Source organism: Harmonia axyridis, chromosome 3, assembly GCF_914767665.1.
Source record: "Harmonia axyridis chromosome 3, icHarAxyr1.1, whole genome shotgun sequence".
NCBI lineage: Eukaryota > Metazoa > Arthropoda > Insecta > Coleoptera > Coccinellidae > Harmonia > Harmonia axyridis.
The window spans coordinates 37,063,402-37,191,508 of record NC_059503.1 but is presented as its reverse complement, the minus strand read 5'-3'; the positions used below and the strand labels follow the sequence as shown (position 1 = coordinate 37,191,508).

The window sequence follows — 128,107 nt, the reverse complement described above, 5'->3', positions numbered from 1 at the left end:
AAACATAATAATAAATTGTTATTATGTAATAACATTTCAGTATTATTGAATTGAACTATTCAACATAACAAGATCAGTGAGAGTGCTCAAAACCACACAATGAAAATTTATTTTCTTTCACTGTTCACTCAAGTTGATTAAAATGTTTCCACGTCAACATGTATATAACAAAACAGACTTATGAAATTGAAAATTACACAGAGAAATTTTCCGAGTAACAAATAAGAGAATTTGAAAATTGAAGTAATGCAAGAAATTTCTTGCAAAGCGAGTTTGGTGAATTATTGTTTCATCAATAATCTTCATTTGCAAAATATTAAGAAAAGAATTTAATTTTCATCTTCAAAATGTTGAATATCTGCATCTTCATCTTCTGTCAGAATTGCCATCTTTCTTATTAAAGCCCTGGTTCTTTCAGTCAAAAAAGTGTCTATCTGGCCTAGAATGCTCACCAGTTGTATCATTTTCTCGAAATTTTTGTTTATTGCCTCTGCTTTCTTCATTTCATCTTCCTTTGCTTTTATTTGCTTTTTCAACATTTCTAAAAGTTCAAGCTCACCCTGTTTAACTGCTATGGGTATTACAGTAGTTGTTTCATTTCTTTCTATGTGTTTTTCGGTATTTTTTTCTATTGCATTGTCGGAGATGTCACAATTTATACTGCATGTGAACTAGAGCAAACAAAAAAGAAATATTAAAATTATTAATTTCGAGAAAAATCATTGTAAGAATCAATTTTATTGTTAGAATAAATAAAAATAATAATTTTCTTACCATCAAAAATAAAAATACATTGGACACGTATCCCATTGCAAACAAATTGAACACAAAACACTTTTTGAATAATGATTTCAATCTATATGCATACTTTGACTTCTTTATACCAGATATATGATTGAAAGTGTAATGGTTCACTGAGTGAAGAAATTATGACGCTCAGTAAAATTTGCTTGATGGCAAAATTTATGTTTACACCTGGAAATATTTCTCAATATGAATGTTCCAACAAATTAATAGGTCGAAATTAGATTTGTCGCTTTTCAGTTTATTATTAACGATAATGAAACTTAATCGTCTCAATTCATATAGAAATTATACACTGTGTCCGTAAAGGGCGTAAAGTATGAAACAAAATTCATTTTTAGCTAAACAGACCATTTATTAAGAAATAATCCTGAAACACGTCGATTTTTGATTTTAATTTACCGTATTTTAAAATAATAATCTGATATACAGGGTGAATTACTTTCGAGTAATGACGTCACCGTCATTTTCTTTAAATGGAACACCCCCATTTTGTCTCAATTTTCCGATTACTCTAGCTGAGCTGATTCCAAAAATGTATCACATGTTGATTCCAATTGGTACAGGGTGGACAAAAATACAATATGTTTTTTGTGTGCTCATCAAAGTAACGCGTAACATTTTTTATTAGTTAAATTGACAATATTATCAAAATACTTATACATACGCTCTATTAGTGATGACGTCACACACTGCCATTTTGGTTCTCCTTGTCATTCAAATTAGTACGTTGTCGTTGAAGAAATTGGCTTGTTTTGATAAATAAGATTAGGTATTTAAGGAACGATTTTACTATTAATTGATAGACAGAAGGAACGAGATTAATGCAAGTAAGTTCGAACTTGAAGTTGAACTAATAAACACAGCTTTTTACAAAATCTGGGGAATGATACAGGATTCAAACTTACTGGTATTAACCTCGTTCCTTCTGTCTATCAATTAATATCTACTGAAATCGTTCCTCAAATACTCTTATTTATGAAGATAAGCCAATTCTTCAACGACATCGTACTGATTTGAATGACAATTTATTTGTTTGGATTCAAACGACAGGAGAATCACAAATGGCGGTGTGTGACGTCACACTAATATAGCGTATTGTATAGCGGCAATTGGTTTGAATGTAACACCCTGTAGTTTGTTACATTTTTAGATTAATAAAAATGAGCTGTTTCCAAACATATTTGGTACTTGTGTTCTAGCAGACAGAATTATGAAATAAATTTTATTTCTTATCAATTAAAAAAAAACATAGTCGTCTAGTTTTTTGTGAAATGTCATTATTTGTTTATTGCCGCTAGACAATAAGTATCTATTCACATTCAGATACTACACATATACATATTCAGATACTATTTCGCAAGTCTCAATGAAATCTATGTGTCTTTCTAGACCTACAACTTTAATTTAATAAAATGATTCATTGAAAAACTCAGCTAGGCATAGTTCCTACATAGCTAATTTTTCCAATTGAAAATGGAATTTTAACAGTTTTAGTTTATAGCTTCTTGTATAATGATCCTTGAAAAAACGGTAAAAAAAAGTTTCAACCTTTTTTTGGAATATGTAGAATCCATAAATTGAAAAAAACTATTTTTGATCTATTCGCATCAAATTTACCACAAAAATTATTCCGTATTCCGTATTGATTTTGATCGTCATCCTATAAGTTCTAGCAGAGAGAATACGATACATGAATTCTAATCCTAAAAAATTGTACTTTGCAGTGAAACATTACTTTCCATTCAGTATAACAACTAATAAAAAATACAAGCCCTCACCCGAAAATTTTTTTGAGCATGAATTTTTTGATATTTCGTTCGGATTTCCGACCAAACGGACCAAACGACCCTGAGTTCCAGTCCCGCTGCAAGGCAATGAATGCCTTCATATTGATATGAACGACCGAATGGAGTTTCTTGAAATATATAATATATTCATAATCATATGATTATGAATATATTTCAAGAACCATTTCCTTAATATTAAGGAAATGGTTCTTATTTCTAGTGATTTCAATTTCTTTTTTTTTATGATTAGAAATCATAGTAGGTCTGATAATTGATTTATATATTCTAACTATCAGTGATTTATCAAGTGTTCCTTTTCCAATGATTTTTATTTTCTTTGCCTTTCTTCCTTCTTCTTCTATTTAATTATAAAAAACGTTAAGTCTTTGTCTATAATCATCCCAAGACAATTGTTAACCGAAAATTCCCTTTCTATCATTTGCCTTCTCAGCTAATCCAACAGGTCACAAAATAGTCATAGATGACGTCACATGGACACGCACTGTGACCAATAATTTTGAATGAGACCTTATGACAAGTTACAACTCGCAAGGTATTGAAAATATCTATTTCGTCTAGAGGCGTTTTCAAACAAAAAGAAGTAGGTGCAGGAGCACCAAGCCATCTGGTTTCGACCATTTCAACTCATTTGCCCCAAAACCTCAATTTCACTGGATGGCATTACCCGAAAATTCTGAAAGAATTATACCTGGCGTATCTATTTTACTCAAAGAAATGAACTCAACTCTATTGAGTTCAAAAGGAACCGCCTGTTTGGTATTTATGACTGCCAATAAAAATTGTGCTCAAGACATAATTTCTCAACTGAGATTAAATTCAATTTTTCTGAGAACTAGAAAGAAATATTTGCTAGGAAGTTCAGGGTAAGTTAGGATCTCGAATTTCGTGGTTGAGTTCATTAAATTGATGTAGATGTATAATGAATATTTTAAGCTTTATACAAAAAAACACTACAAATTTTACTCCATGGTTCATAAGTTCATCGTAATATAGATATCTCAAATTTTCCACTCCAACCCTTAAACTATCGCTCTGGTGAGTGAGTAATTATGATAATCTAATGAGAATTATTAATTCATTCAAAAATTAAAAACTGGGGAACTAGAAGTGTTATTGGATTATTGTATTGTATAATATACAGCGTGCCAAAAAAGTGAAGTAACTCGACAATATTTAATTCTTGTAAAAAGAATTATTAGAGAAAATCCTCGCACCCGTTGATTTTCAATTTCAAAAGCAATTTATCGTATGCTTTTTGAATTTGATATTTCTTACCCCCTACGCCTCGCACCCTCTACTTATTTTTTTCAAATGGGAATATATGAATTGTGATACATCAAATGAAAGGTAATTTGATTACCTATTGAATGGTGCGAACAAAAGGAAAATTGGTTACACCGTTTTTGTTTATTGAAACATAAGAAAATAATCAATTCGGTATGGTTACTCGCTTTTTGAAATCGAAGAGTTTCCTATTCAAGGATGGAAAATAATTTAAATGTATTAAATGTTCGAATTGAGCACCATTAACTGCTTGGAAAATTTATTATTTCAAGAATAAGAACCTGACACCAATCACAAATTGTTAATTTTGTATTGAAAAAATCGCTCAACAAATTCTGTTTTCAATATGCTCTATCCTTTCATTTGATATATTATAATCCATATATTCTCATTTGAAAAAAAAAAAACGGTGGAGAGATGTGGGGCGTAAATTCAAAGAAGCAAATTAAAAATCCATGGATTCGTGGATTTCCTTTAATAATTATTAGTAAAAGAATAATGGTCTAATTGCAGTTACTTTCTAATCACAAATCGTAAATCATTTCCTAATTTTTTTAATAGAAAACGGCACAACCAATATTACTTTCAGCCACATCGCTGAATAAGTAATCGAATTACATTGATAAGGTAATTGTTTTCAACATTTAAATAATTATTACAGGAATTTGGACAATTTTAATTCAATCTGTTATCAATACATCGCCAACGTTTCGAATCTTGTGTGATTCTTTTTCATCACACAGGATTCGAAACGTTGGCGATGTATTAATCCGTTCAGAGCTCTCCCCGAACTCTATCCTATTTTCCTACAATTTGGTACGAAAATCGGTTACTATACCACATGTTTTTTGTGGAAGTAGATATGAGCTCCTGAAATTGATAATTGTAGGAAAAGGGCAAGAGAGGCATAAGAGGGAAAAAAATATTCCTGGATTAAAAAACATCAGAAATTGGACCGGAATCGACTCGAGATCACGATTCATTTATTTTTAGTGGAAGAATCGCGGAAACAAATCTCAATAAAAAATAATTTCTTGGAAATTAACCAAACAACACAATCATGAGATTGAAAAAATGTATTTCGATGACAATTCCAAATAGGTACATAATATGTTTCATCGCAGATGTCTTAGCTATAAAAGCTAAGACATATCTCATAAACTATAAAAGTTTATAAGCTATGATTTTTGATTCGTATCTCGAAACGAATTATTCTAGATTCAAGTCTCGCTGCTGTGTATTCGTTAAACATTTTTCGAATAATTTTTTATATTAATATTCAAGAGTGTAATACGTTGGAAGAGAATTCTTAACCATATAGTGTCAAATTAGTAATGTTATTGGTTTATAATTTTCGATAAAAAAAACTTCGGAATCGTTTAAGAACAAAAATTAACCTATTTGAAATTTTCACCGCTCACGTTTAGGAATGTATAGAATCCTAAAAACGAATACAAAATTATTCGTCCGACCGTCATCTAGAGCTCCTCCTCGAAAACTCGGATTAATTTGGTACAAATGACAGAACGTTTCTCTGAGGTTATCTATCTCTAAATTTAGGCTTTAGTCAGTCCGGTATTTTGCTCACCAATATTAGTAAGCAAAATATCGGAGTGACGAAAGCTGACTTAATGCTTTCGGAATTCGAATACTGGTGTTTTTTCTCATATCAATAAAATCATGTTTTATAAAAGACTATTTTGATTAATAAATTTCATCATGTAATAACGCAATATTATGGATAGGTATTTTCATTTTTCGAAATTCCAGAAATAACAAAAGAATGGATTAATAGGAATAAATACAGTGGCAACGCTAGGGGGACCGCCCCCCCCTAAAATTTGAACTACTAAGGCTAAAAGATCGGCAGAACTATTATTTCGCTTTACTTTGGCCCACCAAAAAAAAAATCCGGCCCCCTCTTGGCCACCCCTGTTTTTGAAAGCTGGCGTCGCCACTGAATAAATAGGAATAACTTTTATGTGGATTATTTTCGTACTTGTTCTGCATCAGGGTCAACATTTGTAAAAGGACTAACTTTATATAATGAATTGCCGAATGAAATAAAAAATTGTGATAAATATAGGAATTTTAGAAAATTATCGATTTCTTACATCAAGGAGCATTATGATTAAATTATTGTTAAAGTATTACTGTTATTTCATTGTTTGTAAATAGTATATTTTGCTAATAAAGGGTATCATTATCAATATGACCCGGTATTGGTCGGCTCGTTTCTGTGGAATTCGGCAAATGATTTTTGCCGGTAGCCTATTTCATCCTCTTCCATCATCCGACTTTTGCCTATACGCGTAGGATTTCTCCTCGCCGTCGGCTTCTCACTCCTCGCTAAGAGGAACATTCACTCAATCCCAGATATTTAAAATATCAGAAGGGCAGAGCTCGGTCGTGTCCGGTCCTTGTGGTCCCCCTGGTTCTCGTCGAACTTCAGGTCCTCTTACACGCGATCCTTGGACCTGTCCTTCGCTTCCTAGGAATTTTCTCACCGTCCTTGCAGTACCTAAAAGAACAGCTTTTTGCATTATATTACATATATACTCACTAAGTCCTAGTTGCTTGATATTTCTCTTGAGATTTTTGGGTACTATTCCTGTTGTTGAGATGATAATTGGAATAGTTCTCGTTGATATCAATCCCCACTGGCGCTTTATCTGAAATTCGAGGTCCCTATATTTTGAAATTTTTTCGACCTCTTTTTGACGCATGTTGTTGTTATTAGGTATTGCTACGTCGATGAGTATTGCTGCCTTTTGTTGTTTATCAACTAGCAATATATCTGGCCTGTTGTGAGGGACTGTTTTATCAGTCAAAACTGTACGATCCCAGTACAGTTTATAGCGTTCGTTTTCCAGGATGGTTTCCGGTCGGTACTTGTAGTATGGCACTTTTTCAGAATTAATTAGTGTTAATTTAATTGCCATTTCTTGGTGTAGTATCTTTCCTACTGCATCGTGTCTCTCTTTATATTCATTTCCTGCAAACATTTGACATCCTCCCGTGATATGTTGGATTGTCTCGTTCGTTGGACACCCATAACGGCATCGATCGTCAGTAATAGTTCGATCCTTTATGATATGTTTGCAGTAATTTTTTGTTGAGATCACTTGATCTTGGATTGCTAAAAGAAATCCTTCCGTTTCTGGATACATCGCACCTGATGTGAGCCAATAGTTCGACGCTTCAATGTCGACATGATCCTGGTTCACCTCGTTGAAATGTCGTCCATGTAGGGGCTTTTCTCTCCATCTTTGCAGTTTTCCTTGGATTGTCTGGTGGTTGTATGACAATTGCTCCTTGTGCAGTTGTAAAGGTGTTGATTCGTCTGCTTCACACAGAACTTTGTAGATCTCTGACGTGCCTGATTTGTCTTTGAAGTATGTTCGTAGGCATTCAATTTGACCACGGGCAAGTTCCATGATGTCTAGCAGACCTCTGCCTCCTTTATTCCTCGGCAGTGTCGTCCTCTCAATGCTACTTTTCGGATGGTGCTTGTGTGCTTTCGTCATCAAGGTTCTCATTTTGCGTTGAAGGTTTTCCATATCTGTTTTTGTCCATGGAATGATACCGAAAGAGTATGTAAGAATTGAACATGCATATGTATTGATAGCTCTCGTCATGTTCTTGCTGTTGAGGTTTGTTTTTAAAATTTTGTTGATTCTCCTTATGAACTCAGTTGTTAAGTCTTCCTTCATTCTTTGATGGTTTATTCGTCGGTTTTGTTTCATTCCTAGGTATTTATAAAGATCGTCCGATTTCATTGCTTCTATCTCCTGTCCATTGGAGAGAGCTATCGGTTCATCTTGGATTTTTCCACGTACTACGCTAATAGTACGACACTTGTCCAATCCGAATTTCATCCCCACGTCTTCCGAAAAATTTTCCACCAGTTTGACCATAATTTGCAAGTGGTTTTTGTTGCCTGTTATAAATTTGAGGTCATCCATGTATAGCAAATGATTGAGTGCAATATTATTTCTGTTTCCTTTCACATTGAAACCTTTTTCAGTAGCATTCAGTTGTTTAGAAAGGGGGTTCAGCGCCAAGCAGAACCATAAGGGACTCAACGAATCTCCTTGGAAAATTCCCCTTTTTATTGGAATATCTTTAGTAGTTATGTTCGCTGTAGAGAGTTCGATATTCGTTCTCCAGTTGCACATTGCATACTTCAGAAAGTTTATTGTAATTGGATCGATCTTGTATATTTCCAAAATTTTTGTCAGCCACCCATGTGGAATAGAGTCGAAGGCCTTCTTATAGTCAAAATATGTCATAAAAAGATTTCTGTGTTTTTTGAAGGCTTGGTTGCATATGATGGAATCTATTATCAGCAGTTCCTTCGATCCTAGTGCATTCTTGGAACATCCTTTCTGCTGTGCTGTCATTATATTATTTGTCTCGCAATGTTTGTAGATACGAGATGCTATACATGATGTGATGATTTTATATATTGTTGGTAGACATGTAATTGGTCTGTATTTTGATGGATCCGCTGTGGATGTGTTGCATATCCTTCGGTAAGAGGTAAGTGGTCCCTGTTGTCAAAAATTTGGGCATTTCCGTTGGATCACTTATAACATCATTTATGGTTTCAACTAGCCTGCCGTGTATACACCAAAATTTTTTCAACCAAAAGTTGTGGATTCCATCTGGGCCGGGTGATTTCCAATTGTGTGTGTTTTTCAATATTTCATGGAATTCTTTTATAGAAACTGCGTTATGCGGCATTTGTTCCATTGTCTCACAGGATTTCTCTTCATTTCTTATCCAATCAGCCTGGGAGTTGTAGGGGGTTGGTGTAGCCAGTTGATCTGTCCAAAAATTCTCAATATCCTCGACGGTTGGATAACTTCCTGGTGTTGCTGACATATTATTGTTTAACATTCTATAGAATTTTCTTTCGGAATTTTCAAAAATCATATTATCCTGTTTTCTTCTATAGCTCTCATTGTATCTTCTGAGTCTTTCGGAGTACACACTAAGTTTTTGTTTCAGTGTGTCTAAAATTTGTTGAGCATTTTCATTGTTTGGATCATACGTTGTATGTTGCCGGTGACGATCCATTATTGTATTCACCATTTTTTGTAATCTTCTAGACGGCGAACCTTTTGCAAATTGGGTGAGCCTCCCAATTTCTTGGCGGATGCTATGAACTTTGTCTTCTAGCCTTTTTTGCCAATGTGGTTTATTTTGTTGGTTTTCTCTGGCTGGTTGCTGACTTTTAGGTTTTGGCTTCACACCTAGCACTGTTGCTATTGAAAATGCTGCACAGTATATGATGAGGTGTAATGATTCGAGATCATGGTAGTCAGAAAGATACTTGGGTATAATCTCCTTGTTGGTCATGACCAGAAGATGAGATAGTTTCTTAGATGTCCTCAATCTTGGCAGAATCGGTCGTCTCAATGGATCTGTGCCCTCAAAATCTATAACGCATCTATTCATTGTGGCAAATAATCGCTCCAGTAGTTCTCTTTGGTCTTCTTCTGGATTTACGACGGGTGCAGCTTCACTTATTGCTAACACATCTGCGTTGTTTTGTTCCTCAGAGTTCATTTGTGCATTGATGTTGTGTTGGTTTTCAGCACAATCGTAATTTTCTTCAATTGTCGTTTCGTTGTTAGTGAGGTTCCTATTCTGTAGCCTCAGTTGGACTTCATTTTTTATGGTGTTAAGTCTCTCATCGGGTACAAGTTTATTTCTCAATATGACCCGGTATTGGTCGGCTACTCTTTGCTCAGAAACTTGAAGTTCGGGATAGTTTCTGTGGAATGCTGCAAATAATTTTTGACGGTAGCCTATTTTATCCTCTTCCATATTAGTCACTTCATAATATATGCGCATGATCGTTTCATTTATCGAACTTGTCCATTTCATGCGTCTTCTTGGTAGACCTGCTTGGGTGAGTGCTGGTTGGGGATCCTGCGCAGCACCTTCAGCGGTCGGAGAAACTCGTGTTATTCTTCTCCTAGAATGTTGAGATTGTGGAGGCGTAGCATTTTGTTCGACAGACGCCCGTCTCCTTAGCACTCTGTCACCGACGTCCCGCATACTGTCATGTCCAGCGCCGGCTCCAGACACGCCCTGACGAACCTCAGGCAGCGGCTCATTATTATTATTATTATTATTATTAATCTATATGTTATTTGGGCGCAAACTAAATTTTATGGTATCTTTTCTAATTGCATTTCAAAACATTCTTCAATTCTCATACCTGCACTACAGTCATTGCAAAAGGATAGTATCTTTATACTGTTACAAGAAATTTACTCACTATAGTCATTGTTTGAAAATCCCTATACAATACTACAGTTATCAAATGACGGATATAACTTACAAAATTGTTGGAATTTCCTAGATAAGTGCAGGTAAATAAATAATTGACTAAGCATTATTGTGGGTTTTAAATGAAATGGTGTTACATTAAATGTTTGAAAGCTGAACTAATCACACTTTTGTCCACGAGATTTTTTAATTAGAGTTTAATGTAGGTACTTTTTGACAACGGAGTGTTGTCATCATCAGAAACTACATTCTACTAACTGTGATAATTAGTAATGCTAATTACTAGTTGAGTGGTAACCTATGAATACATTTTCTACTGAAATTTTGAGTTTGATTGCAATAAAAAATATTCAATTCATTACTTTCCTCTTTTCCCTTTCAAATTCTTTCCCTTTCAAATCAAAATCTGCTGAAACAAAACTGGTGCCTGCATTCTTACGAAAACTTTTTTAGGAAATAAAGAAGGAATTTGGCAAGTTTTCAAAATAATTGTGTCATCCATAATTTGTGGAATTCGAAAGTTGCAGGCAAATTTATATATAAATTTACTATTCTTTTCTTCATATAACTTTCAAATCACACTAATTCTTATTCAACATCTAATACAGCATATAGTTTTGCTTTTGTCATACATATCATATCCTCTTCTGATGGAAATAATCCAAAATTCAAATCAAACTTGGTCAACGTAGAAAAAATTGACGAAAAATGAAGTAAGGTGAGAAATTTGTTGAAAAACGCAAAAACTTAAATATCTCAGGAACTGCTGATTTTCAGTTACCAATAAATATGACTCAATTGAGAGCAAATGAGTGGTTCTAACACCTCCTTCAAGGTTCACGTCTAATTCGGAAACACCCTGTATATTCTATTCAGTTTTTGAACACATATCTTATGTCAAAACTTCCTATTCTGAGACATGCCAAGGAAATTAAATGACCTGATCAATACTCAATATTTCTTCAATGTCATTCTTATCTTTTTAAGCTCTTGTTGTTCAGCTAGTTTTGTCTCAATGTCTGTAATTTTCCAATTCGAAGCCAGAAATGTTCTCTAACGATAATGTTCGACTCACTGATGATGAATTTGTCCTCAAATTCGATTCTGTTCGTCCGCCTAAATACACAATAACTTTAATGCGGAAGGATTAGAGCCTTTGAATTCGAAGGGTAGGTTAGGATCATAAATATAAAAATTTTAGGTTTGTCTATATGTATTACAATTATGTATATGAATACGATATGTATTAAGGCAATTACACATGAACATAAATTCCACTAGAAAAATTGGACAATGTCTAAAATTAATTAAAACAGCATTCGGAGATTGCGGGTACGATTCCCGCTCGGGGAGGTACTTTTTCCAAATTAAAAAATTGTCTGTTAGCCATCAAATATTATGCTATTCATTCCAGTATTCTGAAAATGATTTCTAAATTTCAGTTTTTTATACGAATGCCAGAACGGATGACCCCGTGTTCGAATCCTGCTGCTGGATATTTGTTTCGTTGATATTTTCATGTTTTTTTTCACGAGTCGAGATAGTTTGTGTTGAAAGAAGAAATAGTAGAATGCATCATAGCATTTGCAATGTTATTTTTATAATAAAATTAATGCATTCGCTCACCCTCTACCCATAATATCAATTCTTAGCGTAAATTTGCAATATTTATGGAAATGAGTTTACCTATCAATGCTAACGTATTTTGAGAGTTTTATTATCCAGCTATCACTTCTTTGCTTTTTAGGGCACATCCTCAAGTATTTCCTGTAATTTTTCCGCGATAGATTAAAACCCACATGCTTAAAAAATTGAGATAGTAAAGAGCATCAACATCCACTTCTACATTCAGTTCTATTAGAGTGACTCGAATAAACAAGATGAACGTAACTCATGTTTTATTATTTTTTTTTACAATATTTTTCTCAAGTTGTATCATATGGTGTGCTTCGTTCACTTCAGAAGATTTGGACACAGACATGAGATATATAAAAATCTGCAATCTTTCATCTCCAATTAGTCTCAGTAAGTTTTTTAAATTTGGAATTATATTTCGTTTCATATTTGAATTATGGATATTTTTTGAAAATATGGTTTTGTGGAATGCATCGAAATCTTCTTTTTGACTTTTTTCTTTTTCTAATCAGCTTAAATTTCAAGAAAAACTCAGTATAATCAAAAATGTTATTTTTCCAGGGGCTATGAATGAAGTTTTGATAAACAAAAAGTTGGCGAAAGGAGAATCGAGTAATTTCAAATGTTTCCTACATTGTCTTTTCACAAAATACGGCTGGATGGACGAAGATGGTGGCTTTTTGGTCCACGATATAAAAAAGACATTGGAAGATGCTGATATTGAAATTGCGAGCCTGGAGTACATCTTGTACAAATGTACGGCCCTAGAATCTATCGATAGGTGCGAGAGGTCATTTACATTCACAGAATGTTTTTGGAAAAAAATGTCGCAGGTATTACTTTTATTATTATTCTTTTATCAATTATTAATTGAGTTGAATTAAAATTTGAAATGCTTAAATTGAATAATTGGTGAATTACTTCTCAGAGCAAATGATCATAAGCAATCAAAGTTACTAATAGTGATAACCTATGTCTTAAAAGTTTTGTCCCAAATTTCTTCAAACACTTTTAAAAATAAAACTTGGTTTCACGCAATTTTGCAGGACATGTTTGATTTGATTGAATCTGAAGGTCCATAGTCTTCAACAATATACTTCTTCTGGGTGTTTTATAAGACCTGCAAGCGAAAATCAAAATATCTAGGCTGGTCCTCATTTTTTTTTGCGTGAATCATAATAACAGCTTGATGGCCTGAGATGACAAAAATTGCCAAATAGAAATTCATTTTTCAGTTCGGGAGTTCTTGTAGCAAACCAAAGTCGTATTTAATTGTTTCTTCATTTTATGGGCTTCCATGGGTACCATCTATTTACGATCAAACTATGTACAGTTACTTGCAGAATAAGAACCATTTAAAGCTTCTTGCAAAATTTTGTATAGATAACGTCTTTAGAAGCATGGAAAACTCAAAAACCGAGTTGATATTTTGCAAGCAAATATAAAATAACGATTTTAAGCTCCAAGCAAAATTTCGTGTAGATCGTCCAGAATCATACAAAATTCAAAAAGAATATCGAAGTAAAAATAGCAAGAAAGCACTTGCGTGAAGCCTGTTTGAGTGCTCGTTTATTTATATTGTCATTACGCCCTTTGAGACCACATATGCCTGTATACAGTTATGTGATGCCCATGAACGCAATTGGAGCACGAATTAATGAGCGCTCAAAGTCCTGACTTCACGCTAGTAGTTTTTTTATGGAATTTTGCATAAAACTTGAAAATTTTATATTATTTTATTTTATATTCAAGTACCTACTTTCAAAATCTCATTGTAGAAGGAAAGTTATCACTGAAATATTACGTTTTATTATCGATATTTCATTTTAATTTTCTGTAGTTTTGATTATGTTATCAAAACGTAATAAAGTTCGAAATCATTATTATTGTAATTATGCTTGCAAAATGACAACTTGATAGGATCTGTACTCACGGAAATATTATTAGGTATTTCTTTTTCAATATAGTCTTGATTTTTTTTTTTTGGATCTAAGGGTGTGATAAGAATGAAATTTTCGCACAGAGATTGAAAAGTTGATATTGTGATTTCATATCAACTACCAGAATCACAACTTCGTGGAAATATGTGAATTGTTTCAGATATTCTACTTAAATTCTCAATGTTTCTGCTTGAAATTGTTATTCAATATATGTAAATTTTCATCTCGATAGAATCAAAGTAAAAATCTATCACAAATATCGATATAAAGAAATTATACCAAGCGCCACTTTGAGCTGGAAAATCTGAAAAATATGGGTCAGGTCATCTAAAAAATTATTTCGAATTTTGGTACAAACCCCGTGAAGTGATATTTTGAAATATGCTTTTCTCTAATTCTGTGGTTATTCCGTTCATTCTTCCACATCTTGTAGAACAAAATCGTGCGAGAATATATCAGAAACGCACAGTTTTCATGGTTATATTTAATTATTCTATGTTGGTACTCCGAACTTTCCGCCACGGCTTTATCTGTCAATTCATCAATTTGCCTTGAAGAAATCAGTTCTGCCAACCAACATTTTTCAATGCAAAAATCACTAAATTATATTTATGGAAATATTTCATTAATTTCAATGAAAATGCAATGAATTAGAGAAAATAATGTATAATACTCGTACAGAAGGATCATTCTACCACTCGTTCATTCCAAAACTCGCCACTTCGTGGCTCGTTTTTGAATTTTGAACTCGTGGAAGAATATCAATGCCTTCTGCACTTGTATTATAAATAACTATTCTTATACGTATTTAAGTATTCTGCTTCAAGAAAAGTAATAATAATCCATTGCTTAACATTCACAATGTTCCAATGTGGATTTATTATTCCGTCAGCAATAGAAGAAAAATTTAATTCAAAGTGTTTTTGATTTCGCTATCAGTACGAACTTCTGCGAAAAGCTTGAAAATTTCTTGAAGTTGTTTTTTTTACTATCTTACAAGAGTGTAATTTTGAAATTCTAATGAATATAAAAATTTGTCAATTTCTCAACACATCCATAATGAAAATTTTCCTTTCAATCCATAGATGTTAATTGTTTTTAACAGTTAGTATTTTTTCAGGTACAACCACAAGAAGATCAATTATTCTACAACATGGATGACAATATCAACAAAAAAAGATAAAATTCCCAAAACAAACAAATCGTATATTACGAACTGGTACATATTATGTAAATATTACCCTAAATCAATATTTTTGTAACTATTTTTATCGCGTGAATGTCGTATCTAGAAATTTTGTAATAAAATTATGAAAATAAGGTCATTCCTGATGAATTTGTATGATTCACGCCCATTTTTGTGAGCAAGAAGTTCCGGAAAAATTGATAAAAGTGTCAACGACCTACATTGGAAGAATTTGCATGGTTGTTATCTTCTCTTGATATTTTGTTTATTGTTTAAATTCGATACCGCGTCATTTCGGAAGGTGTTTATGGAAAAGATACCGGGTTGACTAATAAAGGTCGGTTTCCCAATGTCTAGTTGACTTTCCGGTAATTTGACCAAAACTGTTTAATTAAACATCAGTTTTAAAAAGTGAAACAAATTAGCTCTTGTCAAATATTCAAGGGATAAAATAATACGATCGTGAAGTAGGTATAGATGTTTCAAACTATATGAAAAAATGGTAGTTCTTTAATATAAATTCTTTTTTTAAAACCCCTCGCTTAGTAAGAGCGCCCTAAAAATAAAGATGGCTCCTGAAAAGTAGTTTTTAATTTTTTCCTTAAAAACCAAATAATTTACGAAAATGAAATTAAGCTGACATATTATGCGGGCAAGGAGGCATTCAAAAAAAATATTGGTGGTGTACCCTCAGAAAATACTCGAGAGGAGTTAGATCCGGTGACCTTGGTGGCCATGAGAGATCATCATATCATGAAGTGAAATAAATAGGTTTTAATTTGATCAAAAAATGAATTTTTAAAATACTTATACTCTCACATAGTTCATATTTTCCGAGAAGGTCACGTCGTTTTACAAAGTGTGTTAAAACACTCAGTAGGTGCTGAGTGCTTTAGAATGAACAGAAAGCTATAAAATTCAAAATCTCAGCTGATAACATCAAATATTATCAGGAAAGAAATAAAAACAGGACCGTTATTTAAAAAAGTTACATAAAACATTAATTCCTTTCGTTTGCCACTCTTTTGAAGATAGTCATTCGAAGAGAAAATTGAATTCATTATACTGAGTTGTATATTTTATCATGGCAATAACGACACACCTCCAAAAAGTGTAAGATAAGTAAATTTCGAAATCTAAAGAAAAAACTCAATAATCTGAGTACTGCCCTGGTCATTTTCAGATCTAAAACATTAAATTAATTTCACGGCTTATGAGACAACTTTTCAATTCTGGAAAAAGCACTTCCTTGAGCGGGACTCGAACCTCCAACCTTCGAATCTCTAGTCCAACGCTCTAACCACAGTGCCGAGAAATTAATTTCATGTGTTAACACACAGACGTGAAAACCATTATTTGCGAATTACATAAAACGTTTTGAAGAGTTCTATGAGGCGAACAAACCTACAAAATTTCAACAAAATCGGACTGCTGCTTTCCAAGTTATGGGTATCAGAAATTTAGGCCAATATTCATGAATCACTCTGGATCTCTGAAACTAACTGGAGACACAACTATCCTGCTACTTTCCTGAAAGGCCTGGATGACCTGCATTCACCACTAGGCCATGGCCAAACACTTATATTACACCCTGTATATCATGTAATGAAAAGTCATCTATACAAGGTGTTTCTTTGGGAAACGGAAATACTTCACAGGTGCATAGGTGGCACCAAGGCGATTCACCCATTTATTGGGTGTTTTATGAATTTTACCCGTTTTATTAGGCCATATCAAACGAACTACCCGGTATATTTTCTCCATATTTGGCAAATATGTTCCTAATTGAGAGCCCAAACGTATCATGCAATAACCGCCTTGAAAATCCAGGTCCGGGTTAACAAAAAATTATGATTCGTTTGAATCCATCGGAATTTTGAAAACCTGTTTTAATATTCGGAAACACCACTAATAACTAAACTGAAACGTGTACTTCAAATTTTCGCGCAGACAGTTTTACTGCACAAATTTTCAACGTAAAAGTGGAGTTTTTCAGAACTTGGATACCTGAAAGTGGTTTGAAGAGACTTTTAACAATGAATTATCAAAAATATTGAATCCATAATTATTTCAACATTACTTTGTAATTCATTTTACATTGGTTTTTTTTTATAGCTGTATACTATTTCAGTTTCTATTTATTGAGAATTGAGTTGCATTAGGTTAATACCGTATATTTTGAAACAATTATGAACAAAAAAACATAATAACAAAATAATTAGAAAAAGAACTACAAAAACGGCTCGAAATGTTCTCCATTTTGATCTGAACATTTTCTTGCTCGTTTCAGAAAATCTCGAACTGCTTTCCGAATCACATTTGGATTGTTTTTCATTTTCTGGATAGCCTCTTTTATTTTTATGATTAGCTGATCCCGAGTATTGATTTCAGAGGAATAAACTAACGATTTCATGTGACCCCAGACATAATAATCCACGGGATTCAAATCAGGGGATCTTGAAGGCCAATTATGAGGTCCTCCCCGACCAATCCATGAATTATACTGAAATGGTTTACAGCTATAAAAAAGGAAACCAATGTAAAAATGAATCACAAAGTAAGGTTGAAATAATTATGGATTCAATATTTTTGATAATTCATTGTTAAAAGTCTCTTCAAACCACTTTCAGGTATCCAAGTTCTGAAAAACTCCACTTTTACGTTGAAAATTTGTGCAGTAAAACTGTCTGCGCGAAAATTTGAAGTACACGTTTCAGTTTACTTATTAGTGGTGTTTCCGAATATTAAAACAGGTTTTCAAAATTCCGATGGATTCAAACGAATCATAATTTTTTGTTAACCCGGACCTGGATTTTCAAGGCGGTTATTGCATGATACGTTTGGGCTCTCAATAAGGAACATATTCGCCAAATATGAAGAAAATATTCCTGCTGGTTCGTTTGATATGGCCTCAGAAAGAAAAGGGCAAAATTCATAAAACACCCAATAAATGGGGTATCTACAGAACCGCCTTGGTGCCACCTATGCAAATGTGAAGTATTTCCGTTTCCCAAAAAACACCCTGTATAGATGACTTTTCATTACAGGATATACAGGGTATAATATGAGTGGTTGGCCATTGCCTAGTGGTGAATGCAGGTCATCCAGGCCTTTCAGGAAAGTGGCAGGATAGTTGTGTATCCTATTAGTTTCAGAGATCCAAAGTCATTCATGAATATTGGCCTAAATTTCTGATACCCATAACTTGGAAAGCAGCAGTCCGATTTTGTTGAAATTTTGTAGGTTGGCCCTGTATAAGGAGCACATCGAATTAAGCTTAAATTTAGTTTTAATATGAAACTCCAATGTTCTTGTCGAATATAAAGAGCGTCTTCAAAACTTTCCATCCTCTGTAAGATTGTTGAAAGGTTAATGTACGACAAAATGCTTACTTTTTTTTTGGAACATGAAATCATACGCAGCATGGTTTCATCAGAGGAAAATCAACTGTCTCAACAAGTGGAGCCATTCTTTGGATGATAGACTTCCTGTAGATGTAGTCTATCTGGATTTCGCAAGGGCCTTCGATAGAGTACCAATAAATTGGCTTTGATACAAGTTGGAGAACTTTAGAATTCGAGGATTCCTTTTGAAATGGATAGAGAGCTTCTTAACTGACAGATCGTTTGTAGTAAAAGTTGGTGCTGCCAGATTGAAAAACCAAGATGCGGGTTCTGTGGCGTTCCTCAGGCCTCAGTTTTGGGACCTTTGCTATTTCTGGTGCATGTGAGCGATCTAACTTATGACTTCAAATCAGACAGTGCTTCATCTGCCGATGATATTAAAATTTTCAATTGCCCTCTCAACAACTATAAAACCCTGCAGGAAAACTTGGACAGAGTCGTTTGTTGGTGCGATAAATAGTTGATTTCTCGGAACCCTTCAAACTGTCGAATTCTAATCTGGGTAAAAACAATCCATGTTTGACGTATTACATTGACGGCGTTGAAATTGTTATATGTTCATCTCATATCGAACTGGGTGTGGACTGGAAATGTATTGCACATCACAAAAAAGTCAAGCGTCTTATATATGTGGTCCAGAATGTTTTTCGTGGCAATAATGTGACGGCTATCTCCCAAATATACAGGGTGATTCACCGGGATGGCCTATTAGATGTTTATGGAAAACTAATCATTATTTTGAGCTGAAAAATTGCCTATTGGGGTTTGAGACAATGATCACGAATTAAATTCGTGGATATTGATACAAGCTGAATAAAGAAGTATTTCAAACAAGATTGACACCTGGAGAAGTAATAAACGTGTATACATTATCGAGTTATCGGCTTGTTGATCATATCATTCTTGTTTTCTTGTGAAGATTTCTATTGATGATTGACCATACTTTATTTATTTCACTGATCTCAATTGGTTTTATTTTTCTCTACAGTTGTATTCTGAATAATTTTTTAGTTAGAGTTTATAGGTTTATTGTACCGGGGTTTTCACCATAATTTGACCCCCCTTCAACTTTGTTACTGAAAGAGGTACAAAAAAAGGTTTTCTACAAAAGTGTCACAATATCGTCTTCAAAATTATTTCATAAAATGAAGTATATACAGAGTGGGCAACATATTGATTGCAACTTTATTTTTTCAAATGGAACATCCTGTATATTTTTCTATATTTGACTAGCTATTTTTTCACTGACTTCGAATATATAACATATGTTTGGCCTATCTCGCAGCCTTTCACTTAAAAACTGAGTACCACAGAGTTTCAAATTAAGAACCACCTTTGCCAGGTGGTTCTTAAAATTTGAAAATCAGTAGGTAATCAGTTTTTAAGTGAAATGCTGCGATCATCCAAAATGCCCTTTTTTGAGTTATCTCGTTGGTAACGATATATGACAAACCCGGCTATTAGGCATAGCAATGACAAGCGCTCCTTAGATACACCACATCTGTGGATTTTTCTATTTTTCAAATGCCTGCCTATATTCATTTTTTGGATATTTTCCCAATGAATTGAAAACTATAAAGGTAATAATAGGAGGATGAAGTAAGTACTAAATAGCATTGCATATTATATTTCATTATTTTTTCTTATCTAATAAGCTGAAAATGGCCGATAAAAATTCACCAGGTCCTCCACCACTCGCATTACCACCTCCTTGTTCAGGTGCTACGGTGGTAAATTCAGCAGGAATATCCGGGCAATTGTACATGGCATTCAGCTTTATCAGATCTTTCCTGCTGAACCCTTCTCTTTGGCCCATTTTACCTACTGCTACTGATTCCTACGGAAAAATTGTAAACATTTGAGACAATTTAAAGACAATCTCGATAACATATGGCATTAACCAAAGAGATTTTTGATAACAACGCTAAAGAAACAAAATCGCGCACATTAATCATAAATGGTGCATGATAATATAGGACAAATAAGTGAGATTATACAACTCATGTTCTGATGAACCAATAGAATCCGTAAGCTTCCCATAGTTACGGCGTATTGATAAGTGAATATACTCCTTGACGACGTGGTATAATCTTGGTGTTTCGCCTTCTGCCATAGTAACATTCTTGGACGTTCGCCAAAAAATAAAAGTCAAGCTCAGTGAAACACCACTCGAGCTGCGCTCTCGTAATGTTTCGCGAATTACGTCTCGGGAATCGATGTATAATCGTATTCGATTATACATCGAGCGTAGACAATATTTTGTCTACGCTCTTGTGATATTAAAACTGAATATTCCTAAGTTCCATGAGCACTTGATTTTTTACATCAACCATTATCATCATTGGCAATAACGTTTTGAGCTTTATAAGCACTACCATAGCTCTTTATTTCCTTGGCATCTAACTCATATGACTTATATCTATATAAATAGAATACAATAACTGAAAAAAGTATATTCCGCAAACATGTTATTAGAATGTATTGAAATAATGAAATTAACATTTGTTCTTAAACAGAAGCGTTTTGGTTTAGAAGCTGAATATTTCAAATAACTGTTACCACTAAGTTAATTCTTTAACCGAGTTAAATTCGTAAATAGCTATATTCCAAAAAGAAAGGTCGGTATTTGGTATCTTTTTTGTCTTCTCACTACTAAAAGGAGTGCTCCAAAGTGAAAATTTGGGATTGAAGAATATGTTTGATCAAATCTGTTGAGTTTGAGCAAAATTTTCTATAAATCCTTTCAGTTATATTAGAGTTTGTATTCAGTGGTCTTCAGATTTGAGAACTAACATGGTTATATGATATGCATTTCAAAATTTTTTGAAATATAAAGAAAGTAATTAACCATTATAAAAACTATTTTTCACCTTTGGTACTATTGTAGGTTTTCCATTCCTCGAGAATGCATGTTCGGAATAGTGCATGACAGATCTGTAATCATAGGTAACTCCGAAATCATTGGTTGTTTCTGCTGAAGCCTTTTTGAAGTTGGAGTCATGGCCTATAAAAGAATTAATACCGATCAACTAACTAATTGTTCAAAGTTAATGATGATGAACACTTATGCATTAATTTATATATGATATGGTTTTATATTCCTAATTAAATACTGATTACTGTCCTTATGCCTAAGTAAAAAAACTCCTGATAGATGTTGAACTTATTCTGTTCTTCCTTGAAACTTGAAAATTGCATTTTCGAACTATGAGATATTGGTCTCAAATAATGAAAACCATATCATCAGAGGTTAACAACATAGGCGTACATCTTGGCTTCTGCCGTTTTTTTCGAAATTCGAGGCTTTTTGTAAAAAACTGAAAGACCCATCTTTCGGGCAGCGTACGAATCCCGCGTTGAAAAAACTGGTCAACTTTTGAAGCGATCTACGAATCGATCCAATTTTAACTTCTTAATAAGACCGGAAGTCTGCCAGGCCGTGTATCATTGATCGAAACAAGTAATAGTCCGAGGGAGCAAGTACTTTCCAAGTAGGTATGTCTTTACCACTTTCGCAACATGGGGTCTAACATTGTCATGCTGTAAAATCACTTTATCATGTCTATCGTTGTGTTGCCCCCGTTTGTCCTTCAATGCTCAGCTCAAACGCATTAATTACGTTCGATAACGATTGCCTGTGATTGTTTCAGTCAGTTTCAACAACTCATAATACACTACGCCGAGCTGATCCCGCCAAATACTGAGCATGACCTAGGGACCGTGAATATTCGGTTTAGCCGTCGATGTGGAAGCATGGCAGATATACCCCCATAATTTTCTGCGCTTGGGATTATTGTAATGAACCTATTTTTCGTCTCCAGTCCGTCTTTGACTTACAAGCAGCTGTTCACAAACAAACAAACGCCGTTCAACATCTCTCATACGGCAGCCATTTTCCTTGTTTCTGAATCATTCCCATGAATAACAGGCTTTTTGAAATGGCTTGTTGCGCCACTCCCAATGATCCTGCCAATTCTTGTTGCGTTTGACACGAGTCTTGATCAATAATGCCTCCAATTCTGCATCTTCGAAAACCTTGTCTCTTTCACCGCTGGTCTTTGACGTCAAAATCACCGTTCTTGAAGCGTTGAAACCACTCTCGGCACGTTCTTTCACTGATAGCGGCCTCACAATAGGTATTTGAAAGCATTCGATCAGCCTCAGCCTCAAATTTCTTCATATAATAATAATAATAATAATAACTGTCTTTATTAGGCTGCTTCCTCACGGCAGAAAATTGAAACCTCTCGCTAATGACGAGTATTTGGCTCGTAAGCTTACATATTTGATAACTTTATGATTCAGACCCAAAGGGACTAATATTTTGATAGGCCTATTGTATGACATCTACGATCTATTTATTTCGACTATCACTTACAGCTACAGTCATCTATTGCAAAACGGCGAATGCAAAGTTGTACACCTTATATTTATTCAGAAATTTTCAAAAGAACATACCTGGTTTTATATTGCCAAAGCCAATGGTGACATAGTTGTCTCTATCAGGGCGATTTTGCTCGTGATAGAATCCGCACGCATGCATCAATTCATGTAAAATTGTTCCCACTTTCGTGGTGCAAGCCGGTGTCTGGAGATTTACTTCTTGTTTGCCCGTAATCCTGCCAATGTTGGACCAACATCCAGAGTTCCCACTTGTGATAGCGATGTAGTCAACGTCTGTACTTTTTTTTTCGACGAATCTGTACATGAACACGATTGAAAATAAGCTATAAATTTCAGTTTGTATTTTTGACATGATAAAATTTCAAAATTGAATATACAGGGTGAGTATTTGACTTTTACATATATTTCAACCGAAGATTCCTGAGGTTGATTTTCATTTTATCCGATTCGGCTCTGTTGAAAAGATACAGGATGTTGAAAATCCGTAAAAAAAATGTAATTTTTAGTTAAATCTCGCAAATGGAATGCAATCGAATGTTCGGAATATAGTTTTTTATTGATGTGATGGATCTTTTACGAACATAAAATTCCATCAATGTCCGGTCAACTCCAGAATGCCCGCTATACTAAGTGAGAAAAAAAATCGAATCGGAATAAATTGTAAAGGAAGAAAGTGTTTCTTTCGACCTCAGGAGTCTTTGGTTGAAATATATGTACAAGTCAGACTCGCCCTGTATAAGACTAGTACTCCGCTTTCCAGAGTTCTTCTTTGAACCAGAAATTATATTGGGTACAAAAATGGTAACTATACTGCACAGATCTCTACTAGATCGAGAATCTGATTTATAATTGTTAAAGGCAAACATCAATATACATTATATTCATTCTCAAAAAAGTATAATCTATTATATCTATAAATGAATCTATTAATTTGTTTTCTTTTATAGAGGCGCCAATCCTGAATTGAGGACTTATGGCCCATTGATCTTGCCTAAAATTAGAGAGACTCAAATCGGAAGACACACCGACTGGAAAAACGATCATACAAGGACTAAGGAGGGATCTCAACCTCAACAATAGTGGCTGTTGGGTTTTCTGAGGCAAACAGATTATATTAGGAAGTTTCATCTGTGCCTCTACACCGCCGGAACAAGGAGCAACCAGTTGATTCTATTGAATTTAAATGTTTAATTATCAAGTGATCAGTTAGTCTCAGAATCAGTCGTTTTGCTCTCAATGGTCAGGAGTTTTTAATCTCAAACTTAATGGCCTGCTAATGAGAAACCTCGAATGCCTGAGATCATATTTTCTGCACCATATAGAGAAAAATTTGAAATCAAGCCATCTAATTGTGAAGCTCCTGGAAGACAGATGGACAGCAAGCACTAGTTCGGGACCGAATCAGCTGAACTGATCGAACCTACTGCTTAGCTTATGCATTTACCTGAACATTTCAGGCACATTTCTAGGTAGAAGTTGACGTTCGACGAGACCGGAACGGATACGAAAGAGATCGATAAACGTATTGTTCAGGCAAAGAAGATCATTGGTTGCCTGAATGGGATATTTTGGAGTAAGGAAATAGGAAAAAAACAGAAATTTAGAATATATGACACAATGGTAAGGAGCACCTTATTATACGGGGCAGAAACATGGCGAATCACGAAAAGATATAGAGAGAGAGAGAGTAGAAGTGGTCGAAATGGATGCGATGAGGAGGTCTTTATGTATTTCAAGGAAAGATCATATAAGAAATTATGTTATAAAACAGCGGATGGGTATTGAAGGCAGCATAACAGATGAAATAGAATCAAAACAACTTATATGGTATGGACATATACAACGCATGCCTGAAACAAGATTGCCTAGACAAATTCTGGAATGGCAACCCGCTGCAAGAAGGAAAAGGGGACGTCCCAAACAAGAATGGCAGAAGACAGTGAATAAGTCCATGAGTGAAAGACACTTGAACAGCGAAGATTGTAGAGACAGAGAAAAGTGGCGATTAGGCGTCGGACAACGTCGAAAGACGTTCTAAACCGACTTATATATGTATAGAAGTTGACCTTAACATCAGAGAGGCATTTCAAAGTCACTGAACATGTAGATGTTTTTTTTACATACGTGGAGTTTCCTCGACGAATGTTCTCCAGCGTGCAGACAAGAATGTCATACATTTTGTACTATTCAACAGTCCTTCCCTAGAGAGATCGACAAACTAGAACGAAGTCTCGCAATATCGATACCAAGTGGGACCTTCAGGTTCGAAAAGCCCGTTAGATTCAAATTCAAATTTGAATCTTTGAAAGAAATACCCAAAATTAATCATTTAATTAGCCAGCTGGAACAATGTTTAGAATTTTTTGTCGCTATATGGCATAAGTATCCTATACTCAAGCAAAATTCCAACCTCATGTATTTGGTTACAGTTTATAAACACATTTTTTGTGTGGTTTCTAATTCTCATGATGAATAAAAATGCTTTGAATTTTGCATTGGAAATTAAACTTTGGGCGCCGAAGTGCTGATAATGGTTACAATAATCGTCAAGAACGAGCAGATACATGGTTTCGTTCCTGTCTATACAATGAATAAATAATAATAATCTCCTTTTAGTTGAATACGTTGAATGATTATCATGAACAATTTACAGGTAAATTCTTCTGAAGAATTGGATTATATTCAGCCCTATTATGTAACTTCAAATCGAATAGAGATGGTATGAATCGAATAGAAATGCACAGGGATCGTTTCGAATTTGCTCAAGTAGAATTACTATGGATATAAATTGGGAATTACATGTGGCGATAGAAGAAGACTTGGATGCAGAATACCACATTTGAGCGCGATATAGAAATGAAACATTCCGATTTCTCAGATAATTCGATTTATAATAATTTTTTTGTCCAGTAGCAAAAGTAAGAGTAATTTTCATTGAAAATGACCTCCCTATTATTTCTAAGCCTCACCTTATACATGTATACTTGTGGTATATGCCGATGGCTTTTTTAATTAAATTCAGGGCATTATTTGAGAAATAACCTTGTATCACATAAGGTATCACTCCGTTTTTCCATCTTAAGGACTGATCGCTTAGTCCATTCCTTGTTAAGGAATGAGGTGGTAACATTATATCACCTAAAACAAAAAAGAAAATCAGTTTCCACTATGCAATAATGAGGTATCAAGAGCTCTGTGGTGAAATTAGGAGCTGTTGAGTGCTCCTCAAAATTCGTATTCATTTGATTATTACATTGAATTTCGCATTCAAACCGTTATTTCACAGCCGACAAGTGGATTTCTGTCAGATCGTATCTATAATTTTTGCTGGAATTCGATAACTCAGTTAAGAAATAAAGTGAGCTTGTGTGGAAACAGAATTAAGTGAACTTTCATCTCAATGTTATGTATTTTACTTTTCTTGAGGAAACATATGAGGACAATGAGAAAAAAAGCTTGGAAAGTTCTATATTCCTCTTCAGATTATATCGTTGAATAATTCTATATTTCAGATCTTTTTATTGAAACACAATTTTGTTTTTTTTCATTAATACTGTTTTTTTGACATTAGCTTCTTTACTTGCTCTTTCCACAAAAAAATCCCTAACCTCCAAATGATACGACCTTCAAAAATATTTTCATGAACATTCGTTTCTATTTCACAACTGATGAACAAATTTCACTTTTATGAAATGTGTATATTTCCTTTTTTTTTTATTGAGAAAACAAAATTTCTTCGAAATAATTGATCTTGAATCTGATGTATGAATTTAAAAAAAGAGTTTTCTCCTAATAGTTAATTTTTCATTCACTAATAGTATCCAAGTATAAAATAAAATAGAATCACCTTCTAAATAATTTCCCATTTCTTCGGGATTAACACCAGAGTTTTCTTCCCATTTTTCGACGTTTTTCCCGGACTCTTCGTCTGGAAAGTTGTAAGTAGGCCTCGAGGCTTGAGCAGAGTCGATTGTATTGTCAACGATTGTTTCTCCCATCCCTTCTGACAATGGAGAGCAATTAAACGACAGACAACTGAAAAGAAGTAACAAAAAACAAGGGACTAACATGTTGGAAACTTGATAAACTACTTCTAACACAAATAATAGAAGTTGATGTGCTATTTATATAGTTTAGTTTTTTTTACGAATTGGAGCGTTCTAGGAATACATTTATGATAAAAAAAATATAAACATTTCGGCTCTTTTCAAGTAACATGAATTAAGTAGTAGTTTTATCGGATCTGTCGTACTTATCGTGTTGTCTTTACATTATTCATTAAGGATGAATAGTAAGATTTATGTTTTAGGTATCTAGTTAATTTTAATCGACCTTGACTCAAAAAAAAGTAAACCTTATAGAACTAGAAACACCCTGTATATTTATTTCTTCAGAGGATGTGAATGGGAAATAGTAACCCACTTGAACCTAACTGTTAATACGATTGGAATTCCATACAACTCCTTATGGCCATCCGGAAAAAAAATTCTTGGACAAAGCATGACTCCAATTCTGAATCAACAAACTCAGATAGACTTTTTCTTTTGCTGTCCAAATTGAAAAAAAATAGTTCATATAAATCGATACCATGCGAACATGGTTTCAAATTGTTCTCAAGCAACGAAGACATCAAATTGATCACTTTGAATTGTTTACTTTGAAGATATTCATGATGTGCGTCGTTTGAATCACTAACGGTATACTTACATTATACATTATACCAAACATATACTAGGTAATCAGGTGAATTCAAAGAATTTCGCAGAATAGTAAACTGTTGGTGTTGATTTCATTAGCATGGAGTTCACGCGAGTGTTATTTTATATCGTAACTTTGTGTGTTTTGATGGAGTTATGTGTGGCAAAGAAGAAAGTGAAGAAAAGTATGATTTTGAGGGAGAAAGAAACTAATCCTATTAATTTCATAAGGTAAGACTCATCTGAAGACTGGCCAGAACTGAATGCCTAACAAATGAAGAAAGCTCTGATAAAGCCATTTGTTTTCCACGCTTGTACAGGGTGGGCAAATTTCGATGTTTTAGCACTACAACTTTTAAACCAGAGGAGATAGACAAAATCTGATACCCCATTTTCGGTCTCTTTTTCTGAGAAACTAACAAGAGTAGTATTCATTTTTGACCAACTTTTGTTTTCGAGTTATAAGCGAAAATTGGAAAAATGGCGATATCGAAAAACATTTATATCTCCACTAATACTGTAGATAGAGCTCTGAAATTAAAACATTATACTTTTTTACACTTTTTTACGTAGAATCCAGTGGCGTGCTCGACTTTTCAAATGTGGTTTTTAATTACGAAGCTATGACCCAAAGTTATGTTTTTTCAAATAGGAACACTAGGTTTCTGCGCCATTTTTTGAAAGCTCAATTTTTCCTGATTTCAAAAATTAATAACATCGTATAGTTTGTATCAATATAAATAATAGAAAATGGTCAAAAACCTTTTTTCATCTAAGAGTCTCAATATTTCTATGGTTTCAACTGTTGATGAACACAGAAAAATTGAGCTTTCTATAACAAGAGCAGTGTCCTTCCGTCAATCTGATTATTTCTATGCTTTTCATTTATTTCTACAAAATTCAAATCTAGATATGTTTTACAAATTTTTTATCTAAAAATTGATTTGGAAATAACGGAGAAACCACAAGATCGAATTTTTCAATCGAAAGAGTTGTATTGAGATGCATGTATCAGGAGATTATTCACATAGGTGTCCATAATCAATACGCACAAGTACCAATCCATTTTAAACAGCATATGAAACAATGCATATATGATTGAACTCAACAATTTAATTACGAAGGGACAAACAAGAAATAATATTTAACTTAATAATGACAACAATTGCACAATGCACAATCGATACCTCTTCTTGATATTCCAATAGATGAATATTTGAAACTGTGTTCAAGCTACCAAGGAAACTTTTTCCAAGTTCGTTTATCTTTTCGAAATTATTTGTATAAAATAAATATAGATTCGAATTTTGTAGAAATAAGTGAAAAGCATAGAAATAATCAGATTTACGGTTATAGAAAGCTCAATTTTTCTGTGCTCATCAACAGTTGAAACCATAGAAATATTGAGACTCTTAAGTGAAAAAAGGTTTTTGACCATTTCCTGTTATTTATTTTAATACGAATCACTCGCTCTGCTCGCCGAAGGGGCTCCGCCCCTTGGACCCCGTCACTATGCCGGTAGATCCTTCACTGGGTATCCCTCTAGGAAATGAAAGATTTTTTTCGGAAACCTTGTATTGTTAGCTGATTTTAGACGATTCACTCGGTATCCTATGCTGATTCTAGGGTAGAATTCTATATGACTTCTTTCCTAGAACACACCATTTCGCCCTTGCTCACATGAAAATATTTGATTTCTATTTTCAATTACTGTCTGCTAATATTATTGCGTTAGTTCTCATAGTTTTCAAAATATTAAGAAAAAACCGTAAAAAAGAGAGAATTTCCATAGTCACTATCACGTGAATTATTTTCACTGTGAATATCCTATGCGTATACTCAATTCACTTTCACAAACTAGAATGATGTTGGAATATCGTGCATATCTTGAATTTGAAAAATATCATCACAGGGTGTTTCAAATATTGTGCCAAAAATTGTGAACAAAATTTGATCATAACTTTCGATTTTCAAATCAGAACCCTATTTTTTTGTGATTTCGTTGAATTCTACGGTAAAAATAAGGGTAGTGTTCAAACATGATTATGCTCTCAAATTCAATAATTCAAGAGTTATTCCAGATTTTATGAATTTATGTTATACGTAGGGTCAATTTCATTCAATCTGTTTTTAGAGTGCGTTTCAAATATTCAATTATTTCAAAGTGACAGGTGTACTCATTATTGAATCTAGTAGATTATAATTTGACGATATGAATCCCCGTTATTCAAATAATGAAATTCTGGATCTATTCCATATCCACGGTGAATGTAACAGAATTGTTTCGAGAACTTGTCGAGCATTCAATCAGAAATATCCACATTTATCACCAATTGACGAGAAGATAATTCGGAAGGATGTTTCAAACTTTCTGTTACTCCCTTTTCATCACCACGCTGATTTTTTCCTGAATTCATAAAATGTATTCTACCGCTTTTTCATATCAATAGAATTGGCACACAGGAGTCCTGCATGATTTTATTTCATTTGGTAGGTAGAGGTTTTTTTCTTCTAGGTAGGTACTCCATCCAGTATAATGGATATTCATGAAGTATGCAACATCCTTTCAAGAAGATGAGGAAATTTCTGATTTAAAATTTGATGAGTTCTACCAATAATTCTAATGCATTCATCGTGAATATGGAATAAGATATTTATAATACAAGTGCAGAACTTATTGTTATTCTTCCAAGAGTTCAAAATGACCGAGTGGTAGAATGAGCCTTCTGTACGAGTTTTAAACATTATGTTCCCGAATTCACTGCCTTTTTATTGAAATTGACGGAAATTTCCATAAATATCTATTAGTGATTTTTGCATTGAAAAATGTTGGTTGGTAGAACAGTTTTCTGTATCACAAATTTGACAAATAATAGATAAATCCGTTCCAGTCTATTTTGTTCCACAAAATGTGCCGGAAAGAACTGATTTGCCACATAATTAGAGAAAAGTATATCCAGAATTTTGTCATTTGAATATCGGAAATACAATTCGTGAAATCAAATTAGTGAAGCTTTGATAATGAAAATACCTGTCACATGTAAAGTAATTAGATATTTAAATTTCTATGGTCATAGAGTATTATTGCTAGTCTGTCTGGAAACAGATCGAATAAAATTGACCCTACGTATAACATAAATTCATAAAATCTCAAATAACTCTTGAATTATTGAATTTGAGAGCATAATCACGTTTGGACACTACCCTTATTTTTTACCGTAGAATCCAGCGAAATCACAAAAAAATAGGGTTCTGATTTGAAAATCGAAAGTTATGATCAAATTTTGTTTACAATTTTTGGCACCCTGTGATGATATTTCTCAAATTCAAGATATGCACGATGTTCCAACATCATTTTAGTTTGAGAAAGTGAATTGACATAGGCATAGGATATTCACAGTAAAAATAATTCAGGTAATTGTGACTAAGGAAATTCTCTCTTTTTTACGGTTTTTCCTTGATATTTTGAAAACTATGAGGACTAACACAATAATTTTAGCAAAGAGTAATTGAGAATGGAAATCTCGATAATATCTGAGACATAAAATGAAAAAAAAATTTTTTTAATTCTTATATAACCGGAAGCGCCTGAACTTCGAAAATATTTTAGCTGAACAATGTCATATTCCGAAATATTAGATTTAGGCCTACAACTTTGCTCCTGCCGTTGGGCAATAGCTGGCTGTAACGGTAAGTGATAGTCGAAATAAATATATCGTAGATGTCATACAATAAGTTTAGTTATTTGTGAACATAACGCCATCGACATGTTAGTCGATTTGTGTCTGCATCATAAAGTAATTCACGATTATCCATGTCAGCTTACGAGTCAAATTCTCGTCATTTGAGGGAGGTTTTAATTTTCTACTGATATATGAATAAATCTGCGGCTGAGGCTCATCGAATGCTCTCAAATACCTATGGTGAGGCCGCTATTAGTGAAAGAACGTGCCGAGAGTGGTTTCAACGCTTCAAGAATGGTGATTTTGATGTCGAAGACCAGCATCGCGGTGGAAGAGAGAAGGTTTTTGAAGATGCAGAATTGGAGGCAATACTTGATCAAGACACATTTCAAACGCAACAATAATTGACAGGATCATTAAGCCTACAAGCCATTTCAAAACGCCTGAAAGTCATAGGAATGATTCAGAAACAAGAAAAGTGGGTGCCGTACGAGTTGAAGCCGGGAGGTGTTTGAACGGAGTTTGTTTGTTTGTGAACAGCTGCTTTCGAGGCAAAGACGGAAGGAATTTCTGCATCGGATTGGGACTGGAGACGAAAAACGGGTTCATTACGATAGTCCCAAGCACATAAGATCATGTGGATATCCCGGCCATGCTTCCACGTCGACGGCTAAACCGAATATTCTCGGTTCTAAGGTCATGCTCAGTATTTGGTGGGGCCAGCTCGGTGTAGTGTATTATGAGTTGTTAAAACAGACTGAAACGATCACAGACGATCGTTATCGAACGCAATCAATGCGTTTGTGTCGAGCATTGAGAGACAAACCGCCGCAATACGACGAGAGAGTAGATGAATGGATTCTATTGCATGACAATGCTCGACTCCATGTTGCGAAAGTCAAGATATACTTGAAAGAGTTGAAATGGGAATTCCTACCCCACCTGACGTATTCTCCAGACGTTGCTTCCTCGGATTATCACTTGTTTCGATCAATAGCACACAGCCTGGCTGACCAGCACTTCCTATCTTATGAAGAATTAAAAACTTGGATCGATTCGTGGATCGCTTCAAAAGATGACCAGTTTTTTCAATTCGTACGCTGCCCGAAAGATGTGAGAAAGTATAGTGACCAGCGATGGGCAATATTTCGAATCATAAATGTATAACCAGTGTTTTACAATAAAGCCTCAAATTTCGGTAAAAAAAGGTGTACGCTTATGTATTTGTTATATTATAATATATTTATTTACTTATCACGGTTTTAGCCATTCAGGTAGAAATTAAAAAAAAAAATAGTAAATCTATTGTTTCATATGAAAAAAAAAGAAGACAATTGGCAAGTATAACACAAAATCTAATTTGGTCTGTGAACCCCTTGAAAACCTTGTAATCACAGCGTCCTCGTCATCATCAATGTCCCTGTATATGTTCAGGAGGACTATACTGAATTCGATGTCAATATCGAAAAAACCAGAATAACACCATATGAACTACCATTTATTCATTTCGAAAATAAACTTGCCGAATTTTCTGCTCGAATAGCTGTGCGAAAATTATGAGTTTCCATACAGTTTTATAATACGTCATAATCTCAAACAATCTATTAATATGAATTTCCACCAAGTAAAAAACCGATCCCATCAAGAAGATCTGGCATACAGGCAACGTTGCAGATTATTTCGCATCTGACCAGCGTTGCCGTTCGTACGATAATTATCGTTTTGTACGATAATTTGCTGATCGGTACTATGTACGATACCGCATGTACGATAATAGCGTTTTGTACGATCATTTCAGTGTACCTATCATTTGAGTTGAAATTTCTATAGATACTAAAAATATAATGAAACTGAGTATGGCCAGATTTAGTAGAAATTTTCTTTTTTAGTAGATTTTTCGCATTTTCATGAAGTTTTTAGTAGGAAGAAATCATTTGGTAGATTTTAGTAGTTTTAAAAAATCTAACCGAAACGGTTGGGAAAGTCTAGACTTTAGAATGTTCCGATGAATCAATTCATAGTTCATTGGGGTTCTACGTTCTACGTGGATCTAGAAGAACGAACCTACTTAAACATAATAAAATCATAAAATTTCTTTTCTGGCTGTCGGTTGAAAATAAATACAAAGAATCATGGAATATCCGAAGGGTAGGTGCCTCATTAAAAACAGATGGTGTTCAAACTTCAGTTGAAAATATACCATTATCTCATATTTGGTATTCTATTTAGTGAAAAAAAATTGTTTGTAACAGGTATTTCATTGACATATTTGAGTGGCTGAATATTTCAGATTTGAATATATTCATTTCACACAACAAAATCGTTTTTTTGATGACCCTTATTTCATAGAGAATTTTTACGAAGATATTTCTTCGTATTTCTAATCAATTCAAGTATTTAGATTCATATTATTTTATAATATGTGGATATGGGAGCAAATGTTCAATTGTTGAAAGCACATAACAAAGACCATAAAAAATATACTGCTATTTCAATTGAAAAGGGCGTATCTGCAAAAAAGCACACTAGAGATATTTAATTGAATTAATATGAAAAAGAAATACATGACAATGCATGTTAAATAAATTCATTAATTTTAATTCAGAAAGACTATTGAAGTCAAATATAATTATCAAAATAAATTTGTTACTTGAAATCGTACTTACAAACTTCAACCCTAAGTTTATGTATAGGTATCATTAAATAATAGGATCCTTGAATTATTTCCGAAAAACGTATTTTTCATTAGTATTTCAGATTCAATTTCGAAACGTATCTAGTACCTCGAACACCCATATTCAAAGAATTTTGTATTTGGGTATTGTTTATTCGGTTTCCTTTACATCTTTGTCGACGATTGCATGTTTTTTGCAATATTCTAAGTTATTTGGGAAAAGAACTTGTATGAAAATGAGTAATTTAAAAAAAAAAAAAACACAAAAATAACAGAAACAATTTTCACGATGTTATAAGTAAAATTCGATCCATTCTTTCACGATTTCCTTAAAAAATTTCTTGTTTTATTTTCGAATCTGTACGCATCTCTACTATCTATCCTATTCATAAAGTAAAATTTAACCATAAGAGACATTAGAATAAGGTGTATTCTGAATAAAGTGAAAATACCGACAATCTGTGAATAGGAAAATACAGGTTCTCTGATCTTGTCTGATAATTAATTAATTATTCATTAACCGTTTTGTCTAAATAAAAAATATATTACTTAATCGATACATTGCTTGTTTTTTCATCCTTTTCCACAAATTGTCATATTCTCGCAAAAATTTCCTTTATTTCGAATGTGTACGATAAAAATCAGTGGGATACGATAATATGTACGATAAAATACGATGATTTTAAACACGCGGTACGATATTTTAGGCTTGTCGACCTGGCAACGCTGCATCTGACAGACTTTACGTATTAAACATGATGGCCGCCGCCATATATAAACAATGGATAAAACCATCGATTTTGACGAAAAAAAGGCATTTTTATTTCAGGGAAAGCTTGAAATGTGATTAATTAATCATTTCTTACGAGAATCAGTTAATAAAATACAAGAAAACTAGCTATTAATGTGGATAACCTCACCTTCATTAGGCCAATTTCCCAAATAAAAAAAAAAACTAGCTGGATTAAGGAATTTATGAAAGGAGATTCGTGATCTAAGATCCAAAATAAGTAAGTCTGCAAAATTTCATCACTTTTGAATCATTATTAAAATTAATTCTATATAGTAAACATTGTTTTTCTTTTCAGAAGATGGATTATTTTCGTTTGGATGAATAATTATACAGGATATTTATTTGTCGAATATCAATTAGAAGTATCTAGAGATGTTGGACCAATTCAAGTCTGAAAATTGAGATTAAAGCTTCAAATTATTAACTAATTTGTAAAGAAATACACAATATTTGATCAACAATTATATAGGGTGTATGTACATATATATATTTGAAGTAGTAATTAGACATTTTGAAATCTGAAATTCTCATTTCTCTAGAAATGGCAATTCCTTTCTTCTTTGAAAAATTTGGGAAAAATGCATAATCAAAATGTGAGAGTTATTATCAGTCAATAGAAATACTACCTGAAAAAGAAACTGCATTCAATGTTTATTTTCAGTTTTGACAAATATTGAATTTACATAATCATTCGATAAGATCTATGAAAAGACCTACAGTGAAATTTTGTTTTAGGAATATTCAGTATAGCTATAATAAACTAAAAAGGGGCAGAATGAATAGATCTACCTTTCAAAAACCCATGGCTAATGTTGCCTTACAAGCAATCGTAATCATATCAGTAACATCTTTGAGAAATCAGGTTATTAGAAGTCCCTCATTTCCGAGGTTCATCAATACTTTTTTCAGTTGAGCAACAAATTATTCTTCTATTTCATAATTTATTAAGAAATACAAGGAAGGACACCTTTTGAAATCTAAAAATTTGGTTAATAGTAGGTTATTTTCCATAATTTATAATATTGAAAGACCAATTGGACATTCCTGAAGAACTAAGGCGTTTTTAGAATCTGAAAATTGTATCGATGAATTTTGCATACTTTTCTGTTCCATATTTCTTGAAGGTATATGGACAAAAATGATTTTTGTGGGTTCTGGTGAATGATCAAAGGGATACAGGTAACAATTTCATTAATACCAGTCGAGATGTAGTTATCATAGATAAGAGATGATATAGAAATTTCACTAGATAATTCTGATTCAGTGGAGGACAGCTGAATTAAAGCTTAATCGTGATGGTTCGTTACGTTATAGAGCAAGCTTGTAGCTCTGGGTTTCACTCAGAAGTAAATTGAACAGGGAAATATATATAGTAAATGAAATTTTGACAGATATTAGTTAAAAAAGATCAACAATTGAGCATTGTATTCACATAAAATCAAAAAATAACTTGCTAACTGTTGTTGCATTGTACGTGGTTGACTTTTTTGTTTTAACAAATGTTAATTCTGAATGAATATATCTGATAGAAAATTTAAGTGATAATTTCATCATAAAGAATTCAGGGAAAGCTAAAAATGTTTAGGGATGAATATCACTAGAAATTATGAAAAAGGTAGTATAGTAATTGTTTATATTCTTCAAGTATGTATTGCAATAATTCAGCATGTCTAATTGTAAACATATGAGAACTCCTTTGAAAACTTAATTGAAATTTGATTCAACAAAAGAGAGTTGTAATGATGAACCATATAAGAAATTAATAGGTTTATTAACGTCTTTAGCAGTATTAACTAATCCTGATAAAGCATACTCTGTTAATCTCTTGAGTCAATTTAATAATTATCTCATTATTGAACACTGAAAAAGTGCAAAATTCATTTCAAGATGCAAGTATAAAGTATTTTATACCTACATTGAATTGCTGGAAAATTTATACCAATTTCGAAAGTAACTGCCATGTCAAAATTCTTCATATACTGAATGATCCTTCAAATTTTATTTCTGTTGTAACATTTTGACTAGTAATTCAAGTGAAAAATTTGAACTGATTTTATATATGTATATAGTATAGCTATAAATGAACAACCTGAAAAGAGACAGAATGAATAGACTTGCCTTTCGAATACCCATGGCTTATGTTACCTCATAAGCAAATTTAATATCTAGGTAGAACCTTTTTGAGAAATCAGGTTATAAGTTTGAGAGTCTCTTAATTTCCAAGGTTTCAGTTGAACGACAAATAATATTATGATAATATAACAGGGTATATATGGTTGAAATTATTCGTATGAAAGATTTCACAAAGATTTGATTTCTTCATTATAAATTCAACAGCACTGCACTCAAATTCTTCAAAAACTGATAGGTAACTTATATTTTTGCACTCTTCAGTCGTAAAAGTGTATATTTTAGATATTCCAAAAACACATGGAAATTTTTGAATGTCATCTGACTAACTTGGCTCTTTTTCCAGTAATAAAGCCAATTGTGAATTATCTATAAGGAGTTTTTCTATCTGTTTAATACATGATCCAGATGAAGCTTCTGTTCTCTTTTGTAGTTCCATCTTCTGTCGCAATAGATTCAAATTCTCACGAAAGAGAATGTAGTTTTATAGTTTGTGGAAAATAAACGAAAAATTCCTGAAATAAAGTAACATTCATATCCAATTGAATGATACAAACACTTAAAACAAACCTGAACTGAGGAAAATGCATTCGATGATATCAATGTTCATTTCCAAATTTTGACAAATATCTATCGAATTTTCGATTCGCCGAAAACTTTGCATTTTATCTGTCGGCATTTATTTAAATATTGAATAACAATTTTGGAAACTGCAAACTTTTTCAAGAACTTTTTATATATCGAAATGGAATATTTATTATTAACATGACACTGACAGTCAAATTGTCCACAGATACCACAGAAATATGGGACTTGAAATGTCAAAATGATCCGAAACACCCCGTATACTCGAAAACCGCGGGGAGAATCGAAGGTTTGGGATTTTTCCCGGGATCTCCAGACGATTTTGAGGGGGGTCTTATTCTTGTCATTTTTGCTCTAGATGGTCCCGTTTGGGCTGTGATTTTACGTTTAAAGTTTGACGTATATGTGCAAGCGGTTTTATATATACTTAGATACGATGTTATATATTTTTTTGAAATCAGGAAAAATTAAGCTTTCAGAAAATGGCATAAAAATCTAGTGTTCCTATTTGAAAAAACATAACTTTGGGTCATAGCTTCGTAATTAAAAACCCTTTTGGAAAGTCGAGCACGCCACTGGATTCTACGTAAAAAAGTGCCTGTATAATGTTTTAATTTCAGAGCTCTATCATCAGTATTAGCGGAGATAAAAATGTTTTTCGATATCGCCTTTTTTTCAATTTTCGCTTATACCTCGAAAACAAAAGAAGGTGGCCAAAAATGAATACTACCCTTGTTAGTTTTTCAGAAAAAGAGACCGAGAATGGGGTATCAGATTCCGTCTATCTCATCTGGTTTAAAAGTTGTAGTGCTAAAACATCGAAATTTGCCCACCCTGTACACTTGTTCGAATTCGTATGATGCAATTTCTTCACGATCCTTCGCATGAATCTTCAAACCGTTATCTTACAACTAAATTCAATTTTTTGAACACAAAACTTCATAATCTGGGGAAATTTAACAATATGAGTCATAATATTTTTCTATACCAAAGAATATGTCTTATTAAAAAAAATTAGGATAGCACTGACGTGTAGTCAGGAGCTTTTGAGCGTTCGTAAATCATGCGCCCTTGTAGACCTCAACCGAAAACATAATATATGCATAGTCGTATCCAAAGGCGCAATTGGCGAATGAATTAACGAGCACTCAAAAGCTCCTGAATTCACGTCAGTGCTTCTCTCATGTTTTTTTCGATATTCTGCTGCAACGTGACCAACAAGAAATTCGCATAAAACTTAAAATTTGTAATTTCATATTTACTCGCAAAATCTTCAATCATTCGGAAATATTATTACTGAAATAATTTCAGTATTCATATAATTTCATTGTCGATTTTTTTCTGCATTTTCTATGGTTCTGATGACGTTATCAACCCGAGATTTTACCTGAAATCATTATCGTAAGTAATTGCACAAGTGCATCACAATTACCGATAATTTTGCATGACAGCGTGTTGTCATAAAAACTGCATGAGCTCATTTTCATTTTTGGAGAAAGAGCCCGACACCGAAGGTGGAGGGCTCTTTCTCCAAAATGAAAATGACCAAATGCAGTTTTTCAAAGAAAACACGCTGGAATGCGAAATTATCCGGTGATTTTGATGCACGAGTGTAATTCGGGGGAATATTTCCCGAATAAACTGTTACATCACTTGCAAACTGATGTAGAATGGAATTGCCATTGATTCGAACTGTGTAAGATGCATAGAAACTATGCATCTATGAACAGAACAATTATCGCAGTGCTGTTTCGCTTCCTACAATGCAATTATCGCAGTAATTTTCGATAATTGTTCTCCATATACATAGAATTTTCGACAGGAGGGAAATATTCATGAATATACAGGGTGTTTCCTAAACATGCGGCAAAAATTCAGGGGGTTGTTCCTTGGACTATTTTAAGCATGTTTTGTCCTTGGATGATTTTTGAAAAACCTCTTTGTTTCGAAGATACAGGGCGAACAACATTTTTCATATTCTTAAAATTAATAATAGTTTAAATAAAAATGCGTACCGCACTGTGTTTACTAAGTAGGTACAATTTATTTTTAAATTTGTTTAACAACATTCCAATTACTAAAAACGGCCAAAACCCCTTAGATTATTTCCTATGGGGCCATCTAAAATCATTAGTTTATACCACTCCAGTAGAAAATGTGGAAGACTTGCGAAATCGGATCATTGATGGGTGTAACTTAATAAGAAATGATCCTGGTGTTTTTGAAAGGGTTCGGCAGTCAATGAGGAGAAGATTGGATGCTTGTATGCTGGCTAGAGGTGGTCATTTTCAACAGTTCTTGTAGGTTGAGTTGAATTTTCATGTAATTTTTCATAATAAAATGTTATTATCTGAAATTTTGTTTCCCCTATATCTTCGAAACAAATAGGTTTTTCAAAAATCATCAAAGGACAAAATATTCTTAGAATAGTCCAAGGAACAACCCCCTGAATTTTTGCCGCATGTTTAGGAAACACCCTGTATATTCAAAATCTCATCTAGATCGGATCAGTAGGCAGGGAAATATAAAGTTTTTCTTTTTTAATATCGTCTTGAATTTTCTATGGTTCCAATTTTTCACCAAACTTGATCAGGACCGGCGCGAATAATTTTGGCCCCTGAATAGAGGCGCCTGAAATGGTCCCTTCACTCTTTCACCCCTAATGCCGGCCCTGAACTCGATATTGTAATTTCATAACGACACCCAAAATCATAACTCTGTAGTTTTGTGATCATGGAAATATTGGGTGAATTTTGTTTCGATATTCTTCTTAAATTCTCAATGTTTCTTATCAAGCTGTCGACATGAAATTTACATAAAGCTTAAAATGATTATCTAACATCTGCAGATTTCCATCTCAATCGAATCAAAGTATCTTAAAAGAAAAATGATAAATATCGATCAGAAAAAATTATATCAATTGTCACTTTGGGCTGGAAAATCAGAGTTTGGGTGAAATTATAAACCGCTTTAAAATTTAAAAATTTCATTCATTTAAATAAAATTTGTTCTTATAAATGTAAATATTCTGCTATGATAATAAAAATCTATTGATCGAAATTCAAATTGATTTACTGTGAATTTATTATTTCGTTATGTATAAAAAAAATTCACAGTGATTTTTTTTTTATGAGGTATAAGAAAAAAAGAGTCGATATAAAAAAATACAAACCGACTTGTAGCACATCCATATAATTCATTTATTTTATTTTTTTCAGATTGGCCGTCATGCGATTAGTTTACGGCATAGCTACAAGAATAGGTTTTGGCGAAGAAATATCTGAAGCCCTTAATGGTGCCTTTCTACCTCCTGGTGTTGATGACTATGACTACGGTGACGGAGGGCTTGGTTTGTTCGAACGAGAGGATGATTATGACTATTAAAATGATAATATTGAAAGCACTTTTGTTTTTTTTATTCCTCTCATTTCAGTAAGAATTTTTATTGACATTCTGATCGATGACAGAAACTGCGTAAAAATACTTCATTGGAACATGGATATACATGTTTCATAGGTTTACCATAGATATTCAAGATATTTTTTTTACTCAAAAACCTTAACATGACTATACAGAGCCTGAAAAGTTTATTTTTCTATGTTAGGGCTATCTACAATTATCCACAGTTCAGTATACAGAGGTAGGTATTCTCTAAAAATATTCATGTCACTTCAAAATACTAGAGATGCCTAGGTATACCTACTATTACGTCATAAAAGTACTGGGAATTCGCAAATGAAGATTACAATTTGTATTATTTATTCAAAACTATAAATTTGAATGAATAATACAAATTATTATTGTCTTTTTCATTCACGAATACTTCACGATACTAAAATATCACTTTCAAAGTAGGCCGCTTCTAGACGGATGCCTTTTTGGAAGGTTTCACAAAACATTGAATGTGGCGATTTGGACGATCAAACAATAAACAAACAAAAATTAGGCAGAATTTAAAGATACAATTTCTTCAAAACTACTAGTTCGATTTGAATCTTTTTCTTTTATGACAAGATATTGTCTCCTGAACGTTAGTGTATAAACTATATGCCCATAAAAACCTCTTTTTCACTAATACCAGTTGTCGCAATTATAGCCTGTTTTTTTAATATTTGTAGCCCTCTGCAAAGTATAACAGTTACATTATCAAGTTATTGGAATTGAACTTACACTTCAACCAAAGACTCACCCTGTATAACAAAATATGAAATCTAAAAAAATAGTTTCTTCGAGAAACTTCGAAGCACAATTTGATTACATCATTTTCCATTCAGGATCTAGACACATGAGGCGTCTTATGGATTTTTTTGCGGGTTTTTGTAACAATTAGAGCAGTAGAAAATTGCCTTTCAACAAGAGCTGAAGCTTCTGGCGTTGATAAAAAATCTTTGGCCATTTTTGGAAAAACGTATTCACGCCACTTCTACCATTCTAAAATATATTCCACAGCACTTATTTCAGGCAGGAATTTGTCCATTTCATAACACTAAACCATTTCATTTGATCGAATTACTGGAGATTTCTTGAATAAAATAAGGATATCAATGTCAAACTCACTGTAGTTATCCTTTAAAGATGATTATTTTGTCTTAGATCAAGTGATATCAAGTAACTTGATATCTAGTCAAGCAATAAATATCTCAATTCAACTCAAGTATGTGATTTGTCATGAGCTTGATTCTCAAGTCAAGTAGTTGGGTTAAAATTTCAAGCAACTTGGCTTGATGGCCCTTCTTGGGAAGGCGATAAAACACCCCAACCGTTAAGTCAGAGAATCTCTCGACTACGACGAATCTTTCACCAGATACAAGCGTCCAAAGCTGGCACTTCAAAAGACCCCAAAAGACCGTTCAGCCCATGTATCAGATTACTTGGTATATTATGTATGTATATATTATACAGGAGAGGTCCTAATACTGAGCCTTGTGGGACTCCTGCTTCTAAGTGTCTTAGAGTTGATTTTTCATCTTCTAACTTAACGTAGGAATTTCTTTCCCTCTAGTAATTTCTGATGATTCGGCACATCTTAATTGAGTATCCCATTGTTCTCATCTTATAGGCTAGTCCTTCCTGCCATACTCTGTCAAATGCTCTTGTTACATCTAGTAGTAACAGTTCAGTAGCTTGCTTGTTTTGAAAGCCCTGGGTGATATACTCTGTTAGTCGGAGAAGTTATTGTTCAGTTGAATCTAAGTATATATAAAACCGCTTGCACATTTACGTCAAACTTTAAACGTAAAATCACAGCCCAAACGGGACCATCTAGAGCAAAAATGACAAGAATAAGACCCCCCTCAAAATCGTCTGGAGATCCCGGGAAAAATCCCAAACCTTCGATTCTCCTCGCGGTTTTCGAGTATACGGGGTGTTTCGGATCATTTTGACATTTCAAGTGCCATATTTCTGTGGTATCTGTGGACAATTTGACTGTCAGTGTCATGTTAATAATAAATATTCCATTTCGATATATGAAAGTTCTTGAAAAAGTTTGCAGTTTCCAAAATTGTCATTCAATATTTAAATAAATGCCGACAGATAAAATGCAAAGTCTTCGGCGAATCGAAAATTCGATAGATATTTGTCAAAATTTGGAAATGAACATTGATATCATCGAATGCATTTTCAGTTCAGGTTCGGTTGAAGGGTTTGTATAATTATTGATTCAATTGGATGAATGTTACTTCATTTCAGGAATTTTTCGTTTATTTTCCACAAACTATAAAACTACATTCCCTTTCGTGAGAATTTAAATCTATTGCGACAGAAGATGGAACTACAAAAGAGAACAGATCATTCACAATTGGCTTTATTACTGGAAAAAGAGCCAAGTTAGTCAGATGACATTCAAAAATTTCCATGTGTTTTTTGAATATCTAAAATATACACTTTTACGACAGAAGAGTGCAAAAATATAAATGACCAATCCGTTTTTGAAGAATTTGAGTGCTGCTGTTGAATTTATAATGAATAAGTCAAATCGTTGTGAAATCTTCCATACGAATAATTTCAACTATATATACTAGGATATACATATAAAAAATCAGTTGAAATACTAGTCAAAATGTTACGACAGAAATAAAATTTAAAGGATCATTCAGTATATGAAGAATTCCAACATGGCAGTTACTTTTGAAATTGGTATCAATTTTCCAGCAATTCAATGTAGGTATAAAATACTTTAAAAAGTAACTATTCTCTAAAACTTTTCATTTCATGAATGAATGATTAAACTCGTATAAACATGTATAAACCTATTTCACTAAAGTTTTCAATCGTTATAGGAATAGTTGCTCTATGGCCAGTTCGAAAATGCTATCCTACTGATTTATTCATTGCTTTTAATTTTGGTGAAGCTAATTCACCCCTGGTAACCGGAACACTGAAGTTTTCGCAAGTATAAGATATACAATTTAAACCTTGGAAATAAGCTACTACATTGGAAAAGCATCATAAACTCACTTTAACATTCCATTTGTTGAATAAAGTAGTATTTATAATACAATAAATGAGTTATCCCAATTTCATTGACGATAAAGATTAAATGTTTTTCTGTTGATTTTCTATTTCATTTTCGATAATCACAACGAATTGAGCTCGCTACCACCCATATTAGCTTAGCTCTGATATTCATAATTTATATCCATTCATTTATTATATCGCATTTATAATATATCGTTGTTTATTTCATTTCGTACAATTTAACCTCACATTCTCAAATAAATAATATTCATCTGAGTTCTAACACAGACTAACTAGTAATCTGTGCTAGTAGTCTGTGGTTTTAAGTTTGAACCTCAAATTTCGAGTGTTGCAAATTTAAACACAGCAGTTCGAATAATCTATGTTCTAACCTAAAATATTTATTTACAGTGAGATTACACTGTTGTTATTATTATGATATTTGATATTATATTAGCATGAAATGAAAATCATCGAAGATTTGAAGAATCCCAACAGAATATTGAAGTTCCATACATATTTTCGAGAAATTTAAAAACAATTTCCAAAATAATTGTGTGGATACAAAATAAATAAGTGTGCATTCTGATAGAAAGTAATTCCTTTATGAAATGAAGCATTTGATTTGCTCCAACTATCTCATAAAAATAAAAATAATGATCTGCTTCAATATTTTTGGAGCCATCAGTGTGAAAATATAGAAATGAAGTTTTATGGCTCTGTAATCAATGGAAAATGTTAGACTCCACTTGTAATCAAATTTGTTCTATAATATGTACCTACATTATAGTCAACTCTACTACTTGATTCATCTTGATTTGAATCTTGATTTGAATAAATGAAAATAAATGAGAAGTATTCAATATAAATATCCACAGTTGAATATCCTGTTTCTTTCAACTCACCTATTTGTTTTCATATTAAAACAATTAAGGCACTCTTGGAAGTATGTCAATCATATGCTCTAGGATGAATTTATGGAATAGCAAAAGAATAAAAGTATTTAATCTCAATCACATGAAAATTTGTCTAGTATGTACTTAGTAGTATGTTTCGGTGTGAGTTTGAATGACCCTAGAAGAATACAGAATTGTTCGATAGCAGCAGTCTTCAGTGGGATATTGACTGTGGTCATTATAATGGGACTATTTTGTGAAAACTTTTTTAAACATGGGCATTATGGGAAATCTGGACTTTTCAAAATAGAATGTTGATTTTAATGAAGTATCTTCTTATTATAAGAGCTGTGTCAAAGCTCAGTAATTTGTAATCAAATAGAAGATTTGAGGTGAGCTCATTCAAATAACTTCATTTTCAAACTAAGTTGGCTAGTACTTCCATTCTAAAATCTGAGACATGACATCATAGTAAATATTCATTTCTGTGGATTTTTTTCCACAACAGAACAGAGTTGCATTTAGCCAAAGTACCCAATTTTTCGAATTTCACAGATAATTTTTTTTTTTTAAGATCAAGTTACTCGAAAACGGCGCTTTGTAGGAGAAAATATGAAGAATACTTTTATTTTTCAAATTAGCCAAATATTGTTCAATGAACGTTCAAATTACTTTTAAGAGTTGGGTTCTTCGAATTTCTGGTATTTTTATGTGATGTAATGTTCATAATGAAGAAACTGAAAGATGTGTAGGGAATCTTGTGTTTGGAGAAGATGTATCACATCAAGGAAAAGCTATATTCCAAAAATCATTTCCTTCAATAGAACCATTTACGAGATATAGCTGAAAATCACATTTTTTTATCAATTTTCAATAGCCTGTATCTTTGTAACCGGGTCGAATCGGAAAAAACTGTAAAGGAAAAAAGTGTTTCTTTTGACCTCAGGAATCTTCGGTTGAAATATATGTACAAGTCAAAGACTCACCCTGTATATATTGCCCTGTTCAATTTACTTCTGAGTAAAACCCAGAGCTACAAGCTTGCTCTATAACGTAGCGAACCATCATTCAGCTGTCCTCCACTGAATCAGAATTATCTAGTGAAATTTCTATATCATCCCTTATCTCTATGATAACTACATCTCGACTGTAATTGTTACCTGTATCCCTTTGATCATTCATCAGAACCCATAAAAATCATTTTTGTCCATATACATATACACTTTCGAAATTGGTATCAATTTTCCAGCAATTCAATGAAGGTATAAAATACTGTAAAAAGCAACTATTTATTGAAAATTTCTATGTCATGAATGAATGATCAAATTTGTATAAAAATGTAGATACCTATTTGTTCACTAAAATTTCCAATCTTTTAATCGTTATAGGAATAGGTGCTATATGGCCATTTCAAAAATGCTATCCTACTGATTCATTCATTGCTTTTCATTTTGGTAAAAATTAAATAATTCATTGATTCAGATCCAAAATTAACATTTGAAAAAATCAGGTCAGTGTAGTTATCGAACCCACTAATATGGGTCAATAGTATTTGCCGATACAATTTTAGTACCGATTTCAAATACTCAGTTCTTTTTGACTGAAGTAAAAATTGAACAATGATCTTTGTATTTTGAAATGAGTTTTGCACTTTTCCAGTGTTCAACAATGAGATAATTATTAAATTGAGTCAAGAAATTAACAGAGTATGCTATATCAGGACTAGTTAATACTGCTAAAGATGTTAATGAATCTATTAATTTCTTATATGGTTCATCATTACAACTCCCTTTTGTTGAATCAAAATTCAATTTAGTTTTCACATGTTCACAATCAGACATGTTGAATTATTGCAATATATATTTGAAGAATATAATCGATAGCTTTACTACCTTTTCCATAATTTCTAGTATTATTCATCCCTAATCATTTTTTAGCTTCCCCTAATTTCTTTATCATAAAATTTTCACTTAAATTTTCTATCAGAAAATTCATTCAGAATTAACATTAGTTAAAACAAAAAAGTCATCCACGTACAATGCAACAATAGTAAGCAAGTTATTTTTTGATTTATGTAAATACTATGATCAATTGTTGATCTTTTGAAACTTATATCGATCAAAATTTTATTTACTATATAGGACATAAATTGCCCTGTTTAATTCACTTCTGAGTAAAACCCAGAGCCACAAGTCTCGTTCTATAACATAGCATCAATACAATCTTCAGATACTAAAAAACTCCTTAGTTCGTCAGGAATTTCCAATAGGTCCTTCAAATTGTTGCTATTATATTGTATTTCTTTACAAAATATGGAATAGAAGAATAATTTGCTGCTCAACTGAAAAATGTATTGATAAACCTTGGAAATGAGGGACTTCTTATAACCTGATTTCTCAAAGATGTTACACTTAGAAATTATATTACGATGCAACATCAGATATGGGTATCCGAAAGGTAGATCTATTATTCATTCTGCCTCTTTCAGTTTGTTTATTACAGCTATACTGAATATTCCTAAAACAAAAATCTCACTGTAGGTCTTTTCATAGATCTTATCGAACGATTATGTAAATTCAATATTTGTCAAAACTGAAAATAAACATTGAATGCAATTTCTTTATTTCAGGTAGTATTTCTATTAATGATTCAATTGAATAAATGTAACTTCATTTCAGGGCTCACAAGTAAATATCCAATGGAATGATAGCCCTTAAAATATATCTATTATTCATTTTGAATTGACTTACAAGAATATCATTATTTTCATCGGCAAGACATAAAATGACAAATTTTCTTTCAAAGTTGAAATTCAGAGAAAAATATGCTAATAATTGTCTACTGTAACTATTAAATAAACAAAAAAAAGGACCATAAAAAGGATTAGAACTTAACTAACAAACATAAACTTTTTTTGTCAATTTTTCCCACCCAATCATCAATTTAATTTGGACTTATTCTTATACATGTCTCTATGAAGAAGAAATGTGCTAATTTAAAATCTTAATGTAGGGCTTATATTATTATTCAATATTCTCTAAAAATTTTTTACAAATCTATAAGCATGAATAACTTTCTTGAAAGACTGACGCTCACATTTTGATTATTCATTTCTCCCAAATTCTTCAAAGAAAGAAATTGCCATTTCTGGAAAAATGAGATCTGAGAATTTGGTTGATATCGGTTATTTTTTATTCATTTTTAAAGAATACAATATACGATTTATATTTCAACAAAATTTTAAGACATGCGTCCAACTGACAATTATGATCATAGAGATATCTGACAGCGTTCAGCAAGTCCACACTAGGGATGGGCAAAGGTCAGAAAACTATCGATATCTATATATTGTATCGATATTTTCTGACACTATCGGAATGTGTAAGAGTAAAATATCGATATATATCGCTGTGATATTTTGGTGTGAGAAAATTCTGTTGATTTCAATGAAGTTTTTCTATCACAGAGGAGAATAATAAGATTCAGACGACAAGATTCAGTGGAAAACGACATATTTAGTAGTTTGCTTCCATTTTTATGGAGTATTTTGTCCTCCTGAACATTCATAGAGACATTGATGTTGACGAGGACGCTGTGATTACAAGGTTTTCAAAGGGTTCAAAGTTTTAAAGACCAAATTAGATTTTGTGATGTAGTTGCCAATTGTCGTCTTTTTTTCATATTAAACAAACTAACTTTTTTAAAATTTCTACCTGAATCGTTAAATCCCTGATAAGTAAATAATGGTATTATAATACAACAAATACATAAGGGTACAACTTTTTTTGCGAAATTCGAGGCTTTATTGTAAAAAACTGGTTATACATTTATAATTCAAAGTATTGCCCATCGCTGGTCACTACTTTCTCCCATCTTTCGGACAGCGTACGAATTGAAAAAACTGGTCATCTTTTGAAACGATCCACGAATCGATTCAAGTTTTTACTTCTTCATAAGATCGGAACTGTTGGTCAGCCAGGCCTAGTGCTATTAATTGGAACAAGTGATAGTCCGTGGGAGCAACGTCTGGAGAATCTGTCGGGAAAGGTTGTGGGGTAGGAATTCCCATTTTAACGTTTCCAAGTATATCTTGACTACTTTCGCAACATGGGGTCGAGCATTGTCATGCAGTAAAATCAATTCATCTTCTCTCTCGTTGTATTGCGACGGTTTGTTTTTCAATGCTCGGTACAAACGCATTAATTGCGTTCGATAACGATCGCCTGTGATTCTTTCAGTCATAATACACTACGCCGAGCTGGTCCCACCAAATACTGAGCATGACCTTAAAACCGTGAATATTCGGTTTGGCCGTCGATGTGGAAGCATCGTCGGGATATCCTCATGATTTATGCGCTTGGGATTAACGTAATGAACCCATTTTTAGTCTCCAGTCCCAATCCGATGCAGAAACCCCTTCCGTCTTTGTCTTGCAAGCAGCTGTTCACAAGTAAATAAAAGCCGTTCAAATACCTCGCGGCTTCAACTCGTACCGCACCCAATTTCCTTGTTTCTGAGTCATTCCTATGACTTTCAGGCGTTTTGAAATGGCTTTTAGTATCACTCCTATTGATCCTACAATTATTGTTGCGTTTGACATGATTCTTGTTCAATTATTGCCTCCAATTCTGCATCTTCAAAAAACTTCTCTCTTCCACCGCGATGCTGGTCTTCGACATCAAAATCACCATTCTTGAAGCGTTGAAACCACTCTTCTATTTATTTATTCATTTAATCAAACGGAACAAGCCATTTCACAGATGTACCAGATAATAACTGAACCTAGACATAAACAATATCGTTGGTACGTTCTTCCACCAATATCGTTCTCACTATAGGTATTTGAAAGCATTCGATGAACCTCAGCCGCGGATTTCTTCATATTTTAGTAGAAAATTGAAACCTCCCACAAATGACGAGAATTTGGCTCGTAAGCTAACATGGTTAATCGTGAATAACTCTATGATGCAGACACAAATCGACTAACATGTCAATGGCGTTATGTTCACAAATACCTAAACTTATTGTATGACATCTACGATATATTTATTTCTACTACCATTTACCGTTACAGCCATCTATTGCAAAACGGCGGACGCAAAGTTGTACGCCTTATATAAATATTCATATGAATATCTAAATATAAATATTTTTGAGAGGTTAGGCTTGATATCGGTATAATCTGAGATTTGGTCCCATAGAAATACTCGAAGCCCATAACGGCGAACCCCCTCAAAATTTAAGGCTAGGACCGCCCTCGATTTGTCGTCATGGAAAGTTATTTGCATCAACTATTTTCATGTGAGCAAGGGCCAAACGGTATGTTCTAGGAAAAAAAATCATATAGAATTCCACCCTAGAATCAGCATAGTATACCGAGTGAATCGTCTGAAATCAGCTAACGATACAAGGTTTCCGAAAAAAAATCTTTTATTTTCTAGACGGATACCCAGTGAAGGATCTACCGGCATAGTGACGGGGTCCAAGGGGCGGAGCCCCTTCGGCGAGCAGAGCGAGTGTTTATCTCTGAATCCGAATTGTTCTGTTGGTAGAATATTCAGATTTTCGGTTTCTTCTTTGAGTCTCTTGGAAACTACTCTTTTTATTATTTTTGCTGGTAAAACACCAATCGGCCTGTAGTTTTCCGGGAATTTTCTATTCTTCCAGGTTTATTGAATACAATCACTTCTGCTGTTTTCCATCTGTTTGGGAAGTGTTCTGTTCTCATTACTGCGTTTGCAATGTTAGTTATTGCAGCTATCCCTTTTTTGGGTAAATTCTTCAGCATGGTGTTTGTGATTTTATCTTTTCCTGGCGCTTCCTGATCAATTCTCTGATTTCTGTAGGAGAGGTTGGATTCGTCACTGTCTCTTCTGGTAGTGTCTTCATTTCTTCTTCATGTTCTTCTATTATTTCTTCGAGTTCTTCATTATCGTCGTCTTCTCTATAATTTATCCTTGATTCTCTTTCAATTTTATCGGCTAAGGCATTTGCTTTGTCATAATTTGTATACGCCATTCCATTCATACCATGAAGTGGCGGTATTAGGTACTGTGTTTTCTTGCCTAAGATGTTTTTGCATTTTTCATGCACTTATTTTCTTATTCCATCTATTTCTCCTCAGTTCAATGAGTGCATTTTTCAAGATTTGACTATGTTTGTTCAGTTTTAGCCTGTCTTCGTTTGTTTTGTATGTTCTATAGTTTTTCCTTAGTCTTCTGTTGATTTTGATTAATTCTTTTCATTTCTCTAGGTTTCTTGCGCAGACAGTTTTGCTGCTCAAATTTTCAACGTGAAAGTGAAGTTTTTGAGAACTTGGATACCTGAAAGTGGTTTGAATTGACTTTTAACAATGAATTAACAAAAATATTGAATCCATTATGTTTTCAACATTACTTTGTAATTCATTTTTACATTGGTTTTCTTTTTTATAGCCGTATACCATTTCAGTTTCTATTTATTGTAAATTGAGTAGCATTAGAATGATATCGTATATTTTGAAACAATTATGGACAAAAAACATAAGAACAAAATAATTAGAAAAGTAAATACAAAATCGGCTCGAAATGTCCTCCATTTTGATCTGAACATTTTCTTGCTCGTTTCAGAATATCTCGAACTGCTTTCCGAATCACATTTGGATTGTTTTTCATTTTCTGGCTAGCCTCTATTTTTCTGATCAGCTGATCCCGAGTATTGATTTCAGAGGAATAAACTAACGATTTCATGTGACCCCTGACATAATAATCCACGGGATTCAAATCAGGGGATCTTGAAGGCCAATTATGAGGGCCTCCCCGAGAAACGACGAGAGAGTAACTCAAAAATAAAAACTGAAATGGTATACAGCTATGAAAAGGAAAACCAATGTGAAAATGAATTACAAAGTAAAGTTGAAATAATTATGTAATCAATATTTTTGATAATTCATTGTTAACAGTCACTTCAAACGACTTTCAGGTATCCAAGTTCTTCAAAACTTCACTTTTACGTTGAAAATTTGTGCAGTAAAACTGTCTGCGCGAAAATTTGTCCACGTCTCACTTTAGTTTTTAGTGGTGTTTCCGAATATTGAAACAGATTTTCAAAATTCCGATGTACAGGGTGTTGTTTCGAGGATTCAAACGATAATTTTTTGTTAACCCTGACCCGGATTTTCAAGGCGGTTATTGCATGATACGTTTGGGCTCTCAATTAAGAACATATTTGCCAAATATGAAGAAAATATACCGGGTGGTTCGTTTGATATGGCCTCAGAAAGAAACGGGCAAAATTCATAAAAAACCCAATAAATGAGGTATCTACACAACCGCCTTGGTGCCACTTATGCACCTGTGAATTATTTCCGTTTCCCAATGAAACACCCTGTATATAGGTACCTACTGAATTTCACGAGAATTAAGTATTTTTTAATTTTATTTCCGCCATTTTTTGGAATCCGAATTATCGATCTTAGAAGACCAGTGTGGTATAAAAAACAATTTTCGTTGTATTGTCAATTTTTTTTGTATTCACTATCTGGATTGGGGAGGATTTCATTTCTTAAAGGATCTAAAAAGTGTATTTAATATTCAAAATACCAAATTTTATCATTCAATACAAATAAAACACGTCGACTTGTAAATTTTGTTTACTCATTATTTTTCCTTTGGTACAGATTTGTGTATTATACACCAAACGTATTCAACAAGCTTCCACAAAACGAAATGAAAAAAAATTCATATCTTAATTTATAATATAACGATGATATTGATATGAATATGTGTTTCTCACAACCCCACAAGTATGAGTTCTCTCACTAAATTCTTGCACACTTAAGTCTTGCTGAGCGATACCTGTAGATTATTTTTTTTACGAAAATGTCATGAAACGGTCAAATGAAGTCCAGGAATTTCGTCTACAAGAATTCAGAAATTTATGAATATACTGTAAAAAGAATCAATGGCAGGCTACCAATTACAAAAGATATGCTTGTCCCTTAGTTATTTCTCCCAACTAAATTCGGAACAATAAAAAAATACCAATTTTAGACAGCAGCCACTTTTGAAAACACTCTTAAGAGCTTTCCAGAGGATTTCAAATATATGTATCGAGAAAATATGCTCAACAAATGTAGTAGAATCAAAAATTGGTAAAAAAATAATGATATACATTATTAATTTTTTGATCGAAAGCAATTCCAAAATATGATATTTTCGAACAAAAACTAGCAGATGTCCCAACATGGAATTTGAGAACAGGAAATTGTACAATTTAGATACTAGAGATCATAATACCAAAGGCAAAACATGGCAGATCAATTCACCACAACTTAATTTTTGTCTTTACCTAGTTAGAATAATGACTCTTTCTGAAGGAAAAATATTCATATTGTCCTGTTTATTTACATCAGTCTTCAGCACATCAAATATAATCTAACTCTGAAAGTCCAGGAGATATTGGAGGAGCCCACCAGAGTTCAACAGCAATTGAAATTTGTGAAATTGATTGGGTTAATTAAATTACTGTAAAAATTAGGACTTCTGTGATAAATTTCATTTGAACGTTATGCAACATTATGATATATGTATATGGCGTTACAATAGAGTTGTAATTTTATTACTTACTTTTTTTAAAAAAACCACAACAAAAAAGTTCATAATAGTTGAACATAAAGAGAACCATCAATATAAGAAGATTTCATAGTGCAACAGGGATACCAATCATATTATTTAGACAGATGAACTATAAATCAGTCGAGTTTTGATGAAAACTAACATTTTCGTAAAAATCTTTTAAGCTGCATATTATATTGGATAAGTGAGTTCCCAAATATTTACAAAAGAATGGCATTTCGTGCGATTTTATCACAGAAAATCGCACTTAAATATTTTTGGTTTTGCAATGATATTTTTCTTTGTTAATTTGTTCAGTTAACAGACATATATTTATAATATTCTGTATATCTTACAAGTAACTGTACAAAAACAATCAGAATGATGTTAATAACTTCATAACATTCTGTTTAAAAAAAAATGATTAAATGGAATTTTTGCACACGCACAGATGAGGTAAAAAAAGTGATGATGCTCAACACAACTATATTCGAACACGATGACTCAAGTTAGTAGTCTGATGACTGATTGCGTCTTCAATGACTCGGTAAAAAATAAATACAATAAGTAAGGAAAATGACACTGTGTACTTCCTGGTTTTTAATCCTATCGCATCAATATAGTGCTTGCTGGGAATATAAAATTATATCCTTATAAAAAACATTACATTTTCAGCTATTTTGTAGGTCCCAAAAAAATGTGAATTCAGACAACATATATGAGTCATCCTGTGCATTACCAAAGCAAAATTGAGAACAAAGGCACGAACATAACTCACGACGCCGATATACAGTGTGATCTGATATAATGGACGAATCAAAATATTTCAATTGTGTTTCCATTAGCCTGTATATTCGTCGTGGAAATTCAACAATAAATGAAAACACTAGATGTGCGTTTTTACAAATGGAAAGGCACAACAAATGTCCGCGAAATATCAGAAAAATCGGGAAGATTTTGTGAAAAATTTTCCAGATTTTCCGATAGATCCCATCAGCAAATTTAAGAGTAAGTTGTGCCAAAAAGCTGTTTTTGAAAACTTTCTGCTAATTTCGATATACAATATGTACAATATGTATGTCTACACCTCTTTCCAACGAAACCGAAAAGTAAAACTAAAATTTCCGTTCCTTGAAAAATTTTATTGATGGCAAATTAAAATCCGAATTACTATGTCGATTGGTCGAAGTTTGTACTGAACAATTTTCAAAACAATAAATCTTATAGTAAATATAGTTAATACTGAATTTTCAAGCCGCCATTCGATATGATTCCAACACAGCAACAATGATAAGCTGCAAATGTTTGCAATATTTTGAACACTTGGCAATAAATTGCATAATATTAATTTTTCTCATCTTTCATGAAGAATGAAGATGAAATATCACATGGTCTGGCTATGTCGCATGTGTATTCATTCCCTTATGTATAAGTATATACCAATCTCATTTTTTTTTTCATTCGGTTCGTAATGTATTTTTGATTCTCTTGATTGTTTTTGTAGTAATTCAAAGTTTCGGATTTGATCTCTCGATTATGCGACGTTGCCAGATAGAAGAATTTTTCGGTAGCCCTAACGATTCAACGAAATGCTTCCAAAAACAGCTGAAACCGTAAGATACATGAAGAGTGTATTATTTCCCGCCAAGACCGAACTTCATAAATATCAGTTCTTTGCCTTTCGATAGTATATCGCCACCAGGGGCCGTCATTTCGTTCAGTTTTTGCATCAAGTTCGGAGCACCCGGCTGATTCTGCTGGTTCGCCATGTTGCCGATGTTTCCAGCATTGCCTGGTCCAATAACGTTAGGCACCACCTGCGGAACGCCCTTCATCTGCGTCAGTCTCGGCTGATTTTGTTGGCCAAACTGCTGATTCTGGTTATAAGCCTGTTGCTGATTCTGGTTATACGTCTGCTGCTGATTCTGCTGTTGACTTTGCTGCTGGTTCTGCTGCTGGTTTTGTGGGGGATTGTTCGTCGCCACTCCCATTATGCTGCTAAATATACTGGACGCTGTTGACTGCTGTTGTTGCTGTTGTGTGACCGGTGTCTGTTGATTACCACCTTGATTCATTACTCCTCTCCCCCTCCCCTGAAAAGTATTAAGAATTAAGGTATCGAAAAAAATGATTCAATAATCAATGGAGGAGAGATTTACATTTTTACACTACAGTGAATTACACAATGTCAAAATTTTATGAGTATTTATTCAAAATATGGCTAACTTTTTTTTAATTAAATTAATTTCTATGATTACAATTTCTTTGTTTGTCATAGTGAGCATTGCTGTTTGGTTTCTTCTTTTCGTAGGAAATATTTTTTTTTTCGTCTAATGCCAATGATTTTTATGTAAAATTGCTGCCGAACGACATCAGTGAGAAAATGGAACTCAAGGATCAACTTCACATAACCACCCCAGCACCTGCCATAACAATCAGCTAAAAGTTTATATCTACTAGCGAACTTGAGTTAGCAAATAAACAAAGGATCCTACCGATCTTTCAGGAGGAATCAAAAGTTCGTTATAAAAGGTTATATAAGAATTCCTCCTTAAGGAGAGCGTGGAGTTCCTATCCAAAACGATGGAGAATCCCCGAATTCGCATCCAACTAAGATCAGTAGATTGAGATGGCTCGACACCATAAAAGCTCACTTCTGCAATTAACTACTGGAAGAGTACCAACTACAAAGGTGAGTCATCTAAGTGCTACCTACAATCCTTCAAGAAACAGAAATTCTTAATGAACATAAATATATGTGATTCAATGCATCGAAAAAAGAAGATACCCCTCGTATTGATTGTTTTATCAGCCTACATGTAGAAGATCTTCCATGCTTATGCAGTTAAGTGGTGAAAGTTGAAAAACCCACAAATCCACTGAGACGTAACAGTGCCACAGATGTCGAAGATTCAACAGTACAGTGTTCATCCAAGATGCATGGAATGTACTGGCAAGCACTCCTAAAGAGAGTATAAGAATGTGGTGAATTAACATGCGAAGTGCGCCAATTACAATGGCCTCCACCTAGCCAGAGAATGTTCCAACTTCACCAAAGCGGAAACAATGAACTTACCTCAGAATAACACCTTTATACGAGCCAGGCCGAGACTAAAATGGCTCCCAAGCTAAAGGAGCTCAGTATCGCGAAGAAGACAAGCTCACCCAATCTCAGGATTAGTTGTCTGAACTCATCAAAGACTACATAAGGTCCTAGCCGCAAACGAAGCCAAAAAAATTTTAAGTATAGGCTAATGTAATGAACCATACTTGTTCTTTGCATTTCAGGAGTATTCCGATATGCTCATAATATGCCAACAGCCACAGAGACCCTAAGATTGAAGAATACAACTTGAATCGTTCAAACCCCAAATTATAATGGAGAAAGAACAAAAGTGAAACAAACAGATACGTCCTGTATACTCGCACTACCGTATACCAAAGGTAAATGCGGTAAATGCTTTTTTTTCTTTTTTCTTTTGATAACAAACCTGGCAGTAGATCACTGCTCGATCCTGATCTTTAAGCATTCTTTTCAGAGAACATTCAAATGATTGTTGAACTTCAATGATCTTACACAGGGAAGGGGTTTCCATGCAAAACCCCGAAATTATGGTAATGACACCAGAGGAACCTTCCTCAACTACACCATCCCATATACCTTAGTCATTGCCAAAGTGAAGAATGTCAATGAGGATATCAGTTTCCCAACTATGAACACGCATAGAACCACTGTTCCGTGTTTATGCAAATTAGTAATTACATCGTCCTAGAGCAAGAATAAAAAAAATCTACTGAAAGAAGTTCACCAAGAGTATCGAAATAAGTGACAGAAAACTTAAAAGACAGAAAATACAGCAGTGGAATGTAACCAATACTGTTGTGCGTTAACGTATCGTGAAGCTGATCAAAGTGATGAAAAGCACGCAGATCTAGGGATGAAGTCGATAGAGCAGCGTCAAAACTCCAGTGGGCAGTAAGAAAGACGCTGAAAGAGTTCAGAAATGATATATGGAAGACGAAGTTAAAATCTCGTACGACCAAGGATAATTCGCTCAGAAACATGATAACAATTCTTCAGAATATAAGGCCCTCCCACCAATCCACGGATCATCAGAAGAATAGTATTTGTAGACAAGAAAAAAGAAGAAGCATTTGAAGACAGCAAAGGCAACTTTAATGCAGACCTGGACCACATGGAAAAAAAAAATACGTGAAGCACGAAAAACAGCCGATCAAAAGACGAAAAGTGAAAGGAAAAATAATGATGACACTTCGAACAAGTGACCAGGGAAGTCAGTTTGGTAAACATTAACTGAATGAACACAAGACGTAAAATCAGGTCAAGAATCAAGGAAACCCGAGCAAGCTCCAGAAATACTTCGACACTAATACATAAAAAGAAGGGTTGGACTTCGAATAAGATCGAAATGAAGAAATTTGAAGCTTTCGAAATGTAGTGATAAAGACAATGCTGAGAATAACGTGGTTGGATGAAATCGGAAGTATCAGGGTGATTGAAATGATGAATAAAATTCAATAAATCTTAAATAAAATAAAAACAAGATAGTAAGAATACTTCAGAAACCTGATGAGGCCTAATAAATATCAATTATTACAGAACATTATGCGAGGAAAAATAAAACGTAGGCAAACGGCAGATAAAAAAAGAATCTCCTGGCTTGAGAATTCACATGATTGGTTTGGTACGGTATTGATAGATTATTATCAGATCTGTGATGAAATACAGATATAACTGAAAGTAATCAACAAATAGGAAGACATAGTACATGAAGAAGGGTACATCATTTAACCAAAACACTTCGCCACAAATCAAATACACAGTGTTGGGGAATATGCATCAACCGGTCTCAAATGGAAGCACTTAATTAGTGTTATGTTTCTTCATATTCCTAAAAGTTTAGACACCTAAGACATCAGGGTCTCGACTTCAAACTTCATGAAACGAAAGTCTTTTCACCAGAATCACCAGGCGCGGATCCAGGCCCCACTTTTGGGGGGGAAAGGGAACTTTTAGATACTTAAAATACTGAAAATGTGGAACCTAGACACTTCCGCCATTTTGGAAAGTCATTTTTCGCCATTCATTAATATGGGTTTTCACAAAATGTATTGAAGGTGTAATTTTTGCTGATCTTGTAATTATTTGAGCCTTAGTATGTCAAATTCTAGGAAGGGCGGCAAAATTTAAGAGGTGCCCAGGCTATTTGGGGAGGAACGTTCCCCCAGTTTCCCTGTTCTGTCGTCGTAAAAGCATATCCGTCCACAAAAAGATTATTCTCTTTGAAACTTTTGCTTCAGCATGTTGGGCGTTCACACCCTCCGCAATGAAGTTCTTCAGAATCGTCTTCAACACCCCTGGATCCACTCCTGAGAATCACACGTTCAGAGGGAAAATATCCAAAACAATATCCGAATCAACAATATCATGAAGGCTCCTCTATTTAGTATACACAGCCGACATCATCAAGGCTTACCGATGTTCTGTAGCTATATACATAGGCTAACCTGGCCAGATCAAAATTCCTCCGATTAACAACCAAATACCTCCAAGACGATGTAGGCTTTCTAGATAATCAAAGTGAACCCAGAAAAGACCGCAGCTCTTCGCTCGTAATGGAGGTTGATGCAACATTTTGGGAGTCATCCCGAATAAAAAGCTTTAATTAAACCATAACTTAGACTACGTCGTCCAGATGGTTTAAAATGGTGCTAACCAAACAGTATTCCCTGTTCTGTCGTCTGTCTGTACCACAAAAAGATTATTCTCTATGAAACTTTTGCTTCAGCATGTTGGGCATTCACATCCTCCGCAACGAAGTTCTTCAGAATCGTCTTCAACACCCATTGTCTCCCAATGCCCAATTTAATCAAGAGCCAAACTTACCATCGTTGAAGTGTTTCATTATGTAGGGAATCTATCGATTCCCTCGAAAATATTCCGTCCAAGAACGAAAATCTTAAAAACAGAAGAACTCGGTGTAAAAACTTGGAATAATCAAAGCCACACCCCTTAGGGATCCGTAGAAAGGCGTGGTGAATGGCGAATTGAAAACAGCCTGAATGCCCATAAAACTCGGCATTTCAGGGAGAATAATTCAACAGAGTTCAGACCATTCTACAAGAAACTACGACTTCCACAGATGTTCCACACTTGCACCGACAACAAGAAGATTGAAGAATATCACATCTGTTCCCGACCGGCGAAAAACTACCTGCGACCGAGCCACAACGACCCAAGTATCCAGCGACCCTAAGAAACTAGACAAATACTCATCTTCTTCAAACTCTTTTAGTGGGTTGAAATAAATCGAATACGCATTTTTTATCCCGTTCTTTTATTTCCCTAAATTCCTTGGCAGTGACTACTTAATAGTCACCGTATAAGGACTACAGCCCACAATTATAAAACTCAATCTTCTTCCAAACAGCTGATGTATTATTTCTAAATTCTTCCAAAATGTGACATGCAATAACACCTCATTAACCCCCCTATTTCAGATACTGTTTACGTTTTTATTGTCTAAAAGTAGAATCCCATAAGCGAGTCTCCGCTCGAGTACCTTCTAGGCAATCGGCCTGCTTCAATTCAATATCCGCCAGGTACATGAGATACGTTGACGAGTACCAGATTGTAAACTACCGCAGCATCTCAATTACTTTGATGCTCATGCGCACCTTGTCTCAGAGCTGCCAAACACTCAAATATCGTTTATGAATTAGTAGGATGATAGCGTGCAATCGTATTGTCTTTTCTAAAAGTTTAGTTTTTGAATATTGTGTTGTTTTTTATAGGTTTGGCTACTTATCACAACGTCTAGTTTGATTGTAGTTGTAAAGTGGTTCGTGTGGCTTAACCCTTGAGATTTGTCTTACATCTCATCGATTGTTGTCTATCGAAGTCTCTATACGAAGGAAGCACGTAAATTGTAACGATTCCAAGCAGAAAATTCCTAAATAACGACGTGCTGAAAATACACTAAGAAAACGGAGAACAGACAAATGGAACCAGACGGTTAGAGAGTTGAACACCATGGACCAATCAGCATGATACATAACTCCATTTCTACAGGCCATAGGAGAATTATCCAAAGCTCTGACTGAGAGAAATCAGAATTAACTAAATAGAAGTTGATGAAAATGAAAAATTGATGTCGCAACCCACGGAGTGCAATAAATTCCGAAATCAAACAACACCAACAGAGATCAAAGAAGTTATCAAATAACTAGGAAGCTTCAGGATGTAACAAACTTTATGTTACCGAAGATTCCTAGAAAAGGAATAGCAGCGCTATTCCTATATCTAATGGAGTGGTGGGAACAGATTTCTATCCAAAAAGATAAAAAGCAGCAGAAGTTATTGTGAGCTAGGGAAAGAAAAAAATTCCCAGAAAATAATACTTGAAAAAATAGTTGAGAGAGTCGTTGCAAGAGGTCTAAATAAAAAAAGAACTAAATCTGATAGCACCGGAACAATTTGGTTTCAGAAAAGATCCTTCTACAGAACTTAGGCTTACTGAATATATTACTGAAGGATTTCAGAACGAACAAATCACAAGATTAACGTTACTAATAACGTTAATCATGTGGTTTGCTTTCCAACATCTAAATGTTGGGAGAGCCTTTGAATGAAGTTGGGAAGAAGAACTAGCCTGCAAGATCTGGATGGCAGGCTACATTATCAAAACCTGTAAGATAATAATAAATTACCTGAGACCAAGGAATTTCTACGTCAAAATATCTGATACAGTATCTACCACTAGAAAAGTAGAATCAGGGGTACCTCTAGGCTCAGTTCTAGGACTTCTACTCTACAAAATTAACACATACATACGAGATTCCAAAAACCTCAACCATGCTGCTAGCCCTATATATAGATGATACGAAATTGCAGTAAGAAGTCAATAACAAGAAGCACTAGAAGATGTAGACGAATAGTTTTAAATGGACTACAGAAAAAGATACTGGAGATAAACTCAAATTTAAAGCTGGATGGAGAAGATAAAATAAAAGAATGAGGTAAAATATCCAGGTGTAACCCTACGTGTATATGGAAAAACCTGTGAAATACGCAGTGGTAAAACAAAGCAGTTTTTAGTCAGAAATAGGAAGAGTACGGAACTGAGAATTATCAAGTCCACTGCAAAACACCAACTAACGTAGGAATCGGCATCCTGGGGATTAGCAGACAAAAGCGAAAATTACGAAGATTCAAATAACAGAAAATAAACTCATAAGAGTTGCAACGAGACTTAGATAGATATCATACATTTCTCAAAAAAAAGAACGAGAAGCTTTTTGAAAAAGCATTAGAATGACGAGCTAAAAAGACTAATTGAATGCAACGAACAGAAATCGCATCAACTCAACTTCAAATATCAACAAGAAGAGACTCTCCTATGAAAGACATATGTCAGAACAAAACTTCACGATAGAGACGACGTGTTAGAGTTACAAACAAAATGAGTCAAAAGGTTAATCGGCAAATAGATGCCGGGAATTTTAAGATAGCTGGTTAGATTTAGTGCGATAGCTCGTATTCATCAAAAGCGGAGTCCCATACTCTTCGACCTTTGATGAAGTAGTTCGTCCATGAGAATTCCCCCTGCTTTGACCAAAAACATTGCATTCGAGAGTAATCCCTTTTTAACATTGAATTAAACACATGTCCAAAATAATTGCTCGGTATTCGATCAAAATATTATTTACATATCAATAATTCAGATAAGATTTCGAATGTTCAAAATTAAAAAAATAAACAAAAAGATTCTTCTTTGCATTAACTTTTTCACTTTTCAAACAAGCTGCACCCCAGAAAGTCAAATTGTAAAATGCCTTTCTGAAATTTCTTTGATATTAGTTGACTTCCAACAGTAGATCATTGGTTTATTATTCATTTCAAAAATTTGTTCCAGATAATCATCATCCATAGTTTTCTGCTTGATAAAAATAAAATAACACCAAATCCTTCTGGCATCGCAGCTGTTTCTCTTCAGATCATGCGAAATTTCCCAAGAATGCTGCTCCTTTTAATCCCATGTCTATTTATCTGGTTATAAAAAAGTTCTGTTCCAATAAATTCAAAATTTCCTTTTTTTTTCAATCTTTATCAAGATTGAAATAGCAGCTTGAATCATCTTTGGAGACGACTTCTGAATTTCGTTTAATTATTTATTATTGAAAACACATACATGCAAATACTTCAGTAGGAATATTCGAAAGAAATTATACACCATTGTGCTCATCTGCCTCCAAACGTTTTCTATACCAATGTGCCTACGCTCAAAGGGACCATTAATTGTGGATGGTATTGTTAAATGATACCAAAAGCATCTTTTCACGCTATTTTTTAGCGCTTAAACAGATAGTAGCTAATTGTTGTAACTGTGGTAAGACTCAGTAGAGCAGGGTCTTCATCTTGATGTTCCTCTAAGTCTTTATACTCAGTACTTTCATTGAGTACAAAAGGAGAGCTATTTATTTCTTGTGAGTACAAACCAATACAATGTCTCTATAGACTTCCATCATTGTCTAAGTTGCTAACAAAGCGCTAATCATTTTAATGTGTTTGAACAATAGACAGATATGAAATAATTGAAAATAATAACTCTTCTAACTAATTTCTATATAAATGAGAGGTTTTTCGTTCTCAAATTTCAAACAAAAAATTTTTGATGTTGGCACCACAGATTGCCTAAAATGTAGGCTACATAACCAAAACATCAAGTTGACGAAATTATTCTTTTTGGCATACACATAAAAATGTAGGTATTTCCATATGAAATATCCGCCATCTGATATTTGACAATGATAAGACTACCAAATGTATTTCTGTGAATCTCAGGAAGAACACCAGCAGTGCATGCTAGATTCATCCAACACACGTCAATGTACATTGCACACAGAACATACACTCTGTAAAATACAGCAACGATCGCCAAACTGTTTGAATATCTATAACAAAAAAGCACCAACAGTTCGGCAATAGTTACGGGTGATACGAAAAGGCATACATTCCAAATTAATGACACTCAATATGCAGTTACAAAAAATAAAGAAAAAAGCAAAGATGATAAAAGAGTATAGAAAGAGAGAGATGAGAATTTAGAGAGAGAAAGAGAGATGAGTTAAATACCTGGTTGTGCTCATTGAAGATCTGTGTTGTGTTCGGTGTTGACGCGGTGTTGACATTGTCTAACTGAGAGGAGGATAACACAGTAGGACAGGCATCTAGCAACAAACAACACACAAAATACAATCAGAGAGCTGCCAGATAGTTTTTTAACGTCAAACAGAAAAATCGTTTTGAAGTTCTGATCTGTTAGATAACTTCTGGTATGTGTTTACATGCTTTAGTATTCTGTGTGTATAAGGTGTTTCGATTGAATAGATGTAGAAAAGTAAAGAATATAAGGGAATCCTTTGTTAATAAAATCAAGGAATAACTCATCAAGTCAGGATTGAACCGCGTCGACATAAGTCTGAATACTATAGGCCCTATTTAAGTAAAAGAAGAGGAAAGGGAAATTAATTGAAACAAAGGCCATTTGGAATGAATTTTTTTCACGTTTATCGAAAAAAAAACTTTCGGGAAACGATTAGGTATATCACGTGAGTTTTGAAAAAAATTATTTTCAATGGAGATAATAAAATACTCTTATTATATGAGTGATTTTGATATTCGAAAAGAAAAAGATTTGTTTTTGCCTAACCGAACATTTTCTCAAATCAAATGTCCCAAATTGCATGCATATATCGGTACCAAAAAATTAAGTCTTTAGATTTAGTAAAATTGCATGAAGAACTATCGTGTATCTGTGTGATGAAATGAGAATGGTGCTTTGTATAGAAAAAAGCATGTATAGTGTAACTTCTTATACATTTCTATTTTTTGACGGACGTACAAGTCTTTCTTCATGCAACACTTTCACTTGAACGAACTTTCTGTTGACGTTTTTCAGATAAATAAGAGGAATCAATGCCATCGACTTCCAACAATAACGAAAAAACTAAGCCAAGAAAGTTATGAATGAATATCTTAGCACTTAACATATAAACGATTTACTTTTGTTATAATAATTCATACCTACTTCAATTCTGTTCTTTCAAAATATAATTCCATGGCATGTGAAAGTTTGAAAATTCTTGATACGTTAGAGATATATTTTATATTCCCGGTAACACGATTGAAATTTTTGAGAAATACAATATTTGTGTAGGATGATTCAATTGTCAGTAGATAAACTTCACCAATCCATTATTCATGCAATTTTGAGAAAAAATGTAAAATTAATAGGTATAGTCCATATTTTGTTCCATAACTTTTTTTAAGTTTAAATGAATTAATAACTTAATCTACAAGCAGATTACTAAGCCTTCAAAAATTTAAAAGATTTATTTCGGATTGCGCGCTTCTTGAAGTAAAAATAACCATATAAATGGTACGCACTACGCTTAGGTAATGAAGAGTTATTTCAAGGGATTAGTAAATTTTTAACAGCCTTCGATTATTAATATTTTCTACTTTCTAGCCTGTATATTCTTTAAAATGACATGAAAAATCCTTTGGTGAAATTTATCGTAGCTCTGTAAAGCTACGAGTAGATGTCTTGAAAGTATTCTTTAACTCTGTTTGAAGTATCAGTAGGAATATATGTTGTAGTTTCTTCGTTTTTGTTGGAATTCGGTATTGGCAAATTCAAAGAAAAAGAAGCCAGCAAGTAACGAAACATTAGTGCAATTTGTACAAATAACGAGTAAAGCCAATTATTCACATCTGACAAACAGTTTCATCTGTGTTGTCAAAAATGAATATTTTTACATCACACACATAAAGGTTACATTAAAATTATCAAAAATTCAAGGGGCTCTGATGAAGCCAAATTATTTGTGATATTTAACTTTTGAAATAACTGAATCTGGTAAATAATTTGTTGAAATTATCAATAATTTTTCCTCCATAAAGTATCCAATTATATTTTAATTGAACATAAAATGGTATGAGACCAACAGGAGGAATAGTTTCAGACAATGAAACATGTATTTGTTTTTGCGATAAACATTTTGAGAAATTGATTTGTCTACCAATCTTACTCAACCTGATCAATGAACATTAATCATATTTGCTGCACTGTATCACTTAGTTAACGGAAAAAAATTATTAATCATGATAATAATATTATTATCAAATTAAGAAAAATGATATTTTTGAAATATTGAAGTTCATTAATATATACTGGATCCGAACAGGCAAATCAAGAAATTTGATATATTTCAAATGAGTAAATACAATACCGAATACTATGTACTTCAAAAAAATACAGGATGTCTGAAATCGAGTAAATCAGATCCGGACTAGGAAAATTCCTATTTTCGTGAATTATGGATCACACTATAATTCTAACACTAACTTAATTTTAATTTGCGTTAAATCAATAGGTACTTTCATTCGAGGATACATAGATTTACACATATCATAAGTATATGATTTACTTGTTTGAAATGAAGATGAGACATTTACTCATAACAAATATAAAAATATCAATATAGTTAAACGTCTGTGTATATACAGGGTGGCCACTTTGTTAATGGGATTGTATTGGTAACTTTTAAACCATAAGAGTTAGAAGGTCGGTCAAATGGAGAAAAAGTTGCATGCATAGAAGCATTATCAAGCAGTTCAAACAAATCGAGATTATCAGAGCCGGTTGTTGAGATATCATAAGAAAAGTAAATTCTGTCATTTTGATTTTTCTTTTTTTCCCACTTTATTTCAAATATTATCAAAAAATGTTACAGGAATTTTTTATTCGACAGTAAATTATCCTCAATTTAAAGTAATCAGATTTCGTATCCAACGTTTCGTACTCTCTGGGCCACCCTCAACCTCATTTTTTTCAATACGGACCTGCATATTTTATGACACTTTTCGAAATAACTTTCAACGCTGAAATCAACGATGTATCATACAATGTCATTCAAAGTTGATTTTCAGGTGATTTCGACCCTCATCCAAATTTAATCGTGCGTATGTAAGAAAAAACAATTCTTTTAACGATATCAATGTTCTGACCCAAATTCAATCGAAACCAGAAAAAAAATCGAGAACTGTGGCCAGTGAAAGGAACTTTTCAAAAACTGCTGTTAATAAATAGTCAAGAGACGCGAATACAATGATTTTAAATTTGAATACCAAGCCTTGCACAAATTATATCGTAATGATCTCAAAATAAAGTTCGATTCTGTAATTTGTTTCAACTTAACAAATGACAAATACAACAATAGTGATACCTCGCGAGACAATTGAGAATGTTTTGGAAGATATTCAAGGAGACCAAACAAGCAAATGTATAAGAAGTATGGGTTCCAGAACCGTAAAGTGCATTTTACAAAATGGTGGACATTTCGAACACTTACTTCATTAATTTTCATTTACTTTCGAATAATCATTTGATTTTTCTTTCATTAAATGATACTTTCGTTTAATTATTATGAATTGAAATATTTAAATGATTATTATAAAAGAAGAACCAAGAGACCAGTATACTGGTTTTTGCTTTGATTCTAATATGTTCCATTTAGTTCAAGATGGGTAAGTTGATCTTCTTATCGAAATTTATTGCATATTGCATGTTGTTAATTAAACTAAATGAAGGTAATACAGATCCGACCCAGAGAAAATTGGATAAGGGTCAAAATCACCTGAAAATCTACTTTGAATGACATCGTATGATATATCGTTGAATTCAGCGTTAAAAGTTATTTCGAAAAATGTCATAAAATATGCAGGTCCGTATTGAAAAAAATGAGGTTGAGGGTGGCCCAGAGAGTACGAAACGTTGGATACGAAATCTGATTACGTCGAATTGAGGATAATTTACTGTCGAATAAAAAATTCCTGTAACATTTTTTGATGATATTTGAAATGAAGTGGGAAAAAAAGAAAAATCAAAATGACATAATTTACTTTTCTTATGATATCTCGAAAACCGGCCCTGATAATCTCGATTTGTTTGAATTGCTCGATAATGCTTCTATGCATGCAACTTTTTCTCCATTTGACCGACCTTCTAACTCTTATGGTTTAAAAGTTACCAATACAATCCCATTAAAAAAGTGGCCACCCTGTAGATTTTCATGTAAATTTCAGGAAATGAATATATAATGAAGTACAATTTTCACTTTTAGTGACTTGTCGATAAGGCAGATCTAGACTGAAAAGAAATATATTTTTCATGTTAATTGTTGTAGAACACTCTGTACATCTTAGTTCCAAAAAACGTAGTCATAGTCATAAATAGATGTTTATTAAAAGTGAATATTGGACTTTATTATCCTATACTCATTTCCTGAAATTTTTATTAGAATCCATCTTTCTAGTAGTGTCTTCATTTCTGAAGAGTTGTGACATTGATTTAAATCTATAAAGGAGTTCAATAGTTTGAAGATCAAAAGTTTTCGATAAAACACATAAATCAGCTTGTATCTCTCAAACGAATATCTTTAGGACATATACTTATTTCGGATACTGATTCAGACTTCCCGAAATGTCTAGCATCTGCAGTGAAATCCTTTATCGGGTGTCCCAAATTCGTTGCCTAGTAAGAGAATCTCAGAATCCCTTTTAGGTAGAAAAATATTGGCACATTTCTGGCTCGATTTTTGAAAAATTGGAAAATGGCTCGAAATGAAAAGTCAACTTCTTTATAACTGGTGCTATAATCTTGAACATGAAGTTATAATACAACCGTGTTGTTTTTTGAGTGTAAACTAGAAAAATTGAAAAAATATAATGGTGTTGAATTCGGGGACCTTGGTGGCCACCGAACATTTTTTTTCTCTCATTGACCCGACAGCTTTGCCATGTGGTCAGGATCACATTGATGGGTGGAGTTGGGTCCACCCGAACATTTTATTCTGTAAGACTCTATCAAATTCATTCACCACCACCAGACATGACAACAACCATGAGTTAGCCAGGATTTGAACCCGGTACCTTCAGCACCACAGTCGACTGTCAATCCACTGTGCTACCGAGGTAGTCCACCGAATATTTCAGTAACTGAAATTCACAGATTATAGACATTTATTTGATTTGATTTGTGAAACTGAAACTTTTGATGATATTTATAGTTTGATAAGAAATTTATATAGCCTGCTATATATTTTTGAAAAGGAAAAATAAAGTGATTTTATTTGAAAAGAAAGGTTTATGGCTTACGTTAAAAAAAACACAAGTTTGTGTTATTACTTTATAACAATAAATAACAAATTATAACTCCAATGGATTCTACTGAAAAAAGCCTATAGAATGCTTTTGTTTCATGTTGTTTTACAAATAAAGAAGTTATGAGAACTTTTTATTTCACGCCATTTTCCAATTTTTTTCTTATATCTTGAAAACAGTTGAATTTATGAGGCTGCGGTCTTCATCAAATTGATGCATTTTTCTAGGGATCCCCTCACTAGACAACGAATTTGGGACAACCGATACAGTTATTCGTGAAACACCCTGAATATCATTTACTTCAATCAATTATTACTCACTCAATTAGAGTATAGTTTGTTTTACGAGTAGGTACCTTCAGATATATTATTTTACTTCAAAAATTCCTATAACGGATGATTTGTTTTTTTAATTTAATTTTTTATATCTCTTGCTCAAATCCTAACAATAAAAGGTATGAAATTTCAGAGAGTAATTATTCAAATGATTTGCGAAGGAAAATATTCTAAAAAAGCAATAAATGGTCGTCGGGAGCTTTTGAGAACTCGTTAATTAGTCAAGTCTTTCATAATAAGAATGTACTTATATCTTTTTCGATATTCATCTTGAATTTTTCATAGTTCGAGCGATAGACATTGACCACGGATATCAGTTAAATTGCAGACATTGAGCTCTGTTCGGGGACCTAGGATGCAAAAAGGATATAACATAATGTCGAAATGTTGATGTTCATTCTTCAATTTGACTCCTCTGCTCTTACATAATTATTTCAATTGACTGACTAATGATTAAAAAATAATTTCTCAAAAATTCAACGACGATTACCTCTTCTTGATATTATAATTTATGAATTCTTGAATGTTATTATTCTTTATTCAGTTGATTCGCCGTCGTTTGCAATTGATTAAAATATTTGAAATTCATTTATTAGATAAGAGAGAAACTTTAGACCATCGTGTGAAATTTGCATTATTTTTTTCTCTCATCAATTCAGAAAATTGAAGGTACCAAAAAGGAGAGAAAAATGGTGCTCATAATTCCACATGATGTCACATTATTTGAAGGTTTTTCAATTTTATTTTTGATTATGCTAAAAAACATTGAAAAATTGAAATCTTTCAATTTTTTATATGTATATCATTTTGAATTTATTACAATTTTTTTATTTCTTCTATTCAATGGGGAGGTTACCTCCCTAATAACCCCCACCTCGTTTTGCCTATGCTCAGCACATTAAAAATCTTCAAGACGTTGCTATCCAGTATCCAACTAAGTGGATGATCATTAGCCCACGAATTTACAATCCCTCTCAGAATGAAATTAGTATGAGTCTTCCAGAAAATTCTTATGAAAAAAATCGTGGAAACGCGGACTCACATTTTTTTTAATATTTCTGCAAAATTAGTTTTGGACAATAAGTAATTGAACAACGCAAATTCATCAAAACTCAAGATTTTCGAATTAGAACCTATATTTCCATTATTTGAATCAATTCTACGTATGGAAAAGGGGGAGATTATTTAAGCAACCCCTATACTTAAAATGAATTACTTCAAGAGTAAACAAGGAAGAACTTTAAATGAGGAAAAACCGCAATATCCTAATATGTGGAGTAGTCTGAGACTGAGAAAACACAACAAGAAATTAAAATTCGATGTTAAATTTCACTTTTTATTAATTGTAATCAATTATTCGTAATTCATTGGTTCATGGATTTCTCAACAATCCCAACTAAATATTAATTATAATTCTTGAAAAGTCAAATTTAATTATCGAAACATCGAATTTTAGTTTCTGTATTTCCCGTCACAAACTACTCCACACAGTTAGAAACTGCGGTTTTTCCTGATTTAAAATTTTTCCTTGATAACACTTAAAGTATTCATTTTAGGTTTTGTTTAAGTAGCCCCCTTCGTGGAATTGGCTGAAATAATGAAAAAATATAGGTTCTAATTTGAAAATCTTGAGTTATGATGAATTTTAGTTGTCCAAGTTTTTGATCTTCTGATAAACACCCTATACATTTTTGGTCCGAACCAAAAATAGTCTTTTAATACTACGTATTTGCAGAATCGAAAATTAAAAAAAGTTTTTTTTCGAAACAACTTCTTCTGCAGAAATATTCGAAAAAATGTGAGTCGTCGTCGCCGCCATTTTTTTCATAATAATCCCATGTATTCCTGAACTGTTGAGTTTTTATCAAGGCATATTGCTAAAATTGTCATAGGCTATCGCGTCCAATAATCCTGTATAGTCTCTATAGATTCTAAAGCATTAAGTTTGGTTGGTGACAGGGATGTCTTTTAGATGTATAGGGCACTTGTCGAAAAAAAGCAAAAAAAGAGCTTTTTATCCAACAAAACAGAGATACCGAGTGCTATTTGATTCACTGTTTTAGCATACGGAAATTCAAGGGACCGATGGAAAAGAGCTTGTTATGAGGAAAAGCGTCTTAACGAAGTTTTACTGTATTTGATGAAAGTAGGTACATACTTCAGAACTAGAATAACTTTTTGGTATTCTGAAAAAATATCACACCGGACGGATACACATTACTGAACATCTAAATCATACCTGTGTGTTCCAGACCGTCAACTTGGGTGCAACATCCGTTAAATTTGAATTTACAACTCAGGTTATCAGGTATGTAATCCTACTCACCATGCCAAGAAAAAAGCATAAGCCCTAAAGATAATTTATAACCCCACGATTGTAAAATCATTATGTATTGTAACATCTGTGAATTTATGAAATTTTAAGCTGGTGATTTACGAAAAGTTGTACAACTTAAGGCAAAAAGGACGGGTAATCCCCAACTGAGGGTATATGGTCCGTATATCACCTTGGTTACTACTTATGGTTAGTAACTAGGTTGTCCGTAAATGTCAAATTTCTCAAAAACCGGTGACTATTTCCTTAAACTTAGGTGAGTCACTAGAGCAACCGTTATTTTATTCTGTTTAGGTTCGGTAACCACGCCCACTCCGTTTGGCAGTTGTCATTTTGATTTTCAGATTATTGTTTATGAATATTTTCCATAACATCTTACACTCAAAAAATTTATTATTTTAATTATAAAACAAATACCATTCAGAGCCATTAAGAACTATTAGTTATTTACAAATTAAAAGAGATCAACCGTTTATAACCTCCAAAATTCTGTCAATGAAAAAATTAGTTGACCATTGACAAGTGTCAAGAGGTCCGTAAATACGAAGCAGTTCACCTGACACATTGAAAACCACTAGTAACCAAATTCTCGGCGATATACGGAAGAATATTGAAATGTTTTAATATACATTCACCGCGATTCTTTCCGAGCGCGGTCTCAGAGGAAAAGGCAAGGGGGTCATGACCTTTTTCGAAAGAAATTTTCAATTTTCGTTTCTGCAAATACGGAGTATTATAAGACTGTTTGAGGTTTGGACCTGATTTGAATATTTCTGCAGAATAAGTTTTGAACAATAAGTAATTGGACAACTCAAAATTATGAAAACTAAAGATTTTCAAATTAAAACGTATATTTTTTATTCTTTCGTTAATACTATGTATGAAAAAGGGGGGGGGGGTACTCAAGCAAACCTTATGCCAAAAAGAAAATTTTAAGAAGGGTCTATACCGTTTCAGCCAGTGGCGACGCCAGCTTTCGAAAACAGGAGTGGCCAAGAGGGGTTCAGATTTTTTTTGGGGGGCAAAATAAAGCGAAACAATAGTTCTGCTAATTTTTTAGCCTATGTATATTATATTTTAGGGGGGCCAGCAGAATTTGAGGAGGGGGGCCCGGCCCCCCCTGGCCCCCCTAGCGTCGCCACTGGTTTCAGCGATCAGTTCAAAAATTGGTATGATTTATTTTACGCTAGATACCATTGATTTATATGAGTTTTTAACTGTTATTCACTTTAAGAAGTTCGTTATTGCAGAAAGACCTTATTTAGTAAGATTTTTGGAATGAAAAGAAACAAACACTCATTTTTTTCGTAGAATTATACAAAAAGTCTTGTCAAAGGCTGAAAATGGCGTTTGTCTAAAATTGAAAATGAAGACTTAAAACGTATTTTGAATTAATGCATGTAGTTAAAAAATACAGTATATTAGAGGAACTTGATATGAACCCCTCATAATTTGTGGATTCGTATTCGTTCCGAGCAAGGACGTAAATCTTTTTTTTTTTTGGGGGGGTAATCGAAAAAAAAATTTTTACACCAATGTTTACTCATATCTGTAATGTTAGAGGAAGAGGTTCGATAACGAAGTTTGAACCAAATTACTCAAAATAATTTTTTTAACAATTCGATTGTTGTTATCTCATACTGAGTTTTCCTAAATTGGAGTTACGAACGAAAATTAGAGATTTCTTGTATAATTTTGAGAATCAAAGGAATAATGTATTAGGTATAAAGTCACTCGAAGATCTTATTTAGCTCTTTATTAAATGTAAATGACCGAAAGCTATGCCAGCTTTCGGTCATTTACATGGCCATCTTCAGGGCAAATTAATCTGAACCTAACAATGAATTTTGAGAATAAAAAGTCCCATCAATATGCATGAATGCTTTTTCTTTCGAGCTACAGGACGTTTCTTGTATAGTCGTACTTTTTAGTGATGCTTATATTAGTTTATCGAATCTTTATTAATCTTCGCTGGGTAAATAAGTACCAAAACCAAACCCTGTGCATTTGCATACAAAATAAGCATATCACAAGATAAAAACTTTAAAATGGAATATTATATGCCAATTCAAGTTGAATATATTTTGAAGGGAAGGTGCTATGAGAAAAAACTTGAACACCAGTATCTCAAAAAAAAAGCGTTTGCTGACTCGTGTTATAGGACTTTTTTTAAAATGATCCGAGAAATCTGTCATTTTCATTTGTTCCTCAAATTCAGGAACACCATATAGATATAATCGAGGATATAATCAATTCAAAACTGATATCTGCTCAAATAAATTGCAATTTGTATGAAACACAATAAATAGTAGGTATAGCAACTTTTCGATGCGAATTATCAAGTTCAACTACAGTATTGAAATTTTGTAACGAAAATTATACAAAAAACCGAAAACAACTGGTAAGTGTATACCGATGACGAATGCAAAAATCAAAACATATGGCAAATGAGGAGCAACACCGACAAAGCGGATAGGTATAAGACAATAATAAACCTCGGACATAGACGTGCTCGTAGTGCAATGAAAGTACTCATCCTGAAAGCGGTAATAAACTCATAAATCGTAAAAGGGTCCGAATTTTTACTGCCGTGTCGATTTAAAAGGAAAGTGAAATGATTATTGATTCATTTTATGGAAAAATTATCGTTTTTCGTCTTTGTGAGAATTCTGAAATTTTAAAATTTGCAAATATTGGAGGGGATTATTAACCGTAGTAATTAGTAATTAATTTCCAATGTAATTCTATACACGTGTGCACTGAAGAATTTAATCCAAGATTATCTTTTAACTCGATTTAAATCTTTCATTTATGTTACACCGCATATTAAATTTCGATCTACATATTAAATTAATCCCTCAAAATATACGGATTATTTGGCGCTTAAAATATACAAGGCCGCAGCCAGGGGGGTTCTAGACCTCTATCCAACCAAAACTGGATATTATCGAAAACTGTTTTTTTTTTGTTGAATAGGAAAATTGAGGTGAATTGAAAAAATATTACTTCAGTCAACATTTCGACAATCTGTTATAATGTTTTTCTGCTACATAATATTAACCCCTGTAGTTTATCAACTTCAATAATAGTCACTCGGTATAGGAAAGGGTCAGCGTAATTTCTCTTTATCTACCAATATTAAAGTTAATTGCTATTCTTCTAAAGGAAAAAACGGATCTTGAGTATTGATCATCGAGACAAATCAATTTCTGTATTATTCCTTATTTATATAATTCAGGTGATTATTATATGCTTAAAAATTTGTCTCTTCCAAATAAAGAGTTGTCAGAAGTGTGATGAATGATGATCTCCTTTTATAAGGAGTGCTCTTTGTAATTTACTGAAAAGATCGCATTTCCATATTATACAACATGAGCTGCATAAAAAATATCAGAGTAAACTGTCACTAAAAAAAACAGGAGCAATCAAAGGTTTGTTTTACAGTCTGAAATATGATCTTTATAATTTTTGCTTTACTGACTACGTTTTATATGTAATTAGATGCAGTCATCTTATTTTATTTGACAATTAATCAAAAGAAAGTGTAGAAAAATATAAAAAATTGTCATAATTATTATTAAATGTTTCAAGTTGAACAATTAATACATCTATTGCGAAAGATAATCTTTTTAATTCTTCAAAAGTAAGTATTCATAGCAACTGGTTTCAAAATACTCTGTATCATGTTTTTTCAGACAACCCTTTGAGGAGAGAAAAATTAAAAATCATATAGCACCCTTACACTATCAACAGATTTGATCGCAAACAAATCGTTTCACTGTTGTGTGATGGAAGAAATCCTAGAATGTTTGGGATACTACAAAGCAAAGCCTGAAATACGTGGAAGAAACCAAAATTTATCTTTTTTTCGATAGTTTGATCCGACCCCATACCTTTGCTTCTTGATGGACGCATTTGGGCATCACGAGGAGGCGGGGGAGGGCCTCGAGCTCCTGGTCCTATAGCCCGCTGACTTCTTTGGCCCCTTCCCAAGCTCCCTTGACCGCTCTGAGAGGTCTGACCCCCCCCGTATTGGTCTGGAGCCTCCGTCAAGAAATTGGACGGTACCAGACCTCGAACTCCGTCGATTTCACCCATGTAGAAGCCGTCATCGTCCATATCACCATACACGTTGATGATTTGGCCCGTTGTGAAACTCAGTTCCACCTGCAGTTGGTGCGAAAAATATGGTAGAGTTCAATGTTCTTGAATATGTTAAAATATTATTATGGAGTTCTCCAGATAATACCACCCGATAGACGTACTAAGTTCTCACCTCTGCATCAACGTTAGGGCTCAATTCATGAGGGTCATAGTCATACAAGGCAACCATCCTCTTGACAGGCATGTTTGCATATATATCTCCCCATCTATCCCTATTTTGTTGTCCCTCTACCTCCATAACCATATTGTGTGGTACGTAGCCTCTTCTCCCTACAAACGACGTAACATAAACATTCCAAACTGTAATTGATTTTCAGAGAATTAAGTTTTTACCTCTACATTCTCCCCAATAAAAACCGTCAGCGTCTTTATCTCCCCAAACTTTTATTGTATCACCTTCGGAGAATGGTAACTCTTCATCGCAAGCGTCAGGATTTGGTGACATGGTTGCAGGGTCATAATCGAAAAGAGCGAAAAACCAACGAGCTCTCTTCTGGGGATTTGGTGGATTATTCGGGTTATTCTGTTGGTTAACCTGCTGCGGCATCGAACCTCCTTGCTGCATTTGACCCCGTCTATTCACCTGCCTTGGGTTTTGTTGAGCTGCAAAAATTTGTAACGGATAATTTGAGAATGTACTTAAACTGATGAAGTGTCAAGTATGGTTGGAAATTGGTCACTTATAAGATATCCCAGCATTGCTAAAGCTATCTAGCTAAAAGTGTAAACTAGTAGACTAGTTAATCCTATGTTGGTAGCTCTCTACTTAATTCTAACTAAAACTGCATTATTTCCTCTACTGTTTATGATTCCTGATTTCAGACCTACCTCAACCAAGTAGAATGTGTTTTGGGTGTCAGTGTGATTTTGTAAAGAGTGCTCTTTCATTAGGGGTCCCTTTCCTAATATGACCTTCCTCAAGATCTTCCAACGAATATCACGAATAAAAAATCTTGAACATTTTACTATCTCGAAATAATGTTTTAACCCGCTCCTAGGGTTGTATCTTGGGGTTCCTACAGGTTTTTAGTGTGAAATCTCTGAAAGGGTCACAGATATTCGTTGGGATTATCTTAGGAACGGTTCTTCTAGAACTTCTAATACTTTACCTTGTTGCTGGTAATATTGTTGTTGATTTTGACCTTGCTGCTGGCCTTGCTGGTCCATCCTCTGCTGTTGTTGCTGGCTTCGTTGCTGTTGCTGACCCTGTTGTTGATTCCTTCCCTGCTGATATTGCCTTTGATTCCTCCTATCTAGTAATTCGTCTTCACTCATGTTACTTTCATAGCTTTCTTTCGTTATTTCTGTAAGTGGACGTTGGGCTATTGTTTTTAGGGAAATAACAAAAGAGAATCGTCTTAACGAATGAGTAGTTAATGTTGTATGACATAGAGATATCTAAAAATCTAAATAAGAAGCACTCCAGCTCCAAATTCTACTGCTTATACCGGGCACTATAAATGCTTGAAGCTTCAGCGGCAATAAGATTTTTCATTATCTACTATCTAAATTCTTTATATTCGTATGTAAATTCATATAAATACTAAATTATATCCTCATTTCATGCTTTCTACATAGTTAAAAAATAATAGATAATATTCAAAATTTGACAATATTATATTATTGTACCAAACGCAAAAGCTAATAATTGCCTTCAAAGTATTACCAATAGAAGGGATTCCTCCTTGTTGCCTGTGTCCCATTTGGTTTGGGAAGATTTCCTTATCGCTCAAGTTCTCCTCTGGTTCTATAACCTATAACATATAATTGTTCAAAAGTTCCTGCAAATATCACCTGGAAAACACATACCTGTTGACCTTGTTGTTGCTGTTGTTGTCTTGGCATCTGTTGTCTTATATGGGGTGGCATAACTGCTGAATGTGGCTGTTGTCTATTCTTTACCGCGCCTCCTCTTAGAACACTCATAGGGATGGCAGTTGGTACGGAATCGGCGGATTGACTATCTCTTGCTTTAGTCCTGACTGTTACATGTTTTGGATTCAATCCTAAGAGTTTGCTGATATCGATGAGGGCATGGTCTCCTGTTGGGCTATCGACATCCGTCACCTTCTTACCATCTGCGTATACAGCATAGCCAGTTACACTAGATCCCGGGTGGTGAGGTGCTTGAATGGGATGCCAAGTTACCAATAAAGTTCCATCTTGAGGCCCTGTGAACAATAATTGAATATAAGAACTTTGCTGAATAGATCAAATAGGTATATTGATCGAACGAAACCAGATGGCAGATTAGGCATTCATTGATCAATTTCGGATTCTGAAGCATGTTTTCTAGGTACCTTTTTTTTGAGTGTTACTCTAATTTATTGAATTGAACTTCAAATCTTTTGATTTTCTTCCCTACGGTGACCTCACCGGACCACTTCTTCTTCATTGGTGCACTAGATGTTGACAGATTTTCAGAGGTCTTTTTAGAGTTTAAACAATCAAGAGTTGCTGGTATCCCAATGCCGTGAGTCCAGGTTTTCTTTCTAGGATACTGATACTATTATTGTATGGAAGCGAAAAGCACTTAATTTGAGCATTGAATTTGAATAAATGTCACCCTACGTCCACTGAATACAATGAAAATAACAAACAGATATTTCGTATTTTTGGCAGAACCACTGCTCTCAAAATATCAACTAGGTCATTTCTACAAAGGAAATTTGAACCCATTCAACATGAGGTATCATGTTTCCTATTCAAAATCTTGAGGTTGTAGCTCCTCCTCATAGTGGGTTGCATTTTTAAGCATCCACTGGACAGTAACATGTGTCCCCCTACAAACATTAGTGAACGTATTAATGTAAATTCTACTATTTACTATGTTATGGGGTAACCCTCTTTCATTGGGACTCCCTGAATATATATATAGTTGCTAGTCTTCAAGTGCGATAGCTCTGGGTTCCAAATTCTTCTCCTCAATTGTTGTTAAGGTTTCTTTCTTTTTCTTCCTTTAGCTAGGGATTTCTCCATGTTTGCTAGGTATTGACTTCCATTCAGTAGATGAGGAAAACCAACTTTGTCCCCATATCTTCGGTGAGTGTCCAGGTTTTCTTTTTCCATTGGCTCGTTCATGTTTGCCATTCTATCTAACGCCATCCTATCAAAGTGGTCTTTCCATTTCCTCCTTCTATACCTACTCTCCTTGACAACATCCTGTATACCTAACCTTTATCTTATCGATTTGTTGGTCTGTCTATCTATCAATGTTACACCCGAAATTCTCCTCAAGATCTTCATTTCTACCACCGTTCTGAGCTTCTGTGTGGTTATGAACCATTGCTTTATAAATTCTGACCTTACATCTTTTGAGCATGTATTCGTTCTCTATTTTTTCGATCAAGTGATACTCCTCTTTCAAAAATGATCCAAACAAGTACATAAAAATAAATACATAAATGGACTGGAACTTGCTCCTCATAAAATTCATAGCAATTTAGATCAAACGCTCACTATGACTAAGAAAAAAAGGCATAATAAAGTAATTCGCATCCTTGAGAAATGCAGAAAATGAATTATAATTAAATACAAAAGAAGAAATGAGTTTTTGAATACGGTTTTCGTTCAAATTCATTTGGTCTAGTTATCTTGGATGAAAAAGGTCAAGTTTCATCAATGTTTTCTTACCTGGTTCTACCATTATTTCACTAGGAGGGTCCGGCAGTCCTTTTGGCAATGTTCTGAAGTCAGTATGAGCAGCAGCAGGCATCGGTAGTTCTTCCGCCAAGTTCGCAATGTTCTGAGCTGCCCTATGGTGTTTTGCCCTCACAGTTACTCTATACTGGGTGTTGGCGGTGAGACCAGTTATGGTATGACGATATACACCTGGCTTCACCGTTCTCACCTCTACATTATTTACACACACTACGTGCTGATGATTAGAATTTGCCGGCAGCCAACTTATAATGGCCGAAGTGGAGGTTATATTAGTCGCTCTAACTGAACTGGGTCCCAATTGGTGAGTGTCCTTTCCTATGATCATGGTGCAGGCAGCATCACGAGATGTTCTTCGGTTTATTGTTACAGATCTCACGCTGATTCGATGAGGCTTCAAAGCAAAAATTCTCAAATGCAAAATTTACCATTGAAATAATAACAAACCTTATTACTGTCGACGCCTTCCACTAAAGCTCTTGTCCTCTCAGTGGCCTTGATTGTTGCCTTGAGTACCCCGTCAACGTAAACGTGGTAGCTCTCTATATGATTACCGGGCCCGATGTTCTCAGGCGTGGTCCAACTGATCAAGACGCTTTTATTGAGTTGTCGTTCTAAAGTCAGTTGTCTGGGCGCTGGTACTAATACGGAGAAGAACAGGTCAGCTGTAGGATCATTTCAAGGTTAAACTAATAAGCTATGCACTATGGTGCTAAACACCCAGCCATCTAAAAATTTCATCGAGAAAACCTTAGTCAGCTCCTGGATAACCTTTCGAGGGTATACAAATCGACACGAAAATGTATTTATTAAGAGAAAACAGGAAATAATTGAATTGAAGACAATAGGAAATCAATAGAAGGAATCGAGAAGAAACTAAGAATGAAGATAATAAAGAAAATAAATAATTAATATTGAATGAAAAAAGTTATTAGAAAAATATATTCGAGACTTGCTTGAATCTGAGAGTCATAAATTGAGAGAAAGGGAAAAAATTAAGCCAAATCATCTGGTTAACACATGATTACTCCAGATTTTTCAATTCATTTTGGAAGATATGTTCATTTCGTTTATTTTTTCGATTGGAATAAAATTTATATGAAGGTTGACGTTAATTTCCACAATTTCAAAACAAAAATTATTATTCACCACACAGGGTTACATTTTCAACAGATTCAAGATGGAAACTACATCACGGTATCAACAGGTGTGAAGATATCGGCCGAAAGGTAACACCCATATCGTTAAAGATTTATGAACGGTCAATGACAGCTGAATTTTTTTTTAATACCTATAATATGTACCAAATCAATTTTATGAAAGATTTAGACTTTAATTTTCGATATCCCAGGTTAATCAAGTAAAAAAATCGATCGAAGTATTCAATGAAGGTGTCTCAGAATGAAAATGCAGTTTTCAGTGTTAAACTGTTGTTATTGTTGTTGAATTGAAAACAACAAAAACTCATTTTATACAGGGTGTATCTGAATAACACCAAATAAATATAAGGAGTGATTCTGTGATGAAATTTAAGGAGGATATTTGGTGTAAAATTTTCGAAAAACGTACCTCGGGAAAAGTTACACCCCTCTGAAGATTAACAAACAGAAATTTTTATCTTTTTCATTATCCATGTTTATTGAGCTGAAAACACGAAACGAAATATTATTCGTTAATAAAACTACACATTTCGGAATTTTTTCAACCATGAAGTATGTTTAGAAGAGATTGAAATAGTCAACACCTAAAATATTTTTTGTTGAAACTTTTCAGGTGAAAATTTTCTTTTTAAAAAAACATGTCTGAAAAGCTCCATTTATTTTTCATTTCTACAAGTTTCTTCGAAAACTTGAGCATTTATGATAAAAACATAAATGTATTTCAAGCTCATGTTAAATAACATATGTTAATGAACAAGAGCCAACCAACTTATGATTCTAATAGGCTAAGACTTTTACAACTAAAACAATAGTCAACCAACAATGAACAAAAGCCGGTCGAACATCGACAATACAATTATAATATTTGTTGAAAATTTTTTTGTTAACCTTCGGAGGGGTGTAACTTTTCGGGGGAGAGGTTTTTCAAAAAATTGTATACCAAATACCCACCTTAATTTTCATCACAGAATCACCCCTCATTTTTTCATACATCCTGTAAACTTATTACCAATTAATGGAGTAGGTAGATAGATGAAGAAGCTAATATAAATCCAATATACTCACAACACATAAGGGGTTGAGAGGAAAGAATAAGACCAAACTCGGCAAATAGCTTTCAATGATTTACCTACTCTCAAAGAAAGACATTTTTTCAATCCTTTCTTGAGTAGTTTGTTTTTCGTCAATAAGTACTGATTTTGTACTGTGGGAAATCAAAAGTTTTCTCAACTGATTTTTCTCTATTGAGTTTATACTGTACACAAAAGGGATTTTTGGAGTTTTTGACTAATCTTCAAATTTTTTCTCAACTGCCGATATGTTGTGAGTACATTAGAATTATATCTGTTTTTTCTAACTTCGTTCTACCTTCTCATCCAGTGGAGAAACAAGTATTCACAGATTTGTACACAATTTTTTACATTTTAAGTACATATTCAACCATCGTTGGATTATTTTTATTTCAGTTTTTGCTTTTCTATTTATTTACCCCTCCCCATAATCTTCATAGTGAAAAATAACTGTTCCCGATTTTAAATTAATTTATAATACTCAACATTGGTTGGCAATTAAATAGTTTTAACCATAATCTACATTACGTACGTATCAATGTTTTCAATTCATTTTTCCAATGACTCAATAATTTCTAAACTCTTTACATCTATATTCCGATAATTAAACAAATCACTTCAAGTAGAGAAAATTTGTTTCAGCTTGCACAGATCGGTCAGCAATCTTCGGTGATTTAGATGTTTTCCTTTCACCGCTATCTTCACATTGATAAGAAGCCTCAAGATTTCCAAAATATTTTATATAATATAAAAAGAAAATGAAACTGAACTATGTTTAGTTCAAGGGATTCCTGATCTAGAACTTTTATTTTCGCTGAGAAGAAATTATATTTAATGTTGAGTTTATGTTTATTATTTTGTATAATTTGCATATGTTGAATGTGAAGTGTCTGATATTGCTCACATATTATTCTCTCTTGAACGATCATGGAACAATAGCAATCATTCATTAATTACAAATTTATTTATAGTCTCTTGATTTATCATTTTAATTCATTTCGTCTTTTTTTGTAAGGAAAAACTCTTTCAATTTATCATTTGCACTCTTTTGTTTCGATATTTTATGTTCCTCCAAAAATGTTTTTTCCCAGAAAACCCATTATTTGAAATTTTCATAGATTATAGCTATAAATACAAAGGTATGTGAGAATTGGATCTTTTTACAAAAAAAATCGCCCTCTTGAGAAAAGGATTTCCAGAAAATGTCTTTGCTCAATTCGATAGAACACACGGTATATGTATATTATTCAATGATTGATGAAAAGAGTATCTTATTTTCTTCCATTTCTAATCATCTACCTCTAGAGGGTTAGTGTTAAAAACCTGGTCAAACCAATATAGGTAATACAAGGATCACGATAGAATTTGTGATTAAATATTGAGCTGTTTCAGTCGTTTCTATTAAGTAGTTGATCATGATTGAAAACAAATTTTATACTTTCCATATTTTACTAACCATAACATTAATTGTGATGAAAAATTCATTTGGAATGAATTAGAATGCATATTATTCAGATTTGCACGTTTTGGTTCATTATATTCAATATATAAATGCGGTGTAATAACCAATGTTTGTTTATTATTTATTATTTTAACTCGTAGAACTTCCAGTGAAGACCATATTTCAACTGAACTCATTTATATATGTCTTCAGCACTATACATTTGAAATTTCTAAAAAATTATCCATTATTATTATTTATTGAAAAAAAATACTCAATTGTAGTTTCGAAATTATAATATTAGGAAATAATACCTTGTTGATAATACATTGTATAAAATGTATTGATTTGTCTCAATGGATTGAATTTTCTTTTATTATCTAAGAAATAAAAGCCTCTGAGATATTTCCATATTCTGAGTAACCAGAAGTAGGTATACCAGTTTAAACGAATAGACATTGTCACTAGTAATAACACTAGAGGTCAAACTATTTCGAAGACGAGGGATAATTTTCTAAAAATATTCATGAGCGAGAAAAAATTTCCGGAATTAATTTGACCTCGTGTGGTATTCGGTAAGAAAATTTCACACCAAATGTGTTTATCTCCAACAACATCAATTTTCGTCTTCATCTAGTACTCTAAATCAAGAACAAGCAACTTCCAATCAACCTGCCATAGTATAGAATAATTGCGTTTTTAATATAAATATTAATCAAAATTACCCAAAGAATTTAGAAAACATATAAGCTTGTAGTTGAAATGAATCAAAATTATCATGTGAACAAATCAAAAATTAGATTGTCAAAAAAATATTTTGTCATTATAAACGTCAAAAAAATTTCCACTAAAATTCAGCCGTTGCGATAGTGATCTGTCAGTAATACACGTTCTGATTGGTTGAAGATCACATGTGTGGAATTTTCAAAAAAACTTTAAGCTCTAGACTCTTACTTCAATTAGAAAATTTTCGATTTGTTGTCCTTTGAAATTAGGGGATGTGTTATCGGTTGGGATCTCCTCCATGGCAAAATTCAAAAGAATGACATGTGGTAAATTATCAAAATAAAATAGCAATGTCTTATTCTTTTTGTTTTCTTGGAGGAGTAGTATTAACCCCCATAATAAATATTACAATATGATGCGTCTACTTTTTCCGTTTAAAGAATTCATTACGCGTAACGAATCTGCAACTATTTTCATCTAGATCCTACTCATAAAGTCATTATTTTCTTAGTTGTTTGTGAATTAAATCCTGAAAATATTGAATAAAGTGGTGTGGAATGTCTTGTGTTGTCGGAAGTCTTGTACTAATTTTCTCTTATTACAAGTGAGTTTTATAAGAATTTGAATTTTTCAATATGTATTTATTAAGCTATACCTTCTAGAAAAGAATATATTTTACTAGTTCCCTCTTAGTTCTTTTTAATGCATAAATGCTTGTTGTTATGGACCTCAATGGAATCATTTTTTTCCTTGATGGTCCAGATTTCCCTTCAAAAACTAATTGGGTTTTTCGCGTGAAGTTAGTACAAAAATCGATTGCTACACCACATTAATATTTATAGTTCGAGTATTCGATCCTTAAATTATCAATTAGCCAATTTAAATTTCTCAAAAACAATACTGTCTATACAGGGTATCGCAAAATCGATGCTTACTGAAAGCATCTCGAGAACTATAAGTCTTAGAGAAAGAATCTCTTTTTTCGAAATGATAAGATATCAGAAAGCAGATCATAGAATGATATCCTGATTCGTTCTTGAGTTACAAGAGGACTTTTCTGAAAAATGACTGCTTCATATATTTCGCTATATCTCGGTTTCTGTTCTAGATGTTTGTCAAATAGCATCCCGTTATCAGTTTTTCAACAATGTCATCCGTTTCAAAGATGTTTTTCTTTTTTTTTCTTTTTCGATTGGACGCCTTATATATAAGTATTTTCCATTCATTTCAAAACTTAATTCATTTCTTGCCATTCATTGTATAATTGTAATCAAGTCATATATAGGGTGTCACATGTGATTAGAAATTAATTATCGTTTTAGAGATAAAGAGAGGAGAGTATTTTTTAAATGGGACATACTATATATGATTTGATCACAATTTTACAATGGACACAAAATGAATTAAAAAAATAAAAATTATTTATATGTTAGTTGTCCAATAAAAAAATTAAGTCGAAAAACTCAATATCTTTGAAGCGGATGACAATTTTGAAAAACCAATAATGGGATGCTTTTCAACGAATTTGCGCCTAAAAAACTGAGTCAAAAATATAGGGTGTCCCATTTAAGCAACAGCCACCTTCCTCCATATCTCAAAAATGCTAATTGATTTCTATGATCTGTTCGTAATAAAATGAAGTTACTTTCTTTGTTGTTTAATAATCAAGGGATTTTCCTTGAACTTCAATAGTATTGTCGAATATAATTCCAGAGGAAATTTTTCTTCAAAATTTTTTTCTATTGATTTTTGCTATTGCTCATGACATTCGTTTTGATTATTTCACTCATAGCAACATATCATTTTTTTAGAGCGAAACTCTTATACCTTACTGGTTTTGCAGTGACAAAATTCTGATATTATGACAGATTTCATGATATTAATTCTAATATAATGTACATAGGTACTCTGTTGTTGAATGAGCAAGTTTTTCATTTGGTCTTGTGAAATAGTTTCGTCAAAATCATTTCTTTTGGCTACAAACTTTCATAACGATCAAAAATTTCGCAAGCAATTTTTTTCTTTTTTTTTTAGGTGTTACCATCATGTTCATCTGAATGTGAAGAAAAAACTGTTGTAAAGCTCCTAGTATTTGTTGCGCAGTAGGTAGGTACTCAATGTACTGGCATTCATGCTAAAGGGGCTTTGCTCTACCTTCAGGATTTTTCTTCGTATGATTATATCAACTCCCAATATTGAATCATTATAAGACATTTAAAATTACTTTTTTCTCTGTTTTTGAATTGACCCTTATGTTATGTGATCCTTATATTTGACCTCGTGATTGTGATGTTGATCTAATAACTACTTAAAAACAGGATATTCGCAAAAAGCTACGTTTTTCACTAACGTGCTAGCCAAGCGAATCTCAACACCATGAACAATTGTGAAAATTTTCTATGGGTTCGGAAGCAGATGAATTGAATGGATAAATCTATGAAAGCAAGCACTGATTTAGGATTTCGTGTTCTCATCTTGCTATTTAGATAGAATGATGAATGATTTTGTGATCTAAAAGGTGATTCTTTAAAAAAAGTTATGTACAATTCCAAAAAACATACCATATGGTTGTAATCTTGTGGTATTCTTGCCTGAAAATAGATACAATTGAGGAAAAAAGCGATGAAATCTTGAATCTCCGCTGAGAAAACGCGAAAAATGTGGATATTTGAAATCAGTGGTGACATACAGCTGCCCCGGAAGTAGGTTGAAATATTTTTATGGTACATTTCTTCGTCCAGAAATAAAAATGAATAATCATATAACCAATTTTAAGATATAGACTGTTGAAAAGAATATCCTGAAGATGTTTTTTTTATTATTTTCAAACAGAACTAAAGTGAGTGAAAGTTTTACAATCTCTTAGGATTTCAGAAAATTTAAAAATGAATATGATAGACTCAAACAGTTGAAAAGTAGAATCAACAATGGTTTTCTGCTCTGCTACTTTCGGAAATGAATATATTGAATTTTTTCAAAAGTTTCTGACGATTCATATACTTTTCTTGGACTTGTGGTTAACACTCCATATATCTGAAGATACGTTACATAGGCCGGGAAAAAAAATCTGGTAACGTGGGAACTTCCAATCATTTTCCCTTAGTTAAGCAATTATCGATGTTTTCCTGAAGAGGCAATGGAACAAGTAAAAAAGGCTACACGAAACTACCAATAATTTCAATCTGCACAAGCGAGAGGTCTTATAGAAGCCTAGGTGATTCAAAATGAAAACTATTCAATATTATTATAGAAATTTACATCTGACCAGACATTTTTGAATCCCAAACATATTCGAAGAAAATAAATTATGCAATATTTTGATCAAAAGCCACCCTCTTAAAACGTCACTGAATCGGCCAGAGTCTACTTATTTCTTACGCTCCCTCATATATTTCAGAAATAATGAAAAAACCATATCCAGGAAATGTTTTCATCAGGAAAGATCTTCTAGACATATCTTCAACGTAGAATGTACCATCAAAAATATTTCAAACATATTTCGGAACACCTGTAAGTTTCAACTATAAATGTGTGAAGTTGGCATTTGGGGATTGTGAAATGCATGTGTGCGAATACAGGGTGTTTGCGAATAAAACTTTCGAGTGCCAGTGAGTGTTCAAATGGATCGATTTCTAACTCATGGTTTAGAGCTGGCTAATTATTTCTCTATCGAAAACTCGTTCTTAATGTATCATTTTAAGTCAAGCCTAAAAACCAGCATATTACCAGACTCCACGAAATGATGATAACTTAGATAACTAAGTATATAGTTTTATACAGGGCGATTGATTAGCTCACCTACAAACTTTTCTACATGAAAGGTCATATAATTTTAATACAAAAAAACATTATGAGAATATATATCCAATTAAGAGTATGTCCATATCATATTCATTTATGGTTATACATATTGCAGTGGAAATTCAGACGCGTCAGTGCAAGAATATCAAGAAACTTTTGAAGTCATTCCATTATTTTTGCTAAAAACAAGGCTTCAATTACCATAGTTAGAATGATCCATTTATGTCAAATATGCACCGTTTTTTTCGATAACTTCTAGCCATTTTGAAGGTAATATCATTATGCCTCTTTCATGGAACCCCTCGTCCCTATCGACAAAAAATTGACAGAGTCGATTTTCACAAGCCTCTGTCGAAGCAAATTTTCATCCAGCATATTTATTCTCCATGGACAGGATGTTTATCACTTGGTGCCAGTTCCAGACTATAAGGTGGATGCATAAGAACCTCCAAACCAAGCTCCCGGAACTTCTGGCGAGTCACTCACTATGTGTGTGGACTGGCGTTGTCCTGGTGGAACTCAATTCCTTTCTTATTGGCCTAAGCTGGCCGCTTCTGGGCGATTGCTTCCTTCAGACGGTTCAATTTCTGACAGTACAGTTCCGAGTTAACAGTTCGGCCGTAGAGGAGCAGCTCATATAGTAGGTTATTCCCTGCCAATCCCACCAAATCGACAATATTCATGATTTAAACGTCATTTTCGACAATTGGCCTTCCAGTGTGTAGTGATTGCCTGTTACAGTATAAGGCTCATAAACGCTACTGACATTTTCAGCCATCCTGCTTGCATTTTCGCCTTTATCGAAGAAAAACTGCAAAATATAACGTTTTTTCCTTTGCTAGTATCTTTTTTGGACGCTCAAACTAAACTGAGTCAACTAATCACAAAACTGAAAAAAAAGTTCTTGTTGTACGAAATCCCATCTTTCTAACGCCATCTGAAACCCGATGGGATTTATACAGCGCGAGATACAGATGACTAGTCATCTATAGGAAAAATAATGGATTTATTCACTACACCTAATATCTTCTTAAATATTTGAAATCGGAGATATGTCACAATAATGTTTTTTTGTTAAAGGTACATAACCATTCATATGACTCAGTTTGTCGAAGAGGTAATGAATCACACTGTATAACTTTAACTAATTGAAAACAACACAAACCCAAGCAACTCCATCCAATGCAAATTGTCGCATCAAGTTGCGTTATAAGTGTGTTCTTGTCACTGAGATTGTTCCAAAATTTTAAATATATTTCGATAATAATTAATTGAAGTTACAAACTAATTTCTAATTAAATCTTCAGGTTGCACATTCACACCATGTGCATCCATGAATGAAGTCGTTCTTCTAAGCTATGAACAAACTTAGTACTTATTAATAGTATTTTTATTCGACAAAACTAGGTAAGAACAATTATTATAGGCTAGTAGTATTTATAATCCTTTCAGCTATGCTAAGAATTATGAAAATAGCATCAACAAGAAAAGTTTCGAATATTCTGAGTGAACTTGGCAAAAATATGAACTGACTCTTCTCTTGAACAACAACGATATCCACATTTTCGAATAACAACCATGGTTTTGTAGAAATGAGACCGCACATCCAGTGCCCCAAAAAAAATTACTTACAAAAATTACGTTCATATAGCATTTTTTTACCATGATCATTGAAGAGTTTATATGAACGCTTTGTTTTTCGAAATCACTTTGGCAAATTTCTCTTTGATATGAATTCATAATAATCTTTGTAATTGTAAATATATCTTATGTATTTCAATTAATTGCTGCCCTGGTGTTTATTTAATTTCAGCACCCGTTTATTATATGTACATACAGCGTGCCAACAGAGTAACGAAACTTGTCAATAATTATTGTACGATGAATTATTGGGGAAAATCCTCGATTTTTAATTTCAAATGCAATTTATCGTATGCTTTTTTGAATTTGATATTTGTCACCCCCTACGCCCAGCGTCGCTTTACTTAATTTTTTCCAATGGAAATATATGAATTGTGATACATCAAATGAAAAGTAATTTGATTCCCTATTCAGCGATGTGGCTAAAAGTCATTGGTTGTGCCGTTTTTTATTGAAAAATTAGGAGCGATAGTACTAGCATCTGAAAGACCTACTCTATAAAGACGCTTTATTAAACAAAGATTACAATTGAAACTGAATTCTTCATATTCATGAAAATTGTATCTATGTCTTATTTTTTTTTAACGAATTGAGCTCTTCCCCACTTTTTGCCAATTCCAGTCAGAAAGTTCTTGTCTAATCTAGTAGCTGCGAATTATATGTCACTAAGTGAATAAACTAATCTAACTCACTAAGAACGAATTTTCGAGAATAAGAAGTTTACGTACTACTATTAGAAAAGACTCAAATGACATCGCATAAGCATAACCCAGAAGATCATACCAGCTGGTTCTACCCTACCTTGCTCACCTTCAGGACCTTCATCTTCTTGGTTCTCTGACATCTCCGCTATTTCGTTTAATCTTTGAACATCAGCAGCGAAATTCTCTTGGTTGATCTCTTCCTCCCTCAATGTGCTTAGAACTGCTTGGTGAAACTCAAGCAGATCCTCACCTTGACAAGAAAAACAAATGAAGTTTCATAGTACAGTTTTTAATGTTGGTTGGTTTGAAGTTTTACTTGATAAGAAATGAGGAATATTAATAATTATGTATTTATCAATAACTAACAAACTTTATATAGCGTGTTTTTGACCGGGACTAGCGGTTTAGCTTAAATGATGCTCTAACCACACGCCATCCGCTCTCGAAAACAATTCACAGTATGCAAAAACTTTTCAAACGAAAGTTGTTGGGAATTTTGTATTCTACAATATTGATGATGAAAACAAATAGTGAAAAACCTATAAGAAACGAGATCTTTCCAAGAAATGTAAAAAAAAAATATATTTTGTGACCTTTAACCTTAGATTTTAATAGTTGCGGATTCCCTACCATATGTTTGTTTTGAGATAACTTTTAGGATGTCCAAATGCAAGTTTATACGAGTTTTCAACTAGGTTTCTCAAATTCCGAAATCAGTATCTGCTTTTCACTGAGATGACTGGACTAAAATAAACTTGAATATACAAAAATAAGTGTGATATTTTAAACAAATGGAATGACTATAACGACACTATTGTTCTGAATGAGTCTTTATCTCTCAGAAGCCAGTTAGTTAATTTCATAAAGATACCTTCAACATTTTCATTTATTTTTTTTTCTATGGTTCTGAAGATAACACAGAAGTTATATCTTAGTTTGACAAATATGTCTTACCTATCAACCGTTGAACAAAATGCGATGGTACCAAACCCCTCCTACCATCCAACAACTCTGCATCTAAGAACCCTCCAGGACCTACAGGCTCACCCCAAACAAGAAGGTAATCTCCAGCTTGTATGGCCAGTTCTTCCTCCACCTCTGGTTCTGGTTCATAAGAAAACCTACGAATGATTCGGATACATAAGATACGCATCTTTAGATCTCTAGCTAGTTTAAGATACTCGTGAAGTGCTCAGAAAGTTGTTCATTCAAGACGGCAACCAAAATTTAAAAAAAAGCTCCACCGAACGAATTTATTTTATTCGAACGATTGAAAATTTCATTAATGTAAATAATTAACTAAAATTGATATGTGTTAACTTTTTATCGGAAATATTGGTCTGGACTGCTTCATGTGAGCCACCCAGTATAATTAGTCGGGGATAAAAAATGAGCGTTTTGAGATTTATAAACATAAAAACATGAACATATGATACTCTCATCAACCAAAGCGTTTGGCTCCTGCTATTGGCAGTCAAACTAAAATTTATGTCCTCTTCTTTGAGTCAATGAAGACAACATACATTTTTGAGCACCAATAATATTGGCTTATGACCTAATGGCAGGACAATAAATACTGTGTTTGATTCCACAACATCATCATCCAAAAGGGTGCTAGACAAAGTAACTCCACTGCTCTCTCGTCGCAGCAACATGTCCATTCAAAACAAGCTTATCTTGTACAAGACCACCGTCAGTTCTACTGTAACTTACGCTTCAACGTGTTGGGCCTTCGCACCCTCCGTGTCGAAATTCAATAAGTTACAAGTCTTCCAAAATAAATTCCTCAGGACCGCCTTCAATGCGACCTGGTTTGTTCACAATACCCAGCTCGTTGAAGGAATTTCTTCACGAAATCGCTCTCAAAACTCTTGGGGAATCAATGAAATACCCCAACAGATTAGTCAGAGAATCACTGATGGAATACTTCAAGAAATGGAGATTCAAAGTAAACACATCGAAAACAGTTCCAATCTACTTCGGAGGAACAACAGTAAATAAAGAGAAAGCAGGAAACGTTAAAATAAAAAACCTGACAATAGAATGGAAAAAGGAAGCAAAATATCTGGGATGAAAGAATGAATTTGAACAAACAGATAGAAGAAAACAGAAAAAAGACAAGGCAATTGCACGGCAGACTGTACCCATTGCTCAACCCTAAAAGTAAACTTTCTTTAGAAAACAAGCTGAAGATAATAAAAATAGTGCTAATACAAAGCATTACGTATGCAGGAGTTACTTGGTACAATACGAAAGACAATAATAATGATCAGTTGCAAAGTACGCTAAATTCAGTAATAAGAACAGCGGTTGGCGCCCTATGGTATATAACTAACCAACAAATCAGAGAAGAACTGAAAATTGAAACTATTGAAGAAATAGTCAATAAACAAAGAAAGAAGACAATAGAGTCACCGAAAGAGCACGAGAATAAGGAATTAAGAAAGATAATACAAAATAAGAAAGGGAGATAAGAGGAAATACCTCTTTCAAAGAACTAAATAGAAGAAAAAAGTGACATGAATTTGGGAGGAAAGCCTTCCGATCAGACAACAGCAGAAAATAGGAGAAATGAAATTAGAGGCGAAGGGAATGTAAATTCCGGACCTTAAACAAAAAGAAGATCTGCGAAGTCAGAGAATCTTTGGACTACGACGAATCTTCCACCAGAAACAAGAGTCCAAAGCTTGCTTTTCAAATCGAGTCTTGACCTTTAACAAGGCAGTTCGTCCACGAGGATTCCCCCTGCTTTAACCAAAAAAAAAAAAAAAAACATCATCAGTTCAAAGGAAGCCTTCGTCCAAATAAAATCTTCAGGGAAGAACCTCGAAGAATCAAAAATCAGATGAAATGTCTGCCACGGTTGAGAAGTCCAGAACCTCCAAATGAAAAGACTAACGATTTTTTTTTTCAATATATAGTTTCCGAAACACTGGCCCTCTACGATCGATTCAGCTCGAATCTAGACGTGTTAATGGACAGAAAGAGTGCAAGGACCATTACAAATGCGAATTTAATGAATCATGATCAGCGTCAGCGACCCTCAACGCAATCAATACGTGTGGGTAACCTTTCCACACGTCGGTCCCTCCAGCCGATCTAATAATATTCTATCGAAAAAGCAGGGATTAAAAACAAACCAGATGGTAACCGATGAATACACACGGTTTTCATTCGAAGATGTAGGCCGAGAGAGAAATGATTATCTCGGTTGTTGGAAATTCTACCTTCGATACTCGTAAGTGCAATCAAGGGCGTAGATCTTTTTTTCTTTGAGGGGATAATCGAAAAAAATTTTTGACGACAACGTTTAATCATATCTGTTATGTGAGGAAAAGAAGTTTGATAACGGAGTTTGTACCAAATTATTAGAAATATTTTTTTTATTATCTACCAATTCGGTTGTTCTTACCTTATACTGGGTTTTCCTAAACTGAAGTCACGAATGAAAATGAGAAATTCCTTGGATAATTTTAAGAATAAAAAGTCCCTTGAACATGAGCCCGCAAACGCTTTGTTTCCCAGATACAGGGTGTTTCTTGTAGTCGAACTTTTCAGTGATGCGTATATAAGTTTATCTAATCTTTATTAATTTTCGCTGCAGAGTGGGTGAATAAGTTCTAAAACTATCAGTGGTTCACCAAAATATAATTCTGGAGGAAAGAAACGGCACTCTCCCAGAAAAAATATCAACCTGTAGATTTGCATTCAAAATTAGCATATCACATGATGAAAACTTTAAATTGGAATATATATGCCAATTCAAGTTAAATATCTTGTAAAGGAAAGGTTTTATGAGAAAGAAACTTGAACTTTAACACCTGTATCTCAAATACAAAGCATCTGGAGTTTCATGTTGTAGGACTATATTCTTCAAATGATCCGAGAAAACTGTAATTTTCATTTGTATCTCCAATTTGGGAACACCGTTTAGATATAGTCAATTTAAAACTGATGTCTTCACAAATAGATTGCAATTTGAATGAAACACAATAAATTGTACAACACAACCCACACAATGTTTCTATGCGAATTACTCAATTCAGTTTTTTGATAACTACAGTATTAAAATTTTGTTACCAGAATGATACAAACAACTGAAAACAACGGGTAAGTGTATAGCGATGTCGAATGCAAAAATCACAGATGGCAAATAAGAGGCGAAGCCGTCAAAGCGGATAGATAAAGGAAAATAATGAACCTCGAACATAGTTGTGCTCGTAGTGCAATAAAAATACTCATCTTTAAAGCGATCATAAACTCGTAAAAGGGTCCAATTTTTTACTGCCTTGTGGATTTCAAATATAAGTAAAATGATTATTGGTTCATTTAATGGAAAAAATGATTGTTCTTCGTCTTTGCGAGAATTCTGTAATTTTATATTTTGGAAATATTGCTGGGGGAATTACCCCAGTACCCTCCGTTTCTACGTCCTTGAATGCAATTGATTGAATATGTATCGCAATCGCAGATTGAACTCAAATGTTTAATTCGATTTGAAAAACGTGAATGAATTACCTTGCTATGTACACAGAACACCTTCCCTTTCCTGGTATATCCAACATGTCAACTTGTCCTTCGCTGGAAACATTGTGTCCGTTAAGAAAACTTCTATCTCGATCGTGCAAACCACCTGACCAATCCGAATCAAGGCCATCGTTTAAGATGCCACGGGGTCTGGTATCCGTCATACCCGTCAGAGTACTGGTGAGGCCCCAAGTAGGGTTATTGTGCGGAGTTACTGGTGTTGGTACTCTTCTCATGGCTACAAACCAACAAATGATATTTGCGAATATAATATAATATTTTCACTATAACTATATGTATAATTAATTCAGCAGATGCTTTTTCGCCATTTCATTGTCTGATTTTCAATTCACAGTACTGTGCCTAAGGTGGCGAAAAGACATAGTAAAAAAGCCTAAATGGATAGATTTTCCTACTGATAAGGGAATACCTTGCACCACAATCTTAAGGTATATTGTGTTCCTCATTAGAACTGTTCACTCTCCTGTGCCATCTATAGATTGCCTTACTGGCATGGTTCAAGGCAAGGTCTATAAGATTAAACATGTTGCCTCGTAACTTTCAACTTATGGAGGATAAAGATAAGGAAAATCATCTTTTCATTTCGAAAATGAGCATTGAACTGACTCAAATTGTGGGGTTTAGCTAGAAGGTGAATTTCATAGTCAACGTAATAAAGAATTGAAAGAGATAAAGCAAGAAGTCGGCAAAGATGAAAGTATGTTCGCCTTCTTGGATTGGTTACCCTCTAGCTACACTAGCGTTTCCTAAATTCCTTTTCCTCTGGACACTTTCTTAATACTTCTACCATAAGAGATCATTGTCCGTATCACTGCCCTCCATATTTCATAATCATCATAATCATAATTTATTATTCTCTACATGAAGATATAGGAAGACGTCATAGAAATATAACAACATATAAGGTTTATGACAAGTACACATTACAAATACATAATTACATTATTGACTTAATTAAATAGAAATCATATAAAAATATCACTGTCTAAAAATTCCTGCACACTATAGAAAGCAGTCTTCAACTGCATCTTTTTCCTCTCCAGACTGAATCGCTTTCCATCCCACCTCTTGAAATCATAAGGAACTTTATTATAAAAAACAGGGCCCCAATGGTCGATAAACTGTTGGGATGAGGTAAGTCGATGGTAAGGTATCTCTAGAGAATATTTATTTCTTGTTTTGAAAGCATGTCTGTTCATATTTCTTGGAAACTGTTCAATATTTTGGTGAACATATTTTAAACAGGCTAGGATATACATGCTCGATATTGTAAGTATCCTCCCTGATACAAACGAACTCCTACAGCTATCTCTGGCTTGAAGGCTGCTAATTGCCCTCTTTTGCAGCCTAAAAACTCTAGATGCTTCCGATGTTCCCCCCCAAAAAATTAGCCCATATGAGGCCAAAGAATGGAAATTAGCGAAATACACTAACCTAGCTAGGTATCTCGTCTGAAGTGCACAGTTTTATTCTACGAATCGAAAAAACCGCCGCTGACAACATCTAATGAGTTTTCCAACCCAACTTACTCTCTAGATGTAGTCCGAGCAACTTGATAGAGGATACTTGTTGAGTTGCATGTGAAAGCGAAACTTGTTGAGTTTTTGAATCGTTCAATTTTAAGCTAATACCCTGAAACCATTCTTTTATCCTCTCCAGCACAAAATGCACCCTCTCACGAATCTCTTCCGGGTTTGAACCCTTAACCAACACAGAGGTATCATCAGCATACAAGGTGATCCCATAACATTGCATACTATCCAGGAAATCATTGATGAAAATGAGGAATAATATCGGACTCAGGACAGTACCCTGCGGCACTCCCTTAGCAATGTCTCCGACAGCCGACCTTCGATCCCTCCACGCAACCTGTTGCCTTCTGTTAACAGATAGCCAAATACGATGATAACATATCGAGTGATATCCCTCTAACACCATAATATTCTAGCTTCTCGAGTAAAATTTCATGATCGACGGTGTCAAAAGCCTTCTTCAAGTCGAGGCAGATCAATTCAACTATTTCATGACTATCCCAAGCAGTAGTAGTCTTCTTAATAACTTCCCATATTGCCGATATGACTGATCTTCCCTTCCTGAAATCATGTTAATGTTTCGAGAACATTTTGTTTTTATCAAAGAACCCAACCAATCTTTTCTTTATTATGACCTCAAATACTATAGATAGAGATTGTGATAATGATATGGGTCTATAATTTTGAGGTAGGTTGATATTTCTTCCTTTATAGATAGGAACCACCAGGGCTCTCTTCAGTTTCTTACTTGAATGGGGCAACCGGGTACGTGACGAATGGTTGACGCCGATTGGTTGAAGTTACAATGCAAAGTCTAATCTATAGACCCTGGCCAATGGCAATATGACTAACGAATGACGCGTTATCCTCACTTTTCAACCTAAGTTACGTGACAACTTGTGTTATCTATAGATCTTGGGTTTAAGGGGGTCAAAAGGATTTTTTGCATTGGTATTCAATCATTGGACATTCTATGAACCGCTGATCAGTACTTTTTTTCACCTAATCTGCACACTAGTTTCTGATAACCCTATTTTCATTGGGTGCATTATGTTCTCTTAACTCAGATGAGCTCTCCATATTGGAGCGGTCTCACAAATACTGAGGAGTGTCAGGAAAAAAAATTGACAGGAAAACTAGGTCAACAAAACAAAAATAATAAAGTTTCGAAAGGGAATTATCAAACGATGGAATTGATAAAATAAGAATAAGATCAAATTATCACTACATCTTTAATGATTTTTTATACTGACTCCCCAACCTCTGTTGGATCTATAGTCACTTCAGGCACATTACTGTTGATTTTTACTCAAAATAAAATAATTGGGAAGTAATCCGAAAAAAAATTAGCAATCGTAATGAACCCACAAAATTTTTATGAATAATATTATTTTGAATTGATCGAAAAATGAGGATTGAAAGTTTTTCATCCAATTTGTGTTCTTTTCCTTTCAATTGAGATTCTATAAATAGGTTAATGGTTATAATATCGTAAAGAACCTATTCCCTTGCCAATTTTCTCCTGATGAAAGAATTAATTAGCAATTCTTTTCAATTTTGACCGATTCTTTCACTGAATTTATAGGTTCCTTCCTTTTACGCTTGAACAGAAAGGGAATCCTTTGTAGATATTGAGGTTCAATCATTTAGGATTCGAAAAATTGTATCAATCACAAATCGAATCAGACATAACACTGTCCTAATAATTTTATTCATTTTCTGCTATTAAGGTGTAAGTATGTTTCATAATTGGTTGCTGAAAATAAATATATATTTTTTTGAACAACTATTTCCGAGAATACATATCTTGAGATCTACAACCCCTGACAGAAGATGACTCTAAATAACTGTTTTTGACGTTATATCCAAATATTATAAGATAATTATTCTATCTGAACTTACCCAAGTCTGTTTCTTCCAACTGCTTGAGTTTCATGCTCATGGCTCCAGAAAGAGGAAGGCTATTATACTGCGTCAGAGGATTTGAGAATGTAACATTGTTGGAAAATGAAGAAGTAGTTGCTGGATTATATGGCAAGGAAGAGAATTGTGTAAGGGGGTTGGACATCGGGTTGGTGAAACTAGGGTTGTTGAAACTGGAGTTGGTTAAACCCGTATTTATGCTGGTACCTAAGGGATTACTGAATGTATTGGTGTTTCCTAAAGTGCTGGTAGTGTAACTACTGGGTACCATGTTGAGACTAACGCTGTTTAAAGATGTTCCTGGAATATAAAAATTACAGGTAGAGGAATACAATTTTCAATTGAGTATAATAAGGAGATTCTTGTTATATTAAAACTGAAATGACAGCTCGAATTCTGTTAAGTAAATCACGTACCTATCCCAGTATCTAAAAAAAAAAGAAAAAATACCAAAAATAAAGTAACATAAATGCGGTAGGTATTGCAAACGAAAACAATTCTAAAAATTAAGCAACCAATGTTTCGAGAAAATCAAACGATTCTAAGAATAAGCAATATTTCATGTTTGTTAAAATTCCTTTCAATATAATTTCAAATGAAAATAAATTTGATTTTGTGGTAGAATATTATATTTGTTGCATCTATTATTGAATATATTAGGTGTACAACTTTGCTTCCGCCATTTTGCAATAGATGTTGTAGCAGTAAGTGGTAGTCGAGATAAATAGATCGTAGATGTCATACAATAAGCTTAGTTATTCGTAAACATAACGCCATCGAAATATTGGTCAATTTGTGTATGCATCATAAAGTTATTCTCGATTAAAAATGTCAGCTTATGAGCCAAATTCTGGTCATTTACGGGAAGTTTTAATTTTCTGCTTTATGAAGAAATCTGCAGCTGAGGTTCATCGAATGCTCTCAAATACCTTAGTGAGGCCACTATTAGTGAAAGAAACGTGCCGAGAGTAGTTTCAACGCTTTAAGAACTGTGATTTTTACGTCGAAGACATGGCGGTGGAAGAGAGAGAGTTTTCGAAGATGCAAAATTGGAGACATTACTTGATCGTTACAACAAGAATTGGAAAGATCATTAGGAGTGACGCAACAAGCCATTTCAAACGCCTGAAAGTCGTGGAAATGATTCAGATACAAGAAATTGGGTGCCGTATGAGTTGAAGCCGAAAGATGTTGAAGGGCATTTGTTGGCTTGTGAACAGCTGTTTGCAAGGCAAAGACGAAAGGGATTTCTGACAGGCATTGTGATAGGAGACAAAAAAAAGGTTGATTGCGATAATCCAAAACGCAGAAGATCATGAGAATATCCCGACCATGCTTCCACGTCGACGGCCAAACCGAATATTTACGGTTCCAAGGTCATGCTCAGTATTTGGTTGGACCAGCTCAGCGTAGTGTATTATGAGTTGTTAACACCGACTGAAATAATCACAGGCGATCGTTATCGATTATCGCAATTAATGCGTTTGGGCCGAGCATTGAAAGACAAACGGCCACAGTACTACGAGAGACATGATAAAGTGATTTTATAGCATGACAATGCTCGACCCCATCTTGCGAAAGTGGTCAAGACATACTTGGAAACGTTGAAATGGGAAGTCCTAACCCACCCGCCGTATTCTCCAGACGTTTCTCCCTCGGACTATCTCTTGTTTCGATCAATGGCACACACATCCTGGCTGATCAGCATTTCCGGTCTTGTGGAGAAATAAAAATTGAATCGATTCGAGGATCGCTTCAAAAGATGACCAGTTTTTTCAACGCGAGATTTGTACTCTGCCCGAAAAATGACAGAAAGTAGTGGCCAGCGTTGGACAATACTTTGAATTATGAACGTATAACCAGCTTTTTAGAATAAAGCCTCGAATTTCGGGAAAAACCGGTGGAAGCAAATTTGTACGCCTAGGTAGTAAAACGAAAATCACTCAACTAAATCAGCACAGAGCTTAATATAAAATTTGCTAGGACCAAGAGAGTGAAGTGGATTAATCCAGCATCATTGAAGAAAGTTATAACTTGCATATTAATAATGTATTGATTTTAGGCTTGTATCTTGTATGTAGGTTTCTACCTCATATCAGTATTTATTTCCGTGTTTCGTTTTTTGTAGTACCTAATTATTTTCATGCACTAAACCGTTTTGACATAATTGTTCCAGGGCAACAGCACGTAATCGATTTTATTCTAATTTCATTCCTAAAATGTAGAAATATTATGAAAAAATTATGATTGATTGACACACAAGTATAGAGTACAATTGTTGTTGTATGCAACATAGTGAGAACGAAATGTACTTTCTAGACTAAAATATCGCATCAAATCCAATCGCGTAAAAGTAAATACTACTCACCACCAAAATTGCCTCCAATGGACGTCTGCAAGTTGGACGTTAAGTTACTGCCAAGAACACCAGCAGAAGTCTGTCCTAGCGGGTTGCCTAACGAAGTATTGTGATGGGTCAGGGTGCTGCCCATGATAGTGCTTGGTTTAGAGTAGGAGGAATGCTGATAAGTATTGTAAGGTGAGGTGTTGTAATTTGAGGTCGCATTCTGTTGTACGTTAGATGGTAGATAGGTGGACTGAAGGCTGGAGGGCTGAAACGAATTGTGGGTACCCATGTTGCCAGGGTATATGCTGGGCGTTGTGTGGGACATCGTGATTGGAGACAGAGGTGGACTGCACTCGCCCAAAGCGTGGCTGCTAGCCGACGTTGCCAGTCCTGGTCCTGGAAAAGAATATACTGCGGCTTTTCCAATGGGTTCATCCATTTGCGACGAGTGAAACAAAAAGAGAGTGGAAGCTTATAGGTTAATTAAAAATTATTACTACCCTATGATGCTCGGTGTTGCTTGTTGTATGTATGGTACGTATACTGGGTGTTTGGTAACCGATGGGACAACAATTAATTGAGAATACAGAAATATGTGGGAATGGTTTTAGAACAGGTCTCTGCTACAGATGTCAGAGCTATGGTAAAACGCAAAGAAAATGCATCTTCCAATGTTGGTAAGTGAAGTTTTCTGGAGCGCACAATAGCACAAATACTTTAAGCTACAGAAGTAGAGAAAATGAGCTGAATACTACTTGTTCCCTTCACCGAAAAGAAGGACACACATCCAGCCTACAAAGAATGGAGTGGGTGGAAAATTATGATGAGGAAGAAGACTCTAGACACAGCATGGAAAGATGAAATGAAAAAGACGCCACCTATCGAACAAAAACAAAAGAAGTCGCCCGCACTCATTCACGAGATGAAGAAAGTGACAAATGTTCAAAAACCAGAGGATGGAAAATCCAAAGGACGGAGCCTGAACTTCACAAACCAAGATGTTACCAAGTGCTTACGGCTTGAGAAAACTAATTCCGCCACTGCATATAGCAAGTGGGATGACATATTCAAAACTTGAAAATGCTGAAGGTTTGGCTAATAAAATAGTAAGTCAGAATAAACTACAAATAAGACGAAAAAAGTGAAGCATCAAAAGAAGCTATAGGTAGGGATAAAATTGAAAAAAATTTTTATGCAGAAAATGTCTCGAAAAGGCTAACCAATATAAACCTATGGAATGATGATGAAAATAGAACACATCAAAAAAAAATGAAAAACAGCATAGATCATTTTGTTCCATAGGCCAGGAAAAAATAGAAAATTCCCACAGACTGCTTAGGATACCACTTGAGCAATTCGAATTCAGAAGAGATCATTTGAGAGAACTACAACTACTGAGACTTGTAGAATATTTTACTGAAGGATTCCAACAAACAAGCTACAACTCTAGTGGTATTTGATGTTGAGGGAGCCTACGACCAAGTTCGACATGAAAAACTAGCCTACGAGATGACCAAACCCTGCAAAATAATAAGAAACTACCTGAGGTACAGGAATTTCTCATTGAGGAGTGCCTCATAGCTGAGTTCAAGGACCTATATACGATATTTCAAAAACCCAAGAATTCTGTTAGTCCTATGACTCCTATGTGCAGATGATACGGGAATAGAATTCAGACATCGACGAACAAACGTCATATACAGAAAATATTTAGACGAACGGTTCAATAGAATTAAACTTGAATAAATGGCAAAAAGACCTGAGATCAACTCAAATCTAAGAATAGATAAAGAAGAGATAAAATAGAGAAATGAAGCCAAGAATCTAGGTCTAACACTAGATAAACTTAGGTACATGTATCTCCTCTTCGGAGTTCAGCACCTTGTTGTGGTGGGAGGGCTTGTAGTAACTGCCTGCTGTAAAGTAGACAGTGAAACTAAGACTGACCAAAAAATGTGGCGTGGCTAATCCCAGCCTTCTATATTCCTCATACCTCAATAATCGCATGTTCCCCCAAACACCACATTTCTGCCAATACCTCACCCACCCCTAAGAATATCCCCTTATCTCTACCCCTTCAAGCGACAGGTTCAATCAGAACGAGCAACATGAGAAGAGAAGTAGAGCAGCAGGGTCCACCAGAGAGGCGCAGAACCGACCAGACAGAGGCCATAAAGGTAGGTGGAAATCATTGACAGGTCTAGCAGAAGGAGATACAAGAGGCCGAGAAGGAAGCAATAAGATGCCAACATTTGGCTGTGAGTGCGTGGTAGAATAGTGGTTACTTATGTTTCCGCGGGCGCCAGTTTAGGACCTTGACCTTGAGTGTAATTCTCGGTACACTATTCGAGGAGTAACTATGACTTTAATGACCTCGAATCTTAGGAAACGAGGATAACATAAAAGTATGTTAGTACTCTGCTCAACCCCACTGCTCACAGACAAAACTACTAAACTCCCTCTAAAAACTCCCATCCTTATAACATCTCTGCACAAACTGAGGATGATCCTAAGCTGTGAGGACTTAGGGTTTGCGTAAGTTGTACAAGTTCGCAAAAGTCGCAAGAACAGGGTCAAGAGGCGTCTCCTGGTAGAAGATTAAGTTCGAAGGGAGGAGGCTTGCCGACCAAGTTCCTGCGGGGAACTACCTCAGACTTGAGTTCCGTAATCAGAGCTATGGGGGAAACCACAGAACGAGGGAGATCATTGATGTGTAGTTGTCTCACGTTTTTTAGGCTACCTATTGAATGACTCTCCCACCTTCAACGAATTGCTTCTGCCCTATCCCACACTCCTTAGGGTAGCGTGAAACAAGAAGGATATGCCGCCGTAAAGTACCAAACCCTTAGTGGGCCTGCCGCACTGAGGCTGAATGCGTAAGAGGAAGGTTGGCGTCCTTGGAACCTCTCTCTACGGGTTCGGCAGAGGTGTAATGGAGGTTTTTAGTGAGTATGCCCTTCAGGAGAGCCTCACACTACCCAGCAGGTGCTGATAGGTGTTTTACACTCCTCGAGATTTGTTGGGTGTCCATAAGGTGAATTTCATCCATTAAAAAAAAAGGTTCATCTATCTCAACTTACATTTGGATTGGTAGCATTCAAGTGGTTAACAGCTGCAATGAAATGCGCGTAGTTCGTGAGAAAGCAAGAAATCAACATGAGAATTTTCACAGATTTCCTGAAGTCAAAGAGTTAAAGGGCAAATAAATTCCATTAACCTTAAATAGAGCTAGTCAGGTTTAGTGGGAGGTCATAAAGAGGAAAAGCAACAGTAAACGACGGTACTAAAAATGAAACGAGTTTATAAGAAATAAATTTCGGTTCTTAAAAAAACAAGCATCTGACTAGATATTTTCTATTGAATAAAGAATATATTTGCGTACATATAACCGAGTCAATTTTTTTTTGGTGTTTGGCTCATAGTCGGTTGTGTTGAAAAAAAACACTGTAGTCGTGAGTGAAATAATGTGTTATATAAAAAAAAATTAGGTAGTTACAGTTACAACCCTGGAAAGTGAGTATGAAGTGAGGATATAATCACAAAAATCTTAAATTAGGGGAGATAATAGGTTAAATTTTGATAATCCAACACCCTTACTTTTTATTTCACTCTGGAGTTACAATAAGGACAACAACAATGCTGCACAATGATAAAATTAATGAGCGCATGCGAAGTATTTATCCATTGTGTAATTCGAAGAAAATGTTTGATTGCGGTAATGGGTCACCAAGAGGTAAATGCCACCAATCTAGCATCGTTAAAATGTTGTACAGTGCTTTAGCAACATATTATACAATCTTATTCTTAATTTGACAAAGATCAGTTGTCGAAGATATATAAAAAAGTAACATGTTATTCAAAACACAAAACTTCCAAATTGTATACAAAAATTAAGTTAATTCATCATAACATCCAATGATGAGCGCCAATCAAAATTTTTGAATATTGTTATCTAGTGTTAAAATGAAATATATCATTGAAGTATGCTACTTCTGGATAATCATACTAAATACAGTTGGTTTATTTAATAACTCATTACAGGGTGAACCAATTATCCTTAATGAATCCAAGAAAACAAAAATCATAACGCTGTACTTATTAATCAATAGTAGGAATCGAGGGCATATCTAGTTTTCTTATGGAAACATTCTTTATTTTAGCGTGAATTTTGTTCTTGAAGGGGCATCAGTGTTTATGGGATACAGGCTATTTTATGCATTTTATTACAAACTTTCAATCGGTGGAGCCTTCAAAGGTTTTCATGAAATTTTCAAGTAAGAAGTCTAGGACAATGACAAATATTCAGTTCAAATTGATAATATACTGATTATTAACTCGAATTTTGGGGGAACAATTTTGTTCAGGAGATTTATGTTGTTTTTTTCACGCATAATATGTCTTCTATTTCTGAGGTATCTAGCTAAATATTCTATTTATATAAGTTGTACTCAGATATTTATATAGTACATATGGGCCGATTGAAAAGTCCCCGGTTTATCATAGTAAAACACATTTTTTTGGCAAAATTCGATTTTATTATTCAACACTTCGAGGGCTATAAAGCCTCAGGTTCGGCGATTACTTCTTCATTGGCGATATTCTTCTTTTAATTTCTTTCCAGTGAGCATTCTTTCGAGGTCTGAGAACAGGAAAAAGTCGCTGGGGGCAAGATCTGGCGGTTACGGTAGATACAGAAGCAATTTGAAGCCCAATTCATGCAATTTTGCCATTGTTTTCATTGATTTGTGACACGGCACATTGTTTTGATGAAACAGCACCTTATTTTTCTTCAAATGGGGCCGTTTTTTAATGATTTCATCCATCAAACGATCCGATAAAGCTATAATAATCGCTGTTGATGGTCTAGCCCTTTTGGAGGTAATCAATGAATTTTATACCTTGCGAATCCCAGAATACTGATGCCATAACCTTGCTAGCTGACTATTGTGTTTTTCCTCGCTTTGGATTCGGTTCATCGTGTACATTCCACTAAGCTGACTGTCGATTGGACTCCGGAGTGGAATGATGAAGCCATGTTTCATCCATTGTCATATATCGATGCAAAAATTCAGGTTTATTGCACTTGAACAGCTTCAAACACTGCTCAGAATCATTAACACGTTGTTGCTTTTGATTGATTGTGAGCTCGCACGGCACCCATTTTGCACACAGCTTTCTCATGTACAGATATTCGTGAATGATATGATGTGCACGTTCAGATGATATCTTTACAATGTCTGTTATCTCAATCAACTTCACTTTACGGTCATTCAAAATTATTTTGTGAACTTTTTTGATTTTTTCGTCAGTGACAGCCTCTTTTGGGCGTCCACTGCGTCTTCGGTGCTCATTTCACCACGTTTAAACTTGGCATACCAATCAATGATGTTTGATTTTCCTGGTGCAAACCCCGGAAACTCTTCATCAAGCCAAGATTTCACTTCAACTGTATTTCCAAGATTTCCTTTCAAAAAGCAATATTTTATCAGCACATGAAATTCTTTTTTTTTCCTCTTTTTTCAAATAACAGAAGTAGCTAGACTCACAACGCAATATCTTGTTATCTCACAAGTTAATGGTCGGAATACTGTCAAATGTTGACACGTATCGTTTGAAGGTTGGTGCTAACTAAAAATCATATGATTTAATACTAGCACCGCCATCCGTGCATCAGACCGGGGACATTTCAATTGGCCTAATAGTAGTACAGTAGTAAAATATGTTATCTACTGCTTAGATAGTTATGAGTACTAGAATATTCAACTACTCGCCTGAGATGTATAGAAAGCATGAAGGTGTAATTAACTATATAAATCTCTGGAAGAAAATGTTCAGTCTATATTCTCGAGTTAAATAGAGATATGGTTCACAACGTAATAAAATTACGACTAGTGTCCAATAACGTCATGTTTGTTGGTTGTTGTGAATTTGATATCTACGTCACCAATATTATGTTTCATTTCTTATTTTAACTTATATCCAACTAACACACATATTACATATATTATATGTATAGGAGAGCACCACTTCAGCAGCAGGAAACTATACCCACGCATAACTTCAGTTTCAATGGGGAACCCATGTTTATTTGTGATAATTATTTCAGTTGTAAAATGACTATAATTCTGTAGTGCTGTTTCTGAACATGCATACATATTATTATCATCATTATTAACACTGTGTTTGCAGAGCCAAGACTGCGTAATATCGAAGCATATTCTTGAAATTGAGAATCCAGTTATCGTTAGATTTGCGTTTCTTATAGTGGAACTACATTGAACAAAATTTCCATAATATAAGGCTTTAGGCGCAATAATATTGTTTCCATAGTACTCACGGAAATAACGCGGCCTGTAAATGACTCTTTAACAATAAATCCCTATTAATTTACTTATTTGCTGAAATTCTTTCTCTATACCCGGTACCACAAAATCTGCGGGCTCTTGATATACAAAAAGACGATAGGTCCACCCTGTTTATGAATATTCAAGAAATTCTTCCCTTTACTGTAAATCAAACGGAATTGTGAAGAAAAAACGTAATACGATAGTAAAACGAAACATCTATCATTGATAAAGTCGCCATTGAATGTTGATATATCGATTTCTTCAAGCGAGCATACAGACAAGCCATGAAGCCCCCAGCAGGTTTTTCCACCACAAATTTTGTCTTTGCACGTGATTACTTTTTCCACTTACCCATGGTGGTGGCTCGGTTGTGATCTAACTCAGCTAAAATTCTGTTATCCTGTTCTATTTTAGCCATTATTCTTTCTATTTCTGTACCTTTGTTTGTCCAGCCACTGGAGCCCACGGCTTGACCAGAGCTAACGCCGTAGGATGATGAAGTCATGTGACCGACACCGTCGCCGTTTCGACGCATCGACGGCGACGACATCTCCAGCTGAAGCTCCTCACACCTGCAAGAGAAAAATTCTTTTGAAGGGTACTGCATTTAGAACATTAGAATTTTGAGATTGAGCCAATACTCCTGGTCGATGCAAATTCAGAAGATAGCGGACAGGACAGAGAGGGTGACCTACATGATCTCCAAGGCCTTACACAGTTGTGACCCCGAGGTCTGTTGTAAAATCTACAAATCCTATGTGAGGCCTATTCTGGAATTCGCGGGACCAATGTGGTGTTCTAACCTCAAAGGTGATATGGATAAACTGGGGAAGCTTCAAAGATCTGTTACCCGTCTTCCATATGGACCCAATCGCCCATGTTAAACGAACGTCTCAAAATATTTGACCACTTTTAAGGACCGACGCGAGAGAGGAGACCTGATAGTAACCTACAGAGCTCTGCATGGCGAGTTTGGTCCTGATTGTCCTCTTTGTTTCCACTCAACACTGGCAATTTGCGGGGTCATTGCTACAAACTACATAAGGAAAAGTTCAGAACCACCTCTCGTCAGATTTTTCTACCTAATCGAGTGTTCGACGCCTGAAACCGTCTGCCTCCAGAGATCGTTGGTGCTTCTTCAATGAACATTTTCAAGAAGAAGTATGATATTTTCGTTTGGGGAACCTGTGTGCCTGAGAATGTGTGATATGTGATGTGTGTGATAATTTCTGTACCCGGTGCACTGTCAACTTATTTTGATATAATTTTGTATATTTAGAGCTGCTTATAGGCCTAGCCTCAGCTCCAATTTATTCATAATAATAATTATAATAGATGGCTCAAGTTATCAGTATCTCGCTTTGAATAAGACCGATCGGGTTCTACTGCATGGCGTTGAAAATATGAGCTTTCGTACTACAAAAACTTTCCTGGAAGTTTTGTGATTAGTTGACTCAGTTTAGTTTGCGCGCGTGTCATAGATGGGCACTAGCAAAGAGAAAATACGCTATACTTATTTTACAGGTTTTCTTCGATAAAGACGACAATTCAAGCAAGGCGGCTGAAAATATAAATAGTTTTCATGGTCCTGATACTGTAGCAGCCAATCACGAGCAATTTTGGTTTCGTCTTTTCCGTTCCGGTAATTTCGATGTCAAAGATGCACCACGCACTGGAAAGCCAATTGTCGAAAATGTCGATAAAATCATGGATATGGTCCACCTGCAAATCGCTGCGGTTGGTGATGAATAGTGGATCACTTACGATAACGTTAAGTGATAACAGTCATGGTCGAAACACTGTGAGTAGGCGGAAACAGTGTCGAAGCAAGGATTGATGTCCAGGAAGGTTTTGCTGCGTGTTTGGTGGAATAATAATAATAATAATAATATTCTAGGAGAAGAATAACACGAGTTTCTCCGACCGCTGAAGGTGCTGCGCAGGATCCACAACCAGCACTCACCCAAGCAGGTCTACCAAGAAGACGCATGAAATGGACAAGTTCGATAAATGAAACGATCATGCGCATATATTATGAAGTGACTAATATGGAAGAGGATAAAATAGGCTACCGGCAAAAATTATTTGCAGAATTCCACAGAAACTATCCCGAACTCCAAGTTTCGGAGCAAAGAGTAGCCGACCAATACCGGGTCATATTGAGAAATAAACTTGTACCCGATGAGAGACTTAACATCATAAAAAATGAAGTCCAACTGAGGCTACAGAATAGAGACCTCACTAACAACGAAACGACAATTGAAGAAAACTACGATTGTGCTGAAAACCAACACAACATCAATGCACAAATGAACACTGAGGAACAAAACAATGCAGATGTGATAGCAATAAGTGATGCTCAACGACGGAATATATATGCTGCACCCGTCGAAAATCCAGAAGAAGACCAAAGAGAAATACTGGAGCGATTATCTGCCACAATGAATAGATGCGTTATAGATTTCGAGGGCACAGATCCATTGAGAAGACCGATTCTACCAAGATTGAGGACATCCAAGAAACTATCTCATCTTCTGGTCATGACCAACAAGGAGATTATACCAAAGTATCTTTCTGACTACCATGATCTCGAATCATTACACCTCATCATATACTGTGCAGCATTTTCAATAGCAACAGTGCTGGGTGTGAAGCCAAAACCTAAAAGTCAGCAACCAGCCAGAGAAAAACAACAAAATAAACCACATTGGCAAAAAAGGCTAGAAAATAAAGTTCATAGCATCCGCCAAGATATTGGCAGGCTCACCCAATTTGCAAAAGGTTCGCCGTCTAGAAAATTACAAAAAATGGTCAATATAATAATGGATCGTCACCGGCAACATACAACATATGATCCAAACAATGAAAATGCTCAACAAATTTTAGACACACTGAAACAAAAACTTAGTGTGTACTCCGAAAGACTCAGAAGATACAATGAGAGCTATAGAAGAAAACAGGATAATATGATTTTTGAAAACTCCGAAAGAAAATTCTATAGAATGTTAAACAATAATATGTCAGCAACACCAGGAAGTTATCCAACCGTCGAGGATATTGAGAATTTTTGGACAGATCAACTGGCTACACTAACCCCCTACAACTCCCAGGCTGATTGGATAAGAAGTGAAGAGAAATCCTGTGAGACAATAGAACACATGCCGCATAACGCAGTTTCCATAGAAGAATTCCATGAAATATTAAAAAACACACACAATTGGAAATCACCCGGCCCAGATGGAATCCACAACTTTTGGTTGAAGAAATTTTGGTGTATACACGACAGGCTAGTTGAAACCATAAATGATGTTATAAGGAATCCAACGGAAATGCCCAAATTTTTAACAGCAGGGACCACTTACCTCTTACCGAAGAATCTGCAAAATACAGCGGATCCATCAAAATACAGACCAATTACATGTCTACCAACAATATATAAAATCATCACTTCATGTATAGCATCTCGTATCTACAAACATTGCGAGACAAATAACATAATGACAGCACAGCAGAAAGGATGTTCCAAAAATGCACTAGGATCGAAGGAACTGCTGATAATAGATTCCATCATATGTAACCAAGCCTTTAAAAAACACAGAAATCTTTTTATGACATATTTTGACTATAAGAAGGCCTTCGACTCTATTCCACATGGGTGGCTGACAAAAATTTTGGAAATATACAAGATCAATCCAATTACAATAAACTTTCTGAAGTATGCAATGTGCAATTGGAGAACGAATATCGAACTCTCTACGGCGAACATAACTACTAAAGAGATTCCAATAAAAAGGGGAATTTTCCAAGGAGATTCATTGAGTCCCTTATGGTTCTGCTTGGCGCTGAACCCCCTTTCTAAACAACTGAATGCTACTGAAAAAGGTTTCAATGTCAAAGGAAATAGAAATACGATTGCACTCAATCATTTGCTATACATGGATGACCTAAAACTTATAACAGGCAACAAAAACCACTTGCAAATTATGGTCGAACTGGTGGAAAATTTTTCGAAAGACGTGGGGATGAAATTCGGATTGGACAAGTGTCGTACGATTAGCGTAGTGCGTGGAAAAATCCAAGATGAACCGATAGCTCTCTCCAATGGACAGGAGATAGAAGCAATGAAATCGGACGATCTTTATAAATACCTAGGAATGAAACAAAACCGACGAATAAACCATCAAAGAATGAAGGAAGACTTAACAACTGAGTTCATTAGGAGAATCAACAAAATTTTAAAAACAAACCTCAACAGCAAGAACATGACGAGAGCCATCAACACATATGCATGTTCAATTCTTACATACTCTTTCGGTATCATTCCATGGACCAAAACAGATATGGAAAACCTGCAACGCAAAATGAGAACCTTGATGACGAAAGCACACAAGCATCATCCGAAAAGTAGCATTGAGAGGACGACACTGCCGAGAAATAAAGGAGGCAGAGGTCTGCTAGACATCATGGAACTTGCCAATGGTCAAATTGAATGCCTACGAACATACTTTAAAGACAAATCAGGCACGTCAGAGATCTACAAAGTACTGTGTGAAGCAGACGAATCAACACCTTTACAACTGCACAAGGAGCAATTGTCATACAACCACCAGACAATCCAAGAAAAACTGCAAAGATGGAGAGAAAAGCCCCTACATGGACGACATTTCAACGAGGTGAACCAGGATCATGTCGACATTGAAGCGTCGAACTATTGGCTCACATCAGGTGTGATGTATCCAGAAACGGAAGGATTTCTTTTAGCCATCCAAGATCAAGTGATCTCAACAAGAAATTACTGCAAGCATATCATAAAGGATCGAACAATTACTGACGATCGATGCCGTTATGGGTGTCCAACGAATGAGACAATCCAACATATCACGGGAGGATGTCAAATGTTTGCAGGAAATGAATATAAAGAGAGACACGATGCAGTAGGAAAGATACTACACCAAGAAATGGCAACTAAATTAACACTAATTAATTCTGAAAAAATGCCATACTACAAATACCGACCGGAAACCATACTGGAAAACGAACGCTATAAACTGTATTGGGATCGTACAGTTTTGACTGATAAAACAGTCCCTCACAACAGGCCAGATATATTGCTAGTTGATAAACATCAAAAGGCAGCAATACTCATCGACGTAGCAATACCCAATAACAACAACATGCGTCAAAAAGAGGTCGAAAAAATTTCAAAATATAGGGACCTCGAATTTCAGATAAAGCGCCAGTGGGGAATGATATCAACGAGAACTATTCCAATTATCATCTCAACAACAGGAATAGTACCCAAAAATCTCAAAAGAAATATCAAGCAACTAGGACTTAGTGAGTATATATGTAATATAATGCAAAAAGCTGTTCTTTTAGGTACTGCAAGGACGGTGAGAAAATTCCTAGGAAGCGAAGGACAGGTCCAAGGATCGCGTGTAAGAGGACCAGAAGTTCGAAGAGACCCAGGGGGACCACAAGGACCGGACACGACCGAGCTCTGCCCTTCTGATATTTTAAATATCTGGGATTGAGTGAATGTTCCTCTTAGCGAGGAGTGAGAAGCCGACGGCGAGGAGAAATCCTACGCGTATAGGCAAAAGTCGATATAATAATAATAATGTTTATTCAACATAAATAAACATGGTGAGTTACAGAGGTTTTTAATTCTAAAATTAACTACCTGTGCGTAACTAACGTGTTTGGTGGAATGGGCAGGGAATTATATTTGAGCTGCTCCCCTAAGACAGAACTATTAACTCGAAACTGTACTGTCAATATTGGGCCATCTGAAAGAAACAATAGCCCAGAAGCAACCAATAGGAGAGGAATTGTGTTTCATCAGGACAACGCCAGGTCACAAACATTCGATAGTGGCTCTACAGAAGCTCCTAGGGATTGGTTGGGAGATTCTTATGTATCCTCCTTTATTGTCCAGACCTGGCACCAATTGATTCGCATCTGTTCTTGTCCATGGTTTTTGCTGATGAAAATTTCCATTCAAGAGAGGCTTGTAAAGATCGACTGTCTCAATTTTTTGCCAATAGAAACAAGGGCTTCTATGAGGAAAGCATCAATGATATCAACTTCGATATGGCAACAAGTTATCGAACAAAACGGTCATTTTAATAAAATGCATCATTTTAACTATGATATTTAAAGCCTTGTTTTTCATGCAAAAATAATGGATTTCTTTTTACTACACCTTATATATCACTAGACCAAAGGTGGCTAAATTATTGAAACTATTTATAGATTCAAGTACTGCAAGGGAGCTTTCCAGTGAACAAATAGTTTTCAATGGTAAAAAATTGTTATATGAATTTAGGCTTGTATAATCTGAGAAGAAATTGTCTCAGGAACATGATCGTGGAGGTTGTGGCGTCATTTTTTATCGTATCTCCAGCGCCAGCTTTTCTATTGATCATCATCAAAGGTCTAGATGATGATATTTCTCATCGAATGAGAAGTGTAGAGCATTACTCACAGCCTATATATTATCCGTAAGAATGTTTTGTAAACAAGTAGCCATATATGTGTACTAAGCATTAATGCAGTTGGAATCGAAAAGGATTGTACAATGTGACAGGTAGAAGATAAACAGTGAGCAGTGTATCTCTTCCACCTTATCACCTCTGGTAATTCACTACAGATGCATATACGGGATGAGCAATCTAATTATTCTCAATACATGGTTGGTATTTTTGCCTTCTATTAATCATATTAGTGCTCAGTGTTTGACATATGTAAGAATGTGATCGAAAAATAATATCCCCCAACAGAAGTTATCGGCAAGTACCAAGTGGATTCTCAGCAGAAACAGTTCAATCCGCCTGTATCTTAATAATATACAGGGTGGCCATTTGAAAACGAAACAGACGAGATTACAGACGAAATAAAGTTTTTCGATAGAAATGCTCGGACAGGTCGATTTCTGTTTCGAGGGGGACAACTTAAGATGTAGGTTACGGACGCATAGCGCTTCAACCCTTGCTGCTACAACCCCCACCCCCAATTTTTGAATAGGGAAGATGGGGTGAGTGATACCTCAATTTAAAGGTATTTTTATACTGATTTCAGTACAGTAATTGTTTTTTCATTTTATGCATTAGTTCTCGAAATATTCATGCGTTAGTTAGTTAGGAAGGAAGCCACAGTCATGGTTGTTTTGAAGCTCAAAATGTCGATTTTTCACAAAACACTACAAGTGCCATGAAAACACCACTTCATTTTCAAATACTTAGTTAAGAATATTTCGAGAACTAATGCATAAAATGAAAAAACAATTACTGTGCTGAAATCAGTATGAAAATACCTTTCAAATGAGGTATCACTCACCCCATCTTCCCTATTCAAAATTTTGGGGTGAGGGTTGTAGTAGCAAGGGTTGAAGCGCTATGCGTCCGTAACCTACATCTTAAGTTGTCCCCCTAGAAACAGAAATCGACCTGTCCGTGCATTTCTATCGAAAAACTTTATTTCGTCTGTAATCTCGTCTGTTTCGTTTTCAAATGGCCACCCTGTATAATATATATAATAGTAATTTTGGCGTCTGAAACAAAGAATTTTTCGGCTCCCCTGCTGAAAAAGCATCAATGACAACATGACCTCCCTCATATCAACCCCCATAAAAAAATATCACCCGCTCTGGCATCTGATGATAATATAGAACTTTCATCTGTAATGATTTGATTAGTAAATGTGGTTTGGAGAATTGTAATACAGGGAATGTTGACAAACACAGCTAAGCGCGTTTTTAAGATTCAAAGATGAAATATGAAAAAGTGGCCAGTAAACTGGGCCGAATTGCCGCCCCTCAAATGAAGGCACCTGAAACGGTTGCTTCACTGTTTCATCCCTAACGCCGGTCTGCTTCAGATCTAAAATAATTTTGGTTTTCCAGTCCATAAGATAGGTCCTCCAAACCAGTGAACTATGGCTAACTAGTTGCACGACACACTGTATAACTAAAAAAAATTAATAAAATAGCAGCTTACCGCACAGTTTCAAGAGCGACCTTCTTCTCAAGCTCACGTACCCTCGACTGGTGAGCCTCTAAGGTATCTGCTCCACAACCTCTTAGCGCAGCAAGAGCCTCAGCATGCTGCCTCTCCAATTCATTTCGTCTTGCCTCTGCGGCCTTCAATTGCATCTCTATGTTCATGACCTTGAAGTAAGAGCAAAAATTAGTTCGATTTTTTCATAATATATTGACAACACCTTAAGATAAAGGAAGAGTTTTACTCAGATGTTATTTCCAACAGATTGTATAGATAATCAGTAATATAGGATTGACATACAGTTTTTCAGTATTTTCTTATTCCTTATCGATTGTAAAATCTTCCCTAGATAATTTTCATATTACTAGGAATATTTAACCTATACAGTGTGATCAACTCAATATTTATATACGGTTCATTATATCATAAAGAAAACGTAGCAGCAGGATTCAAGCCCGGTGTCATCCTTCCAAAATACAAATGAATCAATTATCAAAAACGTATGCTCTGAGACGGTGAAAAATATTGTATCGAATTATGTAATGTGTTTAATTTTATGATTGTATGTCACCAAGTTTCGAAGATTTTTATTTTTATTCTTTGTTCATTAAAATTTATGGATCTTAGACTTAGCAACCAATTTTTGTACAAAATTTCATACAGATGTGCAAGAAAAATGGTTAACATAAAATATACATAAAAATTGTCTAAATATAATAATAATAATAATTATTCTCAGAAAAAATTTCCCAAAATGACATCAATTCCATATGCAAGGAAATTATCATTCTAAAAAAACAGTAAAAATCTTTTTAATTCGATTATGTTATTAGATTTTCATTTTCGGTAGTACAATAATAATGAATCTTCATTGATCCATTCAATATAGGACAAATCAACATTGAGATAAAGATTCTAATTTCACCGAAAATAGTCTTCACTTTTTCTATTTCATTACTATAATTTTTTAATCGCAAACTGCGTAATATTTTTTTTGGAGTTCAACTCGTTGATTTTCTCTTTTTCTACTTCGAAAATGTGAAGATGGTTCAGGCTTAGGAAATTGAAATTTAAGTTCACTGTTTTTATATCATAAACCTCCAGGCAAGAAAAATCGATGACACTGCTATTGACTTTCACAGTAGAAATCAATTACCTACTAGGCAGTTACAAATAGACCTAGATAAACTGATGGGGACCCGGACCCCCCTAGAAGATTATCAGAACTATAGTTTCACTTCAATTTGACCCCCCCAAAAAAATCCGGACCCCTCTTGGCCACCCCTATTTTTGAACGCTTTGTTTTGGACAAAGGGAATAAATAAAGGAAAATAATAAACCTCGGACATAGAAGTGCTCGAAGTGCAGTAAAAAAGTACCTACTCATCTTGAAAGCGATAATAAACTGATAAATCGTAAAAGAGTCTGATTTTTTACTGCCGTGTCAATTCCAAAGGAAAATGAAATGATTATTGGTTCATTTTATGGAAAAATTTTCGTTTTTCGTCTTTGCGAAAATTCTGAAATTTTATAATTTGGAAATCTTTAGGTGGATTATTACCCCCCAGTAACATCCCCATTTCTACGCCCTTAACTTTTTTCATTTGCTTTTTCGTTCCATTGGGGAACTAGTTCCATTAAGTCAGTGTTTTTCAATCTGTGGGTCGCGACCCCTAGGGGGGTCGTGACGCCCTACTCGGGGGGTCGCCGGCTGAAAGAAAAAGTCGAGGTTCTTACACAATGAAAACGCAATTTTAGTGAGTAGGCGATGTGCTTGTATTTTTCAGAAGTTTATCAAATTGTAGTGCCATTTTTGAAACGTTAGATAATATTCAAATCATTTTCTAATTGCAGTCTATTTCTCTTTTTAGTTTTTATGTTTACCATTGAAGAAAATGTCAATTCACACAATCATGAAGTGGCGAACGGCACTTCAATTTAAGAGCTTCTTTTGCCAGCTCTGGATATTAGTGTTTTCTTTTCATCCAAAATGGTTAAAATCCATCTACGCCCATTGTCAGCTTCAGAGTGCAATTCTGGAAAGTATGTCAAAAGTTTCTCTTATAAATTATGCAAGCTCAGTATCATGCAAGGAATATGAGCCGATAATGCAAAACTTTGGTCTGTTGCATTATCTTCAATTATCTTCTGAACACATGGAAAACACTCGAACATTTTGTTTTGCAGAGAGGTTGACCACAAACGAAGTTTCGCGTGGAATGCTTTAATTTTATCTTTGGCTGTTAAAATATTTTCTTCTCTTCCTTGAAGGTTGATGTTCAAATTGTTAAGGTGGCTAAAAAATGCTAATTTCAAGGGCCAAATAGGGTCAGAAAAACGAGAAGCATATTCAGATTTTGCATCTCGTAAGAACATTAACAATACAGCTCTCAGTTCCAGAACTCTTGTCAATACCTTTCCTTTGGATAGCCACCTGACCTCTGTGTGATAAAGGAGATTTTGATGAAGCGAGCCCAAATCTTCACAAACGTTTCTGAATAGCCGGGTTTGCAAAGCTTTACCTTTGATAGAATTCACAATTTTTATGACCTCCGTGAGCACGTCATTTAAATCAGAAGATACTACCTTAGCAGCTAGAGCCTGTCGATGAAGAAAACAGTGTGTTCAGGATATGTTTGGCATTATCGCTTTTAATCTTGCAATGAGTCCGCTATTTTTTCCAGTCATAGCTTTAGCGCCATCGCTACAAATAGTGATACATTTTTTCCACTCAATATGGAAGTCGCAAGTGCTTTCTAAAAAAAACGTACAAACACTGGCCAGTAGTGTTTGCAGGAAGTGCTTTGCAAAATAAGATGTTTTCCATGATACTGTCATCTGCTTCAAAGCGCACAAATACTACAAACTGTGCACATTCGGAAACATCTGTAGATACGTCAAACTGTAAAGCAAAATGTTGGCTGTTCTTTAATTTTTCGACTACTTGTTCTTGAATATCCTTGGCCATATCGTTTATTCTGCGTGAAATAATATTGTCAGAAAGTGGTATGTTTTTTAATTTGTTAGCCACCTGCTTACTGACCATAATTTCAACCATATCAAGTGCTGCTGGCGAAATAAGTCGCCTACGCAGTTTGGCCCGCGTGAATTTAGGTAATGTTTTTCGTTAGGTCCTAACGTATGTAAAAACTGTACGTCACAAGGGGGGTCGCCAGAATATTTCAAGCTGTAAAGGGGTCGCGAAGTCAAAAATATTGAAAAACACTGCACTAAGTGATTCCTATGTGACATTGTGTTAACGATATCACTTCAATTTGTTTTATATCGTGAGTCAGGAAGTTTTGACTTCTGGTTTGTGTTAAAAAAAATATACCTATATAAACTAATATACTTTAATACAAAATTACATGAATACCAATTTGAACAAGCGCGTAAAAGCTCCAAACTTCACGTAAATGTTTTTCGCGTTTCTTTTTGTAATCTACACTTCATTAAATGTTAATTGCGAAAATTTCAGTGTTTGCATTTGTTGTTCCTTGGCCGATTCCAAAGATTTATTATTGTATACTTGCTATCGATGTACCTGCATATTTTATGAACAAATTTTCTGCAAGAATTTCTAAGAATTCACCTCACCTTCCAAATTTACAACACAACGACATTTTGGCTTAAATTAAATTCCCAATACCTATACCTTTTGAAGAGAGGTCCGTTAACCGTCATTAGGTGATAACGTTTGTCAAAATTTCTCGAAATTTGAGGGGAGGGGGGGTTGTCTTGTCAGGGGGGGTTGTCTTGTCAGGGTAGGTGAAGAAAGGTATCTAAAGCTTGTTTTGCTTACAGCAAGTTATCACGTCTTTCGAGTCAGTTGTTTGTGACAACGGTAAGTGTACCGCGTGTTTCGAAATTACCACATTGGACATCAAAGGAGTTTATTTCTATCTTGGTAAATATAAAGAATATAATATTTTTTTATTACATATAGTTTCAATTGTTGAATATGTTTGTAACTTAATGAATTAACGATGAAATTAGTTGATTCAGGTTTCTGGGTATATTTTCTGACGTGTTATGCTGAAATTTTGAGAAACATTCAACAAACTTATTTTTAGATATTATTAGTTGAAAAATGTCATCTTCAAAATTATTTTATTTTCCATGTATACGACAATGGTTTCGGAAATATAGGCAACAAAAAGCAGATATTCAGTTGAATTTGGTATGTCATAGTTTTTTATTTTCAGTTCAATTTTCAAAATTTTTTTTCTGTGAATTGTAGATAAAATTATTGATTTCAACTTCCATATTCACTCTGTGGTTAAATGCTGACTCAATAGTATATTATACAATATACAGGGTTAATTAGAAGTCAGTTGTTAAACCCTAATTTTGAAAAATCCTCTACAATAATTTGGTGGTAAATTTTTTTCAAATTAACCTTTTTCATTAAGAACAATTTCTTTTCAACATTTTACTTTTTTGATTCGATTTTAAGAGATAAAAGAACTCCAATCAACAGTATACACAATTTCAAGACATGTTATGTTTTGACTAGATGGCTTTGCTCCTTGTGCCATGTCAGTTAGACAGCTAAGTGAGCCTATAGTAATTAAAAGGCAACAATATATTATTCATTTATAATGATCATTATTGCAAAATTAATTATGCACTTATTGAATTCAAATTAAAAATTGAACTTCAAAACAAACCAATTCAATGTAACTCAAAAAACCTGAAGAAACGTCCTTTGTACATCTAATTCAGCTTAATATTTCGTATTGTAAACCGTTTATTTCTCTCTTAAAAGTGAATTAGTGCACTTGAAAGCATAAACCAAAAAACAAAATGTTGACAAGAAATGGTTCTCATTAGAAAATTCTAATTTAAAAAAAATTTCATCAAAGAGTGAACATGCGAGTTGAAATTAATAATTTCATCTACAGTTAGTTTATAGAAAAATTTTTGAAAATTGAATTATAAATGAAAAGACGATGAGGCCTTGAATCAGGACCCCCGCAACCGCGCGTGCACCGCACGCGGGCGCCACTCTAAGGGGGCGCCAAAACCTCTTATAGACCGCATGAAGAACCGATGGACCAAAGGTTTTCGAAAAAGATTCTTTCAAATTTTTTCAACAATTTTTTTTCCAAACTCCTTTCTTGCAATTTATACAAGTTTCCGAACGTCGCAATCGGTATGAAATAGCCAGATATTGGTTTACAAAAACCCATACTCGATGCTAATCCTAGGGCATTTTTTGCGCCATGTGCTGCACACAGCTCAAATTTAACTGAAAATGATGCTGCTAAGGTTTCCAATGAAACCGTGGACTCTTTTGATATTGTACAAGAACTTTATATATATATTTCTCTTCATCCACAAAAAAATTGGAATGTTATAAAAAAGCATGATCCTCAGTTTCATCTAAAACCCCTAAGGGATACTAGATGGTCAAGTAGAATTGATGCTGAAGTTTCATTTTATTCAAATATTTTATAAATAGCAGAGAATGATACTTTCAACAAGTTCTCTTTTATTAAATATTCATTCTTTTAAATTTATTTGAAGTATAATAATTTCCTATGATGTTTCATTCCAGATTAATATTGTAGGCAAAATGATGCAAAGTGTAGCGATTGACATTGAAGTGTGCCAAAACTATTTGAAGAATTTAGTTGATCATTTCAAAAATTGTAGGGAACTTGCAGAAGCTGGAGAACTAGCGGCTGCTCTTGAGATAGATCAAGGTTTTTCTCAATTATATACTGTAATACGAAAGTATAAACCAAAATTGTTCGATTATGAACAGACGTATGAGGCACCTCAAGATCTAAAAATCGCTTTTAAAATAAATTTCTTTTCGAAAATAATTGATCAAACACTAAGTTCCTCAAATAGTAGGTTTGATATGATATCTGATTACGATAAATAAAAAATAATTGAAAACTATTTGAAGTCTACCATGTCATAAGAAAGATTTTCTGGATTGGCAATCTTAGATATAGAGCAAGAGATAATCGATAAAATTGATTGATTGATAATATAGAAGAATTTGCAGCAGCCAAATCTAGAAAAACATCCATTCAATTTCTGCATTGATCCTTATTAAATGTTTATGCCTTTATAAATAATTTATAGAAGAATACAGCTTAAGTTTTGAAACACATTTGAAATGTATTATGTTACAACTAACACTAAAGTTCTTAAGGCAATGAAGGTTGCTGATGAATTTTCAACCATTCTACAATAAATTCTCAACAAAACTTAAAAAAAATTTTTTCGGTTATCCAGCAGTGCTTTTCTCCACCTCCCCCCTTTAAGGGGCGTGTTCCGCACGCGGGCGTTGATGTCCCTTGCGGGGGCCCTGCCTTGAATATTTCCATATATCAACTCGTTGCGTTTTTTTTGCATGTGAGTCTACATTGTTACGGGTATCAATAATTCACAAATATATTTTTGAGCAGTCGTTCCCCGAACCGAATGCATTTCGTCATGTAGACGGTTATAATTCTGTGGTGCAGGTCCAATTCTGACGTAAACTCAATAACTTGAAGAAACAACCTAGAAATTATAAATTTCTTAGGTTAACTTCGTTAATTGACAAAAGCCAACTAAGCACTCGGTAATTAAAGCATTTCAAAATGTAATGTTGCATTAAGATGTGAAATAAAGATTGCAATGCTTCATGCAATATTCAATGTAGGTAGATCACTTCATCAGAACCAAAAAAAATTCAAGAAGAATATCGAGAAAAAAATTACTCAATGTTTCCCAGTCCATCTTACTGATGGAGATTACATTTTAACTTCAATACCTACACCCAATATTAACGTGTCACAATTTCGATCGGGTGGATATTTCGCGTGTAGATATAAAATAATAATTTCAAGGTCAATACGAAATTCCGTGATAATCGTTACACCAAAACTAGAAAAAGAAAATTACCTAATAATTCCTTTGCAATATATCCGACTAGGTTGAAATTTAGTTTGTACTTATATGTAAAATAACTACTCGAATATTCATGCCAAACTTAAAGGCGATTGTATCATCTGAATTGTATCTAACAGTTCAAAGTTTTCATATGAATGTAGGATTTCAAGCTAAGTACATACATACTAAATGTTGATTGCGTCACCACATACATTTTGAAAATACACGAAACATTCCCAATATTTCTGTAACAATAGTAAAATTAATTAAACGCGAATTGAGAATTAGGAAAAATAATACAAATAATACCAACAAGAAAGACAGACAAGAGGACGTACTTCTTTCAATGAGCCAAATAGAGGAAAATAGTGGCATGTAGAAGGGAGAAACTTAAATTCTCCAAAATTAATAATAGTAGAAAATTGAAAAAATTGAAGTAGAGGCGTAGGGAAATAAATTCCAGTCCTTTAACTGAAAGAAGAGCTTAGCGAAAGTGGTCCACCACGCCGATCCGCCTCTGTCCATAAAGAACGAAAAGTCAATTTGAAAGCTGAGTGATACACCAGTAAGTAGGTTCGGTAAGTTACCAGTTACCTGTGCACTGACAAACTAACTTTTACCGGATTTATTTATTGATTTTGGCTTCCGACAACCTGCTTTCAGACTAATCCGACTAGGGGTTCCGTAAATATGACAGTTCGAAATTTGGTTTTCCTGAGTATTTCGATATCTCAAAATCTATGAAATTCCACCAAATTTTATAGTTGTACCGGGTTTTTCACCATAATTTGTTTTCTACAAAAGTTTCACGAAATCGACTAGTGTGTTTTAAAATGATTTCAGAAAACGAAATATATACAGAGTGGGCAACATATTAATTGCAACTTCATTTTTTCAAATAGAACACCCTGTATATTTTTCTTTATTTGACTAGCTCTTTTTCCCCTGATTCCGAATATATAACATATGTTTGATATATCTCTCTTATTCTGAGTACCACAGAGTTTCAAATTTTAAGAACCACCTGGCATGCTCAGTAATCAGTTTACAAGTAGTAGGCTGCGATAACTCAAATTGCCCTTTTTTGAGTTATCTCATTGGCAACGATATGACATACGTTTTTCACTATATATTGGAATTGGATGATTTGGATGCAACTCCGCATATATTCTCTCCTTGTAGCTTTCTTATTTTTTTATTGTTCTTCATATAAAGTGAAAAAATTTCAAATTTTTGCGCTTCTGTGTAGTGCATATTCGATGAATAGTTTCATTCAATGACAAACGTATGTAATATATCGTTTCCAACGAGATAACTCAAAAAAAGGCATTTTGAATTATCGCAGCCTTCCACTTGATAACTGATTACTTAGCTTTCCAGGTGGTTCTTGAAATTTGAAACTCTGTGGTTCGCTAGTTAAGCCAATGCCTAAGATTGTTATAATATATAACTTGGAAATCAGTAGTCCGATTTTGTTTAAATGTTGTGGGTTTGTTTCAATATTTCCGGGGCATTACTCAAATAATTGAGTTTTTCCCTTTAGACTTCGAAATCTATATTTTTAACACGTTTCAGAGAAATTTCGTTATTGCCATAAAAAAATACATAGTTCAGTGTAATGAATTTAATTTTTATACACTTATTTCAACCGAGTATCAAACATGGCGTAACGAAGGGGAAAGGGTTATTGAGAACATAACACTCCCCATTGAATGTAAGAAATATTTGTAAGTAACAAAAAAAATATTTGAGAAATTAAAATATTTTGCTCTTTCAAAGTGCGAGTAAACACCCCCATGACTCACCTCTCGTTACGCCACTGGCTACAAATGGAAAAATTCATTTGTTTTCAACTTTTTTAAAAAACGGTTGTGCTTTTGTTCATTTTTTTTTTGTGATGATATTTGATGTTATCAGAAGATGTTTGGCATTTTATCATAATTTAAAAGTTTTATGTTATTTTATGGATATCTAAAAGAAATGTAGCTTAATATTGCCATTGGGGTAAAAACTTGTTTTGAATTAGAAAACCTTACAATTTTGTTAGAGGACCATGTTATATCGTCTGAAAGGAAATTTAATTTTTTTTCAACACATCTTATGACACGCAGGTCATTCCATTTGAAAAAAGTATTTTTTATCATTTTAATATGTCTTCTTGAAACCTGTAATTTCGAACAACCCTGTATGATTTGGGACGTATTTTATTACAAGCAAATGTTACACGGAATATTGGTAATCCATACCCGAAATTTCAGCTTTTTAGGATTCCGAAGTGAATGTTTGATTGAAGCAATGTTTTGCACAAAAACCGCTAGGGATTGGGACAAGGAACATAAGATACATAAATAATAAAGAGGCTACAACAAAGCGAAAGAAGTAATAATATACAGGGTGTTATATTTGGATTCTATATATCGAAATCGAAAAAAAAAATGTTTTCAACAACTCATATCCATATCTGTAACGTGAGAAAAAGAGGTTTCATAATGAAGTTTGAGCCAAATTATTACAAGGGAGGGGGCAGGGGGATAGCCCCCCCCCTAAAATTTAACATACTAAGGCTGAAAGATTAGCAGAACTATAGTTTCGCTTTAATTTGCCCTCGCCAAAAAATTCCGGACCCCTCTTGGCCACCCTTATTTTTGAACGCTTTGTTTTGGACAGAGGGAATAAATAAAGGACTGCCGTGTCGATTTGAAAGGAAAATGAAATGACTATCGGTTCATTTTATGGAAAAATTTTCGTTTTTCGTCTTTGTGAAAATTCTGAAATTTTATAATTTGGAAGTCTTCAGATGGATAATTAACCCCCAGTAACCCCCCCATTTCTACGGCCTTAACTATTTTCATTTGCTTTTTCGTTTCCTTAAGGAACTAGATCCGTGATTCCTATGTGACATTGTGTTAATGACATCACTTCAATTTGTTTTTGTATCGTGAGTCGGAAAGATTTGAATTCTGGTTTGTGTTAAAAAAAATATACCTATATAAACTAATATACTTTACTACAAAATTACATGAATGCCAATTTGAACGAGCGCGTAAAAGCTCCAAACTTCACGTCAATGCTTTTCGCATTCCTTTTTGTAATTTAAACTTCATTAAATGTTAATTGCGAAAATGTCAGTGTTTGCATTTGTTGTTTCTTAGCCGATTCCAAAGATTTATTATTGTAAATAATATAACAAAAAGAACAGTAAGTAGTGTAGTCATAGGCTTCAAGTAAGTAGGTTCCTAGGTAATAATTTGATTCATAAGTTAGATATTCTTGTTTGAAGAGAACCTTACTATACTTGCTATCGATATACCTGCATATCTTATGTACAAGTTTTCTGAAAAAATTTCTAAGAAGTCGCCTCACCTTCTAAATTTACAACACGACATTTTGGCTTAAATTAAATTCCCATTACCTATACCTTTTGGAGAGAGGTCCGTTAACCGTCATTAGGTGATAACATTTGTCAAAATTTCTCAAAATTTGAGGGGGGAGGGGTTGTCAGGGTGGGTGAAGAAAGATATCTAAAACTTGTTTTGCTTACAGCAAGTTATCACGTCTTTCGAATCAGTTGTTTGTGATAACGGGAAGTGTACCGCGTGTTTCGAAATTACAACATTGGATAATCAAAGGAGTTTATTTCTATCTTGGTAAATATAAAGAATATAATATTTTTTTATTACATATAGTTTCAATTGTTGAATATGTTTGTTACTTAATGAATTAACTACGAAATTAGTTGATTCGAGTTTTTGGGGATATTTTCTTGGGAGTTATGCTGAAATTTTGAGAAACATTCAACAAACTTATTTTTAGATATTATTAGTTGAAAAATGTCATCTTCAAAATTATTTTGTTTTGTAATGTGTACGACTATGGTTTCGGAAATACAGGCAACAAAAAGCAGATAATCAGTTAAATTTGGGTTATCATAGTTTTGTTATTTTCACTATTTTCAGTTCAATTTTCAAATTTTTTTTCTGTAAATTGTAGATAAAATTATCGATTTCAACTTGCATATTCACCCTGTGTTTAAATGCTGGGTAATTAATATATTATACAATATACAGGGTTAATTAGAAGTCTGTTGTTAAACCCTAATTTTGAAACAACCTCTACAATAATTTAGTGGTAAATTTTTTTCAAATTAACCTTTTTCATTAAGAACTATTTCTTTTCAACATTTTACTTTTTTGATTCGGTTTTAAGAGATAAACGAACTCCAATCAGCAGTTTACCCAATTTCAAGATATGTTATGTTTTGACTTGATGCCTTTGCTCCTTGTTCCATGTCAGTTGGACAGCTCAGAGAGAATATACCAATGAGAAGGGAACATTATATTTTTCATTTATAATGATTATTATTGCAAAATTAATTATGCACTTATTGAATTCAAATTAAAAATCGAACTGCACAACAAACCAATTCAATGTAACGTAAAAAACCTGAAGAAACGTTCTTTTTACAACTTATTCAGCTTATTATTTTGTATTGTAAACCGTTCATTTCTTTGTTAAAAATGAACTAGTGAACTTGAATGCATGAACTAAAAAACAAAATGTAAGAAATGGTTCTTAATGAAAAATGGTAATTAAAGAAAAATTACCAAAGAGTGAATATGCCAGTTTAAATTAATAATTTCATCTACAGTTTATAGAAAATATTGCGAAAATTGAATTGTAAATAAAAAGACGATGTGGCCTCAAATATTACCAAGTATCAACTAGTTGCGTTTTTTTGCATGTTAGTGTACATTGTTACGGGTATCAATAACTCACAAATATATTTTTGAGCGGTCGTTCCCCGAACAGATTGCATTTCGTCAGACGGTTATAATTCAATTCAATAAACTTCGTTAATTGAAAAAGGCCAACTAAGCACTCTGTAATTAAAGCATTTCGAAATGTAATGTTGCATTAAGATGTGAAATAAAGATTGCAATGCTTCATGCAATTTTCAATGTAGGTAGATCACGTCATAAGAACCAAAAAAATTCAAGAAGAATATCGAAAAAAAATTACTCAATGTTTCCCAGTTCACCTTACTGATACAGATTACATTTTAACTTCAATACCTACACCCAATATTAACGTGTCACAATTTCGATCGGGTGGATATTTCGCGTGTAGATATAAAATAATAATTTCAAGGTCAATACGAAATTCTGTGATAATCGTCACACCAAAACTAGAAAAAGTTCAATCATAATATCGAGAGAAAATACCTGATAATTCCTTTGCAATATATCCGACTAGGTTGAAATTTAGTTTGTATTTATATGTAAAATAACTACTCGAATATTCATGCCAAATTTAAAGGCGATTGTATCATCTGAATTATATCTAACAGTTGAAAATTTTCATATGGATGTAGGATTCTAAGCTAAGTACATACTTAATGTTGATTGCGTCACCATATAAATTTTGAAAAAATACACGAAACATTCCCAATATTTCTGTAACAATAAGTCGGACTAGGTTGGCATTTAGTATTTTCTCTGTAAAATATCTTCATCATATCGAATCTTCATGCCAAATTTTATCATCTATATACCTAAATTACCCGGCAATAATGACATTATAATGAATCACACCTCATATACAGTTGAGAGGTCTCCAACGAATGACATCATAACAGTGATTTCTCGATTATTTTTGATTTGATCGATTTTTTTTCATCCCTAAAAATGTTAAGATCGGGTTCACGAGGAAGGGGGATCAAAGCATTATATCGTATGATTTTGGAACTTACCGAAATCTGTCAACGTTGAATTTTTAATTAGATTTTTGGATATTTCTACATACACATTTCAAAAAGTAATATGTGAAAATTTCAAAGTTGAAAAAATGTTTAATCGATCTTAAACTTGATATCAATTCGCCGATTTATGAAATTTGATTATTGAATTATTCCGATCCTTGTAAATTATTGGCTTGCAAAAACAACAAGTTGTAAGCCCTCTTCTAAACCTAGAAATTATTCAAAATGGTGCCTTAAGAATATAAAAGGAAAAAGAAAAATTACCCTTTCCTCAGTGCGGATTATTAAAGCGTTAACTATCTAGAAGGTGCATGTCTTACATCGTAATCCTATAAATTATTGACATTTAATCCCTAGACTTCGTAAATTGACATATTTTCCGGCTTTCAAGGAAACTAAACCCAATGTGTATCATTACAAGACGGCTGGAAAGGAACAGTTAAATCCTTCTCTAAGTATCTGTCACTTCAGAAATAAGTAACTTTTTCGATTATTAAGCCTAAAATTAGTAACATCTAAACGGAAACGTTGATCGCAAGACAAAGGATCCGTTAGTTATTGGGAAATGCTCTGATAACTGACTAAACTACAGAAATTTTCCAGAATTCTATTACACACTAACAAGAACTCACCTATCAAATAAAATCTACCACAGAACCCCCTTCAGTCCAACTAATAATTTTCACAGAAAAAAGTGAATAACATCAAAATTCTGACAACAGGAAAAATCTACAAGCAGATTAATGATAACTTACCCCACCTTTGGCTTATTTTTATCTAGTTTCTCTTAAGGACGACTACATTTAGTCTGGTTAAAATGGCTGTCTCTCTATATGGGTCACAACTAGACTCTCAAGTGTGCGCCAGGAAAATTGATTTTATTGTGGAAAATCTAGTGGGTGAAAAGCGCAGGATCTCGAAAATGCGAGTGGGTATATGGCGGCATCTATAACCCACTACCCCAACTTTCGTTGAGTGCAAACGTTGAAATTCAAGCATTCTCAAATGCTGGAATGCTCTCAGTGTTGGATTCCAAATTTGAAATGATTTAACAGAGATCGCCCTCAATTTATCGGTTTCTGTGATCTTCAGAAAAATCCAAATCCCAATTACTATTTCCGGTGAATTATTCAGTTCAGTTTCTCATTAATTCAGAATACTTCAAGAAAAAAAATCGAATAAAAATTATTTT

The 128,107-nt window shown here is 34.2% G+C and overlaps 6 protein-coding genes across 20 annotated transcripts in view; 3 read left to right on the top strand and 3 right to left on the bottom strand.

The window, feature by feature from the left end:
* The window catches only part of LOC123675855 (protein MLP1), a 5,307-nt gene extending 5,256 nt beyond the window's left edge, over positions 1-51 (top strand). Inside the window, exon 10 of the mRNA XM_045611395.1 lies at positions 1-51. This exon is cut by the window's left edge and continues 254 nt beyond it. The gene's annotated coding sequence lies outside the window, so the exon portion shown is untranslated.
* The window catches only part of LOC123675856, a 1,034-nt gene extending 100 nt beyond the window's left edge, over positions 1-934 (bottom strand). Inside the window, exons 1-2 of the mRNA XM_045611397.1 lie at positions 775-934; positions 1-671 (exon numbers count right to left, since the gene is read on the bottom strand). The exon at positions 1-671 is cut by the window's left edge and continues 100 nt beyond it. Coding sequence (XP_045467353.1) covers positions 330-671; positions 775-810 — 378 coding nt within the window. The 5' untranslated portion in view covers positions 811-934 and the 3' untranslated portion in view covers positions 1-329. The remainder of the gene's footprint in view (positions 672-774) is intronic.
* An 11,095-nt stretch (positions 935-12,029) lies between these two features.
* On the top strand, positions 12,030-15,102 carry LOC123674868 (general odorant-binding protein 57c). The gene is made up of 3 exons (XM_045609989.1): positions 12,030-12,227; positions 12,399-12,670; positions 14,898-15,102. Exons 1-3 carry the CDS (start codon positions 12,083-12,085, stop codon positions 14,958-14,960), a joined length of 480 nt encoding a protein of 159 aa, XP_045465945.1. The 5' UTR covers positions 12,030-12,082; the 3' UTR covers positions 14,961-15,102.
* Positions 15,103-19,978: 4,876 nt separating this feature from the next.
* On the bottom strand, positions 19,979-26,880 carry LOC123676499 (hatching enzyme 1.2-like). Its single transcript, XM_045612404.1, has 5 exons — positions 26,619-26,880; positions 25,741-25,909; positions 22,826-23,067; positions 21,238-21,371; positions 19,979-20,204 (listed from the first exon to the last, which is right to left on the bottom strand). The coding sequence occupies exons 1-5, from the start codon at positions 26,839-26,841 to the stop codon at positions 20,001-20,003; spliced, it is 972 nt and encodes a 323-aa protein (XP_045468360.1). The 5' UTR covers positions 26,842-26,880; the 3' UTR covers positions 19,979-20,000.
* Positions 26,881-27,335: 455 nt separating this feature from the next.
* Positions 27,336-40,733, top strand: LOC123676500. The gene is made up of 2 exons (XM_045612405.1): positions 27,336-27,699; positions 40,552-40,733. Exons 1-2 carry the CDS (start codon positions 27,569-27,571, stop codon positions 40,715-40,717), a joined length of 297 nt encoding a protein of 98 aa, XP_045468361.1. The 5' UTR covers positions 27,336-27,568; the 3' UTR covers positions 40,718-40,733.
* An 11,570-nt stretch (positions 40,734-52,303) lies between these two features.
* Positions 52,304-127,776, bottom strand: LOC123675226 (peripheral-type benzodiazepine receptor-associated protein 1). 15 transcript variants are annotated; one of them, XM_045610551.1, is made up of 19 exons: positions 127,671-127,776; positions 114,261-114,430; positions 106,615-106,835; positions 99,938-100,327; positions 97,549-97,869; positions 94,085-94,331; positions 90,521-90,687; positions 89,664-89,816; positions 85,982-86,011; positions 79,471-79,664; positions 78,997-79,417; positions 77,173-77,534; positions 77,030-77,117; positions 76,473-76,685; positions 75,697-75,966; positions 75,476-75,633; positions 75,093-75,369; positions 63,439-63,533; positions 52,304-55,375 (listed from the first exon to the last, which is right to left on the bottom strand). In XM_045610551.1, the coding sequence occupies exons 2-19, from the start codon at positions 114,425-114,427 to the stop codon at positions 54,917-54,919; spliced, it is 4,233 nt and encodes a 1,410-aa protein (XP_045466507.1). In that variant the 5' UTR covers positions 114,428-114,430; positions 127,671-127,776; the 3' UTR covers positions 52,304-54,916. The 15 variants fall into 15 exon arrangements, with proteins under 15 accessions (XP_045466507.1, XP_045466506.1, XP_045466508.1 ...); XM_045610550.1 differs by having other exon boundaries at positions 127,676-127,766; XM_045610552.1 differs by having other exon boundaries at positions 75,093-75,366; positions 127,676-127,766.
* Positions 127,777-128,107: the final 331 nt, after the last annotated feature.

Bases quoted from the DNA above. Each gene is read 5' to 3' on its own strand.
- LOC123676500 (XM_045612405.1), top strand. From the start codon at position 27,569: ATGGAGTTCACGCGAGTGTTATTTTATATCGTAACTTTGTGTGTTTTG. The intron at 27,700-40,551 runs GTAAGACTCATC...TATTTTTTTCAG, and splicing joins AATCCTATTAATTTCATAAG to ATTGGCCGTCATGCGATTAG.
- LOC123675226 (XM_045610551.1), bottom strand. From the start codon at position 114,427: ATGAACATAGAGATGCAATTGAAGGCCGCAGAGGCAAGACGAAATGAA. The intron at 94,332-97,548 runs GTAAGTTCAGAT...GTTGGTTTGTAG, and splicing joins GTTGGAAGAAACAGACTTGG to CCATGAGAAGAGTACCAACA. The intron at 89,817-90,520 runs GTAAGACATATT...TTTCTTGTCAAG, and splicing joins TTTTGTTCAACGGTTGATAG to GTGAGGATCTGCTTGAGTTT.
- LOC123674868 (XM_045609989.1), top strand. From the start codon at position 12,083: ATGAACGTAACTCATGTTTTATTATTTTTTTTTACAATATTTTTCTCA. The intron at 12,228-12,398 runs GTAAGTTTTTTA...TTATTTTTCCAG, and splicing joins TTCATCTCCAATTAGTCTCA to GGGCTATGAATGAAGTTTTG. The intron at 12,671-14,897 runs GTATTACTTTTA...GTATTTTTTCAG, and splicing joins TTTGGAAAAAAATGTCGCAG to GTACAACCACAAGAAGATCA.
- LOC123676499 (XM_045612404.1), bottom strand. From the start codon at position 26,841: ATGTTAGTCCCTTGTTTTTTGTTACTTCTTTTCAGTTGTCTGTCGTTT. The intron at 21,372-22,825 runs GTATGTTCTTTT...ATTCTTTTATAG, and splicing joins CTTTGGCAATATAAAACCAG to GCCATGACTCCAACTTCAAA. The intron at 20,205-21,237 runs GTGAAAAATAGT...ATTTTTCCGTAG, and splicing joins AACCTACAATAGTACCAAAG to GAATCAGTAGCAGTAGGTAA.